The sequence below is a fragment of the Lissotriton helveticus genome, chromosome 4_1 (assembly GCF_964261635.1).
Source record: "Lissotriton helveticus chromosome 4_1, aLisHel1.1, whole genome shotgun sequence".
In the NCBI taxonomy this organism is placed as follows: domain Eukaryota; kingdom Metazoa; phylum Chordata; class Amphibia; order Caudata; family Salamandridae; genus Lissotriton; species Lissotriton helveticus.
In genome coordinates this window covers 509,984,923-510,129,101 of record NC_136063.1, presented here as the reverse complement: position 1 = coordinate 510,129,101, position 144,179 = coordinate 509,984,923, and the positions used below count along the sequence as shown (strand labels likewise).

At 44.4% G+C, this 144,179-nt stretch overlaps 1 protein-coding gene across 2 annotated transcripts; it reads left to right on the top strand.

The window, feature by feature from the left end:
• The first annotated feature begins 25,178 nt into the window (after positions 1 to 25,178).
• On the top strand, positions 25,179 to 120,644 carry LOC144828707 (myelin P2 protein-like). 2 transcript variants are annotated; one of them, XM_078687107.1, is made up of 4 exons: positions 25,179 to 25,339; positions 106,681 to 106,853; positions 119,103 to 119,204; positions 120,419 to 120,644. In XM_078687107.1, exons 1-4 carry the CDS (start codon positions 25,270 to 25,272, stop codon positions 120,467 to 120,469), a joined length of 396 nt encoding a protein of 131 aa, XP_078543233.1. In that variant the 5' UTR covers positions 25,179 to 25,269; the 3' UTR covers positions 120,470 to 120,644. The 2 variants fall into 2 exon arrangements, with proteins under 2 accessions (XP_078543233.1, XP_078543232.1); XM_078687106.1 differs by lacking the exon at positions 25,179 to 25,339 and adding an exon at positions 102,541 to 102,693.
• Positions 120,645 to 144,179: the final 23,535 nt, after the last annotated feature.

Genomic DNA, 144,179 nt, shown 5'->3' with positions numbered 1-144,179 from the left:
CGCAAACACTACAACACTACCCAAAACCCTAAAACACTACCCCCAGCATGACCCTACACTACGCAAACACTACAACACTACCCAAAACCCTAAAACACTACCCCCAGCATGACCCTACACTACGCAAACACTACAACACTACCCTAAACCCTAAAATACTACACCCCAGCATGACCCTACAGTACGCAAACACTACAACACTACCCAAAACCCTAAAACACTACCCCCAGCATGACCCTACACTACGCAAACACTACAACACTATCCTAAACCCTAAAATACTACACCCCAGCATGACCCTACACTACGCAAACACTACAACACTACCCTAAACCCTAAAACACTAGCCCCAGCATGACCCTACACTACGCAAACACTACAACACAACCCTAAACCCTAAAACACTACCCCCAGCATGACCCTACACTACGCAAACACTACAACACTACCCTAAACCCTAAAACACTACCCCCAGCATGACCCTACACTACGCAAACATTACAACACAACCCTAAACCCTAAAACACTACCCCCAGCATGACCCTACACTAAACAACCACCACTACTCTACACTACACTAACACAACACTACACTACACAACGCTACACTACACTACACAATCACTAACCCACGAAAAAATTAACACAAACCCACTTACCTCTCTCGTCATCGTGGTTTTCACAACGCAAATGCATTTACCATACATGCCTTTAAAACGTAATTCTTTGTAAAGGCATGCGCGATAAATGCACATGCGTTTTGAAAAAATGCGGGATAATGGTATGCGAGGTCAATGACCTTGCGGGATAATGGTATGCGGACTGAAAGTCTGCGGGATAAAAAATGCGGGAAAATGGCTGCAAACCATGATTAGCAGCAGACTTCCCTGGTGAGCACTAGCTTTACTACAGTGATCTAATGAGCAACTAGAGTGCTAACATTCAGAATTTATGGCAAATGTGTGACACATCTGAATGCCTTCTTGATAGAACCAAAGTAAACAAGCATTGAAAATGCAATAGATCTCGCCCTCGTTTAAGTTAAAGCCATTCTGTTTGTAATGAGGTGGCTTTTTAGCTTTGCTTTTATTAGTGTTTTTAAAACTTTCATGTAAATAACATGCATATGTATGCATATATGTATATGTATGCATGCATTTATATTTATATAGATATGCAGATTATATATGTTTATATATGTATATTACCTACTGGCGATAGCCAGTGGGTATATATAGCTAGGATTTTTTCTCTATGGGATTTCTGAAAATTCTATGTCTAATAACTTTGGCGTTTGTGGACGGAATTGGCTGAAATTTTCAGGAAAATGGCACATTTTGTTTCTGAGTAGCCCCTGAAAATTTGGGGGGGTTTCGTCAAGGGGGGGCCGAGAAAAAAGGGGGGTCCCAAAACGCGTTTTTCCCATTCATTTTTCCATAGGGCGGTTGGACTCACTTTTAGCTCGAACGGCTGAATAGATTTACATGAAACTTGGCAAAATTGTAGATATGGTTTGCCCGACGTGCCTTTGCTATGTCTCAATATATGTGCTCCAGTGGATTTTGAGAAATTAACGTTTAAAAAAATATATATATCTGTGACAGCGCTCCGGTTAGCGCCCCGGTTCGCGTACCTGACGCGTAACGGAACTTCGCGAAGCGAAGCTGATTGGCTCTCCGGTGTCTGTCAACATTCTAAACAGTCCGGAGCGGCCGCCATCTTGTCTCTCGGTACGATCGAGAGACAAGATGTGATGAAAAACGAAGGGGGAAATGAAGGAAAGGGGGCAAGGTAGACCACTCCTGACCCCCTAGGATTGATGAGGGGGATATTAAAGTGCCCCGCGGGGCAAAAAATAATAAAAAAAATTTTTTTGCGATTTTACGCCGTAGAGGCGCGTCGCGGTACGCGAACCGGGCAGCTCACCGGGCAGCTCACCGGGCAGCTAACCGGGCAGCTAACCGGCAGCGTAGGTTCGAGAGACAAGATGTGGTGAAAAAAGAAGGGGAAATGAAGGAAAGGGGGCAAGGTAAACCCCTCCTGACCCCCTAGGATTGGTGAGGGGGATATTAAAGTCCCCCGCGATTTTTCGCGGTAGAGGCGCTTCCCGGTACGCGAACCGGGCAGCTAATCGGCAGCGTAACGGGAGTCTGCCATCTTGTGTTTTTGGAGCGTCCGGTTCGCGTACCGGGTAGCGTCCCGGTAAGCGTAACAAGGGGAAAACCAAGAGAAACAGTAAAAAAAAAATTACGGGAATAGATTTCCAGCAAACTTGGCAAAATTGTAGGGACGGTTTGTTTGATGTGCCTTTGCAAGGCCTCAAGATATGTGCACGTGTGGATTTTGTCTAATTAAGGTTAAAAAAAATATATATATCTGTAAGCGTGCTCCGGCACGCTTACGTTACGGGTTTTGTTTGCGCTGCAGAGCCGATACGTCACGGTTATGCGACGCGTCATGAGGCGTCTCACGTGGCTACGTTATACGTCACGTAATAAAGAATATATTTTACAGCTATAGATATTAGCTTTTAAAAAACCAATGAAATTCACTGAAAAAACCATAGGTTATAGACCATATATAGTTAGGAATTTGCATTTACAAAACCTTGAAAATTCACTGAAAAAACCATAGGTTAGAGACCATATATAGTTAGCTGGACATTTTATTGACGTAAAACCAATGAAATTCCATATATAGTTAGTTGCACTAACTATATATCGTGCACCCGCAATCCACTGCTGATGATGTCACATATTACATCATTCATGACATGGTCAGTGACATCACTGATGACATCACTGATGACATCTCAAATGACATCTCAAATGACATCACTGATGACATCATGACACACCAATACCAGTTACTACATACGCACTCACTGATTCCTACGTCTACACACACATTCACTCATTCACCCATACAATCACTCATACATACAGTCACTCATTATTACAACACTATCATATGCACTCATACACCTATGCAGACACTCACACACTGCCACTCATCCATGGAGTTACTCACACACCTAGTCAGTCCTGTAAAGAATCAATCACACTTCCATTTCCTCATCTATACAGTTAAACACAGAACACCATACTTCAGTGACATCACTGATGACATCACTGATGACATCTCAAATGACATCACTGATGACATCTCAAATGACATCACTGATGACATCATGACACACCAATACCAGTTACTACATACGCACTCACTGATTCCTACGTCTACACACACATTCACTCATCCACCCATACAATCACTCATACATACAGTCACTCATTATTACAACACTATCATATGCACTCATACACCTAGTCAGTCCTGTGAAGAATCAATCACACTTCGATTTCCTCATCTATACAGTTAAACACAGAACACCATACTTTTCACACATATACTAACACATACTTACTCTCTTATACAATCACTGATACAAGTACACATTGATATGCACACACCTCCCAGCCAGCCACACACACACTCAGTCTTCCATACATCCACTCATTCTTCAATATGTAAAACATATTTAAACTTTACAAAAACACACAGACACTAGATGATGTCATCAGTGATGTCATTTGAGATGTCATCAGTGATGTCATCAGTGATGTCATTTGAGATGTCATCAGTGATGTCATCAGTGATGTCACTGACCATGTCATGAATGATGTAATATGTGACATCATCAGCAGTGGATTGCGGGTGCGCGATATATAGTTAGTGCAACTAACTATATATGGAATTTCATTGGTTTTACGTCAATAAAATGTCCAGCTAACTATATATGGTCTCTAACCTATGGTTTTTTCAGTGAATATATCTATATATCTATATATATATATATATCTCAAGATCTCATGAAGGATGGAAAAATCATCATTAAACCTTCGGACAAAGGGGGTAATGTTGTACTTCTCACCAGAGAATACTATAGATTTGAAGCACTACGCCAACTTTCTGATACCAAGTTCTACGTCAAATGTACCAATGATATATACTTGGAAAGTATCCGGAGTTATGACAAACTGATAGGGAAATGGCATAATTGCAACATGATGAGTAAGGATGAATTTCTCTTCCTCCGGACAACCCAACCCCTCACACCAACCTTCTACCATCTGCCAAAGCTACATAAGGACAGTCTACTTCCTCCGGGCCGTCCGATCGTCTCATCGATTGGCAGTCTCACCGAAAATATGTCCCGGTTCATAGATAAATTCCTATTTCCCTTGGTATTAACACTGCCTTCATATGTACGGGACACCAAGGATTTCCTGAACCAAATAAGGAATGTGAATTGGGATAACGATTGCCTATTGATTGTACTTGACATCACAAGCTTATACACTGTCATTGACCATCAACAGGGCCTTGAGGCTATCCAGCACTTTCTGAACTTAAGACAATTGAGGTTCACTACCCACAACATCATGATTCTTGAGTTCATCGAATTCTGTTTGAACAATAATATATTCCTATTCGAGGATCAATTGTCTAGACAGGTGTCTGGGACAGCGATGGGTACCTGCTTCGCTCCCAGCTACGCGAACCTCTTCGTCGGCTGGTGGGAGGAGCAGGTGCCCAGGAGCTGTATGGTGGATGGAGTGGAAGGAAAGACGGAGGGCTGGTTTAGGTACATTGACGACCTGTTTATTGTTTGGCGGGGCTCATTAGCAACAGCACAAGCCTTTATCAATAAATTAAATGAGAATGCCTATAATTTACACTTTTCAGGGACGGTAAGTCCGACATCAGCTGAATACCTAGACCTGAAAGTATTTTCACAAGACCAGCAGATCCACACAGCTCTACACAGAAAAACAGCTGCTGGCAATTCCACTCTTTTTGCTAGCAGCAGCCATCCTCCTCAACTAATCAAGAGCATTCCGTACGGAGAGCTACTTCGGCTCCGTAGGAACTGTTCAAGATTAGAAGACTTTGATGAGGCAGCCAATGAGTGTGTGAAGAGATTTAAGGCCAGGGGGTATGGAGAGTCTCTTCTGAAAAATACCTTGAGGAAAGTAAGGGCTATTCCTAGAGATTCCCTAATCACTACTAAACCTGCCATTGAGAAAGCTGATGATGGTAAAGGAAAGTTTAGGCTTATAACCCCTTTTTCGGCTGGAGCTAATGATCTCAGATCAATGCTGCGTAAAAACTGGCATATTCTCAAAACTGATAGTACTATCAAAGACGACCTACTTATTCACCCACTTATAACTTTCAACAAAACCAGATCCTCAAGAGACTATCTGGTGACAAGCCATTTAGAGAAACCACTCCCCAAAAGTAACACCTTAAAATCTATGAGTGGTTTTTTCCCTTGTGGAAAATGTAAAGCGTGTGCTGGGAGCAAAAGAGTTCTCTCAGTGGAAAATCAAGATACGGGCAAGAAACTGCATATAAAACAGTTCATTACTTGCAGCACTCCCCTAGCAGTTTACTGTTTGGTTTGCCCCTGCGGCCTCCGCTACGTAGGGAGCACTATCAATATGCTAAAGTTGCGGATCTTAGAACATCTAAGAGCTATTGATAAGGCCGACCAAACATACCCGGTCGCCCGGCATTTAGCCGAAAAACACAACAGGGACCGCAACCAGCTCCAATACTTTGGCCTTGATACCATTAAAAACAACGCTAGAGGGGGTGATCGCCTGCGACGTCTACGCAGGCTTGAGTCGCGCTACATCATAGATCTTTCCACTAAGTGGCCAAAAGGGATGAATAGTGGGGAAGAAATGGTCTTTCATTTAGGCAAATAGCAACACTGCTGTCTCTATATCTAAGTGTACTCTGTTTTTGCTGAAGTTTTGTGGATCACTGTATATATCACTGTATATATCATTGTGTGTGTATATATTATATGTGTCTGTACAGTCACAGGGGAGGTTAATTAAGATGAATCGATAAACTGCCTCTCCATGACACATATATCCAACTAATGCAGAGAATCAGTTCTACTCTATACACTTACATTGTTCAAAATAAGTGGTACTTTAATAGGTTCAAAGGGCTCTTTGATTCCTATGTTACATGTTAAATTAACATTAACTAGATTATAACTCACTACTGGCACATCTTCAAGGTCTCCTTGGTACCTCACACTCTCTGCACTATGTATGATATGTTCACGTTTAATTTCTTAGTGTATATAATTCTGTACAATAGGTTGTATATAGAGTCACCTCTCTTTGTTTTAGAGGACTATTGCCGATCCACGCTATATTAAATAGTGTACGCGGCAGGGTCTTGGACCACGGTCAACGGACTCGATAATTCTCGCCTCAGTGCCTACTCTAACCAGGGAACACACTCGGTAACTCTGGGCATCAAGCTTGCCTCATCTCTACAACGGCCCCCCACAGACGCCGGGGATGCCTGGAAACCAGAGATACCCAGAAAGGGACCATCTCACAGGGAAAACCAGGACGGGTTCCCCAGCGGTCTACAGCGCCAGGACACTCAGGTAGAGTAACAGTGCGCTTTACAAGTATCCCACATTTACATTTACATTTACAACAAGCCACTTGAAATGTACAAGATACCTCCCATCTGTGCATATTCACCTATCCATAGGTATGAGTACGTTGAGAATACTTACTATGAGTATCTCAATAATGTGTGTATATTTTACCATTACAAGATGGCGCTTGTTGGGAGAGCTGTAGTCCTCTGTCGATGTCGACTGAGAGGTGTAACCCTTGTACTGTGTCATCATTATTAATTGTACCGGTTATACGTGTGTAAACACACACACTGACGAAGGCCAAGTGCTGAAACGCGTCTGTGGCGAGCTTGTAGTTGAATAAACTACTGTGTGATCAAAGGTACCCCCCGAGTGCTGTCATCTCTTTCTTGGTATCTCAGGATTGTGACGAGCGCAATATATATATATATATATATATATATAGATATATATATATATAATTATCAATCCAACGATGTAACGCACACTCGGAGGCTACGGGCTGTTGCATACCAAGTTTATTTCTTTAGAACCGTTACGCGTTTCGAGACAAACCTGTCTCTTGATCACACGATTTTACAGTTCCACAATGATGTGTATAAATAACATGAACATAGAAGAGGTCCTATTGACCAGCCTGAATCACAGTTGTTATTGGCTGACATCTTGGAATGGTGTGTGTTACCAATTTATACACATATAAATGCATCACATGTTATATTCATAACGCAAACTGTGCTATGTAATTACTTTAAATCACTGTGTTTTTCGAATAATAAAAAAACAATTTTGTGTGCAATTATTTCCAAGACCAGCGGTTTATCATTTTTCTAATTTTTAAATGGGCTTGCCTTCTCATGTTGGACAGCATGAATCAAAACACCGCGGGCCTTATTTATGAAGGCCTTGCGCCGCTGGTGCGTCACTTTTAACATGGGAAAACCAGATTCCCGGGAGGACACAATCTTGATGAGGAACTTGCAACCCACTTATATGAAGATTGAATGCTAATCTTGATTCAGACTGTATTGATCATTAATGTATATATGTCATGTTTTAACTGGTTTTAACGGTCTTCTTTTGTGTTTTGTTCACAGGAGGAAAGAAAGGGAATGTATCAATAGTATGAGCACAACATGGCTTCCCTACCCTTTTCTTCGTTTGGATGGGCTTGACACCAACACTGAAGATAAGACACTTCTTAGAGACTATTTTGAGCACTTCACTTACTTTGGTTAATTTAATTTTGTTTATAGTTTGGATCTCACATTCATGGTCTGAACATACAGAGAGGTACCAATTGTAAGTCAATGGACTTTAAGTAGCGATTTCCAGCCTACATGGTTGTTTTTCTAGATTGGATGATTGTAATTTCTGAGTTCCAGAATTTACCAGGGAATACTTGAATTATGGTATTGATTTTGGCACTAGTCCGCAAGTATTGATCATTCTTAGGTTTCAGGATAAGAGTTTCATGAACTGTGTAAACGCTTATAATCTGGTTGAATATCGTATGAGCACTCCACGATATTCCGTAGAGGACTGAGTATTAATTCCTTGCACTTACAGTTCTTTCCAATGGGTCAGTCATCATCAACATAAAATACACTGTGTTTTGATTCATGCTGTCCAGCATGAGAACGCGAGCCCATTTAAAAATTAGAAAAATGATAAACCGCTAGTCTTGGAAATAATTGCACACAAAATTGTTTTTTTATTATTCGAAAAACACAGTGATTTAAAGTAATTACATAGCACAGTTTGCGTTATGAATATAACATGTGATGCATTTATATGTGTATAAATTGGTAGCACACACCATTCCAAGATGTCAGCCAATAACAACTGTGATTAAGGCTGTTCAATAGGACCTCTTCTATGTTCATGTTATTTATACACGTCATTGTGGAACTGTAAAATCTGTGTGAACAAGAAACATGCTTGTCTCGAAACGCGTAACGGTTCTAAAGAAATAAACTTGGTTTGCAACAGCCCGTAGCCTCAGAGTGTGTGTTACATCGGTGGATTGATAACTCTGAACATTATGACCGGCCTGGGTTTTGCCGGTAAACGCACCACCTGACACGGGAGCAAATCCCGGAAGAGCCCCTTCGTGCTCATCAGTGAGCAAGGGCACGGACGTGCCCGAAACGCGTCTGAGGACATGTACCACTTTATGCACGAATAAAAGCATTTGTAAAGAAGAAGCCTGACTCTGGCCCATTTCTGCTGTCTGCGTACCTGTCTGTGCTCGAGGCACTTTGGAGGCAAGTTGGATTGCATATATATATATATATATGTACTTAGCACTACATACTTTGTGTGTCCTAATGTTATTAATGTAAAGTGTTGCACTGGAATCCAGTACTGAAGTGCATTCAATGTAGAACTAGAAATTCATATACATCGTGTGCCTTAACCTTATTTATTTATTTATTTATTTATTATTTAGAACCTTTATTGTCACTTCAAGTAAATACAAATATGGGTCTACAACCACCTCGGCCGGCCGCTAGTAAAGTCATAAGTACAGCAAATCAATGTAGAAAAATACAGCAGCCCGAAAATGAGGGTCGAAATAGTGTCCAGGAGAGAACTTGTATTCAAACGCACTGTACGAGAATCAGGATGTGAGAAGGTTCATTTTACAAGAAAGAAAAACTCAGAATCAATGCCATGCGGTCATACATGGTCCTACAGTAGCAAGCATGAAACAGGAAATCCGCAAATAGCACTTATACGTCTGAAACATTGGGGGTAAGGCACCCGAGTCAGGATAAATGTAAAAACAAACACATTACGGAGCAGCTGTACCCCACCCCTCAAGACGAGAAATACTGTAGGAGACACGGAAAACGACGACACCAAAAAGAAAGAAAGAAAGACAAAGGGCCATAGAAACAAAGAAAAGACAAATTAGCAGACCCCATCCCCCTACCCCCCACCCAGCACCCCTGCAGAAGGCCACGGCCTACCCCCCCCCCCCCCCAGCAGCGTGCCTGTCGCCCTAATTGAGAGACCTGAAATATAGAAAAAGGGAAAAAGAAGAAAAAGAGGAAAAACGTGGGGAAGGGCCATCGATCTGGCCACCCGGCCCCCCCCCCCACCACCGCGCACAATAAACGTCCCACCAGCAAGATCAGAATAGACACGGAAGACATTAATCACCGATAACACAAGCAAGAACATACGCGCCGAGTGTCCCCCAAATCACAGTCAGCCAACAATAAGTGTCACTATGAACTAGACGGTCTCAACCCAAGCCCTTCCTATCAGTAGTACCAACATACGTCCACTGATCAGCCAGCATACAGAGCAGAGTGGAGGGTCCAAACAATCCGGGCGGAGCGGGCAGTGCTGTTATTCCATGGGACTTCAGCCACCTGAACCCAGCCGAGTATGAATGGCGGAAATCCGTCAATGTCAGTATCAACTCCGGAAGCATCCTCCAGTCCGAACACAGTCTCACCAGCCAGGGAAAGAGAGTCACACCATCCGGCAAGCGCAGAAGCGCCACCAGGGCAGCCCAAACCATAGACCGACGTTGTTTCCCCTGCCGCCGAGCAGAGAAGTGCCCCGACGAGGCACTCACATGTACAACAGATCTGTCCAAAGGAATCTCATGAACCGGGTCTCGCAGCGGCTCCACGATCTTAGGCGTAGCTGGAGCACTCATCACTGACGCAGAGTCGGCCCATCGGCGCCTCCATGAGATCGAACTATGCCCGTGTGGAACGGTGGGACAACAATGGCGGCCATCCTCCTTCCCAGATCCCGAGCGTCCCGGATCAGGGTCGTATGCAGGGTTGTTAACGCAGCCAATATATCTCTGAACGTGGGTTCTGTCTCGTATCTCCAGACCCCAGGACTCTCCCTCACAGCGGCTTCTCTGCCTGGATGTGGTCTGCGGAGGAGGGCGCCATCCGCCATCTTAGCTGATCCGGCCTCGTCTTTCTCCACTTCACCTCGGGACCGGGCCCCACACCAGGGCGCAACCGGAGTCACCACGAGGATCTCAAAAGGCAAGGCAGGCGTCCCAGCGAAGGGTCACCAAAAGGCTAAACAAAATCTCCGCCGCTCCCTGGGAGCCGCCCGCCGATTACGGGAAAAGCCATTGGCCCTGTCCGGATACAACACTGGAAGGGGGGCCAAGTATCATGCAGTCCCTTCGACCCTGCTTCACCGCACATCCCACAAGGCACTCCACAAGATGGACTGGGTCGGCACTGTCGTCATTGGCCCATCAGATCTCCGGCGCCCTCCGGCCGGCTCCTCGCCCCCACCAGAGGCCGCTGTTGTCGCAGTCCCGGTCGGCCACCTTCCACACTCGACACCCCGGGCTCAGCTCCGTGAAGGCCGCAAAACAGTCGGGGACATTTCCACGGGCCTGCCGCACGGAAAAACCTCAGGAGCAAACGGTCAGTGAGAGGTGTCCTTCGCCTACTTAAATATGCCGTTATGGCTCAGGATAGTTGCCAGGATGTATGCGCGGGGTGAGAAGGCTCACGGAGCCGAGTGTCTACGCAGCCATCTCGGTCGGCAGCTTGGCTCCTCCCTCCTGCCTTAACCTTATTAAAATGAAATGTAGTCTTTGGAGATTGGATAAAATCATCTTTACACTATTAAAATGTATTTACATTTGAAACGAAAAAGCTTTATGTAAACGTGTGCACTGTTTTCACATTAGTATTCATAATGTAGTTCTTAGTTAAAAACTTATATTCATGCATTTGAAGTTATATTATATTTGCCTAAAGGTGCAACATGAATCTAGTGCTGAATTTATGTACTTGCATGTGTTATTTATTTGTCGTTGGGTGTGCACAATAGGCACGTATTAATCTGCACCATTGAATTATATGCTTAGATTGATCCACGTAGGCATGTATTTCTTTTTGCATAAATAACTGTTTTTCCATTTCAAAATGTCTTTTTATTTGCAGTATGTTCACAAGGTTTGTTAGTTTGAGAATAGATGTAACTCTGTACTAGTGATAAAGAGCCAGAGAAGTAGGCCAGAACGTTAATTGCAGCAATGTATTGAGTTGTTGCAGGTGCCCAAGGATGATGTTGTTCTCTGGACTTGCCTGGGAGAGTCTGCTAGTGTTTCAGCTTGCAACATGAGAACGGAAATTACAATTGAGCCCCTGATGGTGTAATCAAGGGGTGTTACCCAGAAGATTCATGTGGTATTAACTGGTGTTCTCACAGGTTGATGTTGGGCACTTTTACTTTGGACTTTGAGAGGTACAGACCTCTATGCTTACTCCTCTTCTTTGCTGAGCGTGGTTTGGGCTAACACTTATTTCCCTAGCCCTATAAGACTCTTGACCCAGCTTCTGAAATGCTGACACCTTCCGCACACTTCCCACATTTTCTCTTTTACTGAATTTCCGTTATTTTTTAGAGACTCCTCTAGATGAACTCACCTTTAATAATTTCGGATTAGATTACTTTAGATATAACTCACGTTTAAGAGAGAAGATAAAGGATTATACTCTGAACACCAGATTCTGCTGTTAATTAGTTGTAATTCCTGTGCCTGAACTTCTGGTTTGCCTCATACTAATATGCCTGAACTTCTTTAGGAGGTTTGGTTATCCAGTTGTTATTCTGTACCTGTACAACATGGTAATTTACATGCACCTAACTGCTAACTACTTGTAACAAAACGTATTGACTTTATTTACTGATTCCTAGTCCTGATAGTATAGCCAAATGAGCTACACAGTTTTTTTTTTATAATTCTTTTTATTGAAGAAAAACAAGAGGAAACATTACATATATCGGGTGCCATACTATAGAATACATTACAACCGTATGTAGGTGAATAGGCGAATGCAGAGGAATCGATACACAGGATTTTGAGACGTCAACGTTGATAAGCATATGAACATGGAAAGACAGTATAGCCAACAACCTCATTAAGCTGCAGTTTTTAGGACCCGTCCACCCATAGTTCAGGGCAATTGAGACCAGAGTAGACACCCAGATAAGAGAAAAACATCGATTCAGGATAGACAACCCACTTCTCGTTAAAAAGGGAGAAAAAGGAAAAAGAAAGGCCATAGAACTAAACAAAGACAAAATAAACCCCCCCTCCCTCAAACCCCCACCCTGCACCCCTGCAATGGCTACGGCCTAACCCCACTAGCAGCGTGCCTGTCACCCAAGAGCTACCCCTAAAAGAGGAAAAGAATGGAGAAGGAGATATCAAACAGGCCCTCGGTCTCCCTTACCCCAGCCAGAAGCAAACCACCCCGAAATATAATCAAGACAATATAAGCTACAATTACAAGCCAACCGGGGGAGTTTGTGAGAACCACCCGACTCCCACATCATTATAGGCTACAAGTCCCGTAGCAAATGGAGTCATTATATCAAACGCAAACAGTCGGATTCAACCCTGGCCGCTCCGATTTGTCGTGCGAGCCCTCTCCGCTCGAACCGCCCTCTCAATAGAAGAATCCAAACGTTCCAAAAAGTCAAAGTCAGTACGGTAGAATTGAAACCAAGATATTAGCACTCGAAGTCCACAAGTCAAACGGAGATAACTGTCTACCAGCGAGAAGACACAAGGACGCGGTTGAGCCAACTGGGAGGAAAAGGATAATGAATCACTCCGATAGTCACTGAGGAACTTATTATGGCGTATAGGATCATCTAAGTCCATCTTTGGCGGTGTCGGCGTTGCACGTTGTTAGAAAGGCGATCCCAGGGGAGACAGAAGATGTCTGACTGGCCACCCCGAGACCCACCTCTCCGTATGGAATTGGCCGAGCGCCATCGAGAGGCCTCCTTGGCGAGGCTCCTCTCCTACAATCGTAACAGCCGAGCAATCACACCACTACAAAGGGACACCACATGAGAGTAGATTCTTATGAGTCTTTATATAAAGAATAAAGGCAAGTTCTCGCAGCAATATGCACAGGAGGATCGAGGGATCCGTAAGGTCTCGGTATCAGGGGAAAGGGGTAGCGGGACAGTCTTAGTACCAACGGGTACTAGGATATTCGGCGCCTAGCTCTCAATCCTCGAGCTGGGAGCCGCGACGTCGTCAGCAGGGCTCTGAGGATGGTTCTGCGTGGTCGGGCCGCGACAGCGTCAGCAGGGCTCCGAAGATGGTTCAGCATGGTCGGGCCGCAACAGCGTCAGCAGGGCTCCGAGGATGGTTCAGCGATGTCGGGCCGCGACAGCGTCAGCAGGGCTCCGAGGATGGTTCAGCGATGTTGGGCCGCGACAGCGTCAGCAGGGCTCCGAGGATGGTTCAGCGATGTCGGGCCGCGACAGCGTCAGCAGGGCTCCGAGGATGGTTCAGCGATGTCGGGCCGCGACAGCGTCAGCAGGGCTCCGAGGTTCCAGGTTCCAAGGACAAGAGTTCTTATCAGGATCAGCCGCGACGAGGTCAGCAGGGCTTCGACTCCAAGATACAACTGGAGTCCCTATCCAGGGCTGGCCCAGATGTAGGGCTGGAGTTCTTTGATGTCCGGACCCTCGCGCCTGGGTGTCAGAGGGGCCGGGATGAGAGGGCCCAGACAACCAGCAGGGGGGTGGAGCCAGCGCCCAGGGAGGCCGGAGGGCGATCGATACCAGGCGTCCGGGGACGGCTGGAGGGCCATCAGAACTCCCCTCCTCCTGGATCCTTCGAGTGGCCACTCTACCACCTGGGCGGATCTTGGTGCCTCGATGTCGGGGCCTTGCTGGGACCGCGGCCGGGGTCGGGCCGAGGCCACGTGCTCGGGACGTGATGGGCCCAAGATGGAGTCGGGCCTGAAATGGCGGCCCGGGGTGGTGGCTGGACCGGCAGGGTTGGGGCGAGCCGGGTTCGCCGGGTTCCCGGGGGGAGAGCCGTGGGTTGCCAGGGGGGCTGCTCTCGTTGAGAGTTCGTGGAGGGTAGTTTCCGGGGGGCAACAGTGGGTCGATGTAGGGCCGATGTCGTCCAGGGCCCGCCATGTGGGAGGGGTAGGACCACACCACGAGGCCGGGTCCAACACACGTCCCCTCCAGCTGAAGGCAGGGAGAGTCACCCATCTTCTTGGGGGTTCTCCTCGCCGAGGCGGAAGAAGCGGGACAGGCCATCGGCATTGGCGTGGTCATTGCCAGGGCGATGTTCCACGGTGAAGTCCATCCCCTGCAGGGAGATGGACCATCGCAGCAGCTTCGGGTTCGCGCCACGCATCTGCATCAGCCACCGCAGGGGCCGGTGGTCAGTCTGGACCCGGAAGTGGGTGCCGAAGAGGTAGGGCCGGAGTTTTTTTAGGGCCCACACGACGGCGAAGGCTTCTCTCTCAATGGTGCTCCACCGTCGTTCTCGAGCCAGCAGGTGCCGGCTGATGAAGGCCAGCGGATGGTCAACCCCCTCGGGGCCAACTTGAGATAGGACCGCCCCGATGCCGTGCTCTGAGGCGTCGGTTTGGACTACAAACTCTCGGCTGTAGTCGGGGGCTTGGAGCACAGGGGCGGTGCACATGGCAGCCTTCAGAGTCTCGAAGGCCGTCTGACACTCGGGGGTCCAGTGCACCTTCTGTGGCTGCTTTTTGGAGGTCAGTTCAGTGAGGGGCCCCACAATGCTCCCATAGTTTTTTATGAAGCGCCGGTAATACCCAGTGAGCCCCAGGAAGGCTCGGACTGCTGTCTGGGTGACCGGGGGCTCCCAGGCCACGATGGCATCAATCTTTGGTTGGAGGGGAGCCACATGGCCGCTCCCCACTTGGTGCCCCAGATAGGTCACAGACCCTTGGCCTATCTGGCACTTGCTTGATTTTACAGTTAGTCCGGCCCGTCGGAGGGCCGTCAGGACCTCCCAGAGGTGCTTCAGGTGCTCGGCCCAGTGGAAGCTGTACACCGCAATATCGTCCAGGTATGCGGCCCTGAACTCTTCTAGTCCTGCCAGCACCTTATTCACCAGTCTCTGGAAGGTGGCCGGGGCGTTTTTCATGCCGAAGGGCATTACCTTGAAATGGAAGTGGCCATCGGGGGTCGAGAAGGCAGATCGCTCTTGGGCACCAGGGGTGAGGCCGATTTGCCAATACCCGGCCGTGAGGTCAAAGGTGCTGAGGTACCAGGCGGCCCCCAGGCGATCGATCAGTTCATCGGCTCGGGGTATGGGATGGGCGTCGGTCCTGGTGACGGCATTCAGTCCCCGGTAGTCGACACAAAACCTGAGCTCCGGAGTGGCACCGGGGACGGCGGCTTTAGGGACCAGGACAACTGGACTGGCCCAGGGACTGTCTGAGGGCTCGACCACCCCTAGGGCTAGCATCTTGGCAACTTCGGACTGGATGCAAGCCCGAACTCGGTCGGGAACTCGGTAGGCCCGGTGTCGCACCGGCGGGCTGTCCCCGGTGTCGACATCGTGGACACACCACTGTGTGACCCCGGGAGTGAGTGAAAACAGGTCCGCAAACTGGCCCAACAACTCTTGGCAGTCCTGGCGCTGTTCGGGGGTCAGGGCGGAGGAGAGGGTGACTCCCTCGACGGAGCCGTCTTTTTCGGAGCATTTCAGGAGGTCGGGCAGAGGCTCGGAGTCGTCTTCGGCTCCGTCATCTGTAGCTAGCAGCAGGCTCAGCTCCGTGCGGGCAAAGTGAGGCTTGAGCCGGTTGGCGTGCAGAACCCGGAGGGTGTTCCTGGGGGACTCCATGTCTACCAGATAGGTGATGGGGCTCTTGCGCTCCAACACTTTGAAGGGCCCCGTCCATTTGTCCTGGAGGGCACAAGGTTCGACCGGGGACATGACCCAGACCTGCTGGCCCGGCTCGAACTCGATGGACGAGGCGTTCTGGTCATACCAGCGTTTCATCTCCTCCTGACTGGCCTCAAGGTTGGCCTCGGCAAGTTCCCGGAACTTCCGAGTCTGGTTTCGGAGGGTCAGGAGGTACCGGTAGACATCCGGCGGAGCATCTCAGGCTGTAGTCTCCCAGCCTTCTTTGACCAGGCTGAGGGGACCTAGGACAGGGTGTCCATACAAGAGTTCAAAGGGGCTGAACCCCAGGGACTTCTGTGGCACCTCCCGATAGGCAAACAGAAGGCAGGGCAGCAGGATGTCCCATTTGCGGCGTAGGGGCTCTTCCAGGCCCTTGATCATCCCCTTGAGTGTTCGGTTAAACCGTTCCACAAGTCCATTTCCTTGGGGGTGATACGGGGTGGTGAACTTATATGTGACCCCGCACTGTTGCCACAGGGATCGCATATACTTTGATATAAAGTTTGTGCCCCTATCACTCACGACCTCTCGAGGGAACCCCACTCGGGAGAAGATCCCCATCAGTGCTCGGCCCACCACGGGGGCCGTTATGGTCCGGAGGGGTATCGGGTGGCATGGTCCACCAGGACGAGGATGAAGCGGTGCCCCTGAGAGGTTCGGGGGTCCAGGGGCCCCACGATGTCGATCCCCACTCGCTCGAAGGGGGTGGTTACCACGGGAAAGGGTTGGAGCGGGGCCTTGACCTTTCCCCCGCTCTTTCCGCTGGCTTGACAGGTCGGACAGGTTCTGCAGTGATTGTTCACATCGTTGTGCATTTTTGGCCAGAAAAAATGGGTCACCAGGCAGCTGTAGGTTTTGTCCTGCCCCAGGTGCCCGGCGAGGGGCACGTCGTGTGCCAGGTTTAGGAGGAAGTCTCTGAATCGTAGGGGGACCACCAACACTCGGCCGGCCCCCAGTTTGGCAATCTTTTGTTCGCTGTGCAGGAGGTCGTGGTCCCAGTAGACCCAGTGGGACCCCGACGTGTCCCCGGCGGCTTGAGCTGCGGCTTGCTGCCGGGTTCCCTCGAGGGAGGGACAGGCCTTTTGTTCTTGCCGGAATTGTTCCCGGGTGGGACCACCTTCCTGGTGCCATTGGGCTAGTTCAGGGAGGTCGCCGAGCTCGGCGATGTCTTCGCGGGGGGGGGGGGGGCCCGGTGGCCCGGACTCAGGGTCGGTGTCTTCGTCAACGGCGTGCGGCGGTGGCGCAGGTCACTCCGGTTCTTCGGTCGGGGCGGCCTCGGTCGGCGCCGGGGCCCGGGCTGCCATGGATCGGGTGGTCGCGCAAACCCACTCGGGTAGTCCCAGCATCCCTAGATGCTCTCTCCGCTCGACTTGGGCCCAGGGGGAACTCTCGAGGTCGTTTCCGAGGAGGCAGTCCACGGGGCGTCGTCCCGGACGGTCACCTTTAGCAGGCCCGACCCCCCCCCACTCGAAGGGGATTCGGGCCATCTGGCACAGGGTCTCGGAATTGTCGGCGGCCAGCACGGGGCACAGCACATTTGGTAGTATCTGTTCGGGAGTCACCAAGTGGCAGCGGACGGCCGTCACACTGGCCCCCGTGTCACGGAGTGCTTCGGCCCGGCACCCATTATTTTTGACCCACTGGCGGTATTTTTGGGTGTTGCTCGGGAGTGGAGCCCGGGGGATCATGTCACTTTCGCCCAGACAGACTAGGGCCATGGCGGCGGGCTCCCACTCGGTCTGGTCCTCGTTGTAGACCTCTTCTTCCCCTCCTCCCAGGGCGGCGGCGGCGATCTGGCGGGTCGGAGGTCCGGTGGTGCCGGGGCGCTGGTTCATGGAGCAGTGGGGGTCACTGGCAAAGTGACCTGGCCGCTGGCATCTGTGGCAGGTAACGTTTGGTCGGAGCCCCGGTCATGCTGGGGGGGGCCCTTCTTCTTGTCAGGGATGGCGAAGTGTTGTTCTGGGGCGACCCCCGGGGCGGACTCCGGGGCGGCGCGGCCGGGAAGTCTCGATAAAACATTAATTGGTTTGTCTTATGAGCCAAAGTAGTTACTCTCACTAAAGAAACTTGAGGTTTAGGTGGACTTCATTGTTTTTGCATAATTAATACGGCCCAGCCCTATCCTCTTCCCCTTGGGCCTAACTCCTTGTTTGTTTTGAACATGGTTGTGGAGGGCATAGATTGCCTTAAGATTTTTTTTAAGGAAGTGATAGAATGGGACACTGTTGATGCAATGTGTAGAAAAGTATATTAAATGTACCCAGTATTTTTGTCAAATGGTACTGGCAATCATGCTCTCCACACAGCAGAGTCAGACTGGAGGCTAGAATTACCCTTGGTAAAAAGGTTCAAACCAGCCGCACACTGCAGGAGGCTGTAACCCGAATGGGGCTTTTGGGGCATTGTTGGGTTATTTCAGCCCATTCTACACTGAAAGCACTTTAATAGTATGCAGGCCACAGGAGAAATTGCAGACTGGAACATTACTGCTATTTATTATACAATCCAAAGAACGTTTACCTATTTGACTTGACTAGTGTGAGCCATTTTCACTTACTTTTATGTTACTGTTTGACCTACTCAGAAGTGTCTATAAATTTGACCTGCTGTTCCCAATTTTTGTCCTGAATTTTGACTCTTTGTCCTGAATGTTTACAGTTACTGCCCAGAATTTGTCTTCTTGCCAGGCGGGCACCTTAGGCCCATGAGAGCATTATGTGAATCTCTTAACTGTTAAGAACCGAGGGAAATCAGACATCATTAACCCTTCCATGACTACAGGAGGCAAGAATAGAAGACCCTTTGTGTTTTCAAGCTGGTGAAAGAACCACAGCTGGAAACGTACATTTAACATGTTGCCGGTGTGTATTTATTTATCTGTAAAATCAGTTTAAAACTGTAATTTCCAAGTGCATCACACTGTTTAAAAAAGATGTGTTCTTTTGTGTTATTTCTAAGGCACATACCACCAGTGGTGGCTGTCTCAAAATGAGGGAGGTGGGGCAGGAGGGTGGATAAAAAAAATAATTATAGTACCTTCTCTGCCTCTCGCTGATGCCTCTCCTTCCTACTCTTCAGGTCTTCTACAGCTTTGGAAGCACTTTGGGCACGAGCAGCATCATGATTGGTCTGAGCATCCTGTTTGGATGCTCAGGCAGTGCCTGGGGAGGCTGGGCCTGTTCTCCTTGGGGCTGTGCAACACACCCCAATAGAGAACTGGCCAAATGCGCATGTCGGTTTGGCCGGCCCTATTGGGCCAGCCAAACTGTCATGTGCACTTAGAGGAGTTCAAACCACTCCTCTCAATCTCTGGGATCACAAAGCCATCCCCACCCTGACTTCTGCATAGAAAAAGAAAATGATAATAACATCCAGCTATTATCATTTTCTTTTTCTTTTTTGCACTGCTGAAATAGTAGGGCGGCGACGCTCCTCCGCCCTAGTGGAGAAGCTGCCACTGCATTCCGCATTGATATGTGGAAAACATGTGACTCATGGAAGTAAAAACGAAATTCAATATTTTATATTCACAATTGTGTGTGATTAAATTTTGTTGTCTTTCAAAAGTGCACATGCAGTAATGAGGCCACGTCACAGTGCCACTAACACGTCTATGATGACAAACCAATGCACAATGTCCCAATTTTTTTAATGTATCACAAATTATTGTCATTAAATACTGTCCAAATCCCTTATAACAACGTAATGAATTCCAAGCGCACATGAGAAGTTTAAGAGTGATCTTTAATCAATGTCTGTATTCCTTTATATATATTTGAACATCAAATATGTACATTTCTCGATCCTTTTTCTGTACAAATTATTAAATGTTTATAAAAGCATGAATAATGTTTTTAATGTAGACTCGCGTATTGTCTGAAATGTTAACTTATTTGCCTTTGTAGACTGCAAGTAGATATATGTAAATGTATGTTTGGTTTAGATATGAATAATGCATATTATACATATGTTTACATTCATACATTAAATATATGTTAAAGGCCATCTCTCAGCGTTGACTTCACAATAGTACTGTAGAGGCGTAGGATAGCGCTGTGACATCAGTTTTTGTGACTTCACTCTATGTCCATTGACCGAGCTGTGTCTGGCACAATTGGGCACGATATACTATTAGTCAAGTTGCAAAATCCATTTTAATGCAAACATTTGAATTTCATTAACCAGCTTCTTCAATATTAGAGAGGCAGGATTCCGTTTTGTGATTCTACAGAATGCTTGTGAATAGATGGATAGAGATCTAAGAGCGACAGCAGACATCCATTACTGCAATCACTATCTCAATACAACAAATTATTTTTCTGACTGCAGCCACTTTAATTGACAGGGGCGGAAATTAGAACTAGCATTGGGAAAGTCAATAGGTCTCGCCTACACAAGAACTTTTGGCTTTGGCAATGCATTTTAGCCATGTTGTACACCATTGTGGCTGCTGTTCAGCATGGCTAAAATTTAGTGGCGTGGAGTGTCCTAGAGTGGAGTGGGGGGAGTAGAGTGTCGTAGACTGGATTTGTTGGAGTAGAGTGTCCTAGGGTATAGGGGGGGAGTAGTGTGTTGTAGACTGGATTTGTTGGAGTAGGGTTTGGTGCAGTAGAGTAAGGGGAGTAGGGAGTTGTAAAGTTGAGTAAAGGGGAGTAGAGTTCAGAGGCTCAGTGACAGAGTTTCGTACAGTGCAGTGTCATAGATTGTGGTGGAGTAGGTTGAGTGGGTTGAGGTGGTGGGGTGGATTGGAGTAGATTGGGGTGGATTGTATTGGGTTGAGTGGGTTGGATTGAGTCGAGTGGGGTGGACTGGATTGGAGTGGAGTGGTTTGAAATTGGGTGAGGTGGATTGGATTGGGATGTTTTGGAGTGGGGTGGATTACATTGGTTTGGGGTGGGTGGTTTGATTTAGAGTAGGGTGGTTTGGATTGGTGTGAATTAGAGTGGACTGAGTGGGTTGGACTGGACTGGAGGGGGTGAATTTGATTGGAGAGGGGTGGACTGGGGGTGGGGTGGATTGGAGTGAGGTGAATTGGACTGGAGTTGGGTGGATTGGAGTGTGGTGGGCTGGGTGGATTGAATTGAGTGGGGTGTTCTGAACTGTGGTGGTGTGGATTAAATTGGGCTAGAGTGGGGTTTTATTGGAGATGGGTGGGTGGGGTGGAGTGGACTGCAGTGGGTGCATTAGATTGGATTGAAATGGGGTTGGGTGTTGATTGGGGTGGGGTGGACAGGAGTGGGGTGGAATGGAGTGGGGTAAACTGGGGTAGGGTGGATTGGAGTGCGGTGGATTGGATTGCAGTGGGATGGATTGGATTGTACTGAAGTGGATTGGATTGATTGGGTGGATTGGATTGAGGTGGATTGGATTGGGGTGAGGTGGATTTGAGTAGGGTGGGGTGGACTGGAGTGGAGCATATTGAATGTGGCTGGATTGGGGTGGGGTGGATTGGATCGGAGTGGGGTGGAATGTGGTGAGGTGAGGTGGATTGGATTAGAGTGGGCAGATTGTTTACGATTGGAAAGGGCCACATTGCTTTGGATTGGAGTGCAGCAGATTGTTTTGGAATGGAGTGGGGCTGGCTGGAGTGGGGTAGAATGTTTTGGATTGGAGTGGGGTGGATTGGAGTTGGGTGAATTGGGGAAGCGGTGGGCTGGATTGGATTGCGATTAAGTGGATTGGGGTGGGTGGGTTGTATTTGAGTGTGTGGATTGGAGTGGGGTGAATTGGGATGGAGTGGGTGGATTGGGGTGAAGTGCGAAAGATTGGAGTGGGGAAGGTGGGGAAGAATGTTTTGGATTGGAGTGAGGCAGATTGGAGGTGGATGGTTTGGAGTGGGCAGATTGATTTGGATTAGAGTGGGGCAGATTGGAATGGGCAGTTTGTTTTGGACGAGTGGGGTGGATTAGAGTGGGGCACACTGTTTTGGATTTGAAGTGTGGCAGATTGAATTGGGGCAGATTGTTTTGGATAGGAGTGGGGCAGATTGTTTTAGATTGGAGTTGGGTAGCTTGTTTTGGATTGGAGTTGGGCAGACTATTTTGGATTGGGGTGAAGCAGATTGTTTTGGACTGAGTAGGGCAGATTGGAGGGGAGCACATTGTTTTGGATTAGAGTGTAGTAAATTGGAATGAGGCAGATAGGTGTGGGTTGGGAGGATTGGAGAGTAGTGTTTGGAGTGGATTGGGGCGAGTGGTTTGGATTATAGTGGATTGGTCTGGGACAAATTGGTGGGAGGTGGAGTAGATTGGTGTTGACTGAAGTGGGGAGGATTGGGGTGTCATACATGGTTATGTATGAAGGCATCATTTTAGAAATTACACATGAGAAATAAAAAGTATCACTTTGCAATAAAATATTTCTCATCTTTTGAGAACAGCGCCCACGTGCAAAAGCCAAAGTAAAATTCAGTGCAAAGTGAGAAAAGAAGACTTGGCAACATAAAAGAGTTTTAGAAAATAAGCCTCTGCAATTTTGTTTCTTTTGCTGGGCACGTTTTTGCCAGTTACATGCTTTTTGTTTGCATGGCACTAAAAGTTAAACAGAACAAATTAGTACCTCAGTCACGTCAGGAGCAGCGGTTGGGCACTAATTAAGTTGAATCAATCAGTGATCTGTACCTGCTCAACAGAGAGGAACGGTAATGATGTTAGGCCTGCCTTGAATCACGAGGCTATAAAGAAGAGCGCCACGCAAGGCAACAAATGGTAAGCAATGGATGTGCTGCAAGCCCTTTTTGCTACCAACAGTGTCTTGCAAGCCAGACGCATGAGCTAGCAAATGTTCTCGCAGGCTCGACCCTAAAAAGAGAAATGGCATGCTGCTAAGGACCACTGGCGCTGCATGCAGTGGTCCATTGAAACTCTCTCTGCTAACACCCTTCCAGATGACCACAGTTGCCAGTCACAAAGGGCAAGCAGTCCATTATGGAAAGCTTCCATTTTGTGACTGTGTGCCCCTACTTTGACAGGTTCCTATTCTTAGTTTGAAACTGCAATTCCAATCGCAAACCATTACAGAACTCCATTACTACTCAGAAGAAGGAGGTGGGTGTCCCTTTCAAATCTTCTCCACTTTCCTATTTACAGGGGATCACATTGTGTAATTTGCGAGTCAGAAAGATATTTCTGACTTGCAAAGTACTCGTTGTATATTACATACATGCCAACATTTGAGGGTATAAATGAGGATGCATTAGAATAAAAACCCCAGTGAATTTAATTTCCCCATTTCCTTGGACTTAAGAGGAGGCGTAAGTAAGCCTAAATGGAGGCATTAGTCCCTATAAGTATTGACTCACCTTCTGAATCTCGATTGTTTCCCATTAGTCCCTAAAAACAGGGACTCGCCGGTCTGAATCTCGATTGTTTCCCATTAGTCCCTAAAAACAGGGACTCGCCGGTCTGAATCTCGTATGTTGTCATATACGATATAATGTTTTTGGCAGTTACAAAGCCGGATATTTTGCAAATTGCAAGCTTTGTGAATGTAGAACGCATTTGAACATCAGACCGTTGGTCCATCCACTATTTTTTAGGTCTTGTTTTATATGTTTTATATGATTTCAGGTGGTCTCAATGCAAAGAGGCTTGGCTGTTCAACGAGTGTCATTGCAAGTGTCTCAAGTAGCATGCAGGGCATACAATACAGTGGGAACCTGGAGGTCTGTAATCCCTCCTGGCTATGACCATTGACCATGGGAACATCAGCCACCTGAATAGGCATCAGCTGTGCTTTTCCTCTCACATATACTGCGTGATGGGTTGAATCTGTACAAGCGCCGCCTTCCTCTTTGCCTCCTGTCTCCTCATGGCTCTAGTACTGAACTACGTCGTTAATCAAGGTAATAGCAGCAGCATCTGTTTTTGCAGAGCCGCGAGGAGATAGTACTGAAGCATGAAGTATTACATAAAACACATATCTGTAATCACAACTGTTATTGTTATTAGTCTATCATAGCTCACAGTGCAGCCACCTAGACCTGTGTCCACAACAGGGGCTGCTTTATTGTATCAAACATTGCATGCACATGTTGTACTGCCAGTGGCACAACAAGGGCTCCATGAGCCCTGACGCAGGCACTGAAATTCCTCCCCCACCCCCACCAACATCCAGCTTTGGTAGGAAAAAAAACCTTGAAACTGGGGCCAAGTGAGCCCCTCTCACACCTGGGCCTGGTGCCCCATTGATAGCTACTCCCCTGAGTACCACAACAACTGCCATAGAAGTTACGGGCAGTTGTTGAAATTGAAATATAGATGTGCAGGCACAGAAGTGAGTGGTACGCCTTGTCCCAGGGTACTTGTTTGCCGTTGAGAAGTACTGGTACTCTCCCATTAAAACCATTAGGGCAGCATCCTTATCAAATGGAAGAAGAGCAGATAATGAACAACAGACCATTTAAAGCAAGGGATGCAGGCCGATGCATAGCGTCGCTGGCTCTAAATAATAAAAATGAGCACCTGTAGTTTATAGAGCCTAGGTACTTATCCTAGAAACTACAGAACGGTGCTAAGGAGCACTATTATATATAAAACTAATTATGATTAATTAGTAGCAGTAGGCACTGCTAGTATGAGTTTAGCTAGCATTGAATGCTGCCAAATAGAGCTGCGTCCACAACGGCGGCTGCTCTCTGCTCTCAAGCCCTGGCCTGCATGGCTGCAGCCAGTACAACACCTGGAACAGCAGCGCGTGGGCCGCTGCTCAAAGCGAACTTGCTAAAGCCCTGCTTGGCTTATGAAACAGCCCTGTGCTTGAGCAGGCCTGTGCGGGCACATGCGTCCCGCGCTACAACATGACGCACTCGTGTTCCACGGCGCGCGCCTGTCCGCGCTTGCCAGGAACATCACACGCCCGGGCGCCTGGGCCCCGAGGCTTCACCGGAAACCCTGCTTGGGCTGTCCGAGGCGGGGCTCACGTGCTCGCTGCAGATTGGTACCACGCACCTGCCTGGATCTGGGACGGCTCTTTAAATGCGGGCTTTCTGCTCTGTCCCAGACACTCCGCCTCCCTCTCCTCCGCTGCCAGCCGCTCTCCTCTTCTTCTCCCCGAGGCCTCTTGTCTTACACGGCGCGCAGCTCCAATGGAGTGCTTTTTCGGAACCTGGAAACTGGTCTCCAGTGAGAACTTTGACGCATACATGAAAGACCTTGGTAAGGCATTCTTTAACTGTCTTCACTTTCTGAAAAGAGCCGCCTGTTTCAGAGCCCTAGTCTTGCTAGCCTTATACATTTCATGTTATAAGAACTTTTATTTACTGAACAGCATGGGCCAGCTGGCCGCGCGCTGTACTTCAGTACACCCATTCTGCTCATGACCGGAGGTGCACTTTCCCATACAACTGCAGAAAAAGAAACACTATATTCCTCTCTCTGTTCGCATGTCTGCTTCCCACTTAATTCGACAAAAATGTGCAATTTGTTAAACTAGAACTGTCCCAGTTGAAGGATGAATGCACGCTCCACAAATGTGCCACGTTTGCAGAATTCCAATAGAGCCATGGCAAGGAAACACGTGAAGCCACCCTAGCAGTATAAACTGAATTGCAAGCTGTGGGCATAGCGCCGAGATAGCCATTTTTGCTATTCATGTAATATTGGGTGGATTTGATGAACCCTGGCGATGCCTAGTGTACCTTCGATGAACTAAAATATGCCGGTTCAATTTCTAATATTGTTATTATTGTCTAGGAAAATAACTAGTGATTTGTACTAATTTCATTGCAACAGACACTTTGGAAACATCGTCTTGCATAGTAAACATAAACTTTATTACATTTTTTTAGTAAATAGACCAACATGTGTAGGCTTCTAAAATCGAACTCATTTTCCATCTGGAGTGCTTACAGTAAAAGATAAGCGTATTAAATTCCTTAAGAGCGGGCGGTATACGTTTTAGAGTGCCTTGTAAGTCACCTTTAAGCATTGTCTGAACTTAACTGTCAAGTTTTGAGAGGCTTTATTTAGTGAATGTGTTAAATGGCACAGAAAAAGGTGAAGTGTTTCATTTCTTCTGCACGCGTGTTACCTTCTGCAGCCACATCTGATAGGGCGATCCAAGTCTTTTCGGCTCTTACAGCTCTCAGCGAGATATAGAGGATAGCCTGGCCTGCCAGCTACTCATGAACATCCATAGGGTGACAGTCGTTGTTCACGACCTTTAAGGGCACCAGTGTTTAGTGTTTTCAGTCATTTTCATGCTTGAACATGGACAGGTACTGTGTACGTCTTCAACACAATTCATCGAGAGATGAACTCTTCCCTAACACATAGCCTTTTCCTGCTCTCAGATACTACCAGAATTCCTTCTCAACTCTTCCAAAGGTGACTCTCCTGAACATTTTAATTTACGGACTAGCCATCTCATGCATTGTATTCTCTTCTGTAACCATATCATTCAGATTCTAGTCCCTATGTAAAGTGGAGGCAGCCATCCTACTTTTTGGAAGATACCATTTATTATTACATTGAACGGGGTGGTGCCTACTTGCCGATACTCCTTGACCTTCTGAAAGCATCTGACACAGCGATCATAGAGTGCTCCATGTCTCTGTATCTTTGAGAATGGGAGGGGGTGTTATCCCTGAGTGGCTTCACTCACAACACATGAGTCATTTGTAATTCATGAAGAAAGATGCTTTCTGCTTCTCATCACCTTTCCTTGTCACGTACTGTGTCCCTAGGGTCGATCTTGTCCACAAAACCATTTAACTGATACATGGAGCAATTCTGAGATCTTCTAACTGGCGAGACATCTCTGTCCAACAGTATGCCAATAATACCTAGCAACACCTGAAAGTTACTTCTACTGCTAAAATCCATGAGCTATAGAGGGTGGGAGGAAAGAGGGCTGGATATTATTTTTCTATTTACAACAAATTCTCAATGCAACCAGACTTTTTTCCACTTCTTGTCAGCTTGGGTCCATCAATGACCATGGCCCGACTTTGACTATGCCGGAAAACTCTGATCTAGGTGCTAACCACTTTTTGTACAGGGATCACAATTATGAATTATATCAACTTTCTCACACCTGTTAATTACCAGGTGCAATAAAGTCTGCACCCTGTGCCAAATTTCAGCAAGTCAAAATCTGCTTTAGTTTAACCGGGGAAATTACCTGGACGTACGGATTTTGGGGTTTTAAGTACCAATATCTGGATTTTATTATCCATTAATAGGGGACATCTTGGAATAGGTGCTATTTATCACAATCACATTTCGAACCCCAGAGTGTTTAATTTTATCAGATGCAAGAAATACTAAATATCGCAATGGGGACACTCACAATCAGGTACTTATTCAGCTGGGTATCAACTGACATAAACCTGCTGTGAGCTCTCTTTTACCCTCCTTTAGTGTTTAATTCTGAATCGCTCGTATTTTTCGATTTCCCTGCCCATTGTGTACCCCAACGTTGAGTGCTAAATAGCAATGCCTCACAGTATAAACACATTTGGGTTGATTGTAATAAAGATGTCATTACATTTTGCTTTTTTCTTGTCGCATTTCCAATGCATTCAAAGACAGGGGTCAAGCGTCAGGCTATGTTTCTGACAAATTGCTGCTTAAAGGGATATTGGTGTTTACTTTTCTTTTTGTGACTGTAAAGTGAGGACATTTTATAAAATGTACTATCTGAACCTATTGCTGGGGCACGGGGATTGAGAAACGAAGTCAGTACACAACAAAATTTGAATACTTGTAAACAAACAATAAAAATATTTGAAATTATAAAGCAAATAAAAGCACAAATGAGGGAGGCACATATCTAATTAAGTGTGATGGAAACAAACATTTTAATAAAGATAACAATGATAAATATTCGCTGAAACCCGTTTTCCACACATAGTTTGTGTACTATATAGTTTTACCAGTCAACCTGTATGTTTTTGCAAATTTAGTGGGCGTTTCAAACCAAAATATGCTGGTTGTGTATGAGAGAGTGCTAGCTACCACACCATGCTTTAGCAATGTGTTTGTGAAAGTATGCTCCAAAAACCTACTACACCCTTACCACTGTGCTGCTGAATGGGCATGGCTTATTTGCTGCACTTGTTCTTTGAGTGACGTTTGGATTTCTCAAACTCTATGACTGAGATATAACACTGACATCAGCACCCCACTCTGAAAACGGTTCCAGCACAAGTGCATTCAGGTGTAGGCCACACCCCCCCCTGTGGCACCTCTTCAGCCAACAGTCTGTCGCCTCCAGTTTTCAGTCCCTCCTCAGAGAGTCAGACACTGGCATCAGGTCAAACCACATTGCCAGGACAGCCTTGCGTTCCCACACCCATCTCTCAGAGGTTATCATGTGTGCACCTGATCATATATCCGTGTACAAAGTACACGCTTGGAATTCATGTATCCACCATTCACGATGCTGAATGTGAGATTTAGGCCCCAGTGTATTTGTCCTTCTCCAGCACAAGCCACTCATATTGTAGTGTAGTTCCTATTATCCCAATAGGCTCTGCGCATTGGAATAATACCTTCAATAGTATAGGCCTAGACCAGACGTTAACTAGGTCTACTACTGTCGATATTAGACTTAAAGTTTTGGGTTTGCCAGCTAGCTCAGAGTTCACTAGAAACTTTCTCGAATAGGCAAGGAGGAGTTGAACCTCCCTGGATAGACAAGAAGGGATTTAGTTTCTGACAACCATAGAACATGACAACTTTGCTCTCCCCTAATCAAGAGTGTATCTCTAGAGTCGTGTGAAAACAAAAGACGACTTATTTTACTCAGTCAGTACGTGCATTCTTAGTCTCACCAGATTGTAGAGAAAAGGAAGAGACGGGCGTGTTCAATAAAAGATGTTATTTATTGATCAGTCTCTTTTCTCATACAAGAGAAATGGATCGATATTATTGCAATACTTATGGTTAAGTAAAGTGCATACAATAAAAGCAGAAGTATAAAATAATACTGTAAAAACATTGATATGTTTTCTAAGCCATATGAAGGTTTAAAATGAATAAAATGAATAAAATGAATACATACACATTTACATTTGACTAATCGTACTCAACTGGTGTTTCTAACTACGCCTACCCCGTGTACCTGACCTAAGCCTAATACGTGGGCGGGAATAGAAAGTTACAGTTTAAGTTAAGTTTGTTTTGCCAAGTGACTGACTAAAGAATTCTCTGCAAGGGGTTATTCAGTTCTGTACCTGGAATCTAGGATGAATGAGGGATGGTATCTCTCGTCTCTGGTCTCGATATTCCAGGCTGCCTGCGAGGGCTACCCGGAAGCGCCGGAGCTGGATTTCTCGGCAGGAGAAAGCAGCGTCTCGTTCTCAGCGCGTCAGGAAAGGCGGGGCTGCGCCAGCGGGGTCTGCTCTGCTCTGGGCTTCGGCAAGTCTGGCTGCTCCGATCTCGTCACCACCGCGTGTGTTTGCATAGGGCAATATCGGTAATATTTATACCTTTAAGGTGCCGAGATTGACGTAAGGATGGACATAGATACGTCAATAAGGATGTCATACGACCTGGTCGTTAGCACATTCTTTTGCTGAAGTTCTCGGTGAAATCAAAACAATGGCCGCAGGGTTTTTCCCAGGTCTGTCATAGGTTTGATTTGTTTTGAGAACTCCGTATGCCTTATCAGGGGCTGGAGGAATATCGCTTGTCTAATTAGATGGCAAGCGTTATGACCTAATCAGATAACACGTTCCTGTGCCGTAGTGTGGCTTTATCAGATAACGGTTCCTGCATCATGGGGGTTTTCTGCCTCATGGGATGGCTGCTAGTTAACTTGTTAACCAGAATAGGGTCAGGAATAGGGGGATCGATACAGAACCTATAGGAATACATCACACCCACTCCACGCTAACTATGGACATATTTACGAATCTATGCATAGTAAAACATACTATAGAGTATCGTGTATACCTTACCACCCCAAAATACATAAATGCATTTTGAATTTATCAAATATACGGAAAAAACAGTCACATGTAATATATGCACTCAAGCTGTAGAATAATGCTAAAGTAATCACGCATATCTATACATTATCACTAATTTGTATATGAGAATTTACACATGAAATGGCTCTTAATACAGAAAAAAGTTTCGAGACCATTCCATCACAGAATAAAATAATTATGAACATACCAGCGGGCAGCTAATGTCTATAAAGTATCTAAAAATAGAAATCTTAGTTCTCTAAGAATAGTTCTTACTTTAAGCAGAAAATAAGTGTCCCGAAAAAATTCGTAAAAATATTTTGGGGCTGCTGAAAAAAATTGCTGTCCGTGAACTGGAGGGAAAATTGTTCATGGTATTTTGCTATTCTAGTTGAAGGCCAAATTCAGGGAACGCCGTGTGCGAGCTTGCTCAAAAGTCTCTATTTCTGCTCTGGTGAGAACATCATATCATTTAGACTCTCGAAAAAGTTGTCAACAGCTTCCTGGGAGAGTTCCACTAACTCGGAAAAAGATGTAACCATGCATTCGTGCGCATGATTGTCTCCATTGACGTTTTGATTAGTATTGCTGACAGAAGGTCGTACCTGATCAATGCTGCTTTCATCTTGAACTTCACTACCCCTTAATCGTAGTGGTGAAGCTTCCACGAATGCCGTCATCAGGATTGGTAGCCGTTGAGGGCAGCACAAAGTATGAGCCTTTATTGGACTCAACAATGTTTCTGCATCCATTGGCGCATCTGATTGTAGAGTCAGACAGGTGTCTAACACGCATTCTTCTCCGCATAGCAAGCACCTTAATACAGGTAAAACACATCGATGCCACATTGGTCGAAATGAAAGAAACCAAGTCATGTTCAGGTCTCTAAGCCGGGATAGTCCCAGGATTTTTGATATCCGGTCCCGGTATCCAATGGCTAGGATTGTTTCTTCCCTTGTCGCAGGTGTTTTGTCTGTGACATGGTTTGCCATAACGAAATATAAGGACTAAGAATAGGATTCCTGCAATTAGTCCCCAAATGAGGGGAAGTCCGCCAAAAATCGAATGGACGAAATCTGGAAAAATACCCAGTATGGCTTTGAATGGTGTTAATGCCATCGAAAATACTGTCTTAAATACTTTTGAGACTCCACTGGTATCAGAAATATTTAAGATTTCATTCAGGATTTCTGCGAAATGTATGGGGGAATTAGTTGATAATAAGGAGTGAATCTCTGCAGTCGTCCTTGCGACAAGGAGATCATACGTTTCTTTTGATGACGTAAGTCTGGTCGGCGTCTGAAGAAGCACTGTTTTCATTCTGCTTAAAGTATCTATTCGAATAGAAGTAATTTTCAAGTTGGGCCATGCCCTTGCCTCCCTGTCTGGAAGGGAGCTGGGAACAATAAGCGTCCACAGCACTTGACCTTCGCAGTCGTAGTTACGAGATAAGGAGTCCCGGGCATAAGACTCCAGCATCTGCGATCTACAATTAGAATGTAATTTGAAATTCCTGCCGAGCAGTCTAGCATCAAATTTATATTTTCCCAAGCAACAAAAATTGTATTTATCAAATCTGAATAACAATTATAAGTACAAAAGTACAATTCCTCATCCAATAAACAATCAAGCACCAGAATCCTAAAGTGCGTTGATCCGTATTTGGATAGCAAATTTCAAAGTTCAATCCAGATTTTTTCTGATTCACAAGTTCTTTATTCACTCGAGGTATTCTCAAAGTTCATTCCAAATTTCTCAAATCAAAATCCAAGTTTCACAAATTCCAAAGTACATCCGCAGCAGCCAACACGTGTTTCGTTGGGCATTTATCTGTGCCAACCAACTTCCTCAGGGCTCTCCACTTTTCACTCCCACCAATATCTCATATAGCGACGGAGTATTAATTTCACAGTGAATCTAAGTCTCAATTGGTTAAGCGTCCAGTGCTCTCTTTCCGTGATAAGATTTACCGTGGTAATTAGATTGCAGGGTCTATATCCCTCTTCAAAGTTGCAGTAAATGTCTCCCTCGAATATAACACGTGTTTCGTTGGGCATTTATCTGTGCCAACCAACTTCCTCAGGGCTGCAAGCCAAAATAATACAAAATAAACTAATGTAAAGAATTATATAATATAATAGTAGAAGTAATCCAATTATTTAAGAAAGGTTAAGTTATACTCCAAAAAGAAATCACCACCTAGGTGAAAAGATAAAGCATAGTACCCTCATTACAGTGACAAGCCATAACTATACACACATTATGTGGATCCCGGTGTAACGTCATAATTCACAGAAAAACATTCTGCCATTGCGCCAAATTCGTATCACATAAGTGTATTACCTCAATTAGAAAAGATTGTCTATTAGTATCAAGTTACTTCCAACACATATTTAGCACGACAATCATCAGTATCTGGAATGATATAGGGAGGCTCTAAGCTATGTCACCACAGTTTACTCGTTGTACAGCCAATAATTATCTAGGACTAGTAGCTATCTATATCACATAACACTAGTCCAATAGTATCATTGTAAGCGTAACTCAATAACTTGAGTGATGAATAATAACATGAAATGTACCTCTCCACTTATCGCTCCCACCACTATCTCATATAGCGACGATATATAAAATCTTATTCGTTATATCACAACAGTTTACTCGTTGTACAGCAAATAGTAATCATAAGCTATTAACTATCTGTATTACATTACACTAGTCCTTGTGATATCATTTTAAGCGTAGCTCAATAACAAAAGTAGTGAATAATAAGATGTACCTCTCCACTTTTCACTCCCACCAATATCTCATATAGCGACGGAGTATTAATTTCACAGTGAATCTGTTAGAAAGAGTCGTAAAGTCAAATTATATTTGTCTCATTATGTTACGGCAAACAAAAATGATACACCAAACTCCCCTTACCTAAGTCTCAATTGGTTAAGCGTCCAGTGCTCTCTTTCCGTGATAAGATTTACCGTGGTAATTAGATTGCAGGGTCTATAAGAGAAGAACCACATTTTCAGAGGTCTTCTAACAGTGAATCTATCTATATTAGTACTTTAATTACGGAAATCACTCTTACCTATATCCCTCTTCAAAGTTGCAGTAAATGTCTCCCTCGAATATCGGCTATCGGCGTGTTCAATGGCCGCCATCTTCCTTAAGTAGTACCTCGTAAGGTGCTTCAACTCCTGTTAGGTGTGACGTTTCTTCGCCGCCATCTTAGAGCGTGTTAAACCTGAAGTTGTCCGTTATCGCTGTGCACACCGGACGCCACCTTTCTAAGTGCCTCACTCTTCGGTACTTTAGCTACCAGCGGTGACGTGTTGTTTCACCGCCATCTTGAAATGGCTAATGAATCCATAAGAGAGGTACACGTCTCAGTTCTCTTTATCGGTTATTATAACCAGAGCAGTTACCGCATTATTAACAGAGAATTTAATATTAAAAAACTCAATATTGGAATTTTTTTTATAAAGAGTAATGATAATATTGGTGTTAAGCCTGAGATTGTCCATTATCGATGTGCACACTGGACGCCACCTTTCTAAGTACCTCACTCTTCAGTACTTTAGCTACCAGCGGTGACGTGTTATTTCACCGCCATCTTGTAGTGGCTAGTGAATCCATAAGAGAGGTACACGTCTCAGTTCTCTTTATCGGGTATTATAACCGGAGCAATTACCACATTATTAACAGAGAGTTTATTGTTAAAAAATCACTATTGGAAAAAATTCTTTTAAAGAGTAATGTTAATATTGGCATTCAAAATTTAGGAAGATCGTAATTCCAAACGGTGTAAATACGAAGACGCGCAAGTTCCAATTATTACATATTTTTCTCCGATCCTGATCAGTCTAGGAATTATATAATTCGTCTCTAGCTCCTCAAGGATTACCATTAACTTGATTTAATAAGTGGTGACAATGCGTTGAGCATCCCGCGTCATTCCTGTATATGACATTAATAGAAAACATACATTGTTAAATAAAAAGGGTCATGGCATTTGCATTCGAAATACCCAAGTATCATCTTGCAGTAATACATCCAATATTTAACAAAATTTTCCGGTATGAAATAAGCCAGATCTCTCACATTTGAATTCAAAAATTCCATTACATCCTGAAATATGACTATTTTCCTAGGAAATATTGAAGTTCAGTATCTATATTAAGCCCTTCTTCTACAGCCCGAAGAACCATAATCCAGCGTGCCTCTCTGCGTCTTAATTTCAATGTTCTGTCTCCTCCACGTCTATCAAGGACCACCTGTTCAATACCATGAAAGGAGAATTTGTGATTCTCACTATCATTACTATTTTGGATAGAGTGCGAGGCTATGGGGTATCTTGTATCCCCATTCTTTAGTGCCCGATAGTGTTCCACCATTCTGTCCTTAAGTCTCCTAACAGTACTCCCAACATAAATCTTACCGCAGAGGCAGGCAATAACATAAATCACAAAAGTAGAATCACAATTGATAAAGGTATCTATGTGATGTGTACCTGTATCGTTATATTCGAATTTCAAAACTTTTCTCTTTGCCCACCAACATGAACTACAGTTTCCACAGTAGTAAAAACCTTTAGGACGAGCACGTAACAAGTCACTATGTCCCAAATGTGGAATTGGTTTAGGGTAACTCGGGCTAACAATATTAGCAATCGACATTCCCTTTCTAAAGGTAATACTAGGTTTATCTGTTAGATAAGTTTTCAGATCTTTATCAGAGTAAAGCATGTGCCAGTATTTCTTCATAATACTGAAGATCTTATTACTACCCACACCAAAATTCGTGATCATTCTAATAATCTGATTTTCATCTCTAGTATCACTCTTATTTTTAGGTTTCAGTGTCACAGATCGCTTCAGTTTATGTACTCTATTCGCGGCTTCATTGATGATAGTACTCGCATAGCCTCTATTCTTGAACCTCATCTTCATATCCTTGATATTTTCATCAAAATCAGTGTCTTTAGAGCAGTTTCGTCTTGCTCTAATCATTTCCCCATAGGGGATTGAGTTGATCTGGCTCTTGGGGTGGCAGCTGTCCGCTCGTAAGAGTGAGTTACAACTGGTTTCTTTGCGAAACATGCGGCTGTTTAATTTCTTTCCCTCCACAAATAACTCAATGTCAAGAAAGGTCAGTTTTACTTTATCATAATGTGTGGTGAATGACATATTAAGATCATTGGTATTAAGGAATTTAAAGAACATCTCCAGTTCATCTGTAGTGCCTCTCCAAAATAACAAACAATCGTCAATGAACCTTCCCCAATAGTATATGTGATCTATCCATTGGCTGCCCCTAGGGCCCCAAATCCACTCCGCCTCCAACCTCCCCATAAAGAGGTTCGCGAAGGACGGAGCAAATTTAGAACCCATCGCAGTCCCAGTCTTTTGCTTATACCAGGAAGATTCAAAGAGAAAGTAATTGTTTTCCAAAACCATTCTTGTCATTTCTAATAACATAGATGTATGATCCAAATATTCCGCTGGTCTTTTATTCAAGAAACTCTCAATTGCTAGTATACCTTTCTCGTGGTCTATATTTGAGTATAGGGATACTACATCTAAAGTAGCAAGGATCATATCATCATCCCACACTACATCATTCATAATATTGAGGACATGTTTCGTGTCCTCGATATGTGACGGTAAATTGTGTACAAAGGGTCTTAAGTATGAGTCCACAAATTGAGATAGTTTCTCCGTAGGCCCACCAATACCCGAAATTATCGGTCTGCCCGGTGGTTTGTGTCTATCTTTATGTACTTTAGGTAAACAGTACATACAAGGGGCCTTAGGTGATTGTATCTTAAGAAACTGAAATTCATCATGATCCAATAAACACTTGTCATACCAGTCCTTCAGTTTTGTGTTAATTGTGCCTTTGATCCTTTCCAATGGATTCACAATTACCTTCTCATAGTATTTGTTGTTTCCCAGTTGTGACAAGACTTCATTATTGTAATCAATGCGATTCATAACAACAATATTGCCACCCTTATCGGCACTGCGTATTATCAGGTCCGGGTGATCAGTCAGTTGTCGTAGTGCCTCCCTTTCATCTATTTTCAAATTGTCTCGAAATGGTTTTCTATTTCGTTGTCGTTCTTTTTTAATTAGATTATCTATTTCCAAAGTGACAGATTTATAGAAGGCATCAATAACATTGCCAGTAGACAGTTGGGGTGTCCATTTAGATTTATCTTTAAACCCACTTCCAGATGCTAAACCAGGATTAATCTCTAAATCTCTAAAGAGAGAATTCATAGTCACAGGGTCACCTTCTGATTCAGTCAGAGATAACAATAGTTGCGTATCATAAAGATCTTGGATAGTAATCTCAGTCAATATTGGTTTATTGGTCGTTTTTGTCCTAACATTATCTTTCAAAGAAAAAAACTTTTTAAGTTTCAGCAAACATACAAACTTATACAGATCAATTTTTGTTACATACCAATCAACATTCTTAGTAGGACAATATCCAAGACCCTTCTTCAACACATTGCTCATACTTACAGACAATTCAATAGAAGAAAGGTTGATCACTTCAATTTCTTTAGATCCTGTATTTATTTCCTCCACGACCTCAATCTCTCCCTCATCCCTGGGACCACTTCTCCTGCGTTTGCCACGGCTCCCTCTCCTTGCCTTCCTGTTTGTGCATTGCCATAACTCCCTCCTGTATCTCGTATTCCTCTTTTGAACCTCTGAACTTCCACTAAAAAATTATTGTTATTAGTGATATCCCCACCCTGGGCAACAGGAGCTCCTGTACTTCCTCCATCAGTTGATATACTACTGGATGAGGTATTAACAACTGAGCTTAAAGGTGTCAAATTTCTCTTGTTGTTATAACCTTTCTGAAAAAGATAATCGAATTTACGCGCAAAGGTAAATACCCTACCAGTTGTATAGTCCTGTTCGTCCCTTTTCAATTTACGCGCTTTTCTCCTTTTGATGTCTGCTTGCAAGTTAGTCAAGATTTCGTCTAACATATTATAGTTCTTAATAGTAGCTTCTGGTAAGTTTAATTGTTTAATTTCATCTTCACATGTTTTGATCTCAATCAAAAGTTTCTCAATCTTACGTTCAGCATTATCTATAAGTATCCTTATCAAATTACTTGAGCTAGTAGTTAGCTCATGCTCCCATTTGTCCAATAAATCGGGTTCTAAGTCTTCATAAGTTGGTATGATAGTTGATCTCAAATAATTTAAGCACAGGCTCATCTGTAAATGTAGCCTCTACTACAACAGCAAAACAGGAAGGTCTAAGAGCCAAATTCGTAAGACTAGAGAAACTGAAGAGAGCTGAACTGAATAAGTGGTGGGATGCGGTAACATTAAAACAATATATCACCCTTAACTGCATCCCCAGAGGTTTGAGATCAACTATCATACCAACTTATGAAGACTTAGAACCCGATTTATTGGAAAAATAGGAGCATGAGCTAACTACTAGCTCAAGTAATTTGATAAGGATACTTATAGATAATGCTGAACGTAAGATTGAGAAACTTTTGATTGAGATCAAAACATGTGAAGATGAAATTAAACAATTAAACTTACCAGAAGCTACTATTAAGAACTATAATATGTTAGACGAAATCTTGACTAACTTGCAAGCAGACATCAAAAGGAGAAAAGCGCGTAAATTGAAAAGGGACGAACAGGACTATACAACTGGTAGGGTATTTACCTTTGCGCGTACATTCGATTATCTTTTTCAGAAAGGTTATAACAACAAGGGAAATTTGACACCTTTAAGCTCAGTTGTTAATACCTCATCCAGTAGTATATCAACTGATGGAGGAAGTACAGGAGCTCCTGTTGCCCAGGGTGGGGATATCACTAATAACAATAATTTTTTAGTGAAAGTTCAGAGGTTCAAAAGAGGAATACGAGATACAGGAGGGAGATATGGCAATGCACAAACAGGAAGGCAAGGAGAGGGAGCCGTGGCAAACGCAGGAGAAGTGGTCCCAGGGATGAGGGAGAGATTGAGGTCGTGGAGGAAATAAATACAGGATCTAAAGAAATTGAAGTGATCAACCTTTCTTCTATTGAATTGTCTGTAAGTATGAGCAATGTGTTGAAGAAGGGTCTTGGATATTGTCCTACTAAGAATGTTGATTGGTATGTAACAAAAATTGATCTGTATAAGTTTGTACGTTTGCTGAAACTTAAAAAGTTTTTTTCTTTGAAAGATAATGTTAGGACAAAAACGACCAATAACCCAATATTGACTGAGATTACTATCCAAGATCTTTATGATACGCAACTATTGTTATCTCTGACTGAATCAGAAGGTGACCCTGTGACTATGAATTCTCTCTTTAGAGATTTAGAGATTAATCCTGGTTTAGCATCTGGAAGTGGGTTTAAAGATAAATCTAAATGGACACCCCAACTGTCTACTGGCAATGTTATTGATGCCTTCTATAAATCTGTCACTTTGGAAATAGATAATCTAATTAAAAAAGAACGACAACGAAATAGAAAACCATTTCGAGACAATTTGAAAATAGATGAAAGGGAGGCACTACGACAACTGACTGATCACCCGGACCTGATAATATGCAGTGCCGATAAGGGTGGCAATATTGTTGTTATGAATCGCATTGATTACAATAATGAAGTCTTGTCACAACTGGGAAACAACAAATACTATGAGAAGGTAATTGTGAATCCATTGGAAAGGATCAAAGGCACAATTAACACAAAACTGAAGGACTGGTATGACAAGTGTTTATTGGATCATGATGAATTTCAGTTTCTTAAGATACAATCACCTAAGGCCCCTTGTATGTACTGTTTACCTAAAGTACATAAAGATAGACACAAACCACCGGGCAGACCGATAATTTCGGGTATTGGTGGGCCTACGGAGAAACTATCTCAATTTGTGGACTCATACTTAAGACCCTTTGTACACAATTTACCGTCACATATCGAGGACACGAAACATGTCCTCAATATTATGAATGATGTAGTGTGGGATGATGATATGATCCTTGCTACTTTAGATGTAGTATCCCTATACTCAAATATAGACCACGAGAAAGGTATACTAGCAATTGAGAGTTTCTTGAATAAAAGACCAGCGGAATATTTGGATCATACATCTATGTTATTAGAAATGACAAGAATGGTTTTGGAAAACAATTACTTTCTCTTTGAATCTTCCTGGTATAAGCAAAAGACTGGGACTGCGATGGGTTCTAAATTTGCTCCGTCCTTCGCGAACCTCTTTATGGGGAGGTTGGAGGCGGAGTGGATTTGGGGCCCTAGGGGCAGCCAATGGATAGATCACATATACTATTGGGGAAGGTTCATTGACGATTGTTTGTTATTTTGGAGAGGCACTACAGATGAACTGGAGATGTTCTTTAAATTCCTTAATACCAATGATCTTAATATGTCATTCACCACACATTATGATAAAGTAAAACTGACCTTTCTTGACATTGAGTTATTTGTGGAGGGAAAGAAATTAAACAGCCGCATGTTTCGCAAAGAAACCAGTTGTAACTCACTCTTACGAGCGGACAGCTGCCACCCCAAGAGCCAGATCAACTCAATCCCCTATGGGGAAATGATTAGAGCAAGACGAAACTGCTCTAAAGACATTGATTTTGATGAAAATATCAAGGATATGAAGATGAGGTTCAAGAATAGAGGCTATGCGAGTACTATCATCAATGAAGCCGCGAATAGAGTACATAAACTGAAGCGATCTGTGACACTGAAACCTAAAAATAAGAGTGATACTAGAGATGAAAATCAGATTATTAGAATGATCACGAATTTTGGTGTGGGTAGTAATAAGATCTTCAGTATTATGAAGAAATACTGGCACATGCTTTACTCTGATAAAGATCTGAAACCTTATCTAACAGATAAACCTAGTATTACCTTTAGAAAGGGAATGTCGATTGCTAATATTGTTAGCCCGAGTTACCCTAAACCAATTCCACATTTGGGACATAGTGACTGGTTACGTGCTCGTCCTAAAGGTTTTTACTACTGTGGAAACTGTAGTTCATGTTGGTGGGCAAAGAGAAAAGTTTTGAAATTCGAATATAACGATACAGGTACACATCACATAGATACCTTTATCAATTGTGATTCTACTTTTGTGATTTATGGTATTGCCTGCCTCTGCGGTAAGATTTATGTTGGGAGTACTGTTAGGAGACTTAAGGACAGAATGGTGGAACACTATCGGGCACTAAAGAATGGGGATACAAGATACCCCATAGCCTCGCACTCTATCCAAAATAGTAATGATAGTGAGAATCACAAATTCTCCTTTCATGGTATTGAACAGGTGGTCCTTGATAGACGTGGAGGAGACAGAAGATTGAAATTAAGACGCAGAGAGGCACGCTGGATTATGGTTCTTCGGGCTGTAGAAGAAGGGCTTAATATAGATACTGAACTTCAATATTTCCTAGGAGAATAGTCATATTTCAGGATGTAATGGAATTTTTGAATTCAAATGTGAGAGATCTGGCTTATTTCATACCGGAAAATTTTGTTAAATATTGGACGTATTACTGCAAGATGATACTTGGGTATTTCGAATGCAAATGCCATGACCCCTTTTATTTAACAATGTATGTTTTCTATTAATGTCATATACAGGAATGACGCGGGATGCTCAACGCATTGTCACCACTTATTAAATCAAGTTAATGGTAATCCTTGAGGAGCTAGAGACGAATTATATAATTCCTAGACTGATCAGGATCGGAGAAAAATATGTAATAATTGGAACTTGCGCGTCTTCGTATTTACACCGTTTGGAATTACGATCTTCCTAAATTTTGAATGCCAATATTAACATTACTCTTTAAAAGAATTTTTTCCAATAGTGATTTTTTAACAATAAACTCTCTGTTAATAATGTGGTAATTGCTCCGGTTATAATACCCGATAAAGAGAACTGAGACGTGTACCTCTCTTATGGATTCACTAGCCACTACAAGATGGCGGTGAAATAACACGTCACCGCTGGTAGCTAAAGTACTGAAGAGTGAGGTACTTAGAAAGGTGGCGTCCAGTGTGCACATCGATAATGGACAATCTCAGGCTTAACACCAATATTATCATTACTCTTTATAATTTTTTTTCCAATATTGAGTTTTTTAATATTAAATTCTCTGTTATTAATGCGGTAACTGCTCTGGGTATAATACCCGATAAAGAGAACTGAGATGTGTACCTCTCTTATGGATTCATTAGCCATTTCAAGATGGCAGTGAAACAACACGTCACCACTGGTGGCTAAAGTACCGAAGAGTGAGGCACTTAGAAAGGTGGCGTCCGGTGTGCACAGCGATAACGGACAACTTCAGGTTTAACACGCTCTAAGATGGCGGCGAAGAAACGTCACACCTAACAGGAGTTGAAGCACCTTACGAGGTACTACTTAAGGAAGATGGCGGCCATTGAACACGCCGATAGCCGATATTCGAGGGAGACATTTACTGCAACTTTGAAGAGGGATATAGGTAAGAGTGATTTCCGTAATTAAAGTACTAATATAGATAGATTCACTGTTAGAAGACCTCTGAAAATGTGGTTCTTCTCTTATAGACCCTGCAATCTAATTACCACGGTAAATCTTATCACGGAAAGAGAGCACTGGACGCTTAACCAATTGAGACTTAGGTAAGGGGAGTTTGGTGTATAATTTTTGTTTGCCGTAACATAATGAGACAAATATAATTTGACTTTACGACTCTTTCTAACAGATTCACTGTGAAATTAATACTCCGTCGCTATATGAGATATTGGTGGGAGTGAAAAGTGGAGAGGTACATCTTATTATTCACTACTTTTGTTATTGAGCTACGCTTAAAATGATATCACAAGGACTAGTGTAATGTAATACAGATAGTTAATAGCTTATGATAACTATTTGCTGTACAACGAGTAAACTGTTGTGATATAACGAATAAGATTTTATATATCGTCGCTATATGAGATAGTGGTGGGAGCGATAAGTGGAGAGGTACATTTCATGTTATTATTCATCACTCAAGTTATTGAGTTACGCTTACAATGATACTATTGGACTAGTGTTATGTGATATAGATAGCTACTAGTCCTAGATAATTATTGGCTGTACAACGAGTAAACTGTGGTGACATAGCTTAGAGCCTCCCTATATCATTCCAGATACTGATGATTGTCGTGCTAAATATGTGTTGGAAGTAACTTGATACTAATAGACAATCTTTTCTAATTGAGGTAATACACTTATGTGATACGAATTTGGCGCAATGGCAGAATGTTTTTCTGTGAATTATGACTTTACACCGGGATCCACATAATGTGTGTATAGTTATGGCTTGTCACTGTAATGAGGGTACTATGCTTTATCTTTTCACCTAGGTGGTGATTTCTTTTTTTGGAGTATAACTTAACCTTTCTTAAATAATTGGATTACTTCTACTATTATATTATATAATTCTTTACATTAGTTTATTTTGTATTATTTTGGCTTGCAGCCCTGAGGAAGTTGGTTGGCACAGATAAATGCCCAACGAAACACGTGCTATATTCGAGGGAGACATTTACTGCAACTTTGAAGAGGGATATAGACCCTGCAATCTAATTACCACGGTAAATCTTATCACGGAAAGAGAGCACTGGACACTTAACCAATTGAGACTTAGATTCACTGTGAAATTAATACTCCGTCGCTATATGAGATATTGGTGGGAGTGAAAAGTGGAGAGCCCTGAGGAAGTTGGTTGGCACAGATAAATGCCCATCGAAACACGTGTTGGCTGCTGCGGATGTACTTTGGAATTTGTGAAACTTGGATTTTGATTTGAGAAATTTGGAATGAACTTTGAGAATACCTCGAGTGAATAAAGAACTTGTGAATCAGAAAAAATCTGGATTGAACTTTGAAATTTGCTATCCAAATACGGATCAACGCACTTTAGGATTCTGGTGCTTGATTGTTTATTGGATGAGGAATTGTACTTTTGTACTTATAATTGTTATTCGGATTTGATAAATACAATTTTTGTTGCTTGGGAAAATATAAATTTGATGCTAGACTGCTCGGCAGGAACTTCAATTTAGTTTAACATCTTGGAGTCATCCAGGATAAATTAAGGAAGTTGGGTAACCTTCCTTTCCAGTCTTGTAGCAGTCCCTGGAACAATAATTTTGAAACTATAATAGAGCCATACTCATAGCTGAGCGCCCTCTGTCCATGTTACCTTCTCTCTTTTCTTGTCACTACAATTAGAATGTAACTCCCATTATAGAGTCTTTGAAAGAATGGTTCTATCTCTGTTGCAGGTGCGCCTAGCTGGTGACATGAAAGGTTATTTGAGTTCCCTTCACAGGCTCCATGCAAACTAATTCCATTACACAGAAGTGTACCGCTCAGTGACATTGCACAATTATTGCCACTAAGATGTGAAGATGTGTGTGGTTTGAGGATCAAGTTGATTTTCTGACTTGCTGTGTCCATTGTAGCATATTTTCCCTCAATGAAGCGTCCCAAAGTTAGTACCATGATGAGCCAAAGTATGAGGATAAATGCACCAAAACCCACCCAAAATTCAATCCATGGAGAAATTAGATATGTTTCTTTCAGTTGTTTCAAAAGTACTTTAACTTTATCTTTAAAGGTTTTTGTTGATGGCTGTGTTTTTGATTCAGTGAAGCCTTCAGAGGAATCATCGAAGTTTATGAAGTAGCCGGATGCAGTTCTGTCTATTGTTCCAATTGCTTCAGGATTACTGTTTCTTGCATAGTCGTTTGTTACTTCATTATAGATTGGTGTGTCTCTGCTAAATGTTTTTACTTGGGTTTTCAGAGGTCTAAGTTCCATTGCATTGTTGCATAGTCCTTGTTGTAGTTCTGTAGGCGTTTCGAATGTGATTAGCCTCTTAGATTGAACCTCTGTGTTAGTAGCAAATCTTGGTGTTCTACTACCTCTCGGGAGTCCACTTGGCCTACTATTTGTTATCGGCCACATGTTGTGGTTTTACCAGGTCGATGGATACAACTCGGTTCTCCTTTTTACCAGCAAGCGGCGGTAGTACAACTGATCTTGTCCCGTTGACAGACAAGACAGGAACTGCTTTTCTGTAAGAAGGCCCAAATTCCTTCTTTACCGCGATCTTTTCTCTGACTAGATCCCCGATTTTTGGAATCCAGACAGGTCTTGCTGGGACAGGTGGTGGTTCTTCAGTGGTTGTTGGCTGCTGTTTCAACTTTATGTTGCTCAGGTCTTTTCTTGTTTCGTTTAAGTCCTGCAAAACAGCCAAACGATCTTTGATATCAAAGCATTTTTCCTTCACCACTGAAGTCTGACTGTCGAGATCTAAGACTAACATCCTAGTTCCAAATAATAATTCGTACGGACTGAATCCCTTCAGAGAATTTCTTGGCAAGTTATTTAGACTACGTTGGACACTTATTAGATGTTTGACCCACCCAGTTCCCGAACCTAATATCCTTTCTGTTATAGATAGCTTTATGCCTTGGTTTTTTCTTTACACCATCCCGTATCCCTCAGGAAGGAAGTGAGAAGAGTCCCGCTGTGCTATGCTCATTTGGCCATGTTTCCCCTCAGGCTGGAGGGCTAGAGTGAAAACAATGGTCAAACGTAGCATGCTTCTAGCGTATATGCCATTTAGACTCGCAAATCTTTGTATAACAGTCCAGACGTCAGCCGAGTGCTGGTGATCTACATTATAAATGGAAACTAGCCTGTATATGTTAATCGGACGCTTTGCTTTTTACTGTTGATCTTTTCTGGAGTGAAACGACACGGTATTACACCGTTTCTCTCACCACTGCGATTTCTGTTACAGTTTGGGCAGTTCTTTACAAAAATGGTATGATGCAGGCTCATGCCTGGCCACCAGTACCTTGATTGTAATTCTTCCAGAGAATCTTTTAGTTTGCGGTGTCTGAGACCCTCGCCCATATGTGCGTCTGCTATTAACAAGTTTCTCCTGTCCATGTTTGGAATCACTCTATCCCCCACTCCAGGGATTCGAGCAAAAGGGACGGAGTTTGCATCGATTATGTATGTATAATTGAGTGGATAGTTGATCGGTAGCGCCGAGCAGTCGCCTTTTAATGACGTTTTCACCGCCAGCACTGTTTCACCGTCAATATACTTCAATGTACGCTTTTTTCGAGCTACGGAAGCCGATTTAGTTGCTACCGCTGTGGCTGTCTCAGCCAATGAATTCCCTGCAACGTGAACGCCATCACGCTGATGACTCAGTGAGTGTGTCACGTGAGTCTTTGGTAGTTCTTTTTGTAAAAGAGCTATTTGTTCCCAAAGCAGTTTTTGCTTTATTGTTGCATCTGTGTCATCTTTGTAACCGTTTTGAATCCATGTCTGCAAATCGTTGTTATATGATTTGACGCAGTAATATGAATCGGACACTATAAGTGTCGGGAATTCGCGATCCGCATTATCTAGCGCCATTTTCAATGCTATTATTTCAGTCTGTTGTTCTGAATTAGTTTCTACTGAGTGTGTTTTTGTTAATAGAGGTCTTAGTTTACCTCCGCGCCACACTTCTTTTGTAATCTCACATGTGGGGTTGTATGCTTGTTCTCCCCAAACGGAGGGTTGAGCATGTCCGTCTGTATAGATTACACAAGCGTATTGTCGTAAGGGCAGAATGTCGATAGGCAGAGGGAATGTTCTTTCATATTCTAGATTTTTCAATTCTTTTAGTTCTGGATCAAAGTAGTAGTATACTTTGTCCGTTGTAATTGAATTCACCCATTGTATCCATTCCGGATTCAATGTTGTTGTTGGTAAATTACAAGGTGTTGTTAATGCCTCAAATGCTGATTCTGCTGTTCTGACTGTGATGTGTCTACCGTCCGCTTGATCTTTTTCTCTAGCTATTGCGGTTTGAACTGCATGAACAATGTTTTCTTTAATGCTGAATTTCTTTTCAGCTTCTGTGTACAAGTGTGATTTGAATGCAATTGGTACCTTTTCTCCCTCATTAGAGGTCAGGTATGTGAATCCGCATCTTCCTGGGATGACTCGAATCACAAGATTGCGTGTGTTATCACGTGTTTCTAATTTTGTTTTAATTAACATGTCTGTTTGTAAGGATCTCAAGATTTCTGTGTGTATTTGAGTCCAATTGGTTCTTTTAAAATCTGGTTTTATTAGATCATAAAGGGGTTTGACCCTTTCTGCGTAATTTGCGATGTATGTTCTTCCGAAATTTAGGAAGCCTAGAATTGACTGTAGGTTTTTTAGCGTTCTAGGTGCTTGGAGTACGGCACATTTCTCTAGGAAATTGTCAGCCAGGCTTTTGCCTTCACTTGATAATTCGTATCCTAAGAACAGGACTGTTAGATGGGCAATTCTGGATTTTTTAAAGTTGAATTTGTAACCCTCTGCTGCGAACCCAAGTATTATGGTGTTCACTCTCTTCAAGTGAGTATCCAAGTCATCATCTGTTAAGTATATGTCGTCAACATAAGATAATGCTTCGTCATCATATGTTTGTAGTAATTCTGTTACTCTCGCTGAGAATACCCCTGGGCTATTCTTGTACCCCTGGGCTAACCGACAGAATTGTTTTTGAGTGCCATTTATTGAGAATGCAGACAAATATCTGCTCTCTGGTGCTATGTTTTGACAAAAGAATCCATTAGAGATGTCTAATGTTGTTTTGTATTTTTTGCGCACTATGTTATTCATTAGTGCAGCACTATGCGAGTTTTGCACTGCAAAAGTTTTGCAACATGAGTTAAGGTGTCGGTAATCCAAAACTAGACGATATGAATTGTCTGGTTTGGAGACCGGAAACAAAGGGTTGTTCATTTGTGAGGTGCAAGTTTCAATCACCCCCTGGTATTCTAATTGATCTAGGATTTCTTTTACCTGTTTTTTAGCTTCTTGCTTAATTGGGTACTGTCTTTGTGCAGTAGGTTGTGATTTTAACTGGATTTTGTGAGGAGGAGAGTCCTCATCCCATCCTACATGATTTTTATATAAAGCAGGAGCTAGAGCTACTGCCCACTTCCTGGCAAGTGTATATTTTTTATGAATTGGGATATGATTTGAGAAGGCAGGCATAATTATTTCTTCGCCATGAGGGCACTCCCTGACAAACTCTGGTGGCCAGTCTTTTTCAGCTAGAAGGATGTCATAGCCCTTGGAGAGATTATCCCAAAATAGTCCCCTTATTTTCCTAGTCTTATCCCCTTCTATACGTAAAGTTATTTCATATATTTTGTGAGGTTTGCTAACTCTGGTGTCTGCAGTTTCCACTTGAAGATATTCATTCGTGTCCACTGTCTCCAGATGATTCATAAGGACTTTGCGAGCTATGCTCACTTCTGCTGCGCTGTCTAGCATTGTCTGAGCCCATTCTCCGTTTTTCAGTTGTGTCCTCAGTATTCTCGGCATTGTTAACTACCTTGATACTGGCTACCTTCTTTTTTGGAAATTGTAATTTCTTTTTTAGATGAGCAGGTTCCTTGTCTTTGGACTTGGCGTGCTCTTCTCTTTGTTCTGATCGTCCTCTTCTTTCCGATTTCTGCGAGGAAGTCTGAAAAGATTGAGAGGGACGTGTATCAATGTCTTGATATCTATCAGGCTTCTTTATATTATCCCTATTTCTAAGGTTATATCTTTTCCCAGAGGGGTCACTTTGGGGTGACCTGTGTCTTTGGTTCGGAGATTTTTCTCTCCTCCGAGGAGACCTTCCTCTGGACTGGAATTTCTTTTCTTTAGGATTGGATTGTTTGTTTCCATCCCAGCTCTTTTTTTGTGATGTTGAATTATTAATAAAAAATATTTTTTCAGGACTTTCAATCAATTGTGGTTTTACTGGTATTCCACCTAAACTATCTCTACCTAGTTCCTCATAGGATTTTTCTATAATTCTGGCAATTTCAGCTGGTTGGTCTGCTATATCTGTCTCCTTTAACCTCTGGCGGATCGCCACGTTTGCTGCTTCTCCCTTTATGTTGGCTAATAATATAGCCGAGACCTGCTTGAAGTCTTTTAGTAATTTCATACCAAGAGTTAAAGCGGGTTCTGGACCGTATTCGTCTTGAATTTGTTTTAGCACATCTGGTATTACCGAAATGGATGGAACACCGTGCGTTTTTGTGTAGATGGAAGCAAAGACTGTACCCCAAGTGTCACAGTCCTCCACGTGTGGTGCAATTCCCATTGGAAGACAGATAGTCAGAATCCTGTGTTTTTCTAACGGGGTGGTGTCTGGAAACACCGCCTCTATTTGGGTGATTTTTTGTGCTAACCAGAATGGTATTTGTTCCCGTTTGGCAGGTACTTTACCTAGGCAGGATTGTATGTTCTGTGGTGTAATTTTATTTGTGTTCCCCTGGTGAGGGGTCAGCTGTGGAATTTTAATTGCTGGTTGAATTGTTGAAGTCCGCATCACATATTGGACTAATTGTTTTAGCTGTGTTAAAAGCTCTGCTTGAGACATCCCATTGATGTCTGGATGTGGTGTGTATCCGGCTAGGACCGGCCACGTTGCTCCTGGTCTACCTAATGGACCGAGCCTGGTGATGTGATTATTATGTTTTAGGGCGCCATTAAATAAGAGCAGATGCTCTTGAAATTTAAGTGGTACTTCCACCTCCTCGAAAGGAGTGTACTCTTTAGGAGGGTCCTCTGTTTTGTAATAGTGGAAGTACTTTGTTACAGCATTTGCTGCTGGAAAGTGTATCCATGAATAATATACCTCTGTCTGCCGATATTCGTGTGCCTCAATCACGAATATGACTGTGCCACCTCTAGGTGTCAGTCCATTTTCTATAAGTTTTAAAGTTATAGATTTCCTCTTGATGACCGGGATGAGTATTATATCCGGGTCTGCGTCTTGCAGTGCATTATCAGCAGCTGCGAGTTCAGTTGCTATCCTAACTGTCTCTCTTTCGTCATCACTGTCTCCCATTTTACCGACAGGAACGTTATTTAGTTTGTTTGCAGATCAGGTTTCTTATGGAAACAAAGATTAGATGCACAATATTTTGGAACAGTGTATCCTTCAACGTTGACTAAACCAAGAACCATACATAGGAGTTTCCTCCTGCGAGGTCTGGCGGATATTACCTTTTACCCACTCCAGACGTCTTTGGAGTATTATGGGAAAAGGGGTCTGAGTGAAAAAGCACGACTGAGTTACTCTAAATGTCTTACGTTAGTTTTATCGCCCTTACAAACGCGTTGGGCGCCATGTAGTGTAGTTCCTATTATCCCAATAGGCTCTGCGCATTGGAATAATACCTTCAATAGTATAGGCCTAGACCAGACGTTAACTAGGTCTACTACTGTCGATATTAGACTTAAAGTTTTGGGTTTGCCAGCTAGCTCAGAGTTCACTAGAAACTTTCTCGAATAGGCAAGGAGGAGTTGAACCTCCCTGGATAGACAAGAAGGGATTTAGTTTCTGACAACCATAGAACATGACAACTTTGCTCTCCCCTAATCAAGAGTGTATCTCTAGAGTCGTGTGAAAACAAAAGACGACTTATTTTACTCAGTCAGTACGTGCATTCTTAGTCTCACCAGATTGTAGAGAAAAGGAAGAGACGGGCGTGTTCAATAAAAGATGTTATTTATTGATCAGTCTCTTTTCTCATACAAGAGAAATGGATCGATATTATTGCAATACTTATGGTTAAGTAAAGTGCATACAATAAAAGCAGAAGTATAAAATAATACTGTAAAAACATTGATATGGTTTCTAAGCCATATGAAGGTTTAAAATGAATAAAATGAATAAAATGAATACATACACATTTACATTTGACTAATCGTACTCAACTGGTGTTTCTAACTACGCCTACCCCGTGTACCTGACCTAAGCCTAATACGTGGGCGGGAATAGAAAGTTACAGTTTAAGTTAAGTTTGTTTTGCCAAGTGACTGACTAAAGAATTCTCTGCAAGGGGTTATTCAGTTCTGTACCTGGAATCTAGGATGAATGAGGGATGGTATCTCTCGTCTCTGGTCTCGATATTCCAGGCTGCCTGCGAGGGCTACCCGGAAGCGCCGGAGCTGGATTTCTCGGCAGGAGAAAGCAGCGTCTCGTTCTCAGCGTGTCAGGAAAGGCGGGGCTGCGCCAGCAGGGTCTGCTCTGCTCTGGGCTTCGGCAAGTCTGGCTGCTCCGATCTCGTCACCACCGCGTGTGTTTGCATAGGGCAATATCGGTAATATTTATACCTTTAAGGTGCCGAGATTGACGTAAGGATGGACATAGATACGTCAATAAGGATGTCATACGACCTGGTCGTTAGCACATTCTTTTGCTGAAGTTCTCGGTGAAATCAAAACAATGGCCGCAGGGTTTTTCCCAGGTCTGTCATAGGTTTGATTTGTTTTGAGAACTCCGTATGCCTTATCAGGGGCTGGAGGAATATCGCTTGTCTAATTAGATGGCAAGCGTTATGACCTAATCAGATAACACGTTCCTGTGCCGTAGTGTGGCTTTATCAAATAACGGTTCCTGCATCATGGGGGTTTTCTGCCTCATGGGATGGCTGCTAGTTAACTTGTTAACCAGAATAGGGTCAGGAATAGGGGGATCGATACAGAACCTATAGGAATACATCACAATATGTAAGTGTAATAGATACAGAATTACATGTTTGCTGCACGTCAGCAACTTGGTTTATAGGTCTTGATTCACAAAGCCCTCTGCTTGGTAGAGTCCTCATTATTCAGAGATTGATAAACATAGCACTGAGAACTACTGGAAATGTATGTAGTTGTGACTTTATTTTGAGAGTATTCTCCTTTTTCTGTATATAGACAGACAGATTCGCCACTAGGCAGACAATCAAAGTCAATGATATTTTTTTTAATTTTATTTCTCAACAGGGAAACAATTTTTGCCTCTGGATATACTTTGTCTCTACACACGCATGAATGTTATTGGTATCCACTTCTATTTCAGGCCTGTAAACAGCCCCTCCCCCCAAAACAAATTGTTAATTAAAAAAAGAAATTATCTCCATTTTATTTAGCGCAAACTTGCCCCGAAGGTATCGGGTATCAGAGCGCTTTACATGCGCACCAGTTGCGTTACATGAGGACACATTAATTTTTGTTAGGCACGGGTAGATTAAGTAATTTACCAAGAATCACAGGATATTGAGCATCCTTGCTGAGACTCACACCGGTTCCCCAATTTGAGGTCGGCCGCCCCAGCCATTAGGCCAACTCCTCTCCGAATACCTTCATAAGTGGGGAAAGCAAACATTATTCAAGCGTCCTCATATTTATGTGTTTCCTGTTTTTCATTGCTAGTTCATTTAACCCAATTTCATCTATCCTGGTTCTGAGATATATCGCATTTAGGGCTAGATGTATGAAAATTGGGAATAGCGATTTCCTAATTGCGCTTTTTTGCAAAAAGCAATTTGGATATTGCTATTTCTAATGCAGAGGTCTTCAAACTTTTTTGCTCCGAGCCCCCCTAAGCAAAAGGTTTTAATGTCAGGCCCCCCTCCAAAATTTTACAGCAAAGATTGTGTGAGTGAGAGTGAAAGGGCTGAGCGCAGGGGGCATGACTTATGAGATCATTTCAGGAGTACTTTTTCTGTAGCTCATAAACCACACTAAACATGCGACCTGCGAAACAGGAAATGTATCAAACAAAAACAGTTATTGACCCAAAAAGACTGTCCCCTATAATTGAGGTGTTGTGAGCCCCTCGCAATCCTGGACCCCAAAGCAACTACAGTTACTGCACTAATGATAACTTCAGTCCTGAGTAGCAGGCTATCTCCTCTGCCTCTTGCATTTCTTTGCCAGCATGCCAGACCATCACGCTAATCTTGAAACAGCCCCTTTCACACAAAAAGCTCTCACATGTTGTCTCCCTTTATCTGCAATGGTGCCTTTGGTCCTAATGTTAGAAAGGAAAATCAGCTCCCATGCAACCTTTTTAAAGTAAGACAGTCATAATTGTGATACAGTGGGCCCCTCTGACTCCTGAGCCCCAGTGTTGCTGAGCCTTATTCACTAATGTTAGGACTCCCAGCTAGCCACACACCCTTCTCTGCCATTATTATTATTATTATTATTTGCATTTGTAAGGCGCGACAGCTACCCAAGAAGGGTTTCTCGGCGCCATGCCAGACTAGGTGCAGAAATAGAACGGCGGTGAGATGCAATTATTGGTTAAAGAGCCAGGTCTTAAGAGCTCTGCGGGTGCGGATGTAGATAGTTTCATTATGAATAGCAAGGGGAAAAGCATTCCAGAGGGATGGGCCAAGATAGGAAAAAGATCTACTGCCCATCCTAGCGAGTTTAAACCTGGGTACCGTGAAATTACCGAGCGATGCAGACTGGAAGTGACGAGTGGGAAAGTAGGGGCATACAAGGGATTGTAGGTATTGAGGTGCTATGCCGGTTTTGCTCCTAAACATGTAGCTCAGGGCTTTGAACTTGATACGGTTCTCCACCCTGAGCCAGTGTAAGTCGCAGAGGTGCCCGGAGATGGGAGTTGCTCTGGGAACTCTACACAGAAGTCTGGCTGCGGAGTTCTGTACCAGCTGCAATCTACGGATCACTGCCTTGTTGGCCCCCAGGTACAGAATTTTTCCGTTGTCAAGCCGTGAGGTGATAAGGGCATGAACCACTGTTTTTTGGGTGGGGGTTGGCAGCATCCAGATGATCTTCCTGAGCCATTTTAGGATGGTAAAACACACTGCTGTAACCTTGACGGCTTGATGGTGCCTGGTCAAGGAATCATCAATGGTTACACCCAAGTTACGCACATGGTTGGACGTTGCGGGAGACCACCCATCTCGGCAGGCCAATGTAGTGGGCCCCAGAGATCTTTCTTCTTTCCCAGGATCAAGACCTCAGTTTTATCACCATTCAACTTGAGGTAGTTGTTATTCATCCATTTTGCAATTTCCCGAAGACCCTGCTGAAGGAGAGATGGAGTACAGGGGTCGGAATTAGAAAGGGATAAAATGATCTGGGAGTCGTCAGCATAGGAAAAAAGGGTCAGACCAGCTTGTTCTGCTATGTCAGCTAAAGGCCTGACGTATAAGTTAAAGAGTAATGGGCTCAAGATGGAGCCCTGGGGTACTCCATAGGGTGATGAGTGAGTGTCAGAGCTGGTTGTGGCAGAAAAAATTTGTAAGGTGCGGCTGTCCAGAAAGGACATGATCCAGTTTAGGGCAGGTCCACGAATGCCTAGGGACTCTAGTGTGTTAATAAGTATGGTATGGGATATCGTGTCGAACGCTGTGCTGAGGTCCAACAATATGAGTGCCACTGTCTCTCCAGCATCAAGATTTTGTCGCAGCCTCTCAGTGACTCCCAGCAATGTAGTCTCAGTGGAGAACGTGGTTCGGAAACCGGATTGAGAGGGTTGAAGGATGTTATTAGTTTCAATGAACTGAGAAAGGTGGGAGTGAATATGTCTCTCAAGAATTTTAGAGAAGGCTGGCAGAAGGGAGATAGGCCGATAATTAGAGTGAGTGTTGGGGTCAGCAGTGGGCTTTTTTAAGAGAGGGGTCACCATGGCTTGTTTCCAAAGTGATGCGACTGTTGATTCGAGCAAAGAGGAATTCAGAGTTTTTAAGATGACATGCAGATGAGGGGTGTCGAGCTGTTTCAGTATTGAAATTGGGAGAGGGTCTTTGGGCGAACCGGACTTGACTTTGTATAGAATGATTTTGAGGGAGTCTGTGTTAAGAAGGGGCCAAGAATCTAGGGAGGCGGTGCAGGTGTTAGACTCCATGAAGGGTTCTGCGTGGGGAGTGACCGTGGGGTCGGGGGGGAGTAGTCTGGGGCAAGATGTGGCTGCGAGGGCCTGCATATATGTGAGTTCGCGATTTCAAGATAGATTTTTTCAATTTTTTGCGTAAAAAAGCAGGCAAGATTATCACCCTGATGTTTGTTTAGAGGTAGAGGCTTTGCTATGGTCTCTAAGCCGGCAAGTTCTTTCACAAGTCCAAAGAGTGTTTTTGAACAATTTGCAGCTACAGAGATAGTTTTTGAAACAAAGCTGGCCTTTGCTGAGTTGCAGAGGTTGTGGTGCAATTTTCTTGCTTTCGTATAGGTGTTTTTTGGGTTCAGCCGCATAGTCTTTCCTCCAACTTTGCATTTAGATTTTTCCTTTTTAGGTCTCGCCTGGCGTTGCAGCGCGTAGCGCTGTGGCCAGCGAGACGTTGTTGTGTTGCCTCCCAAGTGGTACAGACCGGGGCACGCGCAGGGCTTCTAAAGCTGGTTGGCGGCGTAGCGTGGCGCGTTAATTAGGCTTTCTCGAGGTTATTTTCACTTTCTTTTTTTTGATTGTGCACGCGCGCTGCAATCGCTGCATGTTCCGTCGTGTTTCCTGTCAGCCGGGGCACTCAGCGGGTAAAGTCTGCTATATTATAACGCATAAATTAAATGAGTAAATACTTCTCACGACGCGCTCACACACACACACGTGCTCATACGCGCGCACAGACACACGTGCGCACAGACACACAGACACACACAAACATGCACGCACACACATAGACACACGCGCACAGACGCGCTCCCCCCCACTCACCGGGTCTGTCAGACTCCTCTCGTCCCGCGGTGGTGGCGGCTGCATGAGTTAGTAGCCCCTCGCGCCCCCACCCCCATCTCCTCCCCGGCCCGGATGTGGGCATGAGCCGCAAATCCAGGGAGCAGCCCTCGCGCCCCCACCCCCGTCTCCTCCACGGGCCGGATGTCAACTGCACAAACTCGCCTTTACCGGTAGGTGCACGTGCAACCCAACCCTACTCCATCCAGGCAGTTTACGCCGCGAGCAGATACTGCTTGTTCTCTCAAGCAAAGGTCTCTAAGGAGGGCTGTACTCTGCATTGACTTCATAACCGAGCAGCATTTTGCAAGTTACAAGTTGCAAAAGTTGGTTTGAAAATACAGACGCCAAATAGCATAGCTTAGATCTCACACATCTTTAGGACGCATGTAATGCTGCCCTCAGTTCGCATATGTTCATCATTTCCATCCCCCTTAACCGGGCTGGAACCGTGGCAAGGAGACATGCATAGGGGCTAAGTGAGCAAGCACATGGCATGACCTTCAGCGGTGCAGAGGCTTCTATTTACAATCCAGTAACCTAACCAGGGAGATCTCGCATTGCCAAGGGGAGGAAACTGAGGGGGGGCAGTTATTAGAACAGATGGTAATATTTTCTTATATTTACATGTTCCAAAACTACATATAAAACTATTAGATCATGCAGATTTTACATACCCAGGCCTCGGAGAGTAGCGCTGTTTCTAGAAAATGTGTCGTAACGACCAGAGCTTCTGACTTTGGCGCTGCGGAACCTAGTTTCGGCATCCGCTCAACAGCCTGCGCTTTTGGGTAATCTCTTATTAATCTTCCCTTGCTAAATATAAAATTAGATGAATATGTCCTTGTTTCCTAACATTTGGAATTCCCAGGCGCTAGGCTGAGGTGTTTGAGGGCAGGTCTGAAATCTCATTCGAGGGGTGTCGATTAAGCAGTTTTCGCCTCTCCTGTGGGCTCTGAAAGGACTGCCACCCCCCCATTAAATACTATGAAGTGGGTGTGCAAAGTAACTGCGTGGTGGTAGGGACCCACCCCCCCGAGGTTCTCACAGTTATCCTGGCATCTCCAAACACTTGCAGCCCGCTTTGTTTGCAGTGAGGAAGGTGGTGTACGCAGTATCGATTTGAGCAGGGGTCTCGACGCAGGGCCCCTGTGAACCTTTAGGGCCATACATTTACTCACTGGGGCATTTTATTTCCTGAAAAGTTCGCCCCCAAGTGTGATTGCTGTGGCAACCTGAGCCCAACGCCTGAGCCATAAATTAAATAACCCCCCCCCCCTGTTTGTGTACGCCCATCCATAAAGCTGCGAACTGGAGCCCCCTCTTGATAAAGAGCTGCACAATTAGTAATACGTTTAATTGCACTGCTCACTGAAACTCATTTATGGGGTCACTTTTAGGGCGATTGTCTTTCCCTTTGTCAGCCTTCACAGTGCTAACGGGATGTGCCAAGGGTAAAGCTCCTTTGTCACTTCCACTGTTCATCAGCACCCCTACGTTGCGTGACTGCTCCTGGAAGTGCAGGTAAGAGCAGTTTAACCCCTTCCTAGCAGCTTACCATGGACGCCTAGTTTAGGTTATGTTTTATTATCCTGAGGAAAAGCTTTGTTATAACAATGGCTGTGTGTTTATGTTGTTCTATGTCTTATGTTCCATGTCTTCGTTTATTATTAAATTACCTGAATTCTTGCACGTACACTCAATAGTGAATTTATTTTCTGCTCTAGGTCTGACTAGTTAAAACATTAAATCTAATCTCGGCCTTTTGGGCCCTGGAGCCTCATTGAGACGCGTCGTTCTCGTGTGAATTTTTGTGTTGGTTATCTATTGCATTTTATGTTCACAACAATTTACACTATTTGGGTAGGTTTTCAAATGAAACCAGCGTAATGTATTTCTGCAGTGTTCGGCTAACCCGTTTATTACATTTTTGCTGTTATTTCAACTCAAAATATTGAATGTATAGCACACACCACAAACCCAGGTGTTGCCTTAGGTAGAAAGTGCAAGATACCTTGGTGGGTTAAACGCTCGCTGCTTACATCTGCTGCAGCCTACACGTCTTAAGTTTGCATCTTAATTTGGTCAGATAACCCATCCGTCCAAATGAAATATTCGATTGGATAATAGTAACACCAGTTATTTATGTTGCTTCAAGGTGATCAGTGTGTAGGTCAGAGCGCTATATAAAAGTTATTGACGCTGTCTTTCAATGTGCACCAAATCTGTCCTTTTTTCCTTGCTCATAGATAACGTTACATCGTCACCCTCACCCCCCTTCACGCTCACACCCCCTCACCCTCACATCCACACCCTCACACCCTCACACACACCCTCACCCCCCTCACCCTCACAACCCCTCACCCTCACACTTCTTCACCCTCACACACCCTCACCCTCAAACACCCTCACACTCACACACCCTCACCCTCACACCCCTCACACACCCTCAATCACCCTCACACCCCCTCACCCTCACACACCCTCCCCCTCACACCCCCTCACACCCCCTCACCTTCACACACCCTCACCAGCCTAGCATAACAAAACATAGCATAGCATAACAAAACATAGCATAGCATAACAAAACATAGCATAACATAGCATAACAAAACAAAGCATAGGATAGCAAAACAAAACGTAGCATAACAAAAAAAACATAGCATAGCAAAACACAACAAAGCATAGCATAACAAAACACAACAAAACATAGCATAGCATAACAAAACAAAGCATAGCATAACATAACATAACAAAGCATAGCAAAACATAGCATAGTATACCAAAACATAGCATAGCATAACAAAACACAACAAAACATAGCAGAACACAACATAGCATAACATAACAAAACATAGCATAGCATAACAAAACACAACAAAACATAGCATGGCATAACAAAACAAAGCATAGGATAGCAAAACAAAACAAAGCATAGCATAACATAACAAAACATAGCATAACAAAACACAACACATAGCATAACAAAACATTGCAACACACAACAAAACATAGCATAACAAAATACAACAAAACATAGCAAAATAAAACATATAATAGCATAGCAAAACATAGCATAGCATACCAAACACAACAAAACATAGCATAGAATAACAAAACATAGCATAGAAAAACAGCATAGCATAATAAAACACAACAAAACATGGCATATCATAACAAAGCATAGCATAGCAAACATAGTATAACAAAACATAGCATAGCATAACAAAACACAGCATAGCATAGCATGACAAATCAAAACATAGGATAGCAAAACATAGCATAACAAAACAAAACATAGGATAGCAAAACAAAACATAGCATAGCATACAGCATCACTCAGCACCACCACAGCATCACTCAGGGGCACCACAACATCACTATGCGCTACCACAGCATCACTGAACACCATCAGATCACTCAGCGCCACCACAGCATCAATCTCTGCAACCATTCAACAACAACTAGTTCAAATATGTTCTCTCAATGTTTCAAGCTTTATTACAAATGTAACAAAAAGATGTTAATATTTCACTTCTGTTCTTGGATTTTCGTCACAATAAAATACACTGAACATGATCTTCACAAAAGTTATTTACAAAAGTTTAAGCTATGGCCATTATAAATTACAATAACTTTTATTTAAGTATTAATTATTTAAAAAAAATAAAAGCCATTGTTATATGGAATATCAATACATGTAAGTCACGTAAATACAACACATATTGCATTACAAATGCTATAGGTGTCACATTTGCGAAAGTTATAACTATTGGCATTGTAAATGACAAAGCTATTAATTTAGCTATTTTCAAAAACAAAACATAAATAAAAAAATTGTCATTTATAATACCAATAGCTCAAACTTTCCTAATGCGAGACCTATTGCATTGCAAATGCTTGTTTAAAATGTCGTTGAACCATGGAGCTGGAGGTCGATGGTTGTTAAGTGTTTTATTAGAGAGGGGAAGGCAGGAGTCTATTGCGTTTGAAAGCCAGTTATGAACATTTGAAGCCAGCACATCAACCGGAAGGTCCAATGAGTGTACATTAGAGCAAAGAAGAATATTTCAGGCTATTAAGTCTAATTTTTTCCATTCCCTTTTGGGGATTTTAAGAGAAGGAAAAGATGGAGTTGACGAGGTAGGGGGAGTGAGTCTGACTTTGGATAAAAAGTGGTCTGACCAGCAAATGGGTGTCTCCACTGCTTTACTATTCTCCCTCCCGTGGACTATTGCTCTGAGGCCCAATCAACACTGACCAGTGTAAAGTGGGCCCTAATGCTAAGAAGGAAGGATAGTAAACAGCCATAATTAAGGTTTTGCTGGACTTCATTCCTCTGGTTCCTGGTGCCACTGTACCTGCAGCACCAATGAATCTTTCTGCACCTTCATGTTAAAAAGCAGCAAGGGTAACCTGGGCTCTAATGCTAGTAAGGAAAATGGGCACCCACTCAAATTCATGGAAAGACTTCCATAATTGAGCAGCAGCTGCCACTTACACACCTGACAGCATTACCTGCTGCTCCAATAGATGGCCCTTTTTATGTATAAAAAGCTCCCTTATATTATCCCCTTCCTTGGGGTATCTAACTGAGGAAGCGGTCTCCAGCCATTTGTAACCATAAAGATGAAGCCCCCACACAATCTTTTCATCTTCCGGGCCATCTCTTTGACTATATTTATGAATCTCACTCTTTTCCTCTTTCTCATGGACCATTATTACTCTGAGGTCCAAGGTATTGAAAGGATCAGAGCTCTGCATTTGAATGGAACCCTGCTGACTTCCTCCCTGGTTCCCCCTGGACTCACCTTTTACAGAAACAGCTGTCTCTGAATGGTTAATGCTGACTTTGAGGTGCCTCTGTCTGAGATCAATGGTGGGATGATAGTGCAGTCAGTTAAAGAAGAAACAAGCCTTTGTTTTGTTGCATTTTCATATATAGCACAAACTTGTCCCGAAAGTATCAGAGAGTTTTACATGAGCACCAGTTGCATTACAGACGGACACCTTAATTTATTTTCAGGTGCAAAGAAATTAAGTGATTTGCCCAGAATCACAGGATGCTTGAGCCTCGAGCCAAGACATCAACCTGTCCTCCCCAGTTTCATGGTCGGCCACTTTGGCTGTTACACTATATCCTCTTACCAGCCATTAATTGATAGTTACTTAACGCCAGGGCCACTGGTATTATAAGTTTGTGAGGCAGCAGCATTTTCCACATAATTATGGATTTTCTGCATTTGCTACATAATCCATCATCTACTGCATAATTTGCAGCTTTTAGCAAACAAATGTGATTGGAGTTCAAACGGATCAAAAAAGACTTAAAATGTGGCTGGTGACATGTTCTGGAGCAGTAGAAGGCCCTGCCTAAAGGTTGATTGGTCATCTTGCAGTTGCTTATTGATTTATATGGGTGTTAAACTGGTACTAATGAGGTATAATATTTCACCTGACAGCCTTACCATGACTGAAGATGACAAAAAAAATGAAGTACAGCTAACCACAAAATGTACCGGATTACACTGCATAACTCACCTTTTCTTCCTGCTTAATTTAATCAACCCTGTTGCATAATTTGGTCCTCTCTTGCCACATAATTCCAGTGTTCCTGCTTAATGTTTCATAGTGACAGATATTTTTTTTCTTCGAGGTAATGTAAGGGTGTTATTAGCTGAGCTCTGGAATAATGGAGATCCTCATAAAAATGCTTGCATTGGGTACAGTCTGATTACTTATTATTAACCCCTTCTGTGCTCGCGACGGCCACTCGTCAAATGCCTGCTCCGCGGTGGAATGTTCGCCGCGGTAAACAGGTTAAAAACTATACTATGTAGAAACATGTTTTTATTTTAAACACTTCATCATTTTGCAGCAGCCTTTGCTAGACTGTGTGTAATGCAAGGTTAAAATAATAACTTGCATATTCACAGTGCTTTCTGTCACAGGCTGGGCCCCTACAGCAATATCAGTACGAAAGTCATTATTCCCCAATTTGTCAAATAGGATTCAATTATGTTTTGCTCAGGTTTCAGACTCACAGACATCTGCAGTGATGATAATTGCCAACTGAAGTTTCATAACATAAAAGAGTACATCTACCAAGGGTCAGTTTAACTTGATTTTATTTTTCAATTAATCTGTTTGCTCATTATTTTATATGCAGTTAACTGAGAGCGAAAAAACTAAATACTCAGACTATTTAGTTATTTTCTTTTTAGCCAACTTTCTTGATACTCCTAATCACTGTTCCCAATCTTTTTAATCCAAATTTCAAGCACTGCGTGTAAACGAAGACAGCCTGGAAAGGCGGCCGCAGTGCAAAGCCATTTTCATGTAATTGCAGAGGCATTCCTGTTCCCCTTGGAAACCATCCATGGACCCCTAGGAGGTCACCCCCCTCAGTTTGAAGACCTCTGTTTTACTGTATGAAACTGTTGAGTTTCATGAGCAATTTGTAGTGAGTAGCAAATAGACCTACCTCATGAATATTAATGAGGTAGGTAGCAATTTGTGACCCACTCCGATTCAATGCCATCACAGGGATGGTGACCTGCTGGGGTCAGCAGACCACTGTCTCTGCGATTGCTTTTAAAGAAAGTAATAATTGTTTTCTGAAACTGTAGGCCCTTTTCCCTATAGGTAAAGAGGATAAGTTTACAAAAAAAATGAAACTTTGAAGTTTCATTTTTAAGATTAGGCAGTGGTTTCTTGCACCACTACCTTCTCTTAAAAAAAGATTAATTCAGTCATTCTCAAAGAGAAAGGTGTCCCAAAGAGACCCTTTCCCATTTGCAAATGGGTTACAACCAACTCTGAGTTAGCTGTAAATTGTGAATGATTTGCAACCGTATTTCGGTTGCAGAGCATTCGTACATATCAATGCAAATCGGTATTTGGATGGGATGCCCCCAACTCACTCCTTCCGAATACCGAATTGCATACCCAAATTGTGATTCAGTAAAAGGTTACCGAATCTCAATTTGGGCTTTGTATATAAGAAAAAGCATTTTCGCATTGGTACCTCGGTAATCGGTGTCCTGTGGGCTCCTCCTGCAGGGCCAACTGTCCAGATATACCTACATTTTTCTGAGGGTTAACCCCTTTATGCCCAACCCAAGCCCCTCTTTAAACCCGAATTCCTCAAAAACTGCATGCTCTCTGAATAAAATTATATCTTTTTGCCAGTTTGTTGTAATTCTGTTCAGCTATTTTCCTGTTTAGGAGAGAACATTTTCCTTCAGGAATTACCATGGGAAATCCCACTTTTGGGGCTTAGGCCAATGCGTCACTTTGTAAATGCCTACACTACATTATACCTGTGTCAGGTATAATGTATGCAGGGTGGGGGTTCCCACATTAAAAAAAAGGCTTGTAGAAGTGGCACAGTGATTTCAATGTGCCACTTTTACGACTTGACTGCGTCACATCCTTATGCCTGCTTCAAGCAGGCATAAGGAGTGACACAGGGCCTTTCACATGGGACTCGCAATTACGTCAGGTTGCTGACACACTCCAGCAATGCATCATTACTGCGCCACGAGATACGTCAGGATTCCTAATGTATCTGGTCAATCCTTGCAACATGGAGCGCCGTTGTGTAAATGCGGCGTATCCATGGTGTCGCAAGCAAGGTGCAATGAAAAGTGTTGCATCGCTGTTTTTCCCAAGCGATGCAACACTTTTCATAAATGAGGCCATAAGATTGGGGTGCAACTCCTGTCATCCCTTCTGCTGGTGCACAGTTTGGGCACCTTGAGCGATGCACAGCCTCACACCATGATACTGAGATGAGTATGCGCTGTTACGCATAAAATTTGTACTGGAAGCCTACCCTCCAGGACAAATGTGTATTCCCAGATAAACTCAAAAGGGCTCCCATGCATTGGATGTCTACTCTGCATTGCCGTACACAAGCAATGTGTAGATTATTTTGAGAAATTAAGAATTTAATGTGTCCTCCAAGGAGGTGTTAGTTATTGACTCAACCCCCACACTGGCTATCTCAGTACATTGAGCTTTACATTACAACCTATGGATATTTGTGCTGATTTGCCCCACCATGATCAGTAGATGCAATGAAGATGAGAAAAACTGTGATATTAAATTCTCTGTCAGAGTTCAATGAAGATATGATACCCAGACTAGGCCTATCCAGCACAAAAATCGAATTCAGCTCCATCATATGTAAGATGCTGAGGCAGCAGATAGTTATTAATACCTCTAACGCACCTGTCTTGTTCCCTGAGGAGTGAGATTACTCAGTCAGGTTAAGATACCATCTTAGATAAGTATTATAACTGAAGCTTTAAATACCCCAGTCCAGTTAACCCTGCAACCATTGCACCAATTTTGGGAGAGAACTTACCTGTAGGTGAATGAATGCATGACAGCAGCAGTCCTTTTGAGAGCAACACAACGAAACAGCGCTGCAGTTTTCAGCACTTACAGCGATGGATAGTTGGTTTAGGAGCAATGGGAGGATAGAATTAAGGAGCAACATGTGATGATTATGTCACCAATGAATGTCCCTTGACAGATACTGGGACCTTTCAATGGTAACCCTGAATCCAACAGAGTGCCACAATCTCTCACAAGATGGATCATGGCTGGAGTGGGTGTGAGGTGGAATGGTGTTGCCAGTGAACTATTTGTAGCATCCAGCTACAATAAACACAACAATTATTATGGTGTTCACAGGAGCTTTATTCTCTACATCTCACTCCTACCTTGTCCCTGCTCTAACTGACCCTTTCCTGTGTTCACTCCTCCTCTTCCTCTCGCCCCCTAGCTCCTCCCACTCCCAGCTACTAGTGTGCTAACTTCATAACATCTCCCCCCTTTGTAACAAAACAAACAGAGCATACTGACTTCTTAGTCCATCTCCTCAATCAGTCTCTTGGGTGGACGTATGTCACGATGAGGTCGTGGCGACCTGGCCCTCAGACCATCAGTATTCAATGTCTCAGGGATCGGAGCAATGTTCTCACGACCATTTGACTGTGGTTCTTCAACTAGGGGATTATGTGTGTCACTCACCATGTTTCTTGAGGTATCAGTTGGCAATTTCTTGAAGTGCGAGATGTTTCTCGTAACTCGCCGCTGCTCGGACTCCGCAGTTACCATAGTCCCTTGCCTTCTGGTGACCACCAGTGGTTCATCCTTGAATGTACAGTCAGTCTTTTTCTGCATATCTTGCTTGACGATGACACTGTCCCCTTCATTTAATGATAATGACCGTGCTCTCCTCCGGTTGTCGGCATAGGCCTTCATTTTTCTTTTGTTGCGGTCATCAGTGGCCCTCATTTCCCGCGAGTCCTTCTCAGATGATGATACTTCCAGGGCTCCATCCCACGTGGGAATGCGATTCCTCATGGGACGTCCCAGCATGAGAGTCGCCGGGCATTTGCCAGTCGTAGCATGAGGAGTTGTACGATAAGCTCGAAGAACTTCATTGAGTGCTGTTTGTAAGTCTTTCCCTTCCACGGTAGCATGTTGGAAGGTCTTTTTGAGGGTGGCCATGAACCTCTCAATTGTCCCATTCGCCTGTGGCCAGAGAGGCGTGATCCTGCGGTGATGAAAGTCAAGGTGTTTCGCAAAAGCAGCAAAGTCATTTCCGTTGAAAGGAGGTCCGTTGTCTGATTTAACGATCTTGGGAACTCCCCACGCTGCAAAGACTTCATCGAGGACCTTGAGGGTACTGGCAGTGTTCGTAGATGACACAAAGCAGGCAAAGGGATACCTGGAATACTCATCAATGATGGCCAGCACATATTTGCCCGATGACAGGGGTCCATAAAAGTCTATGGCGATTTCTTGCCACACACCACTGGGCAGGCTGGTCATATGTAAAGGAGCTGGAGGGTCACCCTTGCTGGTGAGTTGGCAGAGATGGCAATCTTTTAAGGTGACTTCCACTAGTTGATCAAGGAACGGAAACCACACTCGTTCCCTTAGTGCTCGTTTGGTCGACACTATTCCTCGATGTCCTTCATGTGCAAGAGCAACCACTCCCTGTCTCAGTTGTGTAGGGATTACAATCCTCTGATCACGCAACAATATGCCATCAGTCGTGACAGAAAGTTCACCACTCACATGCCGGAAGGCTTGTAGTTCACGTTGAGTCAAAGAATCAGCTTCATCGTCTTGAGGATCATGCCTCCATCTATTGTTGCGGATTTTGTGAAGGACTCTCTGCAAGATGACATCCTGTGCCGTCATCTCCCGAATAGTCTCCAGAGGGATAGCTGGGGGAAGAGCTTGATCCGTTACAAAATGAATGTACTCTTCCGCAATGGAAGCTCGGGAAGCTGATGATGGGAGGGGATGCCGGGACATGTAGTCCGCAGGATTTTCAGATTTCCCAGGTTTGTGAAGTATAGTGAAGGTATATTCTTGTAATCGTAGGCCCCACCTTTCGATCCTCGGTGGCATCTTGGATCTTGGATTTCCATAGATGGTGATGAGAGCTTGATGATCTGTGATCAGGGTGAAATGCTTTCCGTAAATAAAGACATGAAAATGTTCACAGGCCCATACCACGGCCAAGCTTTCCTTTTCAGGTTGGGAGTAGGCTCGTTCCGGCTCAGTCAGACTACGACTCGCGTAGGCAATGATGCGGCGTTGATCTGTGTCATTTTCATATTGTGCCAGGATCGCTCCCAGACCTACCGGACTTGCATCTACAGTTATTTCGGTTTTTCGCTTTGGGTTGAAATATGACAAGTGATTCGCTGATTCCACCGCCTTCTTGATTTCTTTGAATGCCTGCTCACATTGGGGAGTCCATTCAAACGGCTGACCCTGCTTGGTTAGCATGCGGAGGGGGTGGCTGATTGTAGCGTAATCTTTAATGTAGCGAGCACAATAGCTGGCCATTCCCAGGAACGACCTGAGGTCGCCAACATCCCGGGGACTCTTGGTGTTGTTCAACGTCATGATTTTGTCGGGATCAGGTTTCATGCCAGCACCAGAAAAGATGTGACCGAAAAACTTCAGCGTGTTCTGGTGAAACTCGCATTTCTCTTTGTTCAGAGTCAAATTGGCTGCCAATAGGGCATGGCAGACACGATTGAGCGCAATGTCGTGCTCTCTGACATCAGAACCATAGACAAGGATGTCATCGCTATAGTTGAGCGTGTTTGGAATATTTTGAATGACCTGTCGGATCATTTCCTGAAATATCTCGGCCGCCGAGGACACACCGAAACTCAGTCTTTTATATCTGAACAACCCCAGGTGAGTTGCAAAAGTAGTGATATATCTGGACCCTGCTTCCAATTCCAGTTGATGGTAACCTTTATTTAAATCCAATTTGGAAAACACAGTGGCTCCGTTGAGTGCTGCGATCATGTCGCTCAAGTGTGGCCCCGGGTGCCGCTCTCGTTCTATCGCAGTGTTGGGCAGGCGCATGTCCACACAGAGTCTGACTTTGTTGGCCGTGCCCTTTTTGGGAACGATGACGACCGGTGAAACCCATGGGGTCGGGCCATCAGTGCGTTCAATGATGTCCGCAGTCAACAAATCTTGGAGCTCTTCCTCAACAGCGGCCTGTAGGTGAAATGGTACTCGCCTAGGGTGTTGGGCGACAGGCCTGACTTGTTCGTTGATGTGCAATCGCACTTGACAGTCTTTCAATTTGCCCAGGCCTTGAAACAACTTGGGAAACAGGCGAGTCACGTCTCGGATGTCGCTAACTCTGAAGAGAATTTCCACCAGGTGGAGTCGTTCAGCAGTTGGTAGGCTCAAAAGACAGTCTGCTTCAGGGCCCTTGATAACATGGATGACTGCTGAAATGGTTGTGTTGTCGTGTGTAAGTGTCGTCGAGAATTTCCCTAGGCAGGGAAGTGGCTTCTTAGCCATCCACGTGAAGACTCTTACAGGTGCAAATATCAGGGGAGGTCGTGGACTCATCCTTTCATATTCAGTCACTGGAATGTAATTCAAGGAGGCACCAGAGTCTAATACAAACTTTGATTCGTGATTTCCAACTTTAATGTCCAGCCGAGGGTATCTCTTAAGCTGGTCCGGGTCTGCTGCCAAATTCAGATATTCAATGGTGTAAACAGAGTCTCGGGACGAAGGTCTGGATTCTCTGGAAGGTGACCTCCTTTCCCACCGAGACCGACGTGACTCTCTGCTAGAATGTGACGATACAGGGGACCGCTCCGTCTGATCTTGGACAGCTCGCGCATGGTGTCTTCGAGTGTCGGACCGCGACACTCTTGTAGCTCTGCTTCGTGTGTCAGATCGTGTGGTACCTGAGTGGCCACTTCGCTTCTCTTTGTTGTAGTCCCCGCACATCGCTTCAAAGTGGTTAGTGCGACCACACTTTCGACATCTCTGGCCCATGGCCGGGCAGCTGTCCACATGAGGGTAATCATATCCGCATCGGTAGCACTTTCTCACTCTTTCTTGTCGTCTCTCCTTCCTCCATGGTTCTCGACGTTGATAGCCTGATTGCTCTTGACGGGAGGATGTGTGTGATCTCCATTGTTTATCTCTGGAGCTTCTTCGACTGTCACTTCTGGCGTGTACGCGTCGCGCCTGTTCATGACTCCCTTTGTGTTCCGTTTCCATGACGGCGGCGTACTTCTCCGCCTGATCATAAGCTCGTGTCATCTCCTCTATTTCATCCAATCCATGCGGTTTCCTCAGTAGTCGTCTCCTTAGTTGATCCGAATGACATCCGTCTATTATCTGGGATTTGATGGCAGCGTCAGTAGAGAAAGAATCGAATTCACAGTACTTGGCTAGTCTCCGCAGACGCACCATGAAGGCACTCATGGGCTCATCCTTCCCTTGCCTGGCAGAGTGAAATGTGTGTCGTTCATAGTCCACATTTCTCTTGTGAAGAAACTTCTTGTTCAGGACCTCACACGCTTTAACATAAGTATCGACGTCAGCAGCGGGCAGGTCTTTGAGTATCTTGACTATCTCTCGCCCCGCCAGGTTGCGCAGAGCAATCAGTTTCTTTTTCTCATCAGTGATGTCTGAACCTTCAATATAATCTTCAAACTCTTCCAGCCACTCTTGCCATTTGGGGCCCATGCTCCCTTCCGTTGTTACCTTGATAGGAGCGGGTGCTCGCAACAGTGATCCACTGGGTGGAGGTTGAGCATCTTCTTCGGACATTCTGCAACGATCTCACTTGTCTTTGCCAGTGCTTATTTGCTATGCCACCGCTTGTTTCTTTCAGTTGCCAATGCTTGTTTATTTTGCCAATGCTTGTTTTCTTGTAGTCGCCAATGCTTGTTTGCTTTACCAATGCTTGTTTCTTTCAGTCGCCAATGCTTGTTTATTTTGCCAATGCTTGTTTCTCGTAGTCGCCAATGCTTGTTTTCTTTGCCAATGCTTATTTTCTCCAGCGCCTGACTTCAAAATGGCCGCCGTTGCCTTGTACAGGGTTGTCCTTACTATCTTCACTCCAGCGCCTGACTTCAAGATGCCCGCCGTCCTTGCAGGCACACACGAGGCTGGCTCTCCAGGCTCATTCACTCGGGGGCACTCAGCACTCACCGGCGGTCGGCTTTTGGGGCAGTCCACGCCAGGATTCACTTCTCCACCAACACCATGGACATCAGGTGAGATCGGGGTGGGCTCCCGACTTGCCTCCGCAGTTCCCGCGTTCTTCCGCCGATGGCCTCCTAAACCTCACGCATCGGGCGTGAGGTTTTCCGACGTCCAATCTCGCTTGGACACAGATCTCAGCGCTCGCAGCAGCGCTTACTGGCGGCACGTCGTGGGCGTCGTCCACACCTCTGGGGCACTCCACAGGGTCGGAGTGGGCTCCCGATTCCTGCTTTCTTTTAGGCTTGCACTCGGGACACACGCTTCCAGTGTGCAGTGCGTTTGCAGCGCGACAGCTGCTAGGGACAAGGCGTTCGAGGCTCTGCACAGTGGGGTTTGCTCAATCCCACCCTCGTCGCCAGTTGTAGCATCCAGCTACAATAAACACAACAATTATTATGGTGTTCACAGGAGCTTTATTCTCTACATCTCACTCCTACCTTGTCCCTGCTCTAACTGACCCTTTCCTGTGTTCACTCCTCCTCTTCCTCTCGCCCCCTAGCTCCTCCCACTCCCAGCTACTAGTGTGCTAACTTCATAACATCATTGGCTAGAGAGAGAAGTTGAAAAGTAGTGAAGAATAGGAGTGGAAAAAAGGGGGTTTGTGTGGGACTGTAGGGTGGAAGAGGGAGAAAACGTGAGTGGATTAAAGGGGAGTCAGAGAAGCAAAGGAAACAAGAGGATAGGGAGGACACAAAAAGCAGAAAGTGCACATGGGAGAAGAGAGGATCACGCAGGAGGAGTGGGTTAGGGAGTAAGGCAAGGAGATGAGTGGGAACGAGAAGGAGGCAGGAAGTGGTAGGTTGTAATGTTGTGGGCTTTTTACTAGGTTCTTTCAGGGTCTCTTTCTCCTGTCACCTAGATGCCATGTCCCTGTTGTTTGTCCTGATGTCCTATGTTTAGGGTTCCTGGGATAGGTTGAAGTGCTCTAAGTTGCCTCTACCACTTTACAACATTGTATTTGGCATTGTAGCAGATCTTTTAAATGTTAGACAATGTGATCATTTTGCAAGCAATACATTTGAAGTGATATTTTGAGTCAGATAGTGTGGCTTCTACGAAGAGCTTTAGAAATAACCAGACAGCCATCAACTGCTTGTTTTTGTTTTCAGCTAGTTACGAGTTTCTGAGAGGTAAGTGTGGGAGTGAATTTACTGCGCCAATTAGGAAGAAGTTATCCTTTGGTTAAGTACCTAACTGCAGGTCCAGTAAAGTTTAGTTCTATTCTTGATCTCCTTCCTAGCCGGACTGGGTGATTTTTGACAGATTGTGTCACCTCCCCGCCTTTAACTCCTGCAGCTTTCTAATAGCTAGACAGAATCAACCCTCAGTCAAACTAAGCCAACATCTAGTAAAAACGTGAGAGTTTTGGCATTCAGGAAGTTTTAGAGAACGGCTTATCCGTGCAGTCACTTTAATGTGCTTTTAAGCAGGAGGCAACATGCTCAGGGCCGGACTGGGAACCAAAACCGGCCGCGGCAAAGTGCTCGGCCGGACCCCGGGGGAGGCTGGGAATGTGACCGAGCTCTTTGCCGGGGCCGGTTTTCGGACGATTTGGTTACAGGGCCGATTTTGCAGCTATGCTGCATAAATTGCCCTGTAACGGAAACGGCCCACAGGGGCCCAAAACTGGCCCCCAGCCTTGCGGCGCACCGGGGGAATGCCCGGTGCTCACAACGGCCAGTCCGGCCCTGGACATGCTCTAGTGATTAAGCTAACTAGTGGAGGGCGAGGAACCCCGAGGGCTGTCATCCCTGCTTCCCACATTATTTGATCTTGGCTTAATCGCTTAATTGGACTGTATTTAAGCTTTACATTGCACACAAAAATTTGAAGGATTTAGAACGAATCTCTGTTTAACGTAAAGAACTGCATTAATAATAACCGTGAGGTAAGTTATTCAACTTTGTCTGGACATACTCTATGACATTTATTAACACGTTTATAACTTTTGGTCACATGTATGAAGGCTTTTCTGTTTGCAAACTCAAAATGCATTTTGACATGTACCAAACCCAAATAGCGAATCAGTAACATATTACCAAATCGCAATTTGTGTTTGTAATTTGGTATTAGGAAGGGGCGTGTTGAGAGCATCCTGTCCTATTACCGAACCTCAGTGGTATGTATGAATGTTTTGCAACCAAAATGTGGTCGTAAAACAATCAAATTTTTACCCTCAAATTAAGGGGCCGATTAGGATGGCGGACGGACTTGCGTCCGTCCGCCATCCCAGAGGTGGAGGGACCGTCCGCATGGGCTGCGGCGGTCCCTCCGTGCAAATTAGGATGTGACCGCCACCCTGGCGGTCACATCCTGGATATTTAACATTGCGGCGGGTGCTGCTTCAAGCAGCACCCGCCGCAATGTTAAAAGTGCATGTTTTACATTTACATGCACAAAGCGGCAGGCACCGCGCGGTGCCTGCCGCTTTGTGCATGTAAATACTGGGGGGTACCATAGGTACCCCCCATGTGCACCCCCCACCCGCCTACACCCTGGGGGCCCGCAACGGGCCCCCAAAATCAAAAGTACACATGCTTTTCCACGGCGGAAAAACCGCCGCGGAAAAGCATGTTTACTAATGCATCCTAATTTGGCTGGCGGTGTCTGATAGACACTGCCAGCCAAATGAGAGCTTTTCCGCCGCGGTTGTAATCCGACCGCGGCGGAAAAGCAGCGGACAGAAAACCAAGACCCACCAGCCATCGTAATGCGGCGGTGGGTCTTTGGTGACTCCGCAGAGGATTTTCCGCCTCCTCCGGTCCGGCGGTGGTTTCCGCCGGCCCGGAGGAGGCGGAAAATCCTCCATCCTAATCGGCCCCTTAGTTTGGTGGAAACCCATGCGGAAATGAGATGGGGTTCCAAGGGACCCCTTTCCCATTGTGAATATTTGTAAAAGCATTTTTTTAGAGCAGGCAGTAGTTTCACTGTCTACTCTTAAAACATTAAAGGAAAACTCTTCATTTAAGCTTTTGAAATGCATCCTGTTTTCCTTCAAGAAAAGTGGGCTGCATTTAAAAAAAAAAAAATCTTTATTTGAAAGCAATCACAGACATGGTGGGCTGCTGACCCCAGCAGGCCACCTTCCCTGTGATTTTAGCAACAATCGGAGATCTTACTCAATATTCACGAGGTAGGTCTATTTGCCGTAAATGAAAATCAAAAGTTTTTCATACATTTGAAATAGCATTTTCTTATCTGGAATAGCAGGAAATTGCAATCAGGAACTCACTATTTCTAACTTTTGTACATGTGGCCCTCTGTGAATTGCATGAAGATTGAAAAGTTTTAGAAAACTGTGAGTGAAGAAAGTAGTTTCGTGTGTGAGTAAAAACTCGGAGAAGTCACTCGCACAAAAACATTTTCTGCAGGAAACATTAAAAACAGATCAAGTTTTAGGAACTCAATAAACTTTGCAAATGCATCATTTCAGCAAGATATTACCTTGGGGCGGAGGTGTAATACATGCATATGTGTTAAGGGCTCTTAAAAAGTCCATAACCAATTGCGGGACTTAAGCAGTAATGAATGTTATGTGTGTTGAACTATATAAGGCACCTTTCAAAGTAAATATATAGATACATTCAGGTAAGAATTCAGTTAAACTCATAAGGAAAATGGCATATTCTGTGTTGTTTTAATCACATAATTTGTTTTACATTAAACAATATGTGCATCTTTAATTTGGACCAAGACAGTTAAAATCGATTGTTATTTACTTTCTTCATCTTTTTTTCGATGTGCCGAGGCCACACAACTAAAATTATATTGTCCCCAGTTATAACCAGTATCAAGGTCAAGGAAATAGCAAGAACGTTAAAATGCCCTGCTCTTTGAACTGTGCCGCTAATGAACAGAGTAATTAAAATGAGTAAGAATGGCCCTCCTTGGAAGAGTTCCTGATCCTTTCTGTACTTTTTCCATAATTTATTCATTCAGTCTTATATCCTTCCATCCACCCACTCACTCACCATTCTGACCATCCATCCTTTAGCCCACCCATTCATATTTCTTTTTAAACTACCGTTCATTCATCCTTTCACCAGTCCATCCACCCTTTCACCATTCTGTCCATCTATCCTTTTACTATTTAGTTCTTACATCCAGCCAGAATTCTATCCACTTATAAATCTAACCATTCTTCCATCCATCTATCTGTTCACATGCACATCCTTTAACAATTACAGCATTACTTCCATATATCCATCCATCATGTCATCCTCACGTCCATTTATTCACCCACTCTTCTATTCATCAATCGTTTCTTTCATCCTGGATGGCACATGGACCCTACCTCGGAAATTCTCCTACATCTGATTGGTGGAACTACACTCTGGAAGGCAGGAGCACAACACAGAGCTACGTCATGGGAGCTGTAACATAAATCAATTACAAAGAAACCATTAACTTCCCCTCATGCCAGTGAATAACAAATTCAAATTCAAAAAGTGCTTTATTCGAGTGTTACTCATAAAAGCAGACATACATACATGTAATAAAAAACAATTAAATTTACACAGTCAATTAGACATAAGCACATAGATGATATTTAAAAACAGTACACGTTTAAAATGTCAAATGCAGGTTCAATATAAAAAAGTGCCTGAGTGATAATCACAAAAGGCAATTTGTAAAAAAATTCATATCATAAAATTTCAACCGATGATACATTAAATAAGTATGTTACATTAAAAAGTATAATAGACACTAGTCTAGCAGTCTCTGTCCGCCTAATCAACATTTACAGAGAATAAACAGTAGTCTAGCAGTCTCTGAATTTACAACAAATTATTACAGAGAATAGACATGTATCTAACAATTGCTGTCGACTAAGCGATAGATAATTATCCTGCCAACAATCTCTGTCTTATAATCCAGGCCCACCCCAGGTACTTTGCAGTAGCAAATATAATCCAGTTAGCAGAAGTAGATCTTACAATCCGCAGTGCTACCATACTGTTTTTTGTACCTAAGTTCCTGCACATGGGAGCCAGCCAAGCTCGCCTTGGTGCAGAGTACATTGGACAAGAGAACAAAAAATGACCAAGAGTCTCGTTACCTACCCCACAGACTGGACAGATTGAAACACCCCCTGCTTTCCATTTAGATGTTAAGTTACAGAGGGGAAGGGAACCTACCCTCAATTGAAAAAGCAGTTTCCTGTCCAAGGGTTTTAATATGTAATCCCAATACATTTCATATGTTGGGTACAACTTGATCTCTAAGTAGCTAGTGGTCATGGACCCACTGTTTATACTAAGCATGCTCTTATTAACAACATGTTCCCAGTAAATGTTTTTTAGGGTGGACTTGGAAGGGAATAAAGCCCCAGCTGGATCAATCCATAGAGCATTAAGTCCTAATTCGAACAAAGCAATCTTCAGTGATTTAAACCATTTGATTTTGTTATAGCAGTCGGTTGTGACAACATCTTTAAACCCATTCGCGTAGTGAGAGAGCTCTGGCGTAGTCCAAAGCCTGCGCCAGTATAAGATCGGGCGCAGTTTGGCCTTGTCAGAGATCGCTCTCCTACCTAATTCGTATCTTAGGGGCAATAGCGGGCTGCTCTGAGGGGCACCTATCAGTGTCCTATAAAATTTATTTTCTGAGGTTTGAAGTTCCTGTAGGTTCTCATGCCCCCATAACTCCGCACCATACAAGGCAGACCCTATTGCTTTTGCCTCATAGATTATCAGTGGTGGTTTAATGGGCTTAGTGAGCGATTTCCTTTGCTCCTTGATGATTGTGCCAGCTAATTGCTTGTGCCTTAAAGTAGCAATATTAAAATGTAGCTGCCACCTGTTGTCATTAGAGATATGGATCCCTAGGTAAGTAAAGGATTTTACAACCTCCAGGGTACGACCGCTCAGGGAAATTTTGGGTTTAAAATTTCTGTGGGGATTGAAAGCCATGAGTTTCGTCTTAGACCCTTTTACCTCCAATCCGTGAACAACACAGAAATCATCAAATATTGCCAATGCTTTTTGTAACCCAGCTGGTGTTTTTGATAAAATTAAGGTATCATCGGCGAACATTAAAATTGGAACTTTATCACCTGCAAGAGAGGGAGCATCCACTGCCTGAGATTGCATACAAGAAACCACACCGTTAATAAAAAGGGTGAACAGAGTAGGGGCCATTGAACAGCCCTGCCGAACCCCACGCTCAACTGGGAATTCGGCGGTGTCATTACCGTACCCACCCCAGCGGATTTTAGCATAATTGCCCTCGTGTAAACGCATAATTAAGGACAACAATTCCCCAGGGACCCCGAGAGTCACAAGAACTTCCCATAATTTTGCCCTTGGTACCAGGTCGAAGGCAGCCCGCAGATCAACAAATGCTGCATACAGGCTGCCTCCGCCTAATACCACGGTCTTCCACTGAATCAACTGGAGACGGAAGACTTGGTCCACAGTACTGGTTGCCCTGCGAAAACCAGCCTGATAGGGGGATAAGATGTTGTTATCCTCAGCCCAATCAAGCAACCTGTTAACGATTACTCGCCCCACTATTTTTTGGATAGTGTCGATCAAACTGATTGGGCGGTAATTACTAGGCTGAGCACGGTCTCCTTTCTTATATATCGGGATGATAACAGCACCCCGCCATGTTTCTGGAATATCTACACCTCTGGCAATATGATTTATTAACAGATGGATGTATTTGCACCATCTTGCAGTATCGTTTAAAAAAACGTCTGCGGGAACTCCGTCAATGCCGGGGGCACGACCACGTTGAACAGTTTTAAGTGCAGTCAATATTTCACATTGCAAAAAAATGTCATCTTCTGTCAAAGAAGAGGGTGGGCATACACTATCAACAGACTGGTCACTAGAAGCGTATTGTTCGCTAAAGAATTTTACCCAGGTATCCTGGGGGACATTGTTTGTAGTGGCGTCTTCGAGCCTGTCATGACCCCATTTGACTATGTGCCAGAATAACCTGGAGTGATTTTGGTCGCTAGCACTCTGTAGCAAATTCCAATGGGCTTCATCCCAATCTTTTTTTGCTTTAGCTATGGAACGTTTATATTGTTTCCTAGCTATCCTAGTGGCCTCCTTGTTTTTGTTCTTAATTGCGGCACCCAAACGGGCCCTGGCCCCCTTACAGTCTTGATTGTACCATTTAGCAGGTCTATAAACCCCAGGCTTATTTTTATTTGCCGGTTTTAAGAAATGGCATTTTATTTCTTTGAAAAGGTCATTATGGACCTTGGTAACATTATTTTGGGTAGGAGGATGCCCAGCCTCTCCCTCAAGGGCCAGTATAGCCTTATCAGTTGCCATACTTATTTTTTCTAAGACCAGCGGATCAGTTCTAACACTAGACCACCTCAGTCTACGCATGTCATTGGTGGGTACAGTCAACGGTGGAAGAGATTCAACACAGGTACTTGAAACAACATCAGACAGCCACCAATTATGGAGAACACATAAAGGATTATGGTCACTCTCGAGCCTTTCCGAAACAACCATATCAGTGACAGTTGGCCATAGGGGCATGCTACATATAACGTAGTCAATACGGCTCTTATTTCTCCCATTATTAAATGTCATAGCTGGTACTCTGTCAGACGTTGTCCGACCGTTCAAGGCCCTTAACCCATGTTCAAGGCACATAGCGTTTAGGCCGAGAATATCCTCAGTCCAGCGTGTTATTGGGGTTGTATTAAGAGCGGGAATATCCCATAGCGTATCTTCCTCCGTGCCCAGATGTGCATCACCAATGTCTAAAGGTTCAAAAGTGCGATTTAGGTCGCCAGCTATTAGTATATTTTTCCCAGTTGAGTGAGTTTCTAACAATTTATACAAAGACAAAAGGACCTCAGATTTTCCTGCACAACCCCCTCTAGCGTATACGTTATAAATATCTATGGAGGTGGATGGGTTACCCTTTAGTCGAATGAGCTCGATATCTTTTTGGTAAAGCTCAATGTTTCTCACATCAATCATAAGAGACTGGCGCACCCAAATAGTGAGTCCCCCCATCGGTCGCCCTTTTGGGCCCTTGGTGGCCGGAAGATAAAAGTTCAAGTAGCCTAATGCAAATACAGGATCACAGGCCCAGGTCTCCTGAAAAATGCAAACATCATACAGGCTGACAAAACCGAACCATTCTCCACAATCCATTTTGGAACAGAGCCCAGCAATATTCCAAGACAATAAATTCCCGGTAGCATTTGCCATTATTGCATAATTACTGTGAGCTGGCCCTGTTGGCGTTGAATCGACAGTACCAATTTCATTTATATTTACTGCAGTTAAACCAGCTCTAGGTACAATGATGTCTGTCACAATTTGTAAAAGTGTTGGACAACTGGACACCTCTGTAGGGCATGCAGCCGTAGGAATTTGCAGCAAGGTGGTGGGGATGGATGGTAGTCAATCGCATGCGTCTAGGTTGGAAAGAGTGGCAAATCTATTTTCCAATCCTAGACCCCACTCGGCAAAATCAGGGTTCTTGCTGCCCCTCTTAGTTACAACGTTCCATTTTGTTCTTAGTGTACTGCAATTCGGGCCTCTGCCTTTCCTAGGATAGAAGAAATCTAGGGTCAATGGAACAATTGGGGTAAATCTTTTCTGAGGTGGGTGAAGATTGGGCAGGATATTTTGCAAAACCTCGGGGTCAGAGAAGTTAAGCACAACACAGTCCCCCTTGAATTTTTTTACCCTATTCCCAATCCACTCAACCCTTCTTGCATTCACCAGTTCTTCCGCTAGTTGCTCTTTGCCCCAGGAAGTTATGGCCATGTTGTTAGTTAGCCATGATAAAGATTTATTTAGCAATGATGCTGTTGATTCAACATCACCAGGGGCTAATGGGGGTACATTTGCAAGAACAAGAACTAATGGTGAAGCTTCCACAACAAGCTCTGATGATCCTTTCAAGGAGTTAGGTTCCCCATGAAGTAAAGCAATTGGTGCGTCTCCGGAGGGCCTATCAGATAAGTTTGTCAATAAAGGCAACGGGGGATTTGGTGCAACGACAGGAGTAGGTCCGTTAAATTTGCCAGATTGGATTTCGCTCATCCATGGCTGGACACTTGTTGTAATAACTTCTGGAAGTTTTCTCACTTCCCCCAAAGTTTTTCCCAATAGACCTTCCAGTTTGCTTACCTCAGCAGTTAATTTATCGATTTTACTAATCAGGGGTTTTACCATCCCTTTGATTTTTGTATCCATTAGGCAGCAAAGTTTCTGTAATAGATCATCGGAAAGAGTCACGTAGGTTTCCCCAGTCAAGTCTTCCTCATCATCGTCGGTAGATTTCCTTGGTGGCGTGGCAGCTTTATTTTTGGCTGATCTTAGGCCTCCTCGCTTTTGAATAGCTTTTCTTTTACCCCCTGAGACCCTTGGTGCGGGGATGGGGGGAGCGATGGAGATGATAGACTCGCTATTTGTAGAAAGCATAGTCAAAGCGTCAATATCACTATTTTCATCAGTATTGGCTACTATGCCACTGGGCTGAATGCTATTTGTATCTTGGAGGGAGTCGTGTGCCCTGCCCAAAAGGCTATTGTTTAGCAAAGCAAATGAATCCTCATTCTCGTTATCTACCAATGGGGATTGTGTAGGGGATTCTAATCCCAAAGAAGTCCTTCTATCAGTGTTAATTTTTGTGACAACTTGAACAAGATAGTTCTCCATTGTGTTTGAGACAGAGGATAGCTTTTTAGCAGGCATTGCTCAACAGGAGTGCACTTGAGGCAAAATGTTAGAATACACAGGGAAATTGAGGTTTATATTTACCTGGTGTTCAGCAGGCTTGATATGCTTTATACAATGAAGAGTATTTAATAACAAAGGCAAAGTCCCTGGCCCAACCCAACCTTGCCCAACCTCGGACGGCCTCAGACGGCCCGCCCTTTGTCCGGGCTTCGTCCGGGCGTCCCGCTCGCGTCCCGCGACGCGGAGGACGGCGGGAATTTCAAGCGCCTCCGGGCGCGGTGACCCCAGTGATCTCTTTCCGGGTCCCAAGGCAGTCTGGGGATTGTGGTTTCCCTCCGCTCGTCGGCCGCGAGGAAAACTCGAGCGGCGGCGGGAGGGAAACAAGCAGAGTCCGGCGTGAGTTCTGGCACCCCCAGGCAAGTTCAGGCAGGCTTTGGCAGTGAATAACACATTTGCAGACATTGATGAGCGGGGGAGGGGCTGACCCATGTCCAGTTTGTGGTGAGCTGAAGCATTACAAAGTATGCGAAGTTCTGAAAAGTCAGTTGTGCGCATGAGCACAGATCTATTTTTCAAAACGTTTAGCAGTTTTTATTTAGCGCAAACTTGGGCCAAGTGCATGAGAACTTTTGACATAAGCACCAGATTACATTACACAAGGTCACATAATTGCAACGAGCTCCTTTATGGGCTGTTGCTATTGGCTGCTTCACATCCAGTGTGTTCCCTTTTCGTTGTTGGACTCTCAGCAGACTGGTTGTCTTCTAGAAATGGCTACTCGTTTATGTGTGCCCCAAGGCCCATTATGCCCCCTCGCCAATTTCTAAAGTCTGGGTTCTCTCCAGCAGATATCTCGAAGATCATCTCATCTCATGTCAGTTTGTGATATCATTCCATCCTTTTGGTCTCCCCATTGGATGTGCCTCTGTTGTGGGCTTTCCAAGTTGCTCCATTTCGAACATGCAGGGGGTAGCCCTCTCTGTGTCTTGAATTAAAGGGTTTATCTCTGTTATTTCTTGGAGAAATGGGTGCCTTCCTCTATTTTCCTTAGGTTGTGTCCATGCAGGGTGTGGTACATCTCGGTGACTGTTTCTGGGCTCTGCTAAATTGCTCCCACAGGCCTATTCTCTTATCTAAGACTATTTTCTTTTCTAAGCTGCTTGCTACTACACAGGTACCTCCTCCACTACTCTGAGGTGATGCTTTTCCATTTCTTTACCCTCTTATTTGCCTGGTCGTGATTCCTGCCTCTGTTCCAGAACCACTTCCAGAAAGTGGTGTTATGATGCCAAATTGGAGATCTGTGTGAGACTGCCATAGTGGACCTTCTGTGTTCTTTTAGTAGTCAATTTCTTCATTGGAAGCTTCACCCGGCTGCCTTTCATGTCACTATTACTTAGGCGAATTCTGTGAAGACCCTTTCAAAGGAGAGCCAACTTCAAGTTCTGTGGTAAGCAGTAGTTTATTGTTCAAAGTATCGAGAGGGAGCTGCCACTCTCCAGCCCAGCCACCTCCAATATTGAGATCCCCATGTTTCCCCACATTCCATTACATGTACACGTTCCATGACACATATATGCTACACTTCTCCCTCCTTAACATAACAAGTTAAAAAAAAATAGGGAAAGACAAAAGTGCACACATCAAGTAAAACTTAAGCATAACAAAAGATGAATATAAAAACTGATTGTATGTAACAAGTTTAAACACTTTGAATGCCCATAGACCGTGTGATTAGAGAATTTGTACATCTCGTAAGCTTTGAACCACTTAGGAGATTTCTGAATCCTTGCCCTTCATGGCTGCTGTGGACCAGGAAGAAAATTCTTTACAACTCTTCTAGAATTCTGGACTAAATCTATATTCTGCCATCCTCATAACCTTCTTGAGATTCTGCACATTTCCATTGCTCAACAGCACAGTATACAGATTCACCTTCCTTACCTGCAAAGGGTCTGAAAATGTCAATAGCCCCTTGCTGCAGCCAAACCCAATCACCAACTGACATATCCATGGCACATGCATTACTTGTACCACTAATTCCATCACGTCCATCCAAACTACAGCTCTGTATACCCGTGAATCACAACATCCTAGGTTTCCTTCCCTTCATCAAGTGAAAATAAGTCTTACCTGTAACACTATTAGTAGTTGTACAATACACCTGTATCAAGTTGTTTACAGCAACCCTCAATGAACCACCTTTACACAAAGCCAACTGTAATCCTTCCTTTAGAGTTTGTTTTCAGTGTTCTACCAATCCATATCCTTGAGGGTAATAAACAGATGAACGAATATGTTCCACACCCATTTTTTCAAAAACTCATCCATGTCATGCGAAACAAATTGTACTCAATTGGCAGTCACTATTATTTCAGGCATTCCTTCTCGATCACAAACATTTTCAAGGAAATGTATTACTTTATGAGTGGCTATCTGACTGGTAAATGTAACATCTAGCCACCTACAATGATAATCGATTGCCTCAATGGCATATTTGGGACTAGAATCCAAAACACTGTAAGGCACCGATATGTCCAAGCCAATTTTCTTCCAAGGATCATCTATCTTCTCTAGTGATTTCTCACTCCTCGCCTATGGTGTGCAATTTCTGATACTACACTCCACATCTCAATTCACACCAGGCCACCAGTATCCAGCTTTTACTTTACACTTGGTCGCCTCATCCCAACATGACTTTTATGTGCCAAGTTCAGAATGTGCTCTCTCAAAGTTTCAGGTATCACCAATGTTTCATCTCTCTACAAAATGTCATCAATCACTGACAATTTGTCAATAATAATTCTCAGTATGATCAGACCCTTCACCCTTCCTTGGCCATCCTCCTGACACAAACAATAACTTACTTTAATACCACATTATCTTTCACAATCTGCACTCACTCCTCATGCGAAACATGACCCCCAACAGCCACACTTACACCAGCCACCATCCAGTCATCTTCACATACTTCACACTCTTCATGACCATTGACCGGTAACCTTGACAAACAATCAGCCAAGACATTCTGCTTTCCTGGTACAGATTCCATTTTGTAGAAATATTCTAAAATGTTCATCATCCACCATTTTATTCTAGCGGTTGTCTTGCCTGAAACATCGTGGTAAAAACGTCCACCAATGGACAGTGATCAGTGCACAAAATAAACTTTGTACCCCAAATACATTTTTGCAATTGATCACCCTCCCACCAACAGGCCAAAGCTTCTTCTTCAACAGTAGAGTATGATAACTATGCATCCCTCATTAGACCTGATGCGTGGGAGAGGGTAAGATCCCACACACCATTCAAATTTACAGTTCTTTGCCATCAATCTCTTCATGCACACCATTTTATCAGCTAACGTGGGTATGAAGCAAGAGTAGTACTCAGCCAACCCAAATAATGATTGTAGCTGATCCTTGTTTACCAGAGACAGATCATCCTGTTTGGCTGTTACCAATTTCAGCATAGGCGACACTCCATACTCTTCCAACGAATGCCACAGATACTCCACACCACTCACTTCAATCCTGCATTTCTCCGGTTTGATTGTCAACCTACTTTTCTGCAAACTGGATACCACATCATTTATAACTCTATCATGGGTTTCTTTGTTATTACCAAAATCAAGAATGTCATCTTGAAAGTAAAACACATTAGGTATATTGCCAAATAGTTGATGTATCATCCTTTAGAAAACTGAGGATCCAGATGCCAAATCAAAAGGCATGCATTTGAACCAATGTCTCTTCTGGTGTAATGGAGGACATTAATGGTCTAGAATCTGGTTGTAGTAAAATCTGGTGGTATGCAGATGACAAATTCAACATAGAGAACAGTTTTGCTTCTTTAATCAACGCTAACGTTTCACTAATGTTAGGCAAAGGGTGCCTGTCTACCAAGATTGCCGGATTTACATAACGGAGATCCACACACATCCTCATATCCCCATTTACCTTTTTTGGAAGAACAATAGGAGCCAACCATTTAGATGCTTCAATAACATCTATCATCACTCCTCACACAGTCTGCACTATTCTTTCCTCAAAGGTTCCCTCATACCATAAGGCATAGAATGCACCGTGTGTACTTTAGGAACTGCCTTTTCCTTCAATATTATTTTGTGTGAAAAGTCTTTTAGTATATAGTTATTAAAGACCTCCGCAAATTTCTCCTTCCATTTGTTTTCCAATGCATTATTTATGTTGGTTTCTACACCCAACACCTGGTCCAGATGATTAGGATCCAATCTGATCAGTAGCTCTCTTTCTTTTGGCCAACCCAACAGACAACCATCCTTTGCAGTATACACCTTCAACTGAGTTGTGACGCCTTGGAATCCCAAAGTACCCTCAAAATATCTCACCAACTCAATAGGCTAACTTGACTAGGACAATTCTCAAGCTGATGCTCCCCACTCAGAGTATAACAAGATACAGAGTCAACTAACACTAGTACAGCTAGATTCTCAATGGATATCATACAGAAGGGGTTACCCGCGTGCTTCACAGTTCCTACTTTGCTAACTTGCAATAAAAACTCCTCCATGTTATGTTCCACAGCAGCAACCAAACTTTTGGAATTCATAGTATAATTCTTGTCTTTGGCATTGCACACCCAGGCAAAATGCCCCTTAGATTTGCATCTCCTGCATATTTGTCCGGTACCAGGACAAACAGAACTGTTTGCAAAATGACGCCTCAGCCCATATTTGTAACATATTAGCTCTTTGTCCAAAGCATCAGCAGACCTCCTTCGTGACATGTTTTATTTCCTTCCAAGATTGTTCTTGGGCATCACCTTCTGCTCACTTTTTACTTTATCGATATGTCCAGACGGCATTTGCTTCAAACCTTCCTTGGTGTTCTCAACCCTCTTCATGATTTCTATCACTTTACACAAATTCATACCTTCAGTAGTCAACAATTTTTCTTGGGTTCTCTTATTGGTTATCTTTTATACCAAATGGTCTCTCAACATATCTAAGAAATTCTTGTCATTGCAAGTCAAAGCCAACTGATGTAAGTCTGCCATGAAATTATGAATTGATTCACCAGAACGCTGACTTCTTTTAAGAAACCTAAATCTTTCCACCACCACATTTCCTTTTTTCCATAGTTTACATCTACTTTTTGCATCGCAAACTCAAAATCATCCAAATCATCATCATCATCTTCAACTTGTAATGGTGGAAAATGTTTTAAAATGCATCAGCCTTCTGCCCCAAAGCAATGCTTGAGCATTGCTAATTTGTGTGAAGTAGTAAATATTTCACCATCAATGGCTACTACGTGAGCCTCAGAACCCTCCTTCCAGTTCTCCCAAGGCATAACAGGTTCACCTGGTGTATTTAAGAAAGGAACCGGTATAATCATTCCTTTCATGGTCGTACTGGCAGCAATAAAGCTTTATAAAGACCACTTGAAACAGCTGATAAGTTGGCTGTAGCAGTAACAATAGGAATATCTCAGTTATTTGGATCTTGTTTTTTTTTCTTTTCCACACAAAATGTGCTTAGACATTCATTCCTACCAACAATATCATGTTTGTAAAACAACTCCAACCAATCTGGCTGAGAAAGTTCTGACGCTCTTCCACGTCCCATTACCAAACAACAAAAAAGCAGCATGATGCCGATCCAGCAACCACTTGTACATTGCTGATGCTTGTTAGACCTGGCGTCATTGGTGTGATTCTCCGTTCCATTTTTGACGGATTGCCTCCTCTGTTTTGATATGTTTTTGCTGGTTATGTGCTTTGGGCACTGTACCACTGCTAATCAGTGCCACAGTGCAAGTGCTCCCTATGTTAAATTGATGTACAAATTGGAGATTCCATGATTGGGTTATTTGATTTACCTGTCAGCCCCTAGTACAGTGCACCATGTGTGCCCAGGGCTTGTAAATCAAATGCTGCTGGTGGGCTTGCAGCACTGGTTGTGTCACCCACAGAAGCCGCTTATAAAGTGTGTCTCAGGCCTGCCATTGCAAGGCCTGTGTGCAGTCTAGTACTGCCATGTCACCTTGGCAAGTGCACCCACTTGCCAGTCCCTAAACCTTCCCTTTGCTTCATATTAGACACCCCTATGGTAGGGTGCATTGCAAGTATAAGGTAGGACATTCTCTGGTGTGTGTAGCATGTCCTAATAGTGAATTACAGCCATTTTCATTTTTCACTATTGAAGGCTACCTGTTCTCCGTAGGCTAGAATGGGCAGTTAGATTATTACATTCTTATAATCCTAACTGATGCAGGGAACATGGTAGAAATTCGAATTTCGTATGCCTGAACTCAGAATGATATAATACATCTTTTAGTAAAGTTGGTTTTAATATTCTGTGTTTGAAAATACCACTTTTAGAAAGTAGGTATTTTCTTGCACCTGGGACCTGAATAGGGCTGGACCTTCCCTCTACAATGTTGGCTTCACCTCCTGTGGTGTGTCTGATGTCTCTGACCTGCACTGTGAAAGGAGAGAAGGAATCATGTCAACAAAGTGCTCCAGAGCTGTGCCTTCCCTCCCCTGTGCTGGCTCCACCTCCTGTGGGGCGTCTGATGTCTCTGCCCTGCACAGTGAAAGGAAGAGAAGGGTCATGTCAACAAAGTGCTCAGGAACTGGTTTGAACTAGGCAGAGGCCTCTCTGCCTTCAGAGAACAAAGGATTTTGGGGTATAAATATTGGGACCCAGTCCCACAGACTTTAGTTCACTTCTGGAACAAGAAACCTTTCTGCCAAGGAGAAGAACCAAGGAAGCTGCAGGAGTTTGGACTGCCCCTCTGCCAGTGTGCTGTTTGCTGGGTTGGCCTGCAGTGGTTGATTCATTGCCAAGGGAAAGGAGAAGGAACTTTGTAAGGACTTTCATCTACTGAATATTCTCCAAGGGCTTGAACTGTGCTTGCCTCCTGCTGAAGTCTCAGGGACAAAAGACTTCACCTCCAGCTCCCTCCTGAATTTCCTTGAATTCTGACTCCAATCACTTGCGTGCCGCTGGGAGCTGGAAGTGCGACACATCGAGAAAAAGCGTGTCGCCACCGCAGCTTAAATCATCTCAACGCCGGAGAAGCGAGCCTTCGCCGCATCTCCCTGGAAGCGTGTGTTCATCGAAGCTACCTGCTGTCGCATCACCAGAGAAGCGTGACACCATTGAGAGACCGGATCATCGCTTCGCATCATATCAAGGCGCCATCTTGCGCACCGCAACGGGCGTGCAGGCGAAGAATCTACGCATCACCTCCTCACCGCAAGCATTGAGGCCGACGCATCATCTCCCCCGGATCATTGAACCGACGCATCTCCCCTTTTGCAAGCCTTTTGCTTACTTTGCGGTACGCATCCAGGTACTTTGTTGAGAACTTTGTCGCATTTATCATCAACTTGAACTAAGTAACTTTTACCATTTTTAAGTCAACTTTAAGTACAGTATTGTGGATTTTTGTTGTTTGTGGTGTGTTTAAGTCTATATAAAGAATACTTATTTTTATAAAACTTGTGTTGTGTCCATCTGTAGTGTTTTCACTGTATTACTGTATATATTCACAAATGCTTAACACACTGCCTCTGAGGTAAGCCTGTCTGCTCGTACCAAGCTACCAAGGTGGTGAGCAGGGGCTATTAAGGAGTGTAATCCCCTTATCCTGATTTAGAAATAAGGGTCCCTATTTGGACAAAGGTGAATACCCTTGTCAACTAGAGACCCCAAGATCTAACAATGCTGTACTGGGAACCCGCGCACAACAGCAGTTGAACCAAGCCCGGCTTGAGCGTGTGGCAGCTCCCAAATTAATAACAATCCGCTTCTCTCACAGGTCATGAGGATTGCACACAGTGGCCCGTTAGAGCTGCTGGCCATACTGCTGAATGCCCGGTGCTGGTTCAACAGCAGGTGCTCTCGTCTCAATGAAATCCTCTGGCAAAAATACATGCCGGCAGTCAAGAACGGTACCGCCAGGTTTGTTGCTCATCGCCAATGTGATTAGCCATTCAAGGAAGAGCCATGTTCACATTCTGTAGTAAGCAGTGGTTTATGTTTACAACACATTAACCCCTTCGACGCTCATGACGAGCTGGGCTCGTCATGGCGTAGCCTCCTCGCACGCTCATGACGAGCCCAGCTCGTCACGTAAAGTGCGGTTTCGCAAAACCCAGCGTACGGGCGGAATTCCGCCCGCACGCATGCGGTTAAGAGAGAGCTGCCAGTCACCAGTCTAGTCATCTCCAACTTTGAGAACCCCAGTATCCTCACATTCCATTACATGTACACATCGCAACAGCTTTCTGCTAGAAATGGTGGCTCTAGTTGGTAGTGGTTTGCACCCTGTCCAAGTAGGGACCCTCACTGTAGGGGTGTAGTCTTGGGGAGCAGGATCACAACAGCATTTTGCATGGAGTCGGTGAGCCGCCACAGTTCCAGCGATGTGGCATACAGTTTTTCCAGGTGGGGTGCCAGCTTAGAACCAAATGTCAAGTAGAATTCTGCTGGCAAACCATCTGGGCCGGGTGTTTTTCTCATTGCCATTGAGGCTACAGCTTGTCTTATTTCTGCCAACGTCACTGGTCTTCCCAATGACTTCCAATGCTGGTCTTCTAATCTTGGTAATTGCAATGGTGCCAGAAAACATTTTCAATTTCATCTGGTGGGGGTAGGGCTGTATACAATGTTTCATAATATTTTCGAAAAAGGGTATTTATGTCATCTGGATCATATATGGTGTTATTTGCCTTGTTTGTGATATGTGTTATGTGGGATCCGCGTTCCTCAGGTTTAATTAACCTTGCCAGTAGCCGACCTGATTTGCCTTCCTCGTCATGTGGTCTGGCCAGATATCCTCTGTAATCAAATTTCCGGTGCCTTTCTAGCGCCTCACTATATTTGGCTCTAGCATCTGCAAGGTCAGCCAAGGCTGTCTCTTTTAACCCTTGCCTATTGTTGAGTGTGTATAATTGCCCTTCTAGCTCATCGAGTTCTCTGCGCAAAAGTCTCTGCATTCCGACCGACTGGTTCAAGCAGTGGCCGCGTATTACCGCCTTGAAAGCCTCCCACTCCACCAGTTCAGAAGAGACCGAACGTGCATTTGTGGCAAAGTAAATGTAAATGCATGAACTCAGAGATTCCCTAAAGAGGCCATCCTCTAGCATCTCTGCTTTAAACTGTCACATCGGGCTTGGAGGTCTATGTCTCAGGGGGCGGTGAAAAAGCAGTAGTGGGCTATGATCTGAACAGATGCGCCCCAAGTATTCAGTGTGCATGACTGCCTCATTAATGTCTGCTGTGCAAAGGAACATCTCTAAATGGGTGTGTAACTGATGTATAGTGGAAAAGAAAGAATATTCTCTGTCCGTCGCAAGTTGCACCCTCCAGGTATCTACTAGGCCCCAGCTATCCCCCATTTGTGAAACCCTGGTGCCATACAATGCGGTTGTGTCCCCAGCAGGGGAGGGTGTGATCTGTCTAGCCCCACATCCTGCACACAATTGAAGTCTCCCCCTAATATTATGGATTACGGTGGCAAATCCGCCAGTTGGGCTGAGCGCGTCTGTAGGAACATCAACTGTTCTTAATTTGGGGCATATATGTTTCCAACTGTTATAGCCTTACCATTTAACTGCCCGTGCAGTAGCACATATCTCCCATCTTTGTCTATCTTGGTATCAGAGACTTCAAAAGGAACACCAGCCCTTCGCCACACCAAAACCCCTCTGGCAAATGCCGAATAACCTGTGGCATAGATCTGCCCCCTCCATTGTTTGTGGAGTTTTGTAACCTCACTTTGTGTCAGGTGTGTTTCTTGGAGCAGTGCAACCTGGACCTCCCTCCTCCTTAGATAACCATGCACAGCCCATCGTTTATTCATGGAGCCCAGCCCCCTCACATTCCAAATGAGGAACTTAACAGTTCCTGAATCCACTAACATGTCTGCTGGTATCTGGGCAGTCTCCAGTTCCCCACAACCCTTCCAGAGGACTGCTCTTATTTTTCACCACACCTGGTGAACAGTAAGGACATTGGCATATAAACTAAACAAGAACCACAAATTTGCCCCATAATTTACAACTCCCTTCTCCCAGAGCAGGTCAACAATGGTCAGCTGCCCAAGTTCTAACCTCCATTGTAGGGTGGGAACCACTTCGATGCCACCCGTCGGGGGGGATCCAACCAATGATGAAAGTTAACAAGTCGCCCTATTTCTGCACCAGCTCACTTCAGTTTAACCGGGCCCCCTTGGCCCACACATAGTCCATCTGCATACAATTCTCTGTCTCATCTGACCATGCCCAATATCTGTCTGAACCGTTATTAGATAATGTCATCCGCCGTCCCGGCAACACCTCACTGCTGTTATCAGAGGGCTCTGATTCTGACCTCTCTGTCTCTTTAGTTGAGTCCGATCTGTGCTATTCATAATCTCTGCCACCACCTGCAGCACTGCTGCTCTCTCCTGCTAGATCTGTGACGGGCTTGGCTTTTTCGATCTCTCCCTACGGGGCCTTCTCCTTTGTCTTTTCTGCTGGTCTCCTGATTGTCTCTTCGTCTGGTGACCATTTCCCATCAGAGTCCCAGCATTTTACATTTCTAACAATGCCCAGGCTGTCTTAGGGTCGTCACAAAAATGGGATTGCCCATCTGATATTAAGCGCAAGCAGGCAGGGAACATCAATGAGTATTGGAGTCCCTCGTCCCTTAGGGCCTTCTTTACCTCCAGATAGGATGCTCTTCGCCTCTGCACTTCAAGCGTGTAGTCCGGAAAGATGAAGACTCTGATATTTTGCCCCATCAACGGGCCATCAGACCTCGCTTTCTGCAGGAGCAGGTCCCTGTCCTTATAGTGCAGCAGCTTGGCCACAACTGGGCGCGGGGGGGCAACTCGGCGCCGGTGGTCACCCTGGGACTCGGTGCACCCTTTCCAGTATGTAAAAAGTGTACAGTCCTTCAGGCACCACTACTGTTTGGAGCCAGGTTTCGAGGTAACCAATCATATCTTGGCCAGCCACTTTTTCAGGCAGGCCCAATACGCGGATATTATTGCATCTGTTGTGACCTTTCGCGTCTTCTGCTCTACATTCGAGTATATCCACTCTGGTCGCCAGGATTGGTGTGATGTCTCCACCTGTGTCGGGGCCAGGTCTGCTATTGTTGCCTCTGCAAGTTTTACCCGTTCCAATAGCTTTTGATGTTCATTACGGAGGAGCTCCAGTTCCACGAGACCATGCTGATATCTTGGTGGAGGGTAGTCTTAGTATCTACGATAGATTCTAGGATCTTGGTAAATTGCTGCTGTTCTGGATCTATCGAGAGCTGTAGTTGTGTGTCTGGTTGTTGCAAGGCCTGAGGGTCTTCATGCGCTGGGGGGCACCCACTGATTTGGTCCGTGGCTTATCCCATGGTGGAGCCAGCTGGCAGTCCCTTCAGCTCGCTCCTTATGCAGGGAGAGTTGTGCAGTATTTCCCACCTTAGGCAGTGCTTGCCCCTATGTTCTGGGTTACGGACTTGTGGTGCACTTCTGTGCGGTGTCCTTGTCAGGCCACCCTTCCCCCAGTAGGTCTCAGCCGATGGCACCAGGTAGGCCTCTATCACCAAGCCCTCTGCATCTGGGCGGCACCCTCTTCTCTCTTCACCCGACTGTCTGTGCCCCAAGCCGCGTAGCCAGCATCTCTTATGTAGCCCCGCTGCCTCTTTAGTTATTAATGGGCCCCACTTGTCTCCAGGTGACACTGTTCTGCATTCTGTCCATCAACTGTTGTTTTTGCATTTGTCACCCCGAGTGGGATGGGTATGCTCAGATGTGAGTCCCATGCTCTCCACACCACTGGAGTCAAGCTATCCTGGCTGAAGACGGCTGATAGCCAGAAACCGGTCCTAGGATGCTTGATTCCGGTCCAGGAAAGACATGGCTTGGCAGTTCGGGCTGGACTGTTCCCATGAGGCACAGGGTCAAGGCTGATTTGCATATGGCCATGTCTGAACTGGGGTGGTGTGGAGTGCAAAAAAACGATGGATTTAGGCCCAGATCTATGTACTGGGGTGAATGTATGACATTGTTCTGCATTCTGTCCATCAACTGTTGTTTTTGCATTTGTCACCCCGAGTGGGATGGGTATGCTCAGACGTGAGTCCAATGCTCTCCACACCACTGGAGTCAAGCTATCCTGGCTGAAGACGGCTGATAGCCAGAAACCGGTCCTAGGATGCTTGATTCCGGTACAGGAAAGACATGGCTTGGCAGTTCGGGCTGGACTGTTCCCATGAGGCACAGGGTCAAGGCAGATTTGCATATGGCCATGTCTGAACTGGGGTGGTGTGGAGTGCAAAAAAACGATGGATTTGGGCCCAGATCTCTGTACTGGGGTGAATGTATGACATTGTTCTGCATTCTGTCCATCAACTGTTGTTTTTGCATTTGTCACCCCGAGTGGGATGGGTATGCTCAGACGTGAGTCCCATGCTCTCCACACCACTGGAGTCAAGCTATTCAGGCTGAAGACGGCTGATAGCCAGAAACCGGTACTAGGATGCTTGATTCCAGTCCAGGAAAGACATGGCTTGGCAGTTCGGGCTGGACTGTTCCCATGAGGCACAGGGTCAAGGCTGATTTGCATATGGCCATGTCTGAACTGGGGTGGTGTGGAGTGCAAACAAACGATGGATTTAGGCCCAGATCTCTGTACTGGGGTGAATGTATGACATTGTTCTGCATTCTGTCCATCAACTGTTGTTTTTGCACCTTGTGTGCCCCTCCACCACTGCTCAACGGAACCTCCGCTGCCACCGTCCCTCTCATACGCCTGCCTGTGATTTCCACTGTTGCGCCTCTGTTCCATGCACTCCTTATGCACGCTTACCCATTCTGGCAGCTCCCGTCCCTGTGCTCCGCTCTCACAGCCACCGTTGTTTGCGCGTTAGCACTTCAACCGGAGGCTCGCTCAGGCGCCCATCCTGGCCACAACAGCATGCCGATAACGCAGTCCGCTGGTTAGGCAAATCGCCACCGCCGTCTTCGGGCCTGTTCCTCCAAGCGCGGTCAGCCAGCACCTCTCCGGCTCCATATTGGGCTGTCTTCACTGCCAGCCGCCTCCTGCAGCCCCCAGCGCCCATCACCGGCCAGCCATGCACGCAGTGGGGAGACCGCCACTCTCCTCAAGTCTGTCCCTTCAGTCAGGCGCATTCCGGCGGCCCCGCCGCCTCCCCCGGCCCTCGCCTCACAGGCCCTGGGAGCACAGCTGCAGTCTCCGCTTTTCGCTGCTGTAAAGTGGGCCGCTACAAGATTTTTGCCCACTAAGTCACCTACATGCCGCTCTGCCTCCTGGGGGTTAACTGTGGTTGCCCAGTGCATTCCGGTCCTCAGGATTTGCAGGATAAGAAACAGGCTGGTGTGGAGCTCAGGGCTCACACGTCAGCCATGTTCTGCGGTTAGACCACGCCCCGGAGATGCTGGGCCCTTAACATCATTAAAAAAATATTGGCAAGAAGCAAAAATATTTTTGGGTCTCAAAACGCACACATTGCGTTTCCGGACTGAAGGGAACTATTTGTGTGTGGATGTGCCTCTTGTGAAACACCAGAATCCCAGCACTCACAGTGATGGGAGCCAGTGGCTCAAATGAATTGAACCCTTGTCCCATGCTGTATGCTATAGTGGGATCAAGAAAATGTGAATGACACAACAACAGACCAATAGAATAAGAATCGTGTCTGAAAGCCCCTATAAGTACATTATATATACAAACATTTCCAACAAAATAAAAATGTCTAGCTCAGACCTAAAAATGAGGGCAACAATAGTCCAGCAAAAGAGGCAGTTGGCCAAACTGTTGTGCTTCACTGTTATTACTTAGGGTTTGGGGAACCAGGAGTGACAGCACAATCCCAAACAGCCTGAAGTCCGGATCATTATGAGGGTAGCGGCAGCTGGCTGCAGGAAATGGTCATGTTTAGTGAAGCCGAGAAATGCCATCCTTTTTTTCACACAGATCAAAATGTCTCTATTTTATTCAATGTAATGGGTGAAGGCTTTCACTTTGCCCGCCCTTTGTCAAAAGGATTGGGAAATAGAAGGGTAGGATTTGTAGTAATGAAGATTACTGGTAAATCATACATGCAGTACTGCCACGCCACCCCTTTTTGTTCTAGTTTTTACACAAGAGGCACACAAAGTGATAGGTTACAAACTGGCATAATAGCAGATAACCCCAGACCACAATATACTACACAACCAGTCAATATATTCAAGAACCACAAATTATTAATGATTCCACAATTCTAACAATAATAATGCCAGATCGGGAGCAGTAAGCATCTTTAATCTGAAGACGGTAATGCAATAGATGTTTTCCAACTGACCAAGGAGCCTTCCTACCCTGCTTTCTAGAATGCAACAAAACGCTTAACTATGAGGCAAAAAGTGGTAGATTGTTTTTATTGTTTATTTATTTATAGATTTATAAAGTGCACAGCTACCCAACAGGGTTTCCTGACGCTGAGCAGGACAAAACGCAAGCCGCCAGTTTCAGAAGAAAACATAGAAGGATTATAGTTGGCTGTAAAGGAAGGTCTTTAATTTCTTATGAAAGGCTAAAAGCGAGTGACACATCCTACGTTCTAAAGGAAGAAAATTCCAGTTTAGGGCTGAGATAGGCGAACAAGCAGGCTCTCATACGAGTGAGACGGACTCTGGGAACAGAGACAGAGAAAGCCTCTCTGATCTCAGCTGTCGAGTGGGCACATACGGTTTGACCAGGCTTGTATCTAGGGGGGTGTCAAGCCATGTTTGGTCCGGAATATGTAGCATAAGGCCTTTACCTCGATGCACTTGTTCACCTTGAGTCAATGGAGTTCATGGAGCAAAGATGAGGCTGAGGTATGTCAAGGCAGCCGAAAAAGAAGGTGCGCAGCTGCATTTTGTATGAGCTGTTTAAGTACCTTAATACTGCCCTACACACATCAAGACAGTGCCAGAGAGATTACCCAGGAGAGCCAGAGAGGGGGAAATAGAAGGCTAGGAATATTCCTGACAATTAGGAAAGGAAGGCAAAACCTTTGGTCCAGAAACTGGATTAGACCGAAGAATCGAGGAATCACCCCATTACAACGCACCTAATTCTTCCAATATGCTAGCTAAAGTAATGACCATTAAAATACTATCCATCATTTTAAAGCCCATATAATTGACAGGCTCTGTGAGTTTAAACAGGTGAGCCTGGAAGGAATTTTTCCAGACCTAAACACAAATTCCACGTTAGGATATGAACGTAAAACTTAAGAAGTAGACCCACCAGCAATTTGCCCTCTGATATACCACCATAGTGATCCCAGGTTTCCCAAATGGCTACTCATTCCACCACTGGAGCATCAGCTTCTAAACTGCTGCAATCGTTATATGGCAAAGCATGAAAAACTTTGCTTGAGAGGTCAAAAGCAAATACCAAGCCCTCCTCTTCCTCTTTCATCCCTAGTTTCACGTGCAAGAAAAATAGAAACAGAAAAAGAAATGCAGGATCCCTTTTTGCCAATTCAGGGAAAGGGTGCTTGATCACCATGCCCTGAAATCTGGATATTTGATGCATATTTTGAAGGGGGGCTGCCTTAAATGGCATCATAAGGGTACTGTAGTTCTGAACTTCTGGCAACTCTACCCTGAATCCTTCCGGATATTGAGCATTCCGCGTAGGAGGAGAATTTCCTGTTCCTCTCATCCTCCTGGACATTGTCTATACCTTTAATTTGAGGTGTTGACAGGCCCACCTCTAAGACCAGGTTTGTCGCATGTTTTGAATGGGTGAGCTGATGTTAATGTAAACGTCAGCCACCATATTGTCAGTTCTGTTGACTGCCTTGTGGATGATCTTCTGAGAAAAAGATTTGAGAGCATTGAGCACCAATTAACAGGAAATAGTTCTCCTATACCTAAAGGACCATTGACCTGTGCCTCCTAGAATACAACTGTCGCACCCTAAAGGAAACTGCTGGTATCCGCATTTATGGTAGCCTTCACAGGAAGTGGCAGAGGGTTGCCCTTTCATTGAATGCCATTACTGTGAAGCCCCGGGAAATGGGAGCAGTGAGTAAAGGTGAGGCATAAGGACAAATATTTGCCCAGGGTTTGAGAAAAGGGTAATCTGCTAAGCCATGCCTTCCCTGGACCGGTCCAGGGAAGGCATGGCTTGGGCAGTTCGGGCTGGACTGTTCCCATGAGGCACAGGGTCAGACTGATTTGCATATGGCCATGTCTGAACTGGGGTGGCAGAGTGGGCTAAAGAACGGTGATGGATTAAACCCAGATCTGTTGACAGGGTGTGAGTGTTTGATTGGTTCAGATGCTCCGTCCATCACCACCCCCTTTTGTACAGCTTTACTAATTGGTCATTGCTTTTCGCATACCTATGTTACTACCTTGGTTTCTTACTCCTTGTGTGCTCCAGGGGTTACAGTATCATTGAGTATAGCAATCTACTACACTGTGTTTGCACTCTCTTCGCAGCAAGAGTGTAGTCTGATTTAGTTCTGCAATATATACATTGTTACGCTATTGTACTGCATACACTGTTTTCTAAAGCCTGGATGCTATAGTGGATGTGAGAGTAAACATACCCACTGCTACCGATTGTAAAGTTAAGCCTGGTTGAAGCTGTGTTGTTCAACAACGTTTGTATTGCAGTGAGTGAAAACAAGCTTTTATAGGCTTTTCCCCTGGAATCAGCCCTGCTTTCCCCCTCAAACTTTAATTGAAAGCCTCCTTATCCACCCCCTCCCCTCCCCTCTAATATCTTCTTATGGAGACGTGAAGGAGATTGTGGGATGGCAGTTTCTTATGGACATGAAAAGATCCGATGGTTGCTCCCCATTTGAGACCACAGACTTCCATTTGCATCACCTGAGATAGCGGTCCAAAGAAATACTCTCCTCTTGGTTCCTAGGGTGTAACCAAGATTGTGATCTGCAGCAGTCTGCCACCATGATTGCTGTTTCGAAATCTTGCTGCTCTGTGGTCCAACACGGCAAGCTTTAGAATAGTAGTGACTTCATTTGCATGTATGAACATGGGACCAGGCCCTATGTTGCAGACATATCACCCTAGACCTGTAACGGCATCCTTCCATGCAATAGTCTTGGAGCTGAGATCCACCCTCAGGCGTATTATGAAGGACACCCCATTGAAGTCCTACTACTTTTTTTGTGAGTAGTGGGACATCTTACAGTGTATGAGCCTTCCATGCGATGGGAGAGCTGGGCAGATACTTTCTGTGTGTTGCCCACCAATCCTGGGAAGATAATATTGGTAAACTACTAATACAGCTATGAGTGGATGCAAATATCTTCTACATGCAATCCCACCACTGGTGCATTAATATTGATGAACATACTGGGATCTGACTAAAGCCAGTTTGGAAGCAAAGAAACTGGCAGTGGTGTTCTGAGATGGAGACACAAAAATAGAGGTAGATGTCCTGGAGGTCCATAGATACTAACAGTTGCTTCAGGCAAATTAACTCTTTGGTCCTGACCCACTTCTCGTCTTTTGCATGTCCACACTGGTTGAACTGCCAGATATTTTTTGCCAGGAATGGGGTGGAGTAAAAACCTGTTCCCCACTTTTGCCTGGTGACTGGTGTAATAGCCTGCTTCTCAGGTAGTTACACGTATGCCCTCCTGTAAGATGTACCAAATGCCAGGATCTTTTTATCATTATCTGTCTGACGTTTGGTGGAAGGACTCTGAATTCTATATGATAGCCATTTCGTAGAACAACAATGACCGAAGCATTGGTAATACATTCTTCCTAGTTGTTGTGGCTTAATTGGACCTCCAACCAATCCATATTCTGAACGATTCAGTCTAAGGTAGCCAGGATTACTGTTGAGATCATCAGTTTCTTAGCCTGGGTATAACCAGGCATGGGAAATTACTGGATGTCAGCTGCAGGAAGGTAGGATCTTTCTGCATGGTTACCCCACGTTTTGCTGTTGCTAAGCTATTATTGATTAGTCTGACTGGGATCTTGCTCATCAGGACCCCCGTCTCTCTGCTTTTCCATTTAAATTGTTATGTTCAGTACTTAGGTACATCCCAGATTGGATACTGGGGTACCCTTATCAGTCCCCAGTATATGGTACTAAGGTACTCAGGGCATAGGTACTCCGGAGGTCCCTCATGGGCCGAAGCATGCATTATGCCACCCATGGGAGACCATTCAAAATGGAACTACCGTCTGCCATTGCTGCTGTGTAAGCTGGTGCTAGCACCACTTACTAAAGATATAGGTTTCCTATATCTATGGTCACTGCACTTACAACCTATAAGTCACCCCTATAGCAGGCCTTTGCAATCCTGATGGCAGGGTGCTTGCTTCTAAGTGTGAGGTACCCCTGCATGAGGAGTTCACCCCTACAGCCTAAGGAGTCCATTCTCTTCGGTTGTAAGTGAAGCAGTAATATACCATATAGAGGGGCACCGCGTAATTACGCGATGACCATCTCGAAATTGGCTGCAACTAATCCTATCATGTTTGGTATCAAACATGGTGGAATCATACCTCCCACGATCCCAAGCACTGGAAGAGCCCTCCGTTAGGCTCTCAGTGTTCCCAGAGCCAGCCTTCTATACCCAGACCGCACAAAATGGTTGCTGCCAACCAGAGGCCCGATTCTGCCCTCCTGGTGCTGAGCCAAGCTCGAGCAGGGGAAGGCAGAACAATAGTCATTCTGTCACGGGGAGGTGTGACCACCTCCCAGACAGGATTTAGTGTATTGGGACCGGTGGGTGTGCTTGCCAACAATGCAAAGTCTGCATGAGGGGCACATTTGCTGCCTCCTTGCATAGTATTGTATTGTATTGTATTGTGGTATACTTATATAGCGCAGCCTGTCACCACCAAGGGCATCCTGGCGCTTTTGACCCATGATCCAAGCAAAAGCAATAGCTCAACCCGCCCTAGGGAAAAGATAAGTTTTCAGATCCTTTCTAAAGGCTGAAAGATCCTCAAGACCTCTCAGGGATAGGGGCAGGGAGTTCCAAAGTTTGGCCGCCGCTACTCTGAACGAACGACCACCCATCCTCACTCTCTGGAAGCGCGGGACAACAAGTAGCCTGGACGACGAGGAACGCAGAGCTCGAGATGGAAGGTACCAGGCAAACATTTGCCGCAGAGGAATTGGGCCCAGGCCATGAATCGCCCTGAACACAATACACGCTGCTTTATAGCGTACGCGTAAATGGACCGGCAGCCAATGGAGTTCCTGCAGCGCTGCCGTGGAAGAGCTGTGGTAGGAGCGGGAAAGGGCGAGTTTGGCAGCCATATTTTGCACCCTTTGAAGCTTGGCCATAAGTGTTAACGGAGCCTCCAGAAGCTGTGCGTTGCAGTAGTCGAGTCGACTTAAGATGGTACTTCGCACTACTTCTGGTCTGGCTTGCTCAGGGAGAAGGGGTAAAACCTTACGCAGCATGCGGATCAGCATCATACACGTTGAGGTGGTCTTATTCACGTGCAGATCCAGCTGCAGGTTGGGCCCAAAAATGACGCCCAAATTGCGCGCCGATTGTGCGGCTGACACCGTCTCCGAAAAGGATGGGGGCCAAAAATCAACAGGGAGATCTCGGGGAACTCGGTCAGTGGAGCAATGCAAGACCTCTGTCTTGGTTCCGTTGAACTGTAACGAATTCAGACGGAGCCATTCCGCTGTAGCCTGGAGCCAGTTCAAACCAGCTCTGGCTCAAAACTGGACAAATGACATGGGAGTAAGCTCCCCTGTCCAGACCCTCCCCAGGGAGGGTCCCCTGAATCATCCTAATCCTTTCCTTGGAGTATTTAGGGCTTACCTGTGGGTGGGTCCTTAGATTAGTTGTGGGACAAGATTCAAATCAGACACCACTCCTTCTTCTACCATCTGGGCACTCTGGACTTTGCTGGACTTCGGGTGGTGTCTACTTCGTCTCCCTTCCAGTCTGCTCCATTTTCTGTGCATTTGCACCATACAGGAAACTTTCAAGGCCTGTGGGCATCAAAAAACACCTGAAGGAATCTCCCGAGAAGTGAAGGAGTCACTTCCCTGCATTCTCAGGCACTGCAACTAAGCTGACCGGTCTGTTGATCCTGAGCTCCTCTGGACTCCTAAAGGTTCTGCAACACAGTTGGTGGTTCTCCACAGCTTTCGTGGCCTGCCCTGCCCTCTCACCAAGTTTGAGGCCAGTATCCCTCATGGGAGCAGCAGGAACTGAACCCCTGTGCACTGCGTTGACTTGCAGTTGCAAAGGCTTGTTGGATTCCTTCCACCAAGATCTTCTGGCTTGAAGTAGCCCCAACCTCAAGCATCTCCAGTGACCAAAGTCTTCATCCACATCACATTGTTTGGCCCGTGGCCTGCATATTTTGGTGAGCTGCTCGAGGTCCTCTTGTGACTCCAGTGCCTCCGGCCTGTGGGTCCTGTTGAGGGTAATCTTTGCTTATTTTGGGATCACCTGATTTCTCGGGTCCTGCCCTGACTCCCGGCTCGTGGTGAATCCCCTGGACCTTGCTGGTCCCGACATTGCACCTACTTCGACTTCTGCATTGGTTGCATTTGCCAAGGCTTGTTGGTGTTCCCACCAGACACTGACCCCTCAGCACTCGACATCCGACGTTGGACAGATCGTGCATGGCTCCTGGTTTTCCTGAGCATCACCTGGTCCTCACAGCTGCAGAGTCAATGTCCTCGTCAACTCTCCTGCAACTCCCGACATTGGTGGGCATTCGTCTTACAGATCTCCTGGTCACTCCTCACTGACAAAGACTCTGTCCCCTCTGCTTATAGGTACCTCTCAACTAGAATCTACCTTTGGATTTCACCGAACACTATCTCCTTCAGAAGCGGCACTTTCCTGAAGTCCTCCATAGGGTTCGACTGCGTTGGCCGTCACCAATTCACACCTATGCACCTGGCTTCCCTTGTGTAGGTAACGTGAGTACTAGGGTATCCATGGGTGGGGTGGCTCTCTAACCTTCTGTCTTCCTTGGAGTTTCTTCAGGGTCCACTGGGAAGGGTCCTTAATCCCAACCGCGTCTAACACAGAGTTGTATGGTGCACGTGGTCATGTTCGCACACTGCACACACTCTCCGTGGGGTTCCTAGTCACTCACCTTGGGTGGTACCTTGGGTCCCCAGCACTTCTACATCCTCTCAAGATTGTCTTGACCTGAGTCGTGGTTCTATACCACTTTCCTAGTGTATGGTTTGGTCGCATATGGGGTCCACAGTGCATTTCATGCTATTTACTTGATTTCTATGCAAAGTATTGTGTGCATTGTGCATATCTCTGGATAGTAGATATTTGTATGTGTTTAATAGTATTATATAATAAGTACACATTTTTATAAATACCTTGTGTGTTTCTTTTTCACTTAATCTATACTATAAAATTGTGTTCTGGAAAAACAAACTGCTTTGCATTCCTACTGGACTAAGCCTGAAGGCTGCTCTCCACAGCTACCACTTGGAGAGCTTTCTAAGGTTGTCTAAGACCTTTAAAATCACCATAAGGGTTGTCTGGACTGGTGCAAGGTGCTAACTTACATAAGTGGACATCATATACCAGACCAGCTTCTCACAGCAGGCTACAGGGTTTGTGGTGGCTGGAGATGTTCTCTCAAATATCATTGCTTAGAAGGCTACCTTGGCTGCCACAGGCAGCCATGCAAAATTTCCTCATCTCAATATTTGTTCTGTATACCCTGCTCTGAGGATGAACCAAAAAACCTGACCCCTAGAAGGGTACATTTTCATCAGTTTATTCATCTGGGTGGAATCTTACCAAAATAAGTGGCACCTGGCAGCAAAATAGCCCCCCGCCCCTTGCTACAGCTGATGCTTACATTGCACCCATGGAGATGTAACAGAGTAGCTGGATCTGCCACTCAACCATGGTAGGACCTCTGCATAGCCACCACCTCATCCACTGCTGGACATAGTACTCAAATCCTGCAGCTGTGACTGAGAAACATAGACACCATATGTATTGATCCTCACTGCCAAAAAGAACCCAGCCTAGCCCTTCTTGAATGATGCTTACAGTCTCCTGTCTACTAAATCTAACAGGGTTGCATCTTATACCATGGTAATCCTGTCTGCGAAGCTGGGACTCAGAGAATCCACTTTCAGAGATTTCAGAGTATCCCTCAAAGGATATACATGTGACATGAATTGTGGCATGGTTGTCTTGTCAGGTTTCATCCGCTTACAGATCAAGACTTCCTTCATGGATTCCAGCGTTGGAAATTTAGAGGCAGCTCCAAAATTGTCGAGAGAGTCATCTTCTTCGGATGAGCACTGCACACATAGTGAGGTTCTACTACAAATTTACCAAAATGTCAGTCAGGCATTACTTTGAATTGCATTTGCCCTAGGACTTGGCCATTGTCTTGACAGACGAAACTGGCAGAGTGCCCCCCTCAGCTCCTTTTTAATTAAGAGTGCACAACATACTTGTTCTTGTAGGCTACTGCACAGCATATTTTGTCGCCTGCAATTTACAGCAGGAGATATGCAGAGAAGGCAACCTCTGTACTCTTAAGGTGGGGGTGTGCCATATTTTCACTTCCTGTGTCATTCAAGCAATGTGGAGAGGGGAAATGGTCACTGTAGTCACAGCAAGACGTCTCATGGCTTAATCGGAGCCAGTGGTGTCCTGTGCTCCGCACGAGCAATTAATTGTCAACACTGGTACATATGATAGTTTGACGCATGGTGTCTAATTTAGAGATGTGTTACAGCAAACAAATGATGGACGGAATGCTGACAATGCAAAGTAAAGTCCACATTTGTAAAGCGCACAATCACCCGTAAGGGTCTCTAGGCGCTGGGGGCCGTCGGGAAGATTAAGCGAGCTATTGCCCAGAGTCACATGGTGCTGGGCTGACCTGCCGCCGGAGCCGGGGATCGAACCGTGGTCCCCAGATTCCAGCGTCAGTCGCCCTGGCCGCAGCGCCACACCTCAACATTCTCCCCATTCAAAAGATCTGGGTTAAATCCATTGTTCTTTTGCCCACTACGCCACCTCATATTGGACCCAGCCACATGGAAATCAGTCTTGACCCTGTGCCTCATGGGAACAGTCCAGACCCAACTGCCAGGGCAGGTCCTGCCTGGACCAGAAACAAGCATCCTGGGACCGGTTTCAGGGTATGTCACCCTTCTTCAGCCAGGCTCGCTTGAATCCAGTGGCACAGTGAGCAAGGGACCCACGTCTGGGCATACCCATCCCACTTAAGGCGAAAAGTGTTACAGCAAAAACAAGTCTGGGCATACCCATCCTACTTAAGGCGAAAAATGTTACAGCAAACAAATGATGGACGGAATGCTGACAATGCAAACATTCTCCCCCAGTCAAAAGATCTGGATTAAATCCATTGTTCTTTTGCCCACTACGCCACCCCAGTTTGGACCCAGCCATGTGCAAATAAGTCTTGACCCTGTGCCTCATGGGGACAGTCCAGACCGAACTACCAGGCTAGGTCCTCCCTGGACCGCAAACAAGCATCCTGGACTGGTTTCAGGATAATTTAGAGATGAGCACCACAACAAATATTTATTAATAATTATGCATTCAAAAATACTAATACCTGCCGCAAAAAGAGATTCTTACAGCTTTGGGGACCTGGTGTAGTCTGACTTGTCATACTTTTAGGAGTGTGATGGTTAATAGTTTTGTTTTGGCAGTGCTGGCAGGGGCAATGGGTAGTGCCAGCTGTAGTGACCTCCTAACGAGGGCCCCGTACTTATTTTAATACAAATTAAGCACTGAGACCTTTCACAGTGTTTGTACACCATCAACACTCGCCAGACTGTGGAAGCTCTAGCCTACTGTTGATGCGAGCACACCATTGCTGCTGCCTCCTCCTGCCACAATAGTCATCCAGGCTGCCGTATGCACTACTGCATCCGCCCTTCCAGCAGTGTCCAGTGGCCTATGGCCAATATTCACCTTTTAACAGTCATTCACAATATTTGGCAGGAGTTATTTCTCAAAAGTTTATAGTGCCAGTGTTCAAGCAGTAAATTGGACCCTTGGCCTAATTTTGGGAAAACTGCAGTCTGCACGTTTTGCAAATTGTTTAGGAGTCCATGAACTGGAGGCCCAGCCACACCCTGCAGTCACAAGCCTCGGCAATAATCAATCAAGTATAGCACACAGGTGTTTGTAAAGCATGAAAATGTATATTGCTTTTTTCGCGTCCAAAGTCCATTATAAGATGATAAAACATTCTCACTTTCACCTTTAAAATAATTTCTAGCACAAGGAGAGTGACTGAAAATCGAGGGTCACCACTCCGGGTTATCGGGTGGCGTCTAGAGCTCGGGCTCGCCTGCTGTCAGCTGTATCTGAATTCCTAGTTTGCATTTTTCTGGTATTCTGTGTGGGGTGACTGCGTGCGGGCACGTGCAGAGGCACGGGACCGAGGCGGGACGGGGCCGGGGTGTTCAGCAGGGACATGCCCGCGCTCCCTGGCCCAGTGACTTCCTGGCTCTGCTGCGGCACATGCTGCTGACCGGGCGCTTCCCGGCTCGAGGGAGGGCGGGAGCCGCCCATTGGCCGAGGCGAGCGGCCGGGAGCCGGTTCCTCTTTAAAAGGCCGAGACGCAGCCCTGCCTCACACAACGCAAAGTTTCTCCTCACCTGTGCTTGGACGTGTAAGCTGTTCTTTTACCCTGTGCCATGGCGGACGAGCTGCTCGGGACCTGGAAGCTGTGCAGCAGCGAGGGGTTTGATCAGTACATGCAGAGCCTCGGTAAGAGGGACACTTACCGTCCGCGCATCCAGTCATCTCACCCCTTGCATTGTAGGGGGAGAAGTGCGAGGCACCCCATAGGTCATTGCTGAATACACCGCCAAACCTCGATAATGCAATGCGTAAAGAGGCAGTAACGGAGACTAAAGGGGTGACAGAGGATTAGAGGTGCCGATGGAGGAATTCCGAGACTTTCATTCTCATACTTTTTTAAGTCCGCATTTGGGTTATGTTGTTGTTGCCCCATCCTCCACCTTAATAAATTGCAGAGAACGGCTCTTGTGCTGTTAAGATGGTATGGTGGGTTAATGCACCTGCTGTATACCCGTATCTGCGTGCACTACTTGATGTGGGGCACTTTTTGTAGTTTAGTTCTAACTCTTAGAAGTAGCGGGGTGCTTTATGGAGATCATTCTGCTGTCCATTAGTGTACCTCAAGATTGTGATTTTGCACATGAGCTCCATATTTCCCCCCCCCCCCCCCAAAAAAAAACAGACTCCGGGAAGGTGAGGAAAATCAGTTTATAAATTAATATCAAGTAATCTTGGGGCAGATGTTTTTACGCAATTTTTTTAAACATTGACTATATTTATCATTTTCAATACTGGGCGTGCTGAAACAGATCTGTAGGTTCACAGCCAAAATAGGAACAGGCAATATGGAAACACAACATAGAAGTGAGGTACTGTGTGTTTAGGGGCAGTTAATGTGTGTGTGTGTGTGAATTTTATTTTCTCATATATATTATTGGTCTCTGTGATCCACCATAATAGTCGTGTGTGAGTCTAACTTTTTTTATTTTTTTATATATTTTTTTATATTAAACAAATTAAGTTGAGAGCAACACCCATCCTAACGCCTTACAAAACAGGACCAAATAACATTGGTTGTCTCAAAAGGCTGGAAGCCACACCTACTGACTTTGCCATTTTTCTTTTCAATAGTACTTTTACTGCTGGCCATGCGGCTCCGGATCCCAACGAGCTTCCCTTCCCACCCATCTTGCTTCAGTTCCTTTAGGGACCACATGGCTGCATCTTGAGATACCCTTCTATCATGCGTCTCTCGGGAAGCGCCGGTACTCCGTACCGGGCTGTACCGGCCTATTTAAAGCACTTCATCAACAGATGTTCATACTTTTGGTCCATTGACCTTAATGAATTACGGTGACTACTTTGGCAATACCACTTTAGAGGTGAAATTAGTCTGCTCCCCTGATTCAATGTGTGTGGGGCTATTTATTTTATTATTTTTTTTCTTTTTAATACGAAAAGCACAATTTGACTTGGAAGAATGTCCTCCGTTTTAATTGGCTGTGTGAGACAGCCGGGCGGTATCTGGCATGGACGAGCTGGACGATAAAAACTTACTGCAAACCAGTACTCTTCTACCTTGGCGATGTATATTCGAGGCTTGCCGCTGCTTTAATGTAGCCAGCCAGGGACAGGCCTGTGAGAACGGGCTGCTGCCTCACTTCATTAACTAGCGATGGCGCTGTTGGAGCAAGGGCCGGCTCTGGAGCCAGTGCACCTGCGCAATTCGCCTTTCCTTTGGTCTGGAGTATGGATTTCGTACGAGCAGCCCACCGTCTGCTTCGTGCATTTGATCAACTATCGTGAACGGCAAGACCACAAGTCCCAGAATACACCAAAAAGACCGTCACTTGCGTCTGCAATGACAGGACTTGTTTGTGTAGTCGTCTTGCAGCATGAGCGAGCCCCTGGCGTGCACAGCCAGGCACGCGGCGAAGGAAGAAATGCTGAAGTTGGGCGGCTGTGGCTAGTCTTACAACTCTGGCTTGGCTTGGACATGACGCACCAGCGGCGCGTGGCTCTGTGGCGTATGAATCAAGGGAGTCTGTGTAAAATGGAATAGTAGTCGTGCGGTGTCAGGCGGCAAATGTGACTAGTTCGTTTCTCTGCTTTCTTGCACTCCGGTAATAACTTTAGTCTTCATTTCGAAAGGCGACGATGTAATTAAAGATACTGTAACCCCCCCCCCCCCCCCACACCAGTATTCACCGAATTGATTATCTGACGTCCGCAGAATGCCGGCTCTTCTCTTAGAAGGGGCTTACGGAATGCAAAATAACCAGTTTTAATAAATTGGCTAGATTTTCAATATGACAGCGAACGCATATGTAAAACTCTTGCGTGCTCCAGTGAATTAAGCGAAATACGGTTGCCCCGTTTAAACATGACTTGCTCAAGCATTGCACTACGAGGATGTGTTCTACGAATCCAATTCAATAGAAAGTCTACATATTCAAATGGTAAGGTGATAGTTTTGTTAATGTTTTTCTTTGCCAATAAAGCTTAATCTATTTTATAGCTCCTTCTTGCTCTCGGGAGTGCACCCGTTCTCCTAGTGTTCCCGGGAGCCTTGTAAAGTATTCTCATTACATTGTATTCTTTCCTTATGCTTTGCTTCTTTCCATGTTGCCTAAACTTTGTCAGATGGTTCTCCCGGGGCGCTAGTCCGCCACACGCAGGGAGTGCCTTGAAGTGCATTAAGTTTTTGCCTCGGCATCTCCTAGGGCCCAGTCCTTCACAGCAGAACGCGTCCAGGAGCATCTTTTAGTAAACGCTTTACGGGGTCATACTACCAGTGTTACGGTTCTTAAGTATCCTTAGCGGAAAGCCTTGAACGCCACCTTATCTGCGCTCTGATGCACCCTTGTGGCCTGGGCCGCCATCAGAGCGAAACTACATTTGGCGGCCGAGCCAATCGTCCTCCACTCCCTCCCCTTACATTGGTGATGGTATGGTGAGGCCCTTTTGTTTTCACGGGTCACGCCCTGTACCTCAGCAGTGACCAGCCAAGAAATGCACCGGTTGTACTTTGTCCCCTCACACCAGTCACCTGTACAGCTGCTAAACTGCAGGTGAAAGTCCCCGGGAAGGGACTAAACTAAGGGGGTGGGAGAGGTAACCGAGGGAGTTTAATCGAGGAAGTTTAAGAAAGCATGATGTTACTAAGAACTTTAAGGCAATGAACTGGTGGTCTGGAATACGATATATTCATGGCAGCTCCGGCCAGCTGTCTTTGCACCCTACAACTGTAAGCCTAGGTCAGGTTGCCCCTGCTAAGCCACCCTTGCTTGTTACTAGAGTTGTATGACCCGATCTGTAAGTGTTGCTTACTGGCACACTTTGTGTAGTACTTGTGCTTCAAAATATCTCGGCAGGGCTTTAAGTGGGCCGGGTCTCACCGGTGCTGAGCCCCGGCATTTTTTTTTTTTTTTTAAAAGGGGGCCTCGAAACGGTTCTCTGTAGGGCTCGAGTCGGGGGTCCACGCGGGTGGACGGCGTCCCCCCCACTCTTTTGACAGGGTGGACTCCATCCCCCCTGCCAGGAAACTGGGCCCCACAAAAATAAGCTGAACGAGTCCCGGTGTCATTTCCAGACACCGGGCACGTGACGTCATGGGGTCAATTGCATATTGACAGTCCCACCACGTCTTTTGATGGGACTTGAGCCCTGGTTCTCTATCGGGCTCCGTCTTGTGTTTCCGGACTGCAGGCACATCATGTGCGGGTTCTCACACTGCTAACTTGTCACTAGTGGAGAAGTTGGGGCATGACATCAAGCCAGGTGAGTGTTGTAAGGGGAGGGAAATCCTTTAAAGAGTAATTTTCTCTCTGGATTGTCCTTTTCTTTTTGAAACTCGGGAGCAGCAATATTGTCGTGGTGTCACCAGGGCTTCAAAATTCAAATGTAAGCATTTTCAATATTATATACAAGCCGTAGTTGCTTATTTATCTTATGCAACTAACAACCATGGACAAAGCCAATAGTCCTTACTTGTAGGTATGATACTTGTAGTTTTTCTATAATTACATCAAGATATATAGTACAAGTTGTGCAGCACACTAGGCTAAGCACAGATGTTAGCCACGCCCCTTTGAGAGCACCCCAGTTTTTTCATTATACTTAAAGCCCAGTCTTATGGCATATTTATGTTACTTTCTCTTTCCTTCTGTGCAGGTGTTAATTTTGCTACCAGGAAGGCGGGCGCTATGGTGAAGCCCAACGTGATCATCTGTAAAACAGGGGACCTGTACTGTCTCAAAACTGAGAGCTCATTCACAACTACAGAGATTTCGTTCAAGCTGGGTGAGGAGTTTGATGAGGTCACGGCAGACAAGCGGAAGACCAAGGTGAGGGCAGTGTGACATCGAACCAGGTGATGACTCAAATTGGCGGGGCCTCCTACGTCACCTTAACTAACCTACTACCACTGGGCCATCTAGGAGGCTGTATTCTGGAACTCGCTATAAAATGAAAGGGTGTAAAATGGGTGCCTGCCACTGATCTGGGTAAAGTGGAATGGCTGCCTAACCACAGAAGTATCTTGAGTTTGGGAGGGGGTGCAGTTTGTATCAGAAGCTGATGGTATCTAGGCATCTCGATGGCATATGCTAAGGTGACAAGCTCTTGAAATCCAGAAATAAGACTTTCAAACGCAGAAGTAGGGCTTTTTTTTTAATATTGAAGGAAAAATCGTCGATTACCGCAGAGTCCCAAACTTCACGAAGGGAAAATTTAAATTACTTTTTTATGCACAGCATATTTCGTGCTAATTAGTTGTATTACTTTCTGGTAAGGCCTGCTAACAAATCCTGCACTGGCGTCCATCAAAATTTGCCTTCCTTGGGCTCACTCTAAACTCTCTGACAAAGACGTGCTGAATATGCTTTCTTTTTTTGTGTTGGAATTTTTTATTCGCATTTTATATATACTATACATACATGACTTAAAGCAATAGCTAACATTAGATATTATCAGATGTATAAACATATAAATCTATACATCGTTGGCACATAAGATGCTAATATAGCTGATGTATAAATAGGGGAACAAGCAAATTCATCAGACCTAATTGATATATTAATAGAAATACATAAGATAAATGCATTTAAAAAGTAAAATATGAAAAGGCTGAGTAATACAATCTAAATCAAATATAATATATACATTTATTTTTTGTTAAAAGTAGATTAAATTTTAGCACATTGAGAAAATAAATAGGATTAAATGTAAATCTAATAACACTATACCAAAATGAAGAAAAAAATATATTTTTTAATTTCCCTTACCCTAAAGAAAATTATGTAATTACGAGACATTAAATTGAATCAGCACATTTCTTAGCTATATTTTCCTCTGTTAAAGTAATTAATAATAATAAGATATAGAAACAGCAACATAATACAGGACCATGAAAAATAAAGAGATTAGCATAAATAAAATAATTAATTTGTTTGGATATTCGGCAGCAGATTTACAATGGTATTTACGACAAAACAGCATCTGTTTGTAAAAAGGATCCCAAACTTGATTAAATAAGTCAATTTGGTCATTCAAGTATAAATGACTTTTGTATGAGGCAGTTTGAATCATGGCTACCATCCAGGACTCTTGAGATGGCGTGGTTGGAGATTTCCATTGTCTTAATATACACAATGCAATATGTAAAAGACGTTGAGAGTTTCTTGAGTCATGCAGAAAAATGGTACATGGTGTTAACAGTAAGGATAAGGGTATAGTGTTATATAGAGTCTGACCAATAGGCTTGAACCATAGGACAATCACAAATAATACGAGCAATGTCACAGCCGGGAGAATCTCGCCTCCTCCAACAATTAGTATGTGTAAGTAATCCTGCTTTGTGTAACTTTGCCGGAGACCAGTGACCATGTAAAATTTTTAACCGGCAGAATTTAAATCTAGCTTCTTGAGCTCCTTTTCTAAATTTTCCAATAAATCCATCCATTCCTGATCATTGTAAGAAGTTGATAAACAGGTTTGCCATTTGAGGTGGAGAGCTCTTGATAATGGCTGTGAAAACAAGTGTGATGTAAATATTTTGTACAATCCAGATACAACCCCAGTATGTTTCCCCCAAGTATATAAATACATACTATAGGTGAAGTTTGTAGTGTCTGTGTGTGATCGAAGTATTTTAGTAAGGCAGACGCAGTGTTGTATAATTTGAAATTTTATCCTATGGGAGAATAAATTCTGTCAATTGTGCAAAAGACTTGATCACCATTATGTAAAAGCTGATCTAAAGTAAGGCCTGCTGATTTCCAATGAGACCAGGATATAATTTTCCCTATGATACGAATACCTGTGCTCCAAATTGGAGCTTTATCATGCATACGTGGATTAGAACCTAGGATACGGTGCGCCCTCTACCATGTTTTACGGATTGCAACTAATAAAGGATTATAGGTATCAAGGCGACTAGTGGCTGTCCCATAAAGGGTGGAGAGACCTGAATCTGTAGATAAGATGTTTCACTATGTGAACCCATTGTGGTGTATGAGTTTTCTGTTAGCATGTGCGTGATTTGAGATAATTGCAATGCCAGAGTATAGTGTTCAATGGATGGGAGACTCACCCCCCCCTTAGGCATGATGCGCTTTTAATTTGTTTACAGCTAACCGTGGTTTCATAGAACCCCAAATAAAGGATTTGATTTTTGAATCTATAAGACGGAGAGTAGATAGAGGGATCTGAAGAGGAAGCATCCCAAGTGTATAAATAAAGCCTGAAAGTGCTAACCTTTTCAGAGCTTGTACTCTACCCCCATAAAGATAATCCTAAAATCTCCAATTTTTCAAAATCGTGTTGCATCTGTGTGATTAAAGGGCCTATATTGTCTGCGATCATTCCCTCTGTTCCTTTATTTACTAAGATGCCCAAGTATTTTAAACACAAATGTTGCCAATGGAAGGGAAAGCCTTGTATAGCTGCCTTTGTGGTTCCATCGGATATGGCTGAATATACTTTCCATTTAGAACAGATGGTGAGAAAGCCAGGCTGTAGGTCACGCCTGGTCACGTTGGTTGAGTAATTGTTAGTGCAGTACTTATCATCTTTTATATAGCCAGTTGTAGCGGCAGGAAAATAGTCGGGGTCGTCACTTGTGGACTAATTCCAATGAGAAGCTCCACCTAGAAGATCCCAGTGTGGGGACTAATACCACAGCTTAATTGCCCTCCATAATCCTAAGTGAGACTAGGAACTGGTCCTGTTTAGCTTTAAAAGGCTCACCAGCAGATCTCTTCTCCTGCCACACTGTTCCATTGAATTCTTTTTTTAAGGATGAAAGATTTTTAGCACTTCTGACTGTTGGTAGAGACTGTTGTGCTGCTGGAGGTGTTGGTGGACCGTGGGGGGCTGGAACTTCAAGCTCCAGACTACTGTGCGGCTTGCTCACCACCATTCCTGCTGCACCAGGAGGTGCACAAATAGCCTTCAGGGCTCCCTCCGCATGGGACGCACGCTGGTGTGCCCGGGCAAAGCCCACTCCATGTCTGTCCGAGCCCAGAAGAGGCTTGGCTGGGCCCCCCTCAAACCTAGTCACTGCTGCTAAAACGAGGTTTAAATAGATCAGGACCCAGACCAGCATATTTCCTCACTGCATTTATTAAGGAAATCCATATTGTGGAACAGAATTTGTAATGCTGACCAGATGCCCCCTGATTGCCCAAAGGAGTAATCCATGAGCCCCAGAGTGTGCAGGAGTATGCGACCTCTCAATCATCTAAAGTAGCTTCATCTCACACACAACTTCCTACACTGTTACCACTGCTGAGTCACCCCAGAGGGAAAAGGGAAGATATCAACTGCTAAGCCACCCCGTCACTTCTCTAGGCGCTGATATATCAGCAGGTAGAGCCGATTGGGCTATTTTTAAAAATTGAACAGTCATTCACTCCCATGAGGCAGCCTATTTTAGAAAGACTATCTGGAATCTATTTGTTTAGAATCTCTAATCCCCACCCAAATTGATCCGATTACTTCTAATCTGGCATGGGCAGTGCAGCCTCTTACAACCCCCCAATACTTAACTTGTCTGTGATACTTCAGTGCATTTCTACTAACCCTTGGCATAGCACTGTTTTGGAAAGAGGGGGGGCCGCAAACCAAAAGGTTCCCAACAAGTCTGTGCCACACAGGGAATTAACAGCCACTCTGAATCTTCACCCCACAAGACCTTCAACCCTGCACTGAACACTGTAGCCACATAGCGAACTCTGAGTACCAAGCTACCATACACAATCAACCATGCCATCCATTAGAGGCTCAAACATAGAATTGGCCAATCGGCTCAAACTTGTGATCGAAGACTAGATCTCTCTCTCTCTCTCCACACCCCCAGCGGCATGTCCTCATGTAATAGTTCTGTTGAATGTCCCACAATTGGACCCAATCCAAAAAGAAACCATGGAGCAGCTTATTACGAAGGCATATCACTGGATTAGCAAACACGGAGGGTGCCGGGGGAGCTATTACCTTGTATTTTAATGGCTAGAAGGGTGTCCTTGGTGGGGAAATCCATGAAATCAATTCAGGGAGCTTTTGTGGCAGTCGGCTTAACTCTCACCATTTGGTTCAGTCGTTATTTGGCCGCTTACCTGACTTTCCAAATCCTTCTCAAATGTTTGCTTTGCCACTTGGCTAATTTTAAAAATTGCATAACCCCTATATCTGACCTGAAGTTCTCCTGAATCTAGTGACAACCACTACGAGCCCTCCCACCTTTCGTTGGCTCGACCGCTCACCCCTTTCCCTGATAACTGCTTTAGCACCCGAACTGATCTGGATAGGTGCAAATGACAGTCTGGAATAGGCCTGCCTTTAATTCTCCTAACCCTGCCCAAACTTTAGGTAAAGGGGGTGCCTTGAATTTCTATCTCCCATGGTTGGCCATATTGAATCGGAACGATCCTATAAAAACATATCACCTGGAACATCTCTGGCCTAAGAGCTAAAGTGTAACCCTGACTAGCTAGCAATTATCGACAACTATGATCTGGTATGTTTCCAGGAAACATGGGTCAAATCGTTTTAGATGGCTACTGCTTTTCATGCCTGCCTGGCCAGCTCTCGGGCCGTGCTAGGGGATCCACTTTAAAAGTAAGATTTATCGATTCTCTCCTCCTATTATCATTTCAAGTCAAAATTCTTTATTTCGGCTTTGATGCCATGAAAGAAAACATTACATTTTAATTGCTAAAATCATTGTCTAAAACAATACATGTCATGTTGGAACACAATCGGAGCACAAATAGACAATCTTAAAACCATAGAATGGACTTCCCACTAATTCGAAAATGAGGTTAATTTTAATCCTAAAGCAAGATCAATTTACAACTGATACCCCAATTTTTTCCTTTGTAAGAAAATACTATGTAAAAATCTACTGACACTGAATGTTATAGTTTACAAGGAATTTGTTGTCAGGATTCTCAATGCCTGTGTGCATGACCTTAGACCCAGCAATAGGCATATTGGTTTGATCCATTTTTTTCCTGGCCTGGGCATACACATGGCAAAAAAAGAGAATATGTTGCTCGTTTTCTATCTGATTTAGATGACATAAAGAGCAAATTTCATCAGTTACTAAGGATGATGAGTCTAAATTTCTAGCCCAACGTGCCAAAGTTGTCTTAATTAAAAGATTCCCATATCTAAATTTTAAAAACAGAGTTTTGGCAATTGGGGGCTCTATTTCATCCATAAAAGTCTCAAAGTGGGACATACTTAAAGTTTGAAACTAACGTCCCACCAGTAGTAACACTTGTAATCCTATTCACTATAAAGGACCAAAAGGCCCTTTTTAAAATTAGTTTCGAATTGGGGGATAGTTGTTCAGGATTCTCCCAGAATTGTTTCAGACCAATGTTACTAAGCCAAACTTTAACATGCCTAAGCCATGGGATAACTTTTAGACTATCCAGCGCCATAATTTCTTTTAACCCGTCTCTGTAATCTTGGAGTTCGGGAACATGCCATAATCTGACCCAATGCATTAGAGGTCGGATCACTACTTGGTGGTCAGTTCTTTTGAAATTTAAATCAAGTTGCAGAGGTACTAGTGGGGTACCTCTCGGGACCCTTACCAAGCTTCGCATGAAATTATTATCCAGGACACTGAAGGTATCCTTGGACCCCGGCCCCCAAATTTCTGCACCATATAGGACTGATGGTTGAACTTTGAATTTAAAAAGTTCAATCGCTGGGGACATTGCTTTACTGGTACTCAGGCTTTGTTCCTTGAGAATTGGTTTTACGTTCTGGGCAAATATCAACTTGCTTTTTTCTATTTGGGCTTTCCAGGAAAAACTCGAGTCTAGTGACACCCCTAAGTATGAGAAGTGAGGCACCGATTCCAGTTTTACTCCTTTCAGAGTTAAGCAACCCTTATCTGATTTTGCTGGATTTAGGGCCATACATTTGGTCTTTTTCCCATTAATTTCCAGCCCCTTCTTACTACAGTATTCACTAAAGGTATTCAATGTCTGGAGGCCTTTTTTGGTTTGGGAAATCAGGATAATGTCCTCAGCAAATAATAGTGATGTTACCCTTGCGCCGTTCAGTTTTGGGGAGTCATTATTACATCCCTCTAAATATGAGGGAATGTCGTTTACAAAAAGGGAAAAAAGCGTGGGGGCCAGAACGCAACCCTGGCGAACACCACGCTCGATGGGGATTTTTTGGGTTAATTCGCCATTTGGACCCCATCTAATTCGCGCAAAATTCCCTTCATGTAATTCTTTGATCTGAACTATTAAATTGTTAGGCAGACCTGCTGCACTCAGGGTTTTCCATAAAAGATTGCGAGGCACCAGATCAAAAGCTGCCCTTAAATCAACAAACGCAACATATAAATGACCCCTTTTAATCTTTACATATTTCCAGTAAAGACAGCAAAATCTAAAAATCTGATCTATTGTGCTAATTTTAGATCTAAACCCGGCTTGAAACTTGGTTAAAATTGTATTTTCCTCCAATCACTCATACGCAATAAAATGTGTCGTGAGTAAATTTTCTGGAGGATATCCATTAAACTAATTGGCCGGTAGTTACAGGGGTCCATCCTATCTCCTTTTTAAAAAAATTAAAACAATTTCTGCTCCCTTCCAACTTTCAGGAAACTCTAAAGTGCAAGATAGCATATTGCATAAATGATTAATATAGGGTGCCCAGACTTTTAAGTCATGCTTACATAGATCCCCCGGGATCTTGTCGAGACCTGGAGCTTTACCCGATTTTATCTGGCTTATTGCCAGCTCAGTTTCCCCTAATGTAAACACAAGCTGGGCTATTGATGTTTCATAATTTAGGATGTTCGTGACCATATGGGAATCATCATATTTTTTATATAAGTTAGTAAAGTGATTAATCCAAGTTTGTTCATCCAAAAAGACGTCCTTAACCACTCTACCGACATTATTTCCATTTGCTACTAGCCTCCAAAAGGCCACATTATCGTGTGATTTGGCTGCCAGCAGCATTGCAGCCCATTTATCTTCCTCCCATGCTATTTTAGAGGCCCTCTGGACGGACTTATATTTGTTCCTTGCATTTTGAATATCCAATAGGGACTTAGACTTAACAGCCAATAAAAGTTCCCTTTTAGATTCTCTGCAGGATCTATCGTACCAGGGCTTACTATGAGACAGATTCTGGGTCTTTTGCTGATTCTTTTTAGGCATTTTAGTGACTAACAGTTTAAGATCAATAAAGAATTTTTGATGTATTAGCAAAAAAGAGGTTTTGGTTTCCTCTTCGGGCATTAAGCCTAAATAGGGTTCGAAGGTCCCCGCAAAAAGTGTATAAATTTCACTAAGGATATCACTGTGGTCCAATATAAAAGGCCATTTTAGTGATCTCCTATTGTTACTAATATGGAGCTCGATATTATCACCACTATTTTCCTGTGATGGGGGCAATTGGGCTATATCATTAAACAGTGATACATCTACGGTAAGATTTAAGGCAAAATGGTCACTTTCTAGCCTCTCGATTACGTCGAGGTCCAGAAGATATTACCAGATAGGTATGGAAGCGATCACAAAGTCTAAATTACTTTTGTAGTTAGTCCTGCAAAAGGTTGGTTTCTTCAAGCAGTCAGACGGCAGCCGTCCGTTACATGCCCTCAAACAGTACTCCGTACATAGTTTATTCAATTGGAGAGCCAAAGCTGAACATTTCACTGGTTTAACGTTCTCCAAAATAGGGATTTTGTTCGCCTGATCTTCCTCAGCAAAAATGTCGCTAAGGCCCAAAACTGGCTCAAAGTTACAATTTAAATCACCAGCCACGATGATAAGATCCTCCCTGGGATCCAGTCCACTTAAGAAGTGGTCTAGTTTAACTAAGGTTGGTGATTCACTTGATGAGGGTAAAGGCCTATTATAGATGTTTATTAAAAATAGTTGTTTCCCTTTACACGTTGTAACTTTTAGTGCCAGTATATCTATAGAGTTTGTGTCCACCACCTCGATATGTACCCTTAAATTTACTTTCACCCAAGTCAAAAGACCCCCCGAAGGCCTTCCACTTCTAGATGGAATCGCACCAATTCCATATGTCTTGTACCCCACTCTATGTGGTATGTCAATTGCCCAAGTTTCCTGTAACATACAGAAGTCAAAAGATTCAATGAAGCTCGCCCAAGCCGGGTCCCTCAGATTTTTTGCGACTCCGGCTATGTTCCAGCAGACTAGTTTTACCGGTTCCCCATGTCCAAATGGGGTCTCTGAGTGCACCTTTAATGCCTCTGGAACATACGGGGGCCACAGTATGTACTACCAGGGCTATTTCCTCAGGCAATGACCTTTCCCTCGTTTTACTATGGGGTATTACTGATACATCTAATTCTATACAACATTCTCCTGGGTTTGTCGCGTCACTTAATCCAGGTTTATCCAAAAGGGGCTCAGAAAACGCCATTACTTTAATTTCATTGGTGACGCCCTCAACGGTAGGTTTTCTTGTTCCACTTTCCTGGCCCCCCCCGTACAAAAACCATCAATCACAATCCTCTAGACCGCTAAAAATATCGAATCTATTATAAGTCTCTAGGGGAGTAAATGGTATGAGATGATCCATCCCTCTATTCAGACCATTCTGAGTTCTGACTGGTACATGATTCCATCCAAACAGTTCTGGAGCTGTCACAGGGTAGGGTACAAACTGTAAATTCCTAACATTCTGCGTTGTAGGAGGACACAATGTATATTGGCTGTTCCCTGAGTCTTGTACAATTGAGTGGCTAGATGGCTTAGTATAGGTTATGTGTTGTATTGGTTGGTGCTGAGATGGAAACACCACAGACCTTGGGTAAAAATGTTAATGGTCTGGGAACTATGGAGTTGTGTGAGCTGCCTATTGGCCAATTTAAAATAAATTGGACAGCATTTGGGTCCCTAAAAATCACGACCACCACATCGCCATCGATGTCTTTAGTTCTGCCACCCAACCATTGAAGACGTCAAACATGGATGATTTCGCCATTGATATGATTAGCAATTGGCCTGTGTAGTCTAAGCCAATGCATAATCTTATTTTTCAATTGCGCGAAGCCCTCCCGTTTGTTCTGTTCCAATACTGGCACCCTTGTTAGGACTACCACATAAGGTACTGCATCAGGTGGTAATTCTGGAAGTGGAGTCCTTCTAGGTTCCCCCCTGGTATACCTAGTATCCCCATGCCGGTCTCTCCAGAGATGTTTTGGCCATGTTGTTGGAAGTTTTACTAATAATAGTAGATGGCAACAGGTCTTTTTTTCTTTGTGGAGGTAATTTGGGGGATGGGTTTTGTTCAGCAGACACTATGGTCCCCGGGGGCTTTGGGGCGGTTGATTGTAAAGAAGAGAGAAATAGGAACCGTTATCAATGGTTTGGAGGGTAATAATGTATTTTGTGATGCATCGTTCAATGCTAAACTAGGTGCTTTGTTTTGTGCAGTATTGATTACAACATCCTTGTTTCCCAGAACCTGCTCAATTTTACAGTCTACATTCTATTTCCATCAGCCTCTCTATAATTGATGCAGAGTAAGTTTTAATTAAACTTTCTAAACTAAGCAAGGTTACAGAGCCCTGATCCTCATTGGGTACAATAACAACCATGCTAGTGTCCATGCTATCCTCCTTATCCATAGACAAGCTTGATAAATGAGGTATAATATGCATTCCATCTATGGCTGATTGTACAATGTTAGATTTTATGTCAATAATAGTAGCCTTTTTCCCAAAATCGGAACAGCTCAACTTGGGTTGTTTCAGATCCCCCCCTTTTCCGCCGTTTTTTATTCGGCGGTGGGCCATGATTCCTGGGCAATGACAAAGGTTTTTCTGCCCTATTTTGGACTATTTTTGCGTGGGCCAAGGCAGGTGCCTTCAATGTACCTTGAGTACCTGGATCGATTATAATGGACGGTCCATTCACATCCGCCTCGGGGGGAATATTCAGTATGGGCATAGCATCACTTGCTTCCGCAGGCTGGCTATCCAATATATGTACCGGCACATCAGCTATTGGAGTAATATCAGTTATGTGAATAGTGGGAGAGGATACAAATGAAACTGTCTTACTTTTCATGCTTTCGATGGAGCGGCGGCGTTCCGCTCGCCGTTCCGCCAAAGCAGACTCCTTGGTAATATCAGGGGTAGATTTTATGAAATACTTATCCAAAGTTCTATTCAACGGTACCCCCTGTTTGTCCAACACAGGCGACTCAACGCTAGGCGTTAGTGCAGACATTAGTAACAAGCAACCAGACTAATCAAGCAAAAATAATAAAACCTGATCCCAATCGGTTTCAGGAACAGTAAACATACAATGAGATATAAAGGGTTAAGCCCAGTCCGGTCTCCTCGGTACTCTGAGGGTCTCAGAGGGTCCGCCCTTAGTCCGGGCTTTGTCCCGGGATTCGTCCCGCACGCGCGTTCCGCTCGCGCGTTGCTATACCAGGTCTTATGAAGGTGAATGGAGAAGGGGAGGGGACACGGGAAGAGGCAGCAGCTGTGCAGATATCCGCGCACAACCTGGTGGGCCTCGCAGTCCCGTCCCGAGGTCAGAAAATGTTCCCCTGCACTGTTCTCCTCACCTACAGCAGCCTCCCAGCAGGGTTCAAGAACAAACAGGACAAAAGCGTCTCCGAGCGGCACCCGCGATGCGGGGACCGCGAGGCGTTATGTAGAGTGTTGACAGAGGGGAGGGGACACGGGAAGAGGCAGCAGCTGTGCAGATCCGCGCACAGCCTGGTGGGCCTCGCAGTCCTGTCGTCAGAAAATGTTCCCCTGCACTGTTCTCCTCACCTACGGCAGCCTCCCAGCAGGGTTCAAGAACAAACAGGACAAAAGCGTCTCCGAGCGGCACCCCTATTATCATTTCCTTCTCTTAAAGATCCAGAATGGACAACTTTTTTTTAATACATTTTTGTAATCGTTTTAATGTTAATATGAAACCGGTTGTAAGCGTTTTTCATGAGTTTTAAAATACCTTGTAACTGTATTTCGGGGAGGTACTGGCTAACTCCGCTCTGAAGTTAGAGTTTTGCCCTATACTCTGCGTTCCCAGGAGAGCGGGCAAGTCTCCACAAACTCTTCTGGCAGAGTGAAGTATATGCCCAGGGTTAGTACACACCCCTGATGGACTCCCCTATTAATTGGGAATGACCTAGAGCACTCACCCAATTTCCCGTAACAGACACTTGCCGAGGCTAAGCATAAAGCGGTCTAATAAAATTAATTGCCGCCTCAATGCCCATTTCTGCCATTATATTCTAAAGGTGGTGAGCAACCCAGACGAATGCTGCTGACAAATACATAAATGCCAGATATAGTCTGCCCTGCTTTACTTGTGTATACTTGGCCATTGTTAATCTGAGATGAAGACATTGGGCCCAATTCACAAAAGTAATTGGAGTCAAAATTCTAACTGACTTTTGGTATTCACAAAGGGCATTTCAAAGTCAGTCAAGCTCCCCGTCCATGTGATGGAATCTGATTTCAGTCAAACCAATTTTTTTTTTTTCTGCAAGTTTTATAAAGTTCATCGCATCAGATTTTGGCCGCTTAGCCGTAAATACTGTTTTAGTCCATGTCGTCCTGGGAGATATATATATATATATATATATATATATATATATATACCTTTTTTTTTTTTTTTTTTAAAGAATCGCTGCCTAACCAATTGGTGTTCTGTGACCTCATTTTCACTCCTTTAATGGAAGACTAGACAATTGTGTAATTTTATATTGTGAACATGTGTTTTTTCTTCTGATCAAACTGTTTTTATAATGTACATTCTGTACTTTTATAATCTTAAAAGTATCGAATAAAGTATCGAATAAAGTTATTTTGACTAACTGTTCTACCATGCAAATTACTACCCAAATCCTTAACATAACCTTGGCCTGATTTAAGGAGGCAAGTTCTACCTGAAAGCTCCTTGCCTCCTAGGCCAGCACATGCATAGTACCGAAAACCTTCAAGGTGGAATTTTTTAACCTACTTGGTATGGGGTAACTGTAGATTACTCTGATTTTTGGGTGTTGAAAATGCACCTTCTAGTAGTGAAAGGCATCTTTTTGTTTCCCAGACAATAGTCACTTGCGAAAATGGTGCATTAATCCAACTTCAGAAGTGGGATGATAAGGAAACCACAATCCGAAGAGAAGTGAAGGATGGCCAACTCGTGGTGGTAAGTGATTGGCCTTGTTTGACTATAGTAGCAGCAATAATTTTACGTTGGAGCAATACAATGTGTGCATGCTGGAGTGACATTGGATGTAAAGTAGCTACCAATACCCTGCACCTAAAACAGTAGACTTGAGCCTGTAACCTTGTTCTAGTTATTTTTGCCTTTATCGAGCCTAGATCACAGGAGTACAAAATATCAAACTGGTGTATGTGCAATTTCTACAAGCTGGAAATTATATGTATGGTCGAGTGATGCAGCATGTATGGTTTTTGTTAAATTTTGAATTGTACCCACTCGGTTAGGGCCAAACTAAGGAAGCAGCCCATGCTCAATCAGCCCATTCAAATTGCCACCTTGTGCTCTCATTCACCCATTCTCACTGCCTCTCATGTGATTCCTTACTCCTCAGCCCCCCACCCCTCCCCTTATTTAGCTTTCTCCTTGAAGCCCCCCTGTGCCTGCTGCAATTCACCTCTGACCGTGGCATGAGCAGCAGCCCTGGGCTTTCAAAACCAGCTTTCCTGGGAAATGCCCAGTGGGATAAGGAGGCCTTCTAGGATTGCTCGGCGATTCGCAAATTCCTTCTTGGAGTCATGTACTCCTGCCTCTGACCTGATTTAAATGCATTTCTAGAAAGCTACTTTGTACATTTTTCGAAATTTCCAAAGTAGTTTGGATGCGAACTGTATTTCGACGCTCCTTTCTACCCACCGAAACCGGGCACCTAAACTGCCTGCCGCAGCCCATAAATTGGTATCGATTATCCATGTATCTTTTACGTAAGCTCACCTGTCTAATTGGTCGTACATGCGTCTTCGCTTGCAAAACATTTTAAGCAATCCTAACTTCTCCCTGCCGCTCCCTCAGCACAGGGCCTTCCCATGAGTGCTTACACATAAAGAGCTTACTTCCAGTATGGAAAGCACCAAAGCTAAAGTGAGGGTTTCAACAGGAGTTCATGATCACTTGGGTGAAATGGCCCGAGTGTTTAGGCAGATGTGCATTATTTTTAATTGCCTTTCTGAAATGCTCTTCTATAATATGCAGTATGACATTGACGTTTTCCTACACTTGGGGAACATTAATATTCAAGCTTGAAAGAAATCAGCTCTTCTAATAAACGCTCTCGCTATTTCTACATAACTGTACTAAATGCAATACTTTTTCGTATGAGCGGTTTACTTATTTTAATTTCTCAATTTTGTCTTTTCTAGACTTGCACCATGGGTGATGTGAAATGTGTACGGACCTATGATAAAGTATAGTCCAAACTGGATGTGAACGTTCAAGAAGCTCAGTTCCATGAGCCCTGCTACAGCATCTACGTTTTTCTTTATTTGCTTTTTCTTTTAATTTTGTGACTGACTCGAATTCTATCCCAATGTTCGTGTTAACTAGTGTCTGCCGTGGTTATTAAACAAAAAAACAAATCTAACTGAATATTCTTTAGCGTGTTGCATCTTTAATGTTGCGGGGTACTTATAAAGCGTAAAGGCTTTGTGTTGTGGCTCCTTTTGAATGAAGGCAACAATTCATCTAATCGATGCTGGAAAGACATCAAGCTGTTAAAGGACTAATGCGTAACTTGAAAATCTGTTTTGTATAAATCGGGCACAAGTCTAGAGTTGAACATTTTCAGTTTGTTAGCTGGAATACCTATATAGTAAACTGGGCCAGTCGGTAGTCTCCTTCCAGCGCTTGTCCAAGAGCAAACTTTCCCGGTGGCGGGAGTTTTCTCGGGTGTCTAGCAGGAGTAGTGACCAGCTGGCATGGGTGCAAATTCAGGACGGGGAGTGTAAACATTCAGGACAAAGGGTCAAAATTCAGGACAAAAGGTACGTTTTACAGACATCAGAGAAGGTTGCGCAATAGTATATAAGTACATAGACCACTACTAAAGTACAAGTGAGAATACGTTTATTTTAGGTTGAGACAATTGTGCACTTCATGGTTTGTCAGTATGACCACAGCTTTAAGCAAATGCGCAGGCCTTTTTGTGGTAACAAAACCGTTTCCAGAGAACTCCTGATGCCCGGCCAGTCTGGCCTTGTTACCACCCTCCAATGGCGCCCCTCATCTTCACATAGACCCTCTTACATGTGTATTTAATGTCTTCAATAGTGCTACTCATCTCAAGTATGTGGGGCAGAGTGGAGTGCGTTACAACACACACATTATATGGAGACAATCACTCATATAAAAGTGAAAGTCAATGTATAGGAAATATGCTTAAGATAATGGTGCTTACAATGTGTAATCCTACTTTCATCCATCATTCAGTCTTTCACCATTCATGGTGTCCTTCCATCTGTGTGCCTATCCATATTAATCCATTTACAAACCTATCCATCACGTATTCCATCATTTCACTCATCCATCCCTCAATCCATCCTTTTGCTCCTCCATCAATCCTTTCACCCTATCCATCCGTACACATTCGTCCACTTCCACCGATTCACTCATCCATCCAGCCATTTACCTATCTAGCCATCCTTTCACTTACTCATTCATCCAGTCACTCATCCCGCCACCCATTCAGTCATCCATTAACCCAACCCCCTTTCTCTTTTAATTCCCCTTTCACTTAGGATCAATGGATGGATTCATGAGTGGATGGCTATCAGTCAGCCGCTCATCTATCCGTTCACCCTTTCACTTACTCACCTTTTCACATTAATCATGAGACCCATCAAGAACTCCACCTTTGCTGTAGTTTCTACAGCGTGGGGTGGGGCAGGATTCACTATGCCCCTGCACATAGGCAATCTAAAAAAGTGGAAGACATGCATCATGTATGATGCACAGTGCCTGGACGTAGGGTGATTGTGACATGGTGTTACCGTAGCTTTAAGTGGGATGTAAAAACTAGGGGGGGGTCTCTCCTAAGGGGTGTTCGATGTAATAAAATATGTGGCTTAAATCACTTAAGCTAAGAATCTGTGCTTAATATAATGAGCTGCCAGACTTGTATTTTTGTTGCTTCTGTCATTGCATCTAGGTATAACAATAATGTTACACCTACAATAAGCCAGAACTATTGGCGTTTTCAATGGTTGTTAGTTGAATAAAATAAAGAAGCAGCAACCATGGCTGCTATACTACAATCCCTTCCTTTGAACTTTTCACCTCCTTTTGATTAACTGAATTCTCACCTAGCAGCAGCATGGGCGTTTTTGCACGTCCATGTGACAGAATGCCCTGCACCGAGGCTGGAGGAGGCCACCACATGCTGTGCCCGCCCAGACTGCCCAATTGTCATTCTGTATGTGGCATTCAGCCCCACACAGGATGACAGTGGGTGGGGTGGGCCTGCTCTTGCGCTCAGAGGTGCAAGGCGCCCCCATCGGGGAGAGGCCTGTCGCAGGGGAACAGCTCTGTTCCCTGCAATGTCTAAAATTACTGACAAAAGGAGTCCGTAAAAAGGATCCTAACGAACGTGCGGTCCAATTTACGGACTGTCCGTGAAATTTACGGACTGTCCGTGAAATTTACGGACGGTTGGTCACCCGAGAGCAGGAGGGTACTATGCCATCACCTAAGGATGATGGCGGAGGGGTGGGTGAAAGTTGAGCTCTGGGAGTACCAGTTTAACTTGTGTGGTTTATTTATTTTTTTTTTTTTTTGCTCCTTCATAAGGCTTCCTGTAGACACGAAGTAACCATAAGCAGACTGGCAAGAATGGCAAATGCAAGACTGTGCACGGAGATTGTACGGTTTTTGGGAGGGAAGTAGTAATTCTAGAATCAGGCTCCAAGATCTAGTAAGAAGCTAGAGAAGGGCATTGTAAATCTTATGGTTTTTATTTCTGGTAGGGTAAGTCATAAATTATGTAACATTTCTTTAAATCATTGTCCCCTCACTTCAGTGCCTTACATAATGAGGAAAGCATGTCTCAAAACGCCAGTCCCGCTCATTGGCATGTATCTATCTCCATTGCTGCCACTACTTGTCCTGTCTAATCCAAAAGATGCACCCTCAACCACATTAGCCTGGAAGCAAATGGGTGAAAAGCAAGGATTCGGAGTAATGCAATTACCCTTAGGTAACTGAGGCAATACCTGCATTGAATCCCAAATGATGGCGGACTCCTCTTTAAGCCAAAGCCACCAGGTTTGCTGCCCTTCCAAGTGAGGATACCGGTGGTATTTGCGGGTACAAAATTGACAGGCTAGGAATTTCTTCTAAAAGATGGAAATCTCTGAAGATGGGCAAGGGCCCTTGTGTCCAATCTTTGTTCCCTAATCTCCTTTAGGAAAGGGAGAACATTTGAGGCAAGATTACCATTCCTTTATGAAAGTAAGAATTTCTTTGACACCAGCATGTCCAGGCTGAATCTGATCATGAATGCAAAAAAGCCTACAAGGTGGGGAATATAACTGTCTGCCGTCTAGCTGCGACAAGGGATAAAGGGCTATTATATGATCTAACTAATGTTGCCTCAATACAGAGGCTACAAGGGAGGGTCGTTTAGACTAACCCTATTTCGAGCAGGTAAAATGGGTGGAAAAACAGGGTGGAAATGACTGTACTAAACGGGCTCTGCACTGAACACTAATCTGAAATGTTGCCCCATCTACCTCTGAAGGCTTTGCTGCCTGCCCAATAGATTTAAAATGGTAAAACAATTTCCTATGCACAGAATATCAATTCTTAGACAGTGTAATGTTGGTCTTAGTGCCGTCAGTACAAATCATAAAAATTGAATGTCCACTTCTTCTTAAATGAGCAATTCTTTCTTAATTGCTCAAGCTATAATCATGCCAGCCGACACGTGTTTCGTCAGAGTGCAGATCGTTCTGACTCTTCAGGGCTGGAATTAAAACAAAATATACATAGTACTGAATATTCTGTCTTGAATGACTCATATCATACAAATTTTACATGGTTGTGGCAACAAATTCAAAACTACATTGTAATTTTACACTGAGGCGAAACATTTTTCCAAAGCAAAAACGAGATGGAAGGAAGGTTTCAAAGGACATAAAACAACTTAGAACAATTAATGTCCATAAACGGAAGCTTACTAAACACATTATTTTTTTACTCATCGAAGAAAAAAACTCAATTTTTTATATGTTGTACATTCCACTCGTGTCAGTTAGATTTAAAATGCTGACCTTCAGACCCATGTGATGAGTTGTGGAGAAGATTCTGCCAACCCTGTAATCGTGGTAAACTTCAATGTACCATCTACTAAAAGATCCTTAAGGTTTGGTGTAGGACTTTATAAGTAGATGGTCTCCTGAATGCCTGAAGGTTAATTGCTGCAGACTGTGCCCTCAAATAATCACTGGCTTTCAGTCTCCATGCTGCCAATATAAACCTGGTTAAGGTCCCTGATACAGAGTTCGAAAGGTCAGAGGAGATGGAGCAGTGACTCCTGGTGTGCCCTCTTTATAGAGAGCACGACAATGATGGAGCAACTAAGATCAATGCGGTCTTGTCCTTTCTTACTCTGGTCACGACTCTTTGAATTTAAGGGAAGAGCATAAATAACCCCTGGAGACAATGGGCAGGATGGTGTATCCAATTTCCCCCCCCCCTTTCCCCACGCACCACCACCTGTGCTTTCACATTGGCGATCTTGGACCACATCACTCCTACTTAATTATCTTAATTGAGTGCCATGAATTAAAGCATTGTATTCAAAATACTGGTGCCAAATCCTTGCAGGAGTGCCACATTTTGGTCCCCCTAAACCTTCACTGCTCACATAGTTTGAGGGGGAGTTGGCAATCTCTGCACCATGAAGGCTTCTGAGTTTGAAACTTTCTCCCTGTGTGTATCTGCAACAAGTCCGTAGCTCTTTTTTTTTTTTTTTTTTTTTTTGTTGAAAGTCTGAAGCCCCTTTTTAAAATTCTCATGCATTTAACCAAACTGTCATTGCAAAAGTATATGGATGTTCTGAAAGTATGGTTTACATTGAATTTGGTGCAGGGAAGTGTTAAGGTGGAAATGAGCAGAGGTTGATGGAATTAATGAATGAGTATTTACAAGCAGTTGTAGTTCATATTTTTATACAATTTTATTACCTTGGCATCCAGACTATGTGGATTTACACAGAATAAGCAGTTCAAATTGCAACATTTGTCACCAAGTTTCAAAAACCATTTGCTTACACGGTCGTGTTTTTTTTTCTTTATTTCTTCTTTATTTCTTCTTCCCAATAAAGACTTAGATGACCACTCCGCTGGCCATCTCATCCACTTTCCGTATGTAATTCATAGGCAAATTATACCAAATTCCTCACAAATCCACTTATAGATCGTGTATTGACTCATTCCGATGTATGGGCAGTAGCTACTACCATACAATGGAGTGAAAGTAGGTAACGTGTGTTAGCAAATCATGGAAATCTACAGAGCATTCATCTTTAGCAAATCATGGAAATCTACAGAGCATTCATCTTTAGCATATGTTTTGAGAATGTTAAGCAATGCATCTCAAACTTTCCCTGATCAGTCCTATTCTTCCCTTACTGCCCCAACCAATTTATGCTTTAAGTTAAGCATATCTTTATTGGAGGGAATCCACCCCAATCATTGACATTCTGCTTTGCCATGGGTAATGCAAGGTCTGCAAACCTCCCTCTTCTGCTTTGTGCACCCTGGGGTGCGAGAAAAGGCCGAATATAGAGGCCTCATGAGTACTGTGTTCCCTGCATCCTGTCATATCAGTTATCTGTAGCAGTACCCCCAGACCAATAGGATGTCGGTGAGCTGCAAGCCATTATGTTGAGTCTGCCTCATCAGTGTGGCATTCTGGGCAATGCAAGGAGCCCCCAGGTTGGATCTTAAAGCAGGTTAAGTAAACTCTATGAAGAATATTAAATTGCTTAAATTAAAATTTCACAATGCTTCACCTGGTTAGAAGAGGATTTTCTACCACTCCGAGTCATTCCGTTCTCTGGGCTGGTTATGAAAGATTCCCACTCCTTGTGAAGCTTGACCCGTGGTGGGTCTATGCGACATTGAGCTCTTTAGAGCCATCTAACTGCTTACTGCCGTCCATAGTGTTAGACTTTGCACAGGTGTTTCCAGTCCCCTGCACCCTCGCCAAAATGTTTCGGTCCTCTATAAGAGTAAGTCCAGTAGTCCCATTTGCAAATAGATCCCAGGGCGTCCCGTACCCCTTCCCAGTCCACCTTCTGAACTGGTGTAGCTAAACCATTAAAATGCATGGGTACTCCAATTACAGAAGTAGCACAGCCATCAGGAAGTATGTTTTGCTAGAGTACAGTTACGTTCCAGGCATTCCGAAGCTGTGTGCAGTAGGGTGAATGCATTACCAGTTTTTAAACTGGTAACATTAGTCTCTGCAGAGTTCCACTATCTATTCTCCAGGAGGCGAATCTCATACAATTAACTAACAAATAGCCACATGGCTACCCACTGCAACTGCAGTGAGGACGTCGTTTTCCATGTCTGGGAGTCACGCCTCCTATAGGCAGCTTTAGGCTCGAGATACCAACTTGATGTTGACATGCAGCCCACACCAACAGTCTTAGTATTCAGTCTAGATCATTGACAATCTTATCCGGTAGAATGCTCCCAAAAGAATACAGCAACCACTGCCATTTTAATGAGCTGCTCATGACACAAAATGGCAATAAGAAAAAAATGCATGCTGTGACATGCCTTCATACCATTCTGCCTAAGTTACCGGCATCGATACCAGCTGTGTGGAAAATCTTTATTCCCAAATACTTTAAGGTAGTGGTCTTCTATGCTAGTTGGCCTTACAACACAGTCCAATCTAGTGGGATAACCCCTGGGTTTGAAGGAAAAATGCAAGATTTTGACTGGCACGAATGCCAGAAAGGCTCCAAACTAATCAAGTGTCTGACTGGTCTGCAGTGTCATCCGGATATTAGCAGTACAAAGGGAGACCACTTGTATTGTATCCTGCAGTAGCAACCTGCTCTGAACACTCAATTGAATCCGTATTTAATAGCGCATGTAAGTGCCTACACCAAATATTTCATGTACTCTATGCACGTATACCTAGCTTAAGGAATCTAGTGCCTTTTCATGATCAAAGCACCGTACAGGTGAAGCGTTCAGCCTAACCTGACGGCTGCACTCTTTCAGAGCTGAGTTGGGGGTGGTGGCCCTATAATCCTACCATAGCGGCTACTTTGAAATCCTGCTACTTGGTTTACCTTTCTCCAGAATAATTCAGTCACATTGTGGTCCGCTGGCTGCTGGCTTTGATAGCAGTCCTAGCTCCAAGAGGAAGGGCGAACCAGGGGGTGATTGGTGGCTGCCTCCATGGCAATCCTCATGCAGCTGCATACTAGGCTGTGGTTTGGAGGATAGGGCCAAGAAGACTAACTGGGGTTACAACGGTCGCTGTAGGAGTGGGCATTGCTGTTGCTTTGAAGCTCCAGAGTAGGTGGCCGGCAAACCTAATTTGGCCGCCTGGTGGCTGGGAGTGCCCAGACCCACTTTGCATTTCTGAACAAGGGTTGCAGGATCTGAGCAGACCAAAGCAGCAGTTGCATTGCCAGTGAGCCTGCTGGAGACATCCTGGGCTGTCAACATAGCTTAACTGAGCTCTTGTGCTGGCACACCCAATAGGGAAGCGTGAGGGACACTGCTGCCTCTAGGCTCTACCACCCCAATGTCTCCATGCTGGGGCCCATCAAGAGCATGCTCTTTCAGTACCACATTGGTGGGGCTGTTTGTGAGAGGTGTGCTTTCTGGGTCACAAGCGGTAATGTTGCTGGAGAGCCTTCCTGCTGTGCAGATCGAAGGGCCCCTGATCAACTTTATCTTCCTTGGGCCTGCTGTGCCTTCAATGTCTCTGGCCCAAAAAATGGTTCCACTTTTGGACTTTGAGGTGGTGACCTGAACAGACATGGGCTGCACCTCGGTGGATTAACAGTAATTTTTTTCTAGGCCCTACTGTAAAGTTGAGGCTAGGGGTGAGGTTAGTTTCAGGACTTGGACTGCATATTCCCATTCTGTCACTAGAAATGACAAGGGATAGAAGGACCCTGTGCAGTGGGAGATTGATAAGCACTCCAGGGCCACCGCCAGACCAGTGACCGGAAGTGGCTCCACCAATGGGTAACAGCAGCACAGAAGCCTCTCTGACACTGATTCTACAAGCCATCTGAGAGTTCAGGTAGGCACTGGAGCTTTAGATATGAGGATTGGGCACAGAGCTCTCGCTCCTCAGACAAGATCTTAGAAACCTGGCAGACCCCACCACTGAGGGCAGACCTATCTGGTCTAGGATGACGTCAGTCACTTGTAAAAAAAAAAAGGTGATTCTCTCGTATGCTTTTGACTGGTCTGAAGAGCAGGGCTGAGGATGTGTAGGGCTGCTACTGGTATAATAACATACAAGTGATTAGGATGCTGAGGGCACTAGCAGGAACAAATCTTCCTGGAGTGATTCGGATCTTTGGTCCCACTACCTGATCTTTCTCCTTGTTTATCTTGAAGAGAACCCACAGAACACTAACTTTGAGACCTCTTCCAGGCACTCCCTCACGACCAGTGATTATGCGAATGCAGAACTACCACTATAAGGATGTTAAGCTAAGTGTCAATTTTTCCTATTGCAACAGCTCCGCAAGCCCTTCGTCTGGATCAAGCATTACAAATCCTGCCGGTCGGGAAATCCTACCTTTGCGAGCAGAGTATCTCTGAATGCATGGAGGGATGTAAATCGTCAACCATTGGCAGTAGCCCCGGAAGATGACTTATCAACTGTTGCAGTCAGAAGTCGGGCCACTCAGACTCTGGAGACCTAGCTGTAGCAAATCCAGGATAAGGTGCAATACCACATGACGACCCAACATCCTCCGGCACTAGGGAAGATAACCCCCACATCCAGTCTACTTGATCATCGCTACTCTGAGATCACCCACACCTGGCTGTTGGTGTGGAGGCTACTTGATCTCACTTGGAAGTGCATGTTATAAAATGGAGGCTAATGCTTGCACACAAATAATATGAACCTAGCTGATAGTTTGGGTGACAGATGTTTCTCATTGTGGTGTGTAGGGTGGGGAGGTTGGGTGTAACTTGGGTAGTTTGTGCTGGTTTTACATCTTTCTTTTGCCACACTGCTCAACACGTAAGACCAAGATTGCATGACACCGGGTCAGAGATTACAAGGCACTAAGATCCTTTCCTGGAATGTAAATGGGCTCAATAATAAATTCAAAAGGGAGTGGTCTTTCAGTATGTTATGCAGAGGGCTCCAGATGCCCTCTTGCGGCAAGAGACTGGTCTCCAATTGTTAATTTCTTGGAAGACATGGCTAAACCAAAATATTCCACGCAGGGTTCACTCTAAATTCTAGGGGGGAAGCTATCCTGTTACTTAAAACCTTTCTCAATTGAGGTTCTAAAAGTTTAGAAAGACTCCTTCAGTGGCTGGATAGCAATAGCAGGGTCAATAGATGTGAACTTGAAATGTGGTTGGCGTGTATGCACTGCCAGCCCTGATTGAAGATACTTTTCAGGGCTTATTTGAGCTGTTGCTACAGCTTCTAATGGTGGGAGGAGATTTCAATGCTATAATGTCCCCTGGGTTGGAAAGTACTGGCTCACCTACACATGCAAGGGTTACAACCTTCCTCAATTGGGCAGAATGCATGAGGTTCACGTATTACTCCTGTGAGAAGTTGGCCTGCTATATGATGTCCACTATTCTAGTGGGCACCTTGCACCAGTCCAAATTACCCTTATTGATGGTAGGTTTAAGACCACCTTTATAGAAAGCTATCCTAGTGGTAGCTGTGGAGCGCATCCTTCAGGCTAAGTCTTGAAGGAATGTAAAGCAGCTTGTTTTACCAGTCTAATCTCTTGAATGACCAAATGAAACGAGCACTACACCAGGTGTGTGTATGTATATTTATATTCACTGAAAAAACCATAGGTTTCAGGAGTTATATAGTTAGGAATTAGCTTTTAAAAACCTTTGAAATTCACTCAAACTATAAGTTTTAGTGGTGTTATAGTTAGCTGGACACTTTACTCATACAAAACCATTGAAATTGCTCCTATATAGTTAGTTGTACTAACTATATTTCGCGCACCCGCAATCCACTGCTGATGATGTCACATATTAGATCATTCATGACCTGGTCAGTGACATCACTGATGACCTCTCAAATGACATCACTGATGACATCATCCAGTGAATGTGGTTTGCTTTGTTATTTAAATATGCATTCTATATATAGCAATTTGCATTGAAGAATAAGTGGATATATATAAATAAATATTTGGATGGAGGATTTAGTAGCAGTGTAATTGACTGTTTACTTGACCAATTTATAATGTCTCACTAAATGTAGTGGATAGTGACTAAACTGTGTGAATGTCTGTATCACTTTGTCAGTTGTTGTGTAAACTGATTCTACAGTTGGTTACTAGCTATGTGAAAGTCTATATTAGTTATTGATTAGTTAACTGAGTATTTGTATGGGAGTGTGAAAGTGTGTGTGGTTCGGTGGGGGCGGTGTGACTGTCCAATGATGTGTGAATAGTTGATTCAGTAGATATATGAAGTTAAAACTGCATGTTCTAACAGTTGTTTGGGTGAGTGAATATCTTTATGGGTGTGGTGATGAGCAAATATATTTCTCAATGGTACAGGTCCAACAAACTAGAAAAATAAAAGGCAGTGTATGTGTCAGTTGTTTATAAATAAGTATACATAAGACACAATGATTGTGTGAGTGACTGTATGGATAACTGTATACTTGTAGTAATGATTTTATAATTCACTAAGTATGACTTATTATCTAAATGAATATAAGTGGTGTTTGTATAAGTGTTTTGCTAAGTAAATATGTAAGTATGATCCATTGTTTGCGTAAGTGAGTAGGATAACTTCATATGTGAATAGGATGCGTGCTGTTGTTTAATGTCAATACAGATGTATAAGTATTTTTTATAGTGTTCTATTGTTCATTGACAGCATGTATGAGTGAATCCATAGGTAAGTGATTAGATGTGTGTATACATCTATGAATCACTGAGTGGATTTTTAGATACTTGTATTGCTGTGACAATGGATTTAAATATGATACTCTGTATTTTACAAAGAGTGATACAATTGTAATAGTGTATGAAAAGGTGTATGTGATTGTCACGTGGATGATGTCATCAGTGATGTCACTGACCATGTCATGAATGATCTAATGTGACATCATCAGCAGTGGATTGCGGGTGCGCGAAATATAGTTAGTACAACTAACTATATAGGAGCAATTTCAATGGTTTTGTATGAGTAAAATGCCCAGCTAACTATAACACCACTAAAACTTATAGTTTTTTGAGTGAATTTGCAAGGTTTTTTAAATGCTAATTCCTAACTATATAAGGCCTGAAACCTATGGTTTTTTCAGTGAATTCGCAAGGTTTTTTTAAATGCTAATTCCTAACTATATAAGGCCTGAAACCTATGGTTTTTTCATTGAATTCGCAAGGTTTTTTAAATGCTAATTCTATTAGCGGATAACGTTTTTATATATTAAAACGTTTTTTAAATCTCAAATGCCTGCTTTGCTAACAGTTTTTAAGCACAGGCTCTTTTGTCTCTGGTGGCCATATTGGGAGACTGAATATCAGAATTTTTTTAATGAAATATAAGAGGATTTGAGAAGTCACTCAAAATGTGCCCTAATTTTTCTTTCTTCAGCACTAATCATAATTTCTATGGCAAAATGAACCCTCATTTTGTTCTTTTGCAAATTAAATGTTTTAAGTGTTAACACTTTATTCCAATCAAGATGACTTCAGGTGTGCCATACTTTTGTCATAAGTAAGACTGTTAGCGCTCTAGTTGTTCTTTAGAACACTCTGGGACATTCTGTCATTGGGCTATAGTTGGGCTACATCTGGCTGATATTTGGGCTACATTTGGTTTTTTTTTGTCTCTGGTGGCCATCTTTGGGCTACATTGGGCTACATTTGGGCTGTAACATATATATATAGCCCAATGTAGCACAATATATATTTTTTCAAAGTAAATTTTCGTAAAAACCACTGGAGCACATATCTTGAGACATAGCAAAGGTACATTGGGCTACCAGTTCCTACAATTTTGCCAAGTTTGGTGGAAAACCAGTCAGCCGTTCGGGCTAAAAGTGAGTCCAACCGCCCTATGGAAATTAACATGGGGGGAAAACACGTTTTGGGACCCCCCTTTTATCTCGGCCCCCGCTTGATGAATCACCCCCAAACTTTCAGGGAAGGATCGGAGCGCCGCGAGGCAAAGTTAAGGAAAATTTCAGGAAGATTCCTCAACCAGCGGCAAAGTTATTCCCAATAGAATGTTGCGATATCCCTATGGAAAACAATCCTAACTATATATACCTACTGGCTATCGCCAGTAGGTAATGTGTGTGTATATATAAATATATATATATATATATATATATATGTATGTATATGTATTTATTTTAAACACACCCCTCTAGTCTTAATGAGGCTAGAGGCAAAAGTACAAAACAAGAACTTAAAAAGCACAGTAAATTAGCACAGTATACGTTTTGCCCTAGGGGCCTCACAAACCATATACTAAAATTTGTATAAGTACAGCTCTCAACACAGATCAAGCCTAGAGCCTGTAGAACCGTTGGGGCAACTAGGAACCACCCAAGGTAAGGATGCAGGAGACCCACAAGGGATGCATGCAGTGTCTAAACGCCGCCGCAAATCACCATTGAAGTCTATGAAGAAAGTTAATTACAATTTTAAAGAATAACACTTATGAGTGGACTACGGCAAAACCCTTTCAGTACTGGACACTTTAACAGTCAAGACCCATGTGTTACCCAGAGAAGCCGGGTGCATATGTGTCTTTTCGTGTTTGGTTTCGTCGTCTTTTTCAATGGAGAGCTGCAAAGAAGTTTGGCAGGTGTAGTGTGATGGATTCAAGGGTGGATTGGAGATCTGAAGAACCTGAAAGCAGAGGGGACCGAGTCTGGGTCACCTGCCAGTGACCAGGAAGGCGACCGGAAGATGCCAGCCGATGTCTGGTGCCTTCAATTGATGCAGGTGAAGCTTGACTCTTCAGCCACGAGGACCAGAAGGTGTTGAGAACCAGGAGCTGGATTCGAGCGGTTGGATGTCGAGTGCTGCAACGTCTGTATCCGGATCGGACCCATCAAGCCTTGGCAACAGCAACCCACGCAAGATGACAAGATTGGCTTCGGAGCAGAACAGCAAGGTCTGAGGGACTCACCCTTTGAAGGGTAGTCAGGGCACATCTGGAGCAACCAGGGAAGCCCTAGAAACAAAGGTTTGTCCTTCGTGGGGATTCACCAGTTGACAGACTAGGGATCGCGAAGGCGCCTTGACCTGAAATGCTGAAAGCAGGCCCACGAACACTTGTGGAGTGTAGGCCCACAATCTTCGATGCTAAAGGTGCTCAGGGCTTGGACTAAAAGTAGCCCAATGCACAACTTCGGGAAAGGTCGGGAAGTCGATGCACTAGCAAATGTGCAGGATGCCCAGGAGTTCTGGTCCCACGTCTCTCGTGACAGCTACATGTCTCAGCTTTGCTGGGGACTTGTCAGCCTCGGAGATGTCTGGAAGTCTGTCCTCAGTCTTCGTGATCCGTCGGGAGCCTTGAAAATGCAGACCAGCAAGATGCTTCGTTGGTGCCTGTTTGAACAGGGGAGTCACTCCTTGACCCCCAAGGGAGATTTTTTTCCATCTTCCTGTAGATATGGAATGTCGAAGGTCCAAGATTTCTGAATCAAAGGTACGTCCAGGGTAATCTACAGTCCTAGGGACTGGGTTCCTATACTTATACTAAGTTTAGGGGTTGGACTAACTCTAAGGTCCCACCTATGGGAGGACCTGGGGAGCGGGTGGGTACACCCCTTCCCTTTTGTCCATTTTCGCTCCAGAGCTGGGGCAGGGTGCCCCAGCAACCGGTTTGAACTGGGAAATGCATGGGACACCTTGTGTGCCCCAGGCAGTGTCTGAAAAGCATTCACTGAATGCAACCCACCCTGCCCCAAAACACTAAAGCCTGTCTGGGGAAGTGCTGGCACCTCCCTGAACAGGAAACCTATTGTCCAGGCCGCCCCTCCAGCAGCAGGAGGTCAGACCCATGTCTGGCAGCAGCATCCATTTTGTGATGCTGGGACTCTTTTAAACATTTACCGGGTAAGTAAGTGTGTACATGTCTTCTCCCTCTAGAAGGGTGGAATTCTACCCCAGCCGCCAGAACTGGCGGTGGGTGATAGGATTCCAAAATGTTTGACACCAAATGCGACATGTTTTGATAAAGCCATTCAAAAGTTAGCATTAACCGCGAAGATTATAATGCACTTAAGAGTATATGGTATGGCTATATCACAGAACAGCTATGAGGAAGGGATTCTGAAAGCTGATGAGGGGCTCAGCTCATGCTAGGGCACCCTCTCACACAAAACCAATCACTCTGGTTTGGAAGGCTTCCCAGGGGTGGCATAATACATGCTTCAGCCCCTGGCAGGCCTCTGGGCTACCTATGCCCTTGGTACCTAAGGCACCATATACTAGAGACTCACAAGGGTAACCCAGTAACTAATTTGGAGTGTACCTAATGTACAGGTAAACAATTTAGAGAGAGAACAGCTAGGGTGTGGTCCTGATTAGCAGGGCCACAGCCAGACTAAAGTCGATAAACCAGTGAAACACAGCAAAAAGTGGGGGTACCCATAGGAAGCAGATCCTACTCTCCTACAACTCCTACATCCACAAAACAGTGTAGGATAGATGTATTTCATGCCTGCAGCAGACGTAGAGATATTTTGCCTAGATGACTATCCGACCATTCCCTACTGGAAGTGACCCTGTGAAAAGATGAGGCTGGCATGAAGGATGGAAGCTCAGTACTTGCCTCCTATTGGACGCTGACTTTGCCGACCACCTCTGGGATAATATAGATAAGTACTTGGAAACTAATAAGGAATTGGAGACGCTATTGGAAGCACTCAGTCGCAATCTGGGGTGAGATACTATTCTAGTTAACCAAACATAAAAAGAGTAGGGACAGAGAGGTTAATGAGCTAGATTGACAGGTGGCTGAGTTGGAGGAATCTCTGAGCCAAGATCCCGGGCCCAGCAATGCTGTGCTGGCTGCAACAAGGGACGGTTTAAGGGCAAACTTTTAGATTTGGCAAAGGCAACTTGGCTGTCATTGCAACATAAAATATTGGTTGGTGATTATGCAGGAAGCTTTACAGACTGGCTGGAGGCTTGGTTTATAGCCCATATCGTAGGTGCCAATCAGGGGCTGATAACTGACTCTGGGCATTGTTAATGCTTTTACCAGATATTATGCACAAATCTACACTAGCAAGTTCCTTGCAGGATTGAGATAAAGACCCATCTTGAATGATCTCCAAATGCCTAGAACATAAGTCTAAACCAGAGGGACGTTTGTTCTTCTTTTGCAAAGGGAGTGTGCTGTTGCCCAAAGGAGATATGCCATTAGGAAAATCCTCAGTTCTAAACAGCTTTCCAGCCAAATTCTTTAAAAAGTATGCGTCTATACTAACCCCCACATGAAAGTGATTAACGAAGAGTATGGCAAACTTCCTACAAAATGGTCAAAGCCTTGGTGGTGTTGATTCATAAACCTGTAAAAGAGCCTCTTATAGGCTGATCTTTCCTATGAATGTGGAGGCGAAGATCCTCCCTAAAGTGTAGGTGAAAAGGTTGGATAACACCTTCACTGCGGCGGCTATTCCGCCGCAGTGCTAAGGGTTTGGGGCGGCCGCGCGGCGGGCGCATGCTGGTGACGGAACCGCTCCGTCACCAGCGTCGGTTGAGCTGTGCTCGTGACGGAGCGGTTCCGTCACGGCCCGCCCCGCTCAATAGAACCCTCAGCGCAGGCGCGGAATTCGCGCCGCGCATGAGCGTTCTATCGAGCTGGGTGGGCCATGACGGAACCGCTCCGTCATCAGCACAGCGCGACCGCGGCTGATGACGGAGCGGTTCCGTCATCAGCACCGAAGGGGTTAAAGTAATATGCGCCCCGATCCAGTGGAAACAAAGTGGATTCATGGCAGAGAGGGGACCAAGGCATTGCTTAAGAAGACTGCATGTAGCTCTGGCCCATGTGGAGCACCTCTGAGATCTTTTGCCCTGGTTCTAATTGATTGTGAGAAGTCCTTTGACTCTGTGGGTTGTCCTTACTTGAATGGCCTGCTTGAACACATGAATTGTGGCCCTATATTCAGCTTGTACATGAAATTGCTCTACCCTCTGCCCTTGGCTAGAGTTAGCGGGGTCCTTGCGGACATTTTTCAAATTCAGAGCTTTTTAAAGTGGGGATGCCCACTGTATCCCTTACTTTTTGTATTAGCTATTGAGCCCTTAATGACGTAGGTGTGAATTAATGCTTAATACTAGGGAATCTGCTCTGTTGGTGGCCCTGAAGATTGCATTGAACTATGCAGATGATTTTCTGTTAGTTGCTTGTAAGCCCCACTTCACCGTCCCCTGAACTCTTAACAGGCTAGAGGTATTCTGTGATGCTTTCAGCCTGCAGGTCAAATGTGGAAAGTCCACAATAGTACCTCTCCAGGGAGACATGCCTATAGACACCTGGAATTTTGACTGTTCCCAATGAGGGTAGTCAGTTGAAATACCTTGGCATAAACATAACAAGAGACCCAACAAGATGTTGGGAATTGAACAGTCACTGCTCAGAAAACTCAGATTCCACGTGGATAGATGGAGCAAATTGCCGCTTTCCATTTTGGGAAGGGGCACCCTTTTTAAAATGATCGTTCTGCCTCAACTACTGTATGGACTGCAAAATGATCTCTTCCCAACATATTTCCCACTTCCTTCCAATCAGAAATTGCAAGGTACCTTTGGGCAGGATGTGTTCCAAGAATATACTTTACTAAGTGTGTGCAATCTCCCTGATTGGGCCTAGGAACTGTTGACGGCTTTATTACAGAGCCGCTGACTTAATTTTAATAAAGGACTGGTTCTTTGCAGATAGAGCAGACTCCGCTATTTGCCTTGAGATGGGAACCCTGGGGTGTTCCAACCTTTTGTCACAATTGTATGGTGTTAGAATCACCCTGGCCCCTCAGGCTTCCGATATACAGATGGCAACGGACACTGAAGATGATTGGCTGTAACAAGAGGATAACAGGGGAGACACCAGTATGATATGATAACAGATTGCCATCTGTAGCCAGACATAGTAGATTTAAGGTTTGGGACACCATTGGGATTTCCAAAGTAATGGCTGTATGGGACTCTGGTCATATGAAGTCCTTCAAGCGATTACGGACAGAATTCAAACTGCATAATTGACAGTTTTATTTTAGATATCTACAACTCCGTCATACCTTGAATGACGATAGGGTTGACTTGACTATGGTTCCTGAATTTAACCCAATTGAATCAAAATAAGTTCTAGGCAAACTAGAAAGGCATGGGTGGCTCTTGTATTTACAAGGCCCTGGTCGTAAACATACTGGATCCCCTCCAATCTACCAGAGTATCGTGGGAACTAGAGTTGGGACCCCTGAAGGAAGATGACTGAGTTGTGGCTAAGATGACAACCTGTTGGTTGATCATACTGGCTGTCTGTGTCTGATACTCAAGTATTTTCATAGAATATATTATATGCAATCTAGGCTGTTTTAAATGGGGGAAAAGTAACAACGGCCTATGTCTTAGATGCCTCTCATGTATGAGTACCTTCTACCATGAGGTGTGCGAATGCCGGCTGAACCAACTGTATTGGTCAAGAATACCCAATTTTTTTGCACAAGTCAGTGGGAGTCTACTGACAATTGATCCCCGAGTCTCCCTGCTTGGGGTCATGGCTAATGAGTGTGGAGAACGGGCTTGTAAAAACTGCCATTCATTGGTCTAGTACTCACTAAGAACAAAAATTAGATATTGGAGAGTCTCCCCCACTCCACCTATTGCAGATGATATAGTGGGATGGATGTGTGGGCAGTGGCCGAGAAATCTGTATATAAAGCTAGGGGCTGCTCCACAAAACGTACACAAATTTGGGGAGGGTGGCTGAATCGACTCCATTCTGCAGATAGAATCCTAGTCTTAAAATGTAAGATTAGAAGAATATGATTGCACTCTTTCAATTTTATGCTTGTACTTGTTTTCATTTTGTCCTGTGAAACAAACTGTTAATTCCTCAGCTGGGCAGTGGAATTAGATTGTGGCAAAGTTATATGTCTGTTTAAGCAAGATGTGCTATTTATGATGCATTCAAATAAAAAAAAAGCAATTTAAAAACGAGCTACACTTACATAGGCTGCTCGTTGCCATGTCACTTCAGAACTACCCAAGTCCCCCAAACCCAGGAACATTAAAGGGGGTATTGTGTCTGGCACAAATCCATTCTGGTCAAGGTGATTTAACTTGGGGAACTGTGGAACACGCTGGAAGGCAGTGATCTTACCTAATATTTTATAGTTTGAGTTTAAAATCAGAAGTAGCCAGTAGGAGTCCATTTCTTGAGGTTCCCTGCTTTGTCTGGGAATAGAGACAATCAATACCTCTCTGGTGGAGGGACACAAATGCCTCAATGTAGACTCTTCTCAGTTTATGGGCCAGTTGGACAGAGAACACTGTATAAACCTCAGAGGTTTCGATCTCCTTCTCGGAACCTACCCTATACAAGCGCAAGCCCTGCCTCCCATGCAGAAACTGGAACAAAATCCCTGAAGAATTCCTCATCTCCACCCTCAGCTGCACTCCTCCCCCTACTACGACAGACCGCAAACATAGCAGTGAGCAACTTCCACCAAAGGATCGCCAACTGCACCAACACTCTCGCCCCCCTCCTGAACACCATGAGACGACTCAACACGAAAGCCATCTGGTTCATCACGGACCTCCAAGAATCCAAGGTCTCTTGCCAACAACTGGAGAAAAACGCAAAACCCCAGAAGCACACTCTGCCTACAAGGTGGCCACCACTGCATACCACCAACTCGTCAAATCAACAAGGAGAAACTTCATCCAATACAGGATTCTCTCCAACTCCCAGAACTCCAAGGAACTCTTCGCCATCATACAAGAATTCACCAGACCCAACAGCAAAACAACCAATGTTCCTCCCTCGCAAGACCTCTGCAACAAACTCAGCTCCTTCTTCCACCTCAAGATCAAGATGCTCTATGACAATCTGGATGACCACGGTACCTCCTATATACACCCGCCCAGCGATGCCATCCAACAGACCCTCCTCATCTGGTTTCCACTCACGACACCGCAAAGACTATGAAAAGTGTCCACTCTACAGCATCTACTGACCCCTGCCCACCGCACATCTTCCACAGGGTCGCCACCACCATCGCACCCAACCTATGTCGAATTTTCAACTGCTCCCTCCAGACCGCCACATTATCCGATGATTGGAAATGCACCAAAGTCAAACCCCTCCTGAAGAAGCTCTCCGCAGACCCGACGGATCTCAAGAACTTCAAGCCCATCTCACTACTCCCTTTTGTCACCAAAGTCGCAGAGAAAGTCACCAAAACTCAGCTTGCACACTTCATAGAAACTAACAACATCCTATACACCTCTCAATCAGGATTCCACAGCAACCACAGCACCGAGACCGCCCTCATAGCTGCCACTGACGACATCTGCGTGCTCCTTGACCAAGGCCACACTGCAAAGCTCATCCTCTTGGACCTTTGAGCAGCATTCAACTCCGTCTTCCACCACAGACTAGCCTCCAGACTCCATGACTGGATTCGATCTTTCCTCTCAGGCAGAACACAAAGAATAAGACCTCCCTCCTCTCCGAACCAACAGAGATCAGATGTGGAGTACCCCAAGGATCCTCCCTCAGCCCTACGCTCATCAATGTTTACATGGCCCCCCTCGCAACCATCATCAGAAAACACGGACTCAACATAGTCTCATACACCAACAATACCCAGCTCATCCTCTCCAAGGAACTGGACATCACTAGGCGCAGATTCCAAGAAGGGATGAAAGACATCACATCCTGGACGAGCAGCAGCTGCCTGAAGCTCACCTTGGAGAAAACAAGTCTTCATCCTTGGTTCCACCTCCACCGAATGGGACAACACCTGGTGGCTCCCTGCCCTCGGAAATCCTCCCACACCAACCGTCCACACACTCAAGCTCTGCATCATACTCGACTCTTCACTGACCATGAACCACCAGATCAAAGCTGTCTCATCCACCTGCTTCAACACCCTCTACATACTTCGAAAGCCCTTCAAATGGGTCCCACCCGAGGCCAGGAAGACCATCACCCATGCACTCATCACCCATAGACTGGTCTACAGAAACGCTCTCTAAACCAGAATCAATAAAAAAAACTCCTCCATAGACTGCAGACCGTCCAGAACACCACATTCAGACATATCCTAGACATGACCACATCCCCCAAACACCTCCGGCGACCTCCACTGGCTCCTAGTCGAAAGAAGAATAACCTTCAAACTGCTCACACATACCTACCAAGCCCTGCATAACACTGGACCCCAATACCTCAACAAACTAATCTCCTTCCACCACCCCCCGATAAACCTCCGCTCTGAGGTTCTTCAGTTGGCGCGGCCAACGTGGGATGACTTCAGTGGTACCGGTCCAAGCCCGAAGATTGCGAGGAGCCTTGTGAGGAAACTCTGGAGGAGGGCCCCCACTTCATCGACCCCTGCATGTCGACATGGACCGAAGGTCTTTTCTGCGAGGCATCCCGCTTTCCAACGGCTACGAAGGACTGCTGCCCTGACTGTCGCCTTGTCTTGGACCCTCCGATTGATGTTTGTAAAGCGAGACGATAGACGGTCTTCTGGTGGTGTGACAGATATTTGGTTAAGTATAAGTGGGTCGCTCCCACGACTTTGTCTGGTTCCTTGGTTTTGATTTGGTTGCTGCAGTACCCAAAGCCTAAGAGCTTGTATATTTACGAGTGTATCATTTTTTGATTCCCTTTGAAGTTTGAAACCAGACTAGTGAGCAAGATGCCTGGTCTTGGTAAATTTGGTAATTGGTTTGTTTGTGGTAGTAACAGGGATTCCCGATTGGAGGATTCATGTTCGATACCTCCGGTTGGAACTCCGACTTATGAGCTCTATTCTAAACACGGAGTGGGTCCCATTACTTATAATGAAGTATGGGTCCACTACACTAAAAAGGATGGTGTTTTGCAATGGCCCCCACATGGTAGTTTTGAAACAGAGATTTTAGACAATCTAGAAGTTAAGCTATTTAAGAAGAAAGCTTGGCCGGCAATGTTTGACTCTTTCCGCCTTTGGCGTAAGGAAGCCAAACAGAGAGAAATTAAACAAGCAAAGAGAGATAGGATAGATAAGAATATGTCAGTACTACAAGCTGCTAGACAGTTTAAGGAAGATGGAGAAGAGCGTGCAAGTGAAGTTTTAAATAGACAGCGTTGTATGGCCATATATAAATGTTATCCGGCCTTGCCGTCTTCTCCTCCAAAAGTGATTAAAGACCTTGAAAAAGATCCTTTGATCTCTAATTTACTGAGATTGCCACCTCCCTATGCACAGGGTGCTACTGCACCTCTATTACCCCCGGTTGTTCCACCCTTTGTTGTTCAACCTCCTGCTGTTGTTCAGCCACCCGGTGCTCCACAGATGGTTTTGCCTCCTCCTGCGCAACCCATTCTAGGGTCGCCAGCCTTGCTATCAGCTTTGCCTCAAACTCCTTTGCCTTCTGCTTCTGCATCTTCGATTTCTACTGTTCTTGTCCCTACACCTTCTTTGCCTCAAAATACTTATTCTCCTGTTCTTATGTCTGCTTCTTCTCCTTCTGTTCGAAAACGAATGACAGAAACGGTTTCTAATTTGTTGTCACCATTGTTTGGGTCACTGAATATGACCCCTGTTTCGGAGCGTAAGCAGAGTCATAGTCAGCTTCCTGGTTCGGAGGAACGGGCTGTGTTGGATTTGTTGGCCCGTAAATGGATTATAAATGCCTCAAGGTATAGTTTACCAGCAGTTATGGATGTTTTCTTTCAGTGGGAGCCGCCTAAGCAAAGGTATGTTTTTAATGTGATGTGTATGTTTTTGCGTCAGGAATGGGAAGATAATGATTTGGGTTTGATCCCGCAGGAACTACTTGATGTTCAGTCAGATTTTGCTAAAGGGATGATAGTGGAATCTGATATTACAGATGCCGTAGAGACGATACTGGCTTTTAGATCTAGCCTTCCGCCTCAGACATTGTACAAACCGGATTCCTCTGTTAGAAGAAAAGCAAGACAGTATCCTATGAGAGAAGTTCCTCCGGTATGGAAAGAAGCAGTTCAGGCTAATGTAAATTTGGGTATTCAGGCCGCTCCGGCTCATTTTCAACGAATATGGGTACATGTCCCTTGGAAGAGAGCAGAGGTCTTGGCTCTTAAGCAGACCTTACCTGACCCTCGTAAGAATCCTGCTGGTTATTACAAGGAGTTGTCCCAGACAGTTGAAGCATGCATTATGAATTTAGCTGACATCGATATGTTGATGTGTAATGTAGTCCCTCAACCTTTGTGGGCGAAGATTCGTCATGAGAATCATGCTGCTGAATTAGGTGATACCTGGGCGAATATTGTTGCCGCAGATGGTAGACAGGAGGGAGGTGCTAAACCTGAACCTCTAGTTTCAGAATTACCAGGTAGAATTATTAATCTGATGAAAACGATGATGCCCGCTTTACGAGTAAATTGGGATAATTTAGCAGCATGTAAGCAGAAGAGAGACGAGAGTGTATCTGATTACTTCACTAGGTTTGAAGAGACGTTTATTGATCATAGTGGTCAGGATATGAGTACGGGAGGTGGTCAAAGGTTGTTTGTGGATAAATTTGTCTTTAATTTGCTTCCCGAACTTTCTAATAAGTTGAAGGACTCTGAGAGTTCATGGGCTGTCTCTTCGTCGGCCCAGATATTGGCTACTGCACAATATTATGAGAATAGGGATAAAGATGAGAAGGATAAAGTGGAGAAGAAAACTAAAGAGTTAAAGACGAAAGTTCTTTTGCAGCAAGCTTATCCGCCTCGTCAGAATCAGCCTTAGTTTCTACAACCTCCACAATTTCAGAGATTGTTACAGAAGCCTGAGCCTTATGTTCAGCGATTCTTTCCTGGCCCTAATCAGTGTGCTCATTGCAGAGAGGAAGGTCATTACAAGAATAGTTGCCCGGCTTTGTTACAGCGTGCGAATGGTGTATCTGGTCAGAGAGGTTGTGGTATTTTTCAGCAAGCTCCTAGGGGTAGGGGACGTGGTGTGATCCCTCAGAATGAGCGTTTCTCTTCCCTTCAGAATTCTGCGAATTATTTTGACAGACAGAATGTTCTGAGTGGTCAGTCTGCCCAGTATTATGTTGAGGATTACTATGTCGAAGGTGAGAGTTCTGGTTATAATGAAAACTAGGACAGCCAAGGACAAAGAGAGGGAGTAGTGTCAGTTCCAGTAGACCAGTGGACCTTATGTTGAAGTGATTACATCAGGTGTGGTAGAACCTTTTCTTTTGGATACTGGTGCGTTGAAGAGTTCTATTATGCACTCTAAACTTCCTGGCGCACCTTTGTCTGGCTTGACCAATGTTTCAGTAGGATGTTCAGGCGCCCCAGTTCGTAATCCGGTTTCTAGTCCTTTGTCCCTTACCATTGGCCCTTGTGAATTGGAAGCTCCACTTATTTTAACGACTGGTTGTGGTGAGAATCTGTTGGGTTTGGACTTGCTGAAAAGATTGTATACGACATTGCATTGTTCTCCTTCTGGAGTACAACTTACCCTCGGTAAGAAAGTGATTTCTCCAATGTATTTGTCTAAGGATTGTTTGCCACTGGAATTGCGTTCGCTTCCTGATACACTTTGGGCTACAGGTCCAAATGATGTTGGTCTTTTGCAGATTCCACCATATGTTGTCACCCTTAAGTCAAATGCTAGGCTACCTCGTATCCCCCAATACAAGATCTCGAGTGATGGTGAGAGCTCTCTTTTAGCGATTGTCTA

Excerpts from the sequence above, each read along its gene's own strand:
- LOC144828707 (XM_078687106.1), top strand. The coding sequence starts at position 102,621 with ATGGCGGACGAGCTGCTCGGGACCTGGAAGCTGTGCAGCAGCGAGGGG. Across the intron at positions 102,694-106,680 it reads TCAGTACATGCAGAGCCTCG|GTGTTAATTTTGCTACCAGG; the intron begins GTAAGAGGGACA and ends CCTTCTGTGCAG. Across the intron at positions 119,205-120,418 it reads AGGATGGCCAACTCGTGGTG|ACTTGCACCATGGGTGATGT; the intron begins GTAAGTGATTGG and ends TGTCTTTTCTAG.